Genomic DNA, 144,179 nt, shown 5'->3' on the forward strand with positions numbered 1-144,179 from the left:
ACTTTGTATTTAAACTCACTATACTCTGCACCAAACTAGAGGTAGCTTATAAAGAAAATACATTACTCTTCCTAACATTTTAGGTTTTTGTGCCCAGCATAGTTTCTTTAAAAAAATTTCAGGAGCTCTTTGAGGCCTTGGGGGAAAATAAAATGAATGAAAAAGGAGCTGACCTGGGATATCATGGAGGCTAAACGTTTCACTAATTCTGTTTTGTTGAAGATTACAATCTGATTTGGTTTATTTATTTTTTGTTTGTTTTTTTGTTTTGGTTTGAGAGCTTTCCTTCTTTCTCCCTTTATTTGGCACTCATCCTTCTTAAAACACTATTTGAGTTTTCATAGCTGGACTCTGGGAACCGCAGGCATGTTGTTTGGCAGATGGATTTTTGCAGTTCTACAGACCAAACCTAATTATCCATTTTGAGTTGTCATCTGAGTTTCTGTTTGAGTTGCCAATGTTTGTCCATTGGATTTTTCTCCTGTCCATTAAGCAATTTTCTCGCATGAGAGAGCATCTACACAAAAAGAATTTCAGGAAACCAGAAGCCATGTGTTGAGACCCATAGGGGAGACTCTGAGATTATTCACACAAAGTCCATTTCTCTCCTTAGGCAAGGAAGCAGGAAATATATAATACTAGAATAAGGAACTCAAAAAAGATGTGGCCTAACACATCTACAAGACACAGTCTGGAAAATTCCTATCATGTTAACATTCCAGCATATGCGCTGAATACATTTCTACTCGGTCAAGCCAGAGAATATTTAATCTCCATCTGAATAACATAAAAATGAAAATGCTATAAATTGCAACTACCTAAATATATTTTGAATCAATACATATCAAATATGTTTAAGTGTTCTTTTCTCATTTTTCTTAAGTTTCTACAAAGGGTCAACTGCCACCTGCACCCAGCATCTCCTGCCATGTCTAAAGTTTGGGTGACTCACTGACCCCACAGAAATCAGTCTCTCTTTAGTGATACCCCCTATATTCCTTCCTTTTCTTCACTGCTTAGCAATAGCACTGCCAGGGAAATGGAAACAAACAAAAAAGGACAAAATCAACCACTGTTTACGTTTATAAAGTTTTCATGAAAGAGAAATCATAACGCCTAATGGTGACAAGAATGCTTTTTAATAATGAGAGACTTTGTAAGCCTTTCAAGTGCTTTGAAAAACGATATATAATAGTTGTACCCATTTTGGGGGTACATGTCATATTTTGATACATGTATACTATGTGAAATGATCAAATTAGGGTAATTGGGGTATCCATCACCTCAAATATATATCTTCTCTTTGTGTTGGGAACATAACAATTCTTCTAGTTATTTTGAAATATATAATAAATTATGGTTAACTATAATTTCCCTATTCTACTATTGGATACTACAACTTATTCCATCTAACTGTATCTGTCAAGTGTTTTTGAATAAGAAACATTTAACTGACTTTTTTTTTTTAAGAGGCGGGGTCTTGCTGTGTTGTGCAGGATGGACTTGAACTGCACTCCTAGGCTCAAGGAATCCTTCTGTCTCAGACTCCCTAGTAGCTGGGACTAAAGGCACATATCTTTGAGCTTGGCTTAACTGACTTTTAAAGCTATAAAAGTAGGGATAGGTAAGATCACCTGAACATGTCCATTTGCATAATAGTAGAGTTCCTCCTTTATCAGAAATGTGTAATTTTCCTTGTCCTTTAGAGTTTGAGTTGTAAGTTGAGATAATGTTTTTGCTACCAGCAATCTTACATTAAATCAACATACCTACAAATGGCTGTCCTAACAGGGAGTCATCTAGTATCCAAAGAACCACTTTTCCCTGCCCACTCCTATTGCTCCTGGATACCCACTCCACTTCACCTTCCTTCTCTTCTTCATTCCTGATTAGTAGAATGTGTGGCTGGTATCTTCCCAAACTCATTAATAAGGTCACCAAGGCTGCTGGGGATCTGTGGTTCCCAGGCATCCTATTCTTGCTGAGTTACCACTCCTGCTGTTCATTCACTACAACTTCCCACTCCATTACTATCAGCCTCTACCTAAGCTAGATACTTATCCTTTCCTGAAACATTTGCCAATTCTCTCTCACACTTTGCAACATGAAAATTTAGATCCGTCTCCCTAAAACTGCAAACAGTATTGGTTCAACACCAAAGAATCTGCACTTTGCCCTTAAACCATCTATGCTCCTTTGTTAGGAAGGAGAATAAGGTTTGACTCCTAATTCTTGTCTGAGCAAGGAAAGATGCTTTACTGGAGTACTAACTTGGCCTGGTGAGTCCAAGTCCCCCTGGAAACATTCTTATAAATATTTCACCATGCTCTGTCAAGAACACTGGAGGCTAAATAGGCATTTGGAGGCTTCCTTGGTAAATTAACTACATTCATTTACAGCATAGCTGCTATGAGAAGATGCACTTAGTTTTATGTCCAAATAAAAAAACAAACAAGGCCGGGCGCGGTGGCTCAAGCCTATAATCCCAGCACTTTGGGAGGCCAAGACGGGCGGATCACGAGGTCAGGAGATCGAGACCATCCTGGCTAACACGGTGAAACCCCATCTCTACTAAAAAAATACAAAAAAAAAATAACTAGCTGGGCGAGGTGGTGGGTGCCTGTAGTCCCAGCTACTCGGGAGGCTGAGGCAGGAGAATGGCGTGAACCCGGGAGGCGGAGCTTGCAGTGAGCTGAGATCCGGCCACTGCACTCCAGCCCAGGCGACAGAGCGAGACTCTGCCTCAAAAAACAAACAAACAAACAAACAAACAAATTCCTCAAAGGAGTACAATCTAGGTTCCAAAATCTAGATCTCCAGCCAGGTAGGCTCTTTCTGGCATCTTCACAGGGATGTCCCTTAGGCATTGAAAACCCAACATTTGTACTCCACTAAACCTGCTTGTCCACTATCCCTATTAAATGAGTAGTACCTTTTTACATTGATTGCCAAACCTAGAAACCTGAAAGAGCTTTGTTTCTTGTTCCTCACTGCCCATATCCAGCTGGGCTCAAATTTTGCTAGTCATCCCTCCGAAATATCTCCTAAGCCTCTCAGATCACTGTAACAACCTGAGTTCAGACCCCACCAGTTTTTACTGTGACTATGAAAAACAACTTCTTCAATAATTTCCCTTTTGTTTTTTCTGCTCTCTTCAGATCCATCCTTGGCACTGCCTCTAGAGTTTTCTTTCCAAAACACAGATAGGATTATGATAGGCCCCTGTTTAAAAGGAAAGAAAAACAAACAGAAAAAGCAAACTTGAGATTGTTCTCTGCTAAATCAAAAAGCCTGACTTCAGAAGAAGAGGGATTCTTGCTCATTCTGTCACATTTGAGCACCTGGGCAGTACAACAAGGATTTGCTGGCAGCCTGGCAGCAATTCTCCAAGAGTCTCAGATGTGAGCCCCTCAATAAGGCCAGGAAATAGACAGTACAGCTGTCAGTCTTCATTCAGATGAAGTCTATGCATTCAGTCTTCTCTCTCTTCAGGTGCCCTAGAAAAATCTTATTGAGTACCCCCTCACCCATAGCCAAAAAGATGCATGGAGAGGAGTCTGCCTCTTGGATTCAAGTGGGGACTGTTGCTACAGAAATAATCCCTTGGCTTTCCTGTCCAATCTCAGATTTCCAATAACCAGAGTTAAATTTTGTATTAATTGTGGTAGATCCCCTTAATCAGTTTTTCTGAGCTCTCCCCCTTTCACTGCCTTCCTAATTTGATTCTTATCTTACTCAAGTTTTAATTACTATATTTTAAGTTGCTAAGGCATTCTATAAATTTTCTGTTCAAGCAGATTTTAGAATAATAATTTAGAATGCCAATCATTTTCTCCCTAATTATAATTCTGAGTTGAAGTTGCAGAACTTGGGTGCAAATTTTTAAAGAACACTCAGCTGGGCGCAGTGGCTCACGCCTGTAATCCCAACACTTTGAGAGGCCGAGGCTGGCGGATCACAAGGTCAGGAGTTCAAGACCAGCCTGGCCAATATGGTGAAACCCCGTCTCTACTAAAAATAAAAAAATTAGCCGGGCGAGGTGGCAGGTGCCTGTAATCCCAGCTACTCAGGAGGCTAAGGCAGGAGAATGGCGTGAACCCAGGAAGCAGAGGTTGCAGTCAGCTGGGATTGTGCCACTGCACTCCAGCCTGGGCGACAGAGCGAGACTCCGTCTCAAAAAAAAAAAGAAGAAGAAGCCCAGCATGGTGGCTCACGCCTGTAATCCCAGCACTTTGGGAGGCCGAGGCGGGCGGATCACAAGGTCAGGAGATCGAGACTATCCTGGCTAACACGGTGAAATCCCATCTCTACTAAAAATGCAAAAAAATTAGCCGGGCGTGGCTTCAGCTACTTGGGAGGCTGAGGCAGGATAATGGCATGAACCCGGGTGGCAGAGCTTGCAGTGAGCCAAGATCGTGCCACTGCACTCCAGCCTGGGCGACAGAGCGAGACTACATCAAAAGAAAAGTAAAGAAAAGAAGAGAAAGAGAAAGAACACTTTTGGCCAGGCATGGTGGCTCATGCTTGTAATCTCAACACTGTGGGAGGCCAAGGTGGGAGAGGATCACTTGAGGCCAGCAGTTCAAGACCAGCCTGGGCAACAAAGCAAGTCCCTTTCTCTCTCTCTCTCTCTCTGTTCTTTTAAAGAAAGAACACTTCTTCTAAAATGTAAATGTATTCAGTCAACAAATACGTTTGAGCCTATATTTAGCACCAAACACTAAACTAGATGCTGGAGCTACAACAGTAAGGAAAAACCCACATGCTCCCTGCCCTCCCAGAGCCTACAGTTGGGTGGGTGGGATAGGCACATATCAAACAATCAAACAAATAACACATTCAAGTTTGAAACTGTAACTGTAGAAAGTGCTCTCAAGGAGAGGTGCCCAGTGCTTTGAGAAATATAATGCAAATTATTATTATTTTTATATTTTGAAATGAAAGGTCTCACATATTTATTACTGGACCCAGTCAACCAGCACATTCATAACAGATTCAGAGAGAAAAAAAAAATTCCCAATAAAACATGACGAACTGTCCAGATAGTGGCGACATTTTCAGCTTGATACGGCAACATAGTCATGACCTTGAGACAGCATAAATACGTGTGCCATCTCAGTGCAATTCCTTACAGACCCAGCTTGGTTCTTCTCCAATGTCTCCTTTTGGAGTTGTCCCTGATTTTATTTCCAGTTTTCATCCGAATCTACTGGGGAATGGGGTAATTTTGCTTTTGTTTCTTTGCCAGGAATCGCTTAATCCTGAAAGTTGTGAGAAACCATGGCGAGAAGTGGAGTCAAGCACACACTACAATGGCGAAGAAAGGAAGAGAGAGTTATAATACAAATTAAATCAAATGTAATCAGAGAGGTCACTTAGGAAAGGATGCTTGATCTGAAATAATAAGGATGACTAGGAGATACCCGCTTGAGAAGGTCAAGTATTCCAGGCAAAGGGAACAGCATCTGCAAAGGAAACAGTCACAGCGGGGACGGGCACATTGAGATGAACTTAGAGAGGCAGGTAAATGCAGACCCTTCAAAGTTAAGTATTATCTTTATCATAAATGCAACTGAAGTCCTTGAATCAATACCTTCATGAGAAGGAAATGAGAGTGCACTGGTTTCGGTCTAACCAAAGGAAGGGGGACTTACTCTGAATTCCATCTCTGGTTCCCAAAATAACTTGTTAGTGCTTTAATGTTTCCATGACTCTAGTTTCCTTACTTATAACAAGTTTACCTCAATGCTTGTCACCTCCAATTTTATAAATGTATTTTAAGGAACAATGAGTCATAATTGCTGAGTTCTTTGAACTCCTTGGATGAAAGATGTTATACTGCCTATAAACATAAAGCATTGTTATTATATATCAGACAAAAAGCTGTCCCCAGCCAAAAAGAAACCAGCAAAATATAAAGTATATGAGGTGCCATACACTTCCGTAATATTTAAATTTATGACCTGGGTATAAATTAAATGGGTTTAACATTGGGTGAAGCCCACCATTTTTGATCTATAATGCCCACAGCACTATGCAAACATTGAGCCATCTAATCGCAAAATGCCCTGTGGGTGTGTATGTCACAAACACCAGCCATTATAATTCTTTCTTTGAATTTTTTTCCTAAAGCACACCACCAAAGTTAGTGTAAAATCTCAGAAAAAGAATACAAATTAGTCGTTATTCTGCTAGTCTTCTTTCTTTTCATTCAAACACGCAACCAGAAGCATCTCTACACCAAAATACAAACATGATCACAAAGATAAGGAAAAGCTTAAATAAAACAAGCAATAGATTTTTATTCCTGGGTAAACATCTTATCTTTTTCTTATTTTTAGTACAGGGCAGATTTGGTACTTTGTGAACTGTTTTGGCCTAAGAAGAAAAGTAGAGAAAAAGGACTAGAGATGAGGATACTATAAGAATGGGAACTTTGGCAAAATAAGTGAAATGGAAACAGGGATGAGACGAAAATTTATATAGGTTCATTCCTTTTTTTTTTGGTTTTGAGATGGAATCTTGCTCTGTTGCCCAGGCTGGAGCGCAGTGGCATGATTTTGGCTCACTGCAACTTCTGCCTCCCGGGTTCAAGCAATTCTCCTGTCTCAGCCTACTGAGAAACTGGGATTACCGGTGCACACCACCATCCCGGCTAATTTTTGTATTTTTAGTACAGATGGGGTTTCACCATGTTGGCCAGGCTGGTCTCAAACTCTTGACCTCAGGTGATTCACCCACCTCAACCTCCCAAAGTGCTGGAATTACAGGAGTGAGCCACCGCGCCCAGTAGTTCACTCTTTTCTTTCCTTTCACCAATACAGCTTAAGTAGAGATGGAGGGAGGGTGAGACACTCAAAACCCAGGGCCAACTTATCCAGGGCCCATGAAAATGTTTTAATTTCTTTTAAAATGAGAAGAAATAATGATGTGATCCAGCTTGAATTAAATTTGTCTTTATACCAACACTGTTGTAAAAACAATTATTATTAATTTTAATGGTGGGAGGGGTTCACAAAGATAAAAGTACTTAAGGCCCTTGAAAGTCAGAATGTAGCCCTGGAAATGCCCTATCTTAGACATTTTGAGGAAAACTTGCTGAGGACATCCTTGACAATTTATTTATTCTACCCTGACACTACAGAATTCCACAAAAGCAACTGAATACAATATTAAAGAAGTAATTCAACAAACTGAATGGAGCAAGCTTAGTAAAAACAGAATCTGGGCCGGGAGTGGTGGCTCACACCTATAATCCCAGCACTTTGGGAGGCTTAGGTGGGTGGATTGCCTGAGCTCAGGAGTTCCAGACCAGCCTGGCCAACATGGTGAAACGAAATACTAAAATACAAAATATCTCTACTAAAATACAAAATACTAAAATACTAAAATACAAAATATCAGATGGACATGGCAGCGGGTGCCTGTAAGCCCAGCTACTTGGGAGGCTGAGGCATGAGAATTGCTTGAACCTGGGAGGCGGAGGTTGTAGTGAGATAAGATCATGCCACTGCAATCCAGCCTGGGTGACAAAGCGAAACTGTCTCAAATAAATAAATAAACAAGCAAGCAAACAAACAAACAAACCCTGGGGGATTATCAGTAAAGGAAACTGTGGTTTGACTTCTCCATACAGCTGATGTACGCGGCATGGGGTGTATTCCCCTACTTACAAGGCTATTGAAGAGAGTCATGAACCTCATCTAAGAATTGGTAACTACAGGCCGGGTGTGGTGGCTCATGCACGTAATCCCAGCACTTTGGAAGGCCGAGGTGGGCGGATCATCTGAGGTCAGGAGTTCAAGACCAGCCTGGCCAACATGGTGAGACTCCATCTCTACTAAAAATACAAAAAATTAGCCGGGTGTGGTTGTGTAGCTACTCAGGAGGCTGAGGTGGGAGAATTACTTGAACCTGGGAGACAGAGGTTGCAATGAGCCAAGATAGCGCCACTGCACTCCAGCCTTGGCAACAAAGTGAGACTCCATCTAAAAAAAAAAAAAAAAAAAAAAAGAAAAAAGAATTGGTAACTACAAGTCCTTCCTCATGAACAACATAATCTATAATGTAGCACCAAGAGGGTATTTTAAACATTTTCCTGGAATAGGAGAGTCCCTAGGATCCTGTCCAGAGCTAATACAAATCCCCTCTCAAGAAAAACACTTAAGGCTGGGTGTGGTGGCTCACGCCTGTAATCCCAGCACTTTGGGAGGCCGAGGTGGGTGGATCACCTGAGGTCAGGAATTCGAGACCAGCCTGGCTAGTATGGTGAAATCCCATCTCTACTAAAAACACAAAAATTAGGCAGGTATGGTGGTTACCTGTAATCCCACCTACTTGGGAGGCTGAGGCTGAAGAATCGCTTGAACCTGGAAGGTGGAGGTTGCAGTGAGCCAAGACTGCAGTGTTGCACTCCAGCCTGGGCTACAAGAGCGAAACATTGCCTGGAAAAAAAAAAAAAAAAAGACCCTCTTGGTGTAATCAAGTTGCCAAAACAATACAAAAAGATCCTCAGTAATTTGTAAAGGGCACACTTCTTGAAGAAGGAATTATCACATAAGTGGTTTGATATGCAAGAAGAAATGGTGAACAAAGACATGTAGACAAATCTAACTGAACATTGACTCTATTGAGGACTAAACTCTGATTTTTTTTTATCTTGCCTAAATTCTTATCTAAGGGGTCTGGGGAGTCATGGCCTAGAAACCATAAATTCTCAGCAGACAGGTTTTATTTAACCCTATATATAGTGACTTACTTTCCAACCTGACTCTGGCATAACACTCAGAGACGAGGAAGAAAATCAAAACATTTTACCCCAAAACATGTTTCTTTGCCATATCTTGAAAGCTGTCTTTTGTGGGGGGAAATTTGCATCTGTAAACAATTTCTATTAACATAGCTAGATCTTCTTCTTCTAGGCCCTCCCAATCCTGAAGAGATTAACTGGCCCAGGGCGGTGGCTCACGCTTTTAATTCTAGCACTTTGGGAGGTGGAGGCCAGCGGATCACAAGGTCAAGAGACTGAGACCATCCTGGACAACACGGTGAAACCCCGTCTCTACTAAAAATACAAAAAAATTAGCCCGGCGTGGTGGCAGGCGCCTGTAGTCCCAGCCCCATGGGAGGCTGAGGCAGGAGAATCGCTTGAACCCGGGAGGCGCAGCTTGCAGTGAGCTGAGATCGCGCCACTGCACTCCAGCCTGGGCGACAGAGCGAGACTCCCTCTCAAAAAAAAAAAAAAAAAAAAGGCCGGGTGCGATGGCTCACGCCTGTAATCCCAGCACTTTGGGTGGCAGAGATGGGCGGATCATGAGGTCATGAGATCGAGACCATCCTGGCTAACACCGTGAAACCCCGTCTCTACTAAAAGTACAAAAAATTAGCCGGGCGTGGTGGAGGCGCCTGTAGTCCCAGCTACTCGGGAGGCTGAGGCAGGAGAATGAGGTGAACCCGGGAGGCGGAGCTTGCAGTGAGCCGAGATGGCAGTCACTGCACTCCAGCCTGGGAGACAGAGCTAGACTCCGTCTCAAAAAAAAAAAAAAGAAAAGAAAGAAAGAAAGAAAAAAAAGAAAATTAACTAAAAGTCTAGCACTGTTTTTTTTTTTTTTGAGACGGAGTCTCGCTCTGTCGGCAGGCTGGAGTGCAGTGGGCGGCAACCTTCACCTCCGGTTCAAGCGATTCTCCTGCCTCAGCCTCCCAAGTAGCTGGGATTATAGGCACCTGCCACCATGCATAATTTTTGTAGTTTTAGTGCAGACGGGGTTTCACCATGTTGGCCAGGCTGGTCTCAAACTCCTGACCTCAGGTGATCCATCCACCTCGGCCTCCCAAAGTGCTGGGATTACAGGTGTGAGCCACCACACCCGGCCTAAGTCTAGCACCTTTTATTTTATTTTTTTTGAGACAGAGTCTCGCTCTGTTGTCCGGGCTGGAGTGCAGTGGCCGGATCTCAGCTCGCTGCAAGCTCCGCTTCCCGGGTTTATGCCATTCTCCTGCCTCAGCCTCCTGAGTAGCTGGGACTACAGGCGCCCACCACCTCGCCCGGCTAGTTTTTTGTATTTTTTAGTGGAGACGGGGTTTCACCGTGTTAGCCAGGATGGTCTCGATCTCCTGACCTCATGATCCGCCCGTCTCGGCCTCCCAAAGTGCTGGGATTACAGGCTTGAGCCATCGCGCCCGGCCAAGTCTAGCACCTTTATTTTTTATTTTTCATTTTTTTTTGAGACGGAGTCTCGCTCTGTCACCCAGGCTGGAGTGCTGTGGCCGGATCTCAGCTTTTAAAGACCTGGATAGGAAACATTTGTTATCTATGGTCTCTAAGCGCACCCACTATAAAACTTCAAAAGAACCTTGGTCTCCACAATCTCTTACCTTAACCTGAACATTTCCTTTCTATGATTTCAGGTCTTTAGATAAACTCAACCAAATGTCAACCAGAAAATGTTTAAATTTTCCTAGAGCCTGGAACCCCGCCTGGCTTTGAGTTGCCCTGCCTTTCTAGATCAAACCAATGTATTTCTTAAATGTATTTGATTGATGTCTCATGCCTCCCTAAAATGTATAAAACCAGGCTGTGCCCCGACCACCTTGGGAACATGTTCTCAGGACCCCCTGAGGGCTGTGTTACGGGCCATGGTCACTCATTTTTTTTTTTTTTTTTTTTTTTGAGACGGAGTCTTGCTCTTTCGCCCGGGCTGGAGTGCAGTGGCCGGATCTCAGCTCACTGCAAGCTCCGCCTCCCGGGTTTTACGCCATTCTCCTGCCTCAGCCTCCGGAGTAGCTGGGACTACAGGCGCCCGCCACCTCGCCCGGCTAGTTTTTTGTATTTTTAATAGAGACGGGGTTTCACCGTGTTAGCCAGGATGGTCTCGTCTCGATCTCCTGACCTCGTGATCCGCCCGTCTCGGCCTCCCAAAGTGCTGGGATTACAGGCTTGAGCCACCGCGCCCGGCCGGGTCACTCATATTTTGCTCAGAATAAATCTCTTCAAATATTTTACAGAGTTTGACTATTATCGTCAACTATTAAAAAAAAGTCAATGTATAATTTAGAAGGTGGACAGGACAGAAACATTGGATTACACTATAAATTAGGAGAGGGATATGATAGGAGTTAAAACAGTCTAAGATCTATGTATTATTCAGGAAAATAATAAAAATGTTCATTTTCTTTAGACTTTTACATTTAAATGTCCATGGGGCATTTCATCCCTATTGAGAGCAGACTTCTGAAAAATAAAGAAGAATTAAACACATGCATTTACCGTGAATCCTCCTGAAACCCTCATTAAAATCACATCAATCGAATTTAAAAGGTTTTTCTAAAAAGCCTGAAGGCAGAAAGACAAATATAACAGGGTAGAAGACAATATCAACATTTTGGGAACTGGAAAGCAGATAGATGAGAGATACTGACTGAACACATTCCAGACAGCTGAATTCTAAACCAGCAGTAGTCAAAGTGAGCCTTCCAAGAATTTCAGGATTTGATGATATCAGGATATCTGAGAGTGAAGCGAAGGTGGGGCTAAAAACAGGGAGATTGGTTTAAGTTAGTTTAAAAAGAAGTTAAGCGGCCAGGCACCGTGGCTCATGCCTGTAATCCCAGCACTTTGGGAGGCCAAGGCGGGAGGATCACGAGGTCAAGTGATCGAGACCATCCTTGCCAATACGTTGAAACCCCCGTCTCTACTATAAATACAAAAATTAGCTGGGCGAGGTGGCGTGCAGTTGTAGTCCCAGCTATTACGGAGGCTGAAGCAGGAGAATCGCTTGAACCCGGGAGGTGGAGGTTGCAGTGAGCTGAGATTGCACTACTGTACTCCAGCCTGGCAACAGAGCCAGACAGTCTCAAAAAAACAAAAAAAAAAGAAGAAGTTAAGCCTAGACAGCAGGATTGCTTGAGGCTTGAGCCCAGGAGTTTGAGACCAGCCTGGGCAACATGGCAAGACCTCATCTCTATAAAAAATTAAAAAGTTAGCCAGGTGTGGTAGGTGCCTGTAGTACCCAGGTATCAGGAAGGCTGAGGTGGGAGGATCCCTTGAGCCCAGAAGGTTGAAGCTGCAGCAAGCTGTGTTTGACCCACTGCACTCCAGCTTGGGTGACAGAGCAAGATCTTGTCTCAAAAAAAAAAGAAAAAAGAAAAAAAGTTCAAGACTGAGATCCCATCTTTACCTCTTATTTACTCTGGCATAAGACTATATGCTTATTCTGTGGAGTGAGGAAAAAGAGGGTCTTTGGAAGAAGGAACATAAAGGAGGTCTAGAGTGTGAATACTGTACTGTACACACAGGGATAAACAAAGTTCATTTACTAAAGTTGATGCCCCCAGTTCTCTTGCAGCCATCCTCCCAGAAAGCTGACCACCCTGTGTTTACACTGAGTGCTAAAGATTACCAGTCCTTTCTAAAAGTAATTTTATTGGCATTCCCAATTTGACTCAACCTGAGACCACAATAAAAAAGCATCAACTGCAGGCACAGAACTTTCAATATACTTTCTTTTTTCTCCCTGCCCCATTTTAACCTTTGAGCAGAAAACCAGGAATTACCAGAAATTGGAGGAAAGAAACCAAACCAGTATGAAGAGACCAAAACAAAGAGAAGGAAGCAACTGAAAAAAAGATTATTCTTGAATAAGAACATTTTATTGTATACTTTTAGAGACAGAGTCTCTCTGTGGCCCAGTCTGGAGTGCCGTGGTGTCTTGCACTGTAACCAGGGCTCAAGCAATCCTCCTGCCTCTAATTCCCACAGCACTGGATTACAGGTGTGACCCACCACACCTAGCCTTTGGTTAATATTTTAAAAGCCCATCCTCAATGGGCTCAATAAAATCCTCAATGTTGGTCTGTATTATATAAATGTATCGCTTTTATGTATTTATTTGGAATCTGCATTATTAGGAATCTAAAAAAAATTTTTTTGATGGGATAGAGCAACTCACGCCTATTATCCCAGTATTTTGGGTGACTGAAGCAGGAGGGTCCCTTGAGGCCAATAATTGAAGACCATCTTGGAAACACAGCAAGGCCTCTGTCTTTTTTTTTTTTTTTTTTTTGAGGCGGAGTCTTGCTTTGTCACCCGGACAGGAGTGCAGTGGCCGGATCTCAGCTCACTGCAAGCTCCGCCTCCTGGGTTTACGCCATTCTCCTGCCTCAGCCTCCCGAGTAGCTGGGACTACAGGCGCCCGCCACCTTGCCCGGCTAGTTTTTGTATTTTTAGTAGAGACGGGGTTTCACCGTGTTAGCCAGGATGGTCTCGATCTCCTGACCTCGTGATCCGCCCGTCTCGGCCTCCCAAAGTGCTGGGATTACAGGCTTGAGCCACCGCGCCCGGCCCAAGGCCTCTGTCTTGAAAAAAAAAAAGGATTTGACTGGCTAAGGGTTAATTTATTTATTTTGGGATGGGGCCTCACTTTGTCACCCAGGCTGGGGTGCAGTGGTGCGAACTCAGCTCATTGCAGCCTCGACCTACCGGGCTCAAGGGATCCTCCCACCTCAGCCCTACAAGTAGCTGGGACTACAGACTCGCGCCACTCTGCCTGGCTAATTTTTGTATTTTTTGTAATGATGGGTTTTCGGCATGTTGCCAAGGCTTGTCTCGAACTCCTGAGTTCAAATGATCCACCCGCCTCCGTCTCCCAAAGTGCTGGGATTACAGGGGAAAGCCATCGCACCTGGCCTGACTTATAATGTACATGGCATAAAATTAAAAGTGGCTGGGAGCGGTGGCTCACGCCTGTAATCCCAGCACTTTGGGAGGCTGAGGCGGGCGGATCACGAGGTCAGGAGATCAAGACCACCCTGGCTAACACGGTGAAACTCTGTCTTTATTAAAAATACAAAAACAAAATTAGCCGGGCGTGGTGGCGGGCGACTGTGGTCCCAGCTACTCGGGAGGCTGAGGAGGGAGGATGGCGTGAACCCGGGAGGCGGAGCTTGCAGTGAGCCAAGATCTCTCCACTGCACTCCAGTCTGAGTGACAGAGCAAGACTCCATCTCAAAAAAAAGTGTATGTATTTATGCATTCATTGCTTGGGGGAAAATAGATAACTTCTGGATGGTATTAACCCATAAAGCCCAAATTCCTGGTAATGTAAATAGAACACACTGGAAATAAATCTTCATTTCTTTCTTTCTTTTTTTTTTTGAGACAGAGTTTCACTCTTGTTGCCCAGGCTGGAGTGCAATGGCGAGATCTACACTCAGCGCAACCTCTGCCTCCCAGGTTAAACGATTCTCCTGCCTCAGCCTTCCGAGTAGCTAGGATTACAGACAGGTCTGCGCCACCACCCCGGCTAATTTTGTATTTATAGTAGAGATGGAGGTTTCTCCACGTTGGTCAGGCTGGTCTTGAACTCCCGACCTCAGGTGATCCGCCCACCTCGGCCTCCCAAAGTGCTGGGATTACAGGCGTGAGCCACCGCGACCGGTGAAATCTTCATTTCTTAAGAACAGCATTATCATTTCTCAGAAAACATAAAAATTAGCAGTTTCACATGTAATAGAAAGTTTCTTGGACTGGCGCAGTGGCTCACACCTTTAATCCTAGCACTTTGGGAGGCCAAGACGGGCAAATCACCTGAAGTCTGGGGTTTGAGACCAGTCTGGCCAACATGATGAAACCCCCGCCTGTACTAAAAACACAAAAATTAGCCGGGTGTGGTGGTGCATGCCTGTAACCCCAGCTACTCGGGAGGCTGAGGCAGGACAATCGCTTTAACCCGGAGGCAGAAGTTGCAGTGAGCCGAGATCATGCCACTGCACTCCAGCCTGGGTGACAGATTGAGACTCCGTCAGAAAGAAAAGGAAAGAAAAGAAAACAGAGAAAGAAAGAAAAAGTTGGTTTCCTAATTCACGTCTTCATATTTCAAGCTGAGAAGAGGTGAAAATTCCTTAATTCTTCAGTATAAATTAACCTTTGAATATGATTGTAGGATTTTAATGATCTACGGGTGTGTTAATAGATCCATTAGTGCTGAGACATTTTTGTAAGGATGGATGCTTTATTAACCACAGTTATTTGTGTATCTGTAATTATAGCCTTCTGGATGGAGCAGGGATCATCACCTTTAAGCTGGTTTAGAGGCTATATAATGTGGAATGCTTGGTGCTTTACTAAGGGCATTTCATTTAATGGCTGTGCACTATTTCTTAGCTTGGTTTGAAGACAAAAAATAATAATTTATATGTTCCAGAATAAATGAGATTATCTTATTATATAGCTTTCAGAAGACATAATTTCCAAGCTGTCAATAGCCACAAATGCATTTTAAGGTGTCTTTAATATATTTCATATAACTGCATAATTTTAGCTAGTTTATGAAATAATTTAGTCACAAACCAAAGTTCTAAAAGTGACTTCATGTAACTTTTTAAAGAACAATAGTTCCCCAAATAAGATAGACTGCTTCTTTCAAGATAATTTAAATCTTAGAATGGTACATGTTAAAAAATCTGTGTTCAGTAATTTAAAGAAGCAGAAAAAAATTGAGCTTGTAAAGCTCACATTTTAAAAAACACATTCTGGGATGGGCACGGTGGCTCACGCCTGTAATCCCAGCACTTTGGGAGGCCAAGGTGGGTGGATCACCTGAGGTCACAAGATTGAGACCATCCTGGCCAACATGGTGAAACCCTGTCTCTATTACAAATACAAAAATTAGCCAGGCATGGTGGAGCACACCTGTAGTCCCTGCTACTCAGGAGGCTGAGGCAGGAGAATCGCCTCAGGAGGCGGAGGTTGCAGTGGGCCGAGATCACGCCACTGTATTCCAGCCTGGCCAACAGAGCGAGATTCTGTCGCCCCCCTCCCAAAAAACACATTCTGAAAAGATATATTTAAGGTGTAATGATTTGTTATTGCACAGATATTTAAATTTTATTAACATATTGCCATAGAAAATAAACATTTAATTCAACTTGAGAAATACTTGAGAACCTACTATGTGCTTTCAGGAGTGGTGAAGACAAAAAAAAATGTGCTTTTTCAGACTTCTAGAAGTATTTAGAACAAGAAAAGTGATTAATAGGTATGCAAATGCCTAACATAGAAGGAGGCAAAAGCTAAGAATTAGAAGAAAAAGTACCAGGAAAGGGATTAAGATAAAAATCATTTTGGGTAGTTGTTGTTCCTCTTCTTCCTCCTCCTTCCTTCTCCCTCTGTCCTCTCCCTTCTCCTCGTCCTCCCCCCTCCTCCCCTCCCCCTCCTAAATCCTTTTGGGTAATTTCTCCTTCTCTTCCTCCTCCTCTTTTCTTCTTCTTCTTCTTCCTTCTCCTTCTTGGATCACGGCTCTCTGCAACCTCCGTCTCCTGGGCTCACTTTATTAGCTCCACTTACTGAGATCCTGCTTAGGGGGTTCCTGCACATAGTAAGTGTAAGCTAATAAAACTAATATTGGATAATATTTGTCTGCCTAACTCAGCTTCCTAACCACATCCGGCTCATTTTTTATTTTTAGTAGAGATAGGGGTCTTGCCATGTGGCCCAGGATGGTCTCGAACTCCTGGGTTCAGGCGATCGTCCACCTCTACCTCCCAAAGTGCTGGGAGTTCGAGACCAACCTGGCCAATATGGTGAAACCCCCCCCCCCCACTAAAAATACAAAAATTAGTCGGGCGTGGTGGCGTGCGCCTGTAGTCCCAGGTATTCGGGAAGCTGAAGCAGAAGAATCGCTTGAACCTGGGAGGCGGAAGTTGCGGTGAGCCGAGATGGCGCCACTGCACTCCGACCTGGGCGATGACGGAGCGAGGACTCCATGTCAAAAAAAAAAAAAAGAAAGAAAAGTTCTTGTAGAACAGTGTTAAACAGATGAACAACTTCAATACTTGCTCTTCTTTGCTTGATTTCATTTAGTGTGTGGTGAGTAAAAATTTAAATTCCAAATATTATTTACATGCAATTATATCCAGTAGAATTCCTGTTTGCTCAAATAGGAAGTCCCTAGTCGTTACTCATGTTGTCTTACATCTGTATTGAACTCTTACTAGGTTGCAAAAAGCTTACTAGGTTGAACTTTACAATCAGATGGTATAGATTTTGCAAAGCCACTTCCTTTTATTACCACCGGTCATCTGTCATTTATTAGGCTGCCATAAAGCAGGATTCCCCTCAAATCAAGTTAAATTGGAATCACTGAAGTAAGGCTCAGGCACTAGTATTTTTAAAAAGTCCTCCAAGTAATTTTAATGTGCAGCCGGAATTGCAACTCACCGGGCTAAATTGTAGTTGCGCAATTTTGGTCTTTCTGATAACTGATTTCTTTGCCCCTTTCTCTTTTCTGGTTCAATGCATAATAAGAATTTTCCAGTATTACTTTTATTAGCTTCCACTTGCTAAATTCTGCTTACTGGGGTTCCTGCTTAGTCTAGACAGTAAGCAGGAACTTACAGACTATGTAAGCTTATAGACCACATAAGCAGGAACCCTGTAAGCAAGAACTCAGTAAGTGTAAGCTAATTAAAACTATGTGCCAGGCAGGGTGCCAAGCATTTTCTGGGCATTATCTCACTTAACTTTCATAGCAACCCCGAAGTAGGTGCCATTTCTATGAAACCTGCCCAGTTACTGCCCCACTCCGCGGTACAAGCTCTTACCCACCGCTTCTTCAATACACTCCTGTTATGGAACTGTCGCGGCACTCCAAAGTCTCTATGTAGTTATAAATAAACGTTATCTGGAAGAGCAGCCTAGAACTTTCAAGATCTCCAATTCACACTCCAACTGACGCCTTTAACTACCCCTACTGAGTCCCACTTTCAAAGCTCACTCACTAACACTGGATAATATTTGTCTGCCTACCTCAGCCTCCGGAGTAGCTGGGACTACAGCGTCGTTACTAGCCAGCTTCAGGGCTAGAACAGCTTTTATGTGCAAGTGGAAAAAACCTCAGGTATTTCCCAAATCGGTAGCTGCAGAGGGCTCTATCCTTACTGGAGATGGAGAAAAGCCCTCTCGCGCTTTTATGTCAGCCCACGCGACTCGTTAAGAGAGCGAAGGCCAGGGACTGCCCAGGTCGCATCCCGAGAGCCTGAGGTCAGAGACCCTGCCCCTGGGGCACACCGCGAGGGGTGGGACGGGTGGGTGCAAGCGGGGCGGAGGTAGGAGCCGCCCTAGAGGCGGTCCCTCCGAGTGCCCTGTGCCTCGCCTTAAAGGAGGGCGCCAACGCAATTTCGGTATCTGGGAGACGGGCTGCCCCACCCCCGCGCGCAAAACCCTGATTTAGCTTAAGGGATGAAGGCGGGGACCCCTGCGCAGGCTTGCGGTGTGGGAGGCTGCCGCCCGAGCCCTCCGACGCAGCGGGCCTGGAGGCTGAGAGTTCCGCGCCGGGAGGGTCCCGGGGGCCGAGGAGTGCCGCGCCCGGTTGCCAAGGCAACCCCACGCGGCCGCAGAAGCCGGCGCTCGCAGCAGGGCCAGGGCCGCTGCCGGAAGTGACGCGAGTTCACCTGCCGAGCTGGGGCGGGGAGGAGGGGCGGAGGGTGCAGAGGTGCCGCGGCCGCCGCGAGCCAGTCGGGAGCGCGCGAGGCACGGGGAGACTGGGACCCGGAGCAAGAGCCGCCTACCTGCAGCCGGCGCCCACGGCACGGCAGCCACCATGGCGCTCCTGCTGCGCTTCTTGCTCCTGTGCGGAATCTTGGGTGAGTGGGGGCCATGGGGTCCTCAGCCCAGCCCGGGGGCGCTCGCTGCCCGCGGCCACCCAGGAACAATGGGGCATGGGGGAGGGGGCGGGCGCGATTTGGGGACGCTGCTGAAGAGGCTGCGGGGCGGGCAGAATTGCATAGGGGCGCTTTTGCGGGGCCGGGCGCACCAGCCTGGCCGGGTGGAGCCGTACCGGAGGGAGCCGCGCAGGGCGCGCGGAGTACCCGGGGACCGAGCTCCCGGCGGGGGGTGGTGGCGGAGGGGCTCGGGCGCGGCGTGTCGGGTGCGCCTAGCAGCTCTCCCGTAGCATTCTCTGCCCCGGTGCGGGCTTGCCTTTCTTTGCTCTCGCCGTCTCCCTTGTCAGCCTTCGTGTCGGTTCAGTCCAGCGTTACCCGATTTCAAAAGCCTTGGGCAACGAGTTTTCAGGTGTCGAATCGCCCAGGCGGGGAGGCTGAATTGCAAACGCCATTATTCAATGGGCACGGAGCTGCCCCGTGCCTCGGATCGGCCAGGCTATCTCCAGGAAAGAGGCGCTGAGCGAACTCCAGCCTGGACGTTCTTAGTCTCCTGGAAGCAGCTCGACCAGGCAGGAGCTGCTAACCAGACGCACATTGTGAAGTAGACCGTGGGAAATCAAAAGTGGGTTCCTGCAAAAATGTAGTATTGGTTTCTGTAGTCCTTGGGCAAAGTGCAAATAATTCAGTGACCTCGCTTTTGAGTTTATAACGTGTCGGTTCATTTTGGAGATAAGACGGGCTGAGTTGTACAGGGTAGTTGCTAGAGGCTTCGCCAAGTGTGTTTGTCGACTGCTCCTTTTTCTGGGAGGGGGGATAAAGGCGTGTAAAAAATGCGTGGACCATTAGGAGGCATAATCATTTTGACACTTCAAAAAACACGTTTCCATGTCAGTGTTTTAACCAGTTGATCTTGCTTGTCAAGCTAAGCGTTTTATAACCAAATAATTCGTTTTTAAAAATCCGTAGGTGGGATCCCAGGAGGCGCACTTAGTATAGCCTCTGGAAGGGTAATTTTTTTGTTGTTGTTAGGTGCTCTGAAGCAGGATAGAGTGGCCTTTTTTGTTGGGATGGCTCTCAGCTTCCTGTTGAAATGTTAATTCCATTGTTGGATGCCACAGCTGTGAGCATTACTCATGGGATGATCTTCGATCTGAGCCTATAGCACTACCTCCACCTTTTTGATATACACCATTTAGACTTGGCTGGCTGAAATGTCCAAAGTCCATCTTCCGGAGAAGATGAAGGGACACCTTTTTTTTTTTTTTTTTTGTCAAGGCCGAACCTGAAGTTGAAGTTGAGAACACAGTGTGTTCTCTGAGAAAAAAAACCAAAAAACGTTCTAGACCACATCTAAAGCAGAAAAGTAGAATAACATAAATTATGTGGAGGAATTTTTTTTTTTTTTTAAGATGGAGTTTTGCTCTTGTTGCCCAGGCTAGAGTGCAATGGCGCGATCTTGGCTCACCACAACCTCCGCCTCCCGGGTTTAAGCGATTCTCCTGCTTCAGCCTCCTGAGTAGCTGGGATTACAGGCGAGCGCCACCACGCCCAGCTAATTTTTGTATTTTTGGTAAGAGACCATGTTGGTCAGGCTGGTCTCCAACTCCCGACCTCAGGGATCCCCCTGCCTCACCCTCCCAAAGTGCTGGCAGGGATTAGTTGTTGTTGTTGTTTTAACGGGAATATTTAGATACTTAGATTTTTTTTTTTTTTTGGATTTTTGTTTTTTTGGAATGCCTCACTTTGATAGGCACAATTCTAAGAAATAAGTCTTTGTGCTCATAAGGTATACATGGGTACAGTGAGCATTTACTCGAAGGGCCGTTATCTTCAGCTAAACAAGGCAAGTATTTTTATTCCAATTTTTCAGTTTAAGAAACAGGTAAGGCCAGCCACAGTGCTTGTAATCCCAGCAATTTGGGAGGTTGAGACGGGAGGATCATTTGAGTTTAGGAGTTTGAGACCAGCCTGGGCAACATGGCGAGACCCCATTTCTACAAAAAAATACAACAAAACAAAACTCAAAAAAGAACTAGCTAGGTGCAATGATTCTTGTCATAGTCGCAGCTACTCGGGAGGCTGAGATGGGAGGATTGCCTGAGCCTGGGAGGTGGAAGCTGCAGTGAGCCACGATCATGACACTACACTCGAGCCTAGGCGACAGAGTGAGACCCTGTCTCAAGAAAAAAAAAAAGAAAGAAACAGGTCAGACTAATTGATGTATGGCTTTATTTCTTCAAATATTTCTGACCATTTAGAAATGCATTGGTATGGGCTGGGCGCAGTGGCTCACGCCTGTAATCCCAGCACTTTGGGAGGCCGAGGCGGGCGGATCACGAGATCAGGAGATCGAGACCATCCTGGCTAACACGGTGAAACCCCGTCTCTACTAAAAATACAAAAAATTAGCCGGGCGTGGTGACTGGCGCCTGTAGTCTCAGCTACTCGAGAGACTGAGGCAGGAGAATGGCGTAAACCTGGGAGGCGGAGCTTGCAGCCAGCCGAGATCGCGCCACTGCATTCTATCTTGGGCGGCAGAGCTAGACTCAGTCTCAAAAAAAAAAAAAAGGAAATGCATTGTTATGAATTCAAGTTCACTGTTAACATGATTGACTCCTACATTAGCAAAACAAGGAAAAGACTCATATTCAAATTATGCCATCAGTGATAGATATTCCTCCAGCTCTGAAAGAGTTTCGTGGTATACTCTGGCTGCAGATGGGACTCCTTTTGATGTATTTTTATTGGCTATCGGCTGCCTACTAGTGAGTCATATTACTAGTAATTCTGTAGTAGTAGCAGTAGTAAGCAGTGGCAGTAGCAGTCGTAGTAAAATTAAACCCTTGATCAGTTTTGCCTTGAATCTGTGCTCTCATCACACTCTACTCTTCTGCCCCTACAGCAGCCACTTGCTCTTACTACCACTGGTCATCTGTCATTTACTAAGAACCTACTGTTGGTTTGACTGTGTACCAAATACTGAAGGTTTTTATTTTTAGCTCTTTAATGTCATAGTCTTAGTTGGAATACTTTGAGGCATTGTGAGGACCCTAGGATTCTTCAGGGCTTGGGTTGACATTGTAAACTAATGTGGCCTAGGGACCTGCAGCATCAGCATTACTCAGGGGTCTTGTCAAAGTTTGAGGTTGTGTTCTTCAGTTGCCAACATGAATGGAACTAAAAAAGTCTGGTCTCCCAACCCCTTGTTAGCTATTTGATGGTGGCCAAGCCTCACTGTGTGTCTGTTGCCTTATGTGTCAAGAATGGGGATCCTGGGGCAGGTGATGGGGGTTGGAGGTGGGAGGGTTGGATGGATGTTGGTCAAGGGATACAAAATTAAATCCATCATCCAACATGGTGACTATAGTTAATAACAGTGTATTATATTTTTGAAAATTGCTGTGAGTGAATTTTAAGTGTTCTCACCACAAAAAGTATGTGAGGTAATGCATATGTTAATTCCCTTGATTTAGCCATTTCACAAGGCACACATCTTTCAAAATAATGTTATATGTAGATAAACATATACAATTTTTGTCAATGAAAAATAGAAAAAAAAAAAAAAAAACCAGGCCGGGCGCGATGGCTCAAGCCTGTAATCCCAGCACTTCGGGAGGCCGAGAGGGGTGGATTACGAGGTCAGGAGATCGAGACCATCCTGGCTAACACGGTGAAACCCTGTCTCTACTAAAAATACAAAAAAACTGGCCGGGCGAGGTGGCGGGCGCCCGTAGTCCCAGCTACTCGGGAGGCTGAGGCAGGAGAATGGCGGGAACCCGGGAGGGGGAGCTTGCAGTGAGCCGAGATCCGGCCACTGCACTCTAGCCTGGGCGACAGAGTGAGACTCCGTCTCAAAAAAAACCAAAAAAATAAAAAAACGGAAAAATACCAAATAGGGACTCTACTATCTGAGAGTTGTTGAGGAATAAAGTGAGATGCTTATCTTTTTGTTTTACCTGTAGCCTTTGCTTTACATTAAAAAATAAAAAAGATAAGATGTGATCTTTATCCTCTCCGGATGCCCTGCTTAATCTTTTCATTCCTGCGATTATACCACCATCAGAGGAAAAGATGTCCAAGGCAAGCCTCCCTACATTGGCTCCTCATCCTGTCTGTTGTGGGGTCTCGGTCGATTACCAACTTAACTCACTGCACTAGATCGGAGGACAGGGGCATTGCCTATATTCATGGTTGCAGTCCCTGCATGGTCTTGTGGCTCCTGGCAGACAGCTAGTGTTGAGCAAGTCCTTTTTGCATGACTAAAAGTTTTCAACTTCTTTGCCACTAGGCCTGTGTGTGATAGAGCTCTCTTGAGTTCATCACTCTCTCCCTTCTCATCTAATAAAGATGGTCCTTATAGTGATTATTCCACTAGTCATGTCTGAGTCAGTTTTTAATCTAAAGAAGCTGAGCTTTTGCTTTATCTTTGACCTCATTCTATTTTTTCTCCTGTTTCAGTTGCCAAAGGTTACAGTAATGCATGTGCCAAATTGGTTTATCTCTTTGGAGCTCCTTGACACCTGTTTTGGTTCTTTCCCACCCTGTTGACCTGCCCTTTACTACCTTCTAAAATAGGTGCCTTAAATGTCAGCCTTCTTTATGGTTTAGCCCATAGACAATCTTGATCTTAAACCTGAGTGACCTCTTGTATCCATCATGGTAATCTCCCAAGTATTGGTAGTAAATAAAAAATATTTTCAGCTCCCAGCCTGACCAACATAGTGAAACCCTGCCTGTACTAAAAACACAAAAATTAAAAAATTAGCCGGGCGTGGTGATATGCATCTGTAATTCCAGCTACTCAGGAGGTTGAAGCAGAATTGCTTGAACCTGGGAGGCTGGGGTTTCAGTGAGCTGAGATCCTGCCACTACACTCCAGCCTGGGTGACAGAGCAAGACTCCATCTTAAAATAAATATATATGTATACACATGCACATATATTATATATTACATGTATTATATATTATATATTACACATATATAATACATATTTTATATGTAATATGCTATATATTACGTTTTATATATATTATATATAACTAAAAATACATATATGTATATAATATATCTAGTATATAATATATAAAATATAATTATAAAAATATATGTGTATATTATATTATGTATAGTGTATATAGTATATATATTATGTACCTATTTGCACCTCAGCCCACCTCTCCTTTGAATCCTGGGCCACTATTTCCAGCTGCCTAACTATTCAACTTCCATTTGAATACCTGACACTCTTCACTCTCCAAATACACTCACCTGTTAATTAAGTGATACTTAATGTACTGATACTACTATGTGCAAAGCCGTGTGCTAGGTGCCCCTACAATAGAATATGACATTGCAAGTTGCAAAAGCCTTGATAGAATTTTTCAATCAGATAGTACAGCTTTTGCAAAGACAGAGATCTGAAGGGTGTGATATGTCTTGGGAGTTGAGTAGTTCAGTGCATGTAAAACACCTAACCAATGCTTCTCAAACTTTGTGCATCTGAATGATTCTTACAGAGGAGTCTAGGTGGAGCTTGTGAGTTTGCATTTTAACAAATTTTACCTGATGTCACTGCTTACCACGTTTTGTGTGGGTAAAGATCTAAAAGCCGTACTGAGAGCTTGGTGGGAGCTGACAGGTCTGTCGGGTTATGCACCCCAACCCCCACAGTACTAAGACATTTGTGAAGTGTCGAGAAGTGAGGTTATACACTGAGGTTTCTGCTGTTGAATGGTAGCTATGTAGCAGTTCTCGAGGAAAGCAGAACTGATAGAGCTAACACAGGAATCCTCTGGGATAATCTGGACATAAGCAGTCCCTGTTGAAACACAGCAGGACAGTGTTGGACCTCCACTTTGATCTGGAAAGCTTTTCTGAAGAAGATAGTAGTAGAACTGATGTCTGCTTGCTTGAATGAGTGGCATGAAAAAGTTGGAGAGATTTCTGACTTGAGCGTTTGATGATGTCACTAACCTACAGGAAATAAAAAGGAACAGGTTTTAGGGAGATGACAATGAGCTTAAGTTTGGACAGGTAGTATTTGAGGTGCCTGAGAGGGATAGAGGTAAAAAGATATCTGGTAGGCAGATTGCAACACAGGATGGATTTCAGGAAAGAGACAGGCATTGGTGATACAGACTCGAGAATTCACGGCTGATAGGTGGCGTCTGTGTAAGGTGAAGGAGGAAATGCAGGTAGGACTAGAAGAGAGAAGGTGAAATGTGAGGTGAGGGAAACATCAACTTCTAATAAGTACATGAGGAAGCAGCTGGGAGCAAGAAGGAGTGATAGGGGATATAGGAGACCTAGAGGATGAAGGTGTGCTAGAGACTGATGCAAAAGTGGGGCTAGTGGGTTTTAGCACTGGGAGACTGTTGAGAACATTCAGGAAGTTCCTATGGGGAGGACAGTTCTGCAGAAGTGAGAGTGAAACCACATTTTTATTTTTATTTTTATTATTTTGAGATGGAGTCTTGTTCTGTTACCCAGGCTGGAGTACAGTGGTGCGATCTCAGCTCACTGCAACCTCCACCTCCTGGGTTCAAGCGATTCTCCTGCCTCAGCCTCCCGAGTAGCTGGACTACAGGCGCCTGCCACCTTGCCTGGCTAATTTTTAGTAGAGACGGGGTTTCGCCATGTTGACCAGGCTGGTCTCGAACTCCAGACCTAAGGTGATCCACCCGCCTTGGCTTCCCAAAGTGCTGGGATTACAGGCGTGAGCCAATGCGTCTGGCCAGGTGCCAATTTTAATAGAGGATTGGGCATCAGGCGAGTGGAGAGTGAAAAATAAACTTCACATTTGCAGGTGGTTTGACAGTGAAGCTTTGCATATGTGGCCTTAATTCCAGAGGGCAGTAGCATATCCCGGGGGAGAAGGTAGAAGCCAGCAGATAAAGACTGTCAACTTCCCTCCATCTAGACCTGCAGTCTTGTCCACATCATCCTTCTTGCGCAAAACATGGTATTTCTCCTGCCGGCCGATTCCTGAACTTTGAACCTTTTGGCTTCTCAGGGATATCACTCTGTTATCCCATCTGTTGTATCTGGATTCCATCAACTTTAACCAAGCTTATTTATCCCTCTTTATATCCCTTCAGTACTGTTGTCGCTTTTCCTTTATTTTTTATTTTTAAATTATTTATTTTTTTTGAGACAGTGTCTCTCTCCGTTGCCCAGGCTGGAGTGCAGTGGGCTCAGGTGGTTCTTCTACCTCAGCCTCCCAAGTAGCTGGGACTACAGGCACCCAGCCTTATTTTTCTTTCTTTTTTTTTTTTTTTCGTTGTTTGTTTTTGTTTTGAGACGGAGTTTTGCTTTTGTTGCCTAGGCTGGAGTGCAATGGCGCGATCTCGGCTCACCACAACCTCTGCCTCCCAATTCTCCTGCCTTAGCCTCCTGAGTAGCTGGGATTACAGGCATGCACCACCATGCCCAGCTAATTTTTTATTTTTAGTAGAGACAGGGTTTCTCCATGTTGGTCAGGCTGGTCTCGAACTCCTGACCTTAGGTGATCCACCCACCTTGGCCTCCCAAAGTGCTGAGATTACAGGTGTGAGCCATAGCACCTGGCCTTTATTTTTCTTTATTAACCAGATTTCCAGAAAAAATGGTCTGCATGTACTGACTGCGTTATTTTCTTTCATGCTCACTAATTCTTCCATCCTTTGCAATCTAATTTTCTTCCCCTTCTACTTCTTTGAAACTGTGTTTGCTGGAGATTGCAGTTAACACTATGGCCACAGCCGGTGGTCCCATCACACCTTCAGCCTCTTAAACCTCAGAACAAATGGTTTCTATTGAACAGTTTCTGCTCTTGAGCTGTTCCTCATTTCCCTTTGGTCCATTTCCTTCTTGTACCATAAACGCCGAGGTTTCTCAGTGTATGGGTGCAGTTACTGTTTATTTGCCTGTAGTCTCCAGTACATTTCTAGTCTCCCTTCTCCACCTTTACCCGTATCAAACCATCCACTTAACGTCTCTACACAGACTTCCCACAGGCATCTCCAGCTGATTCCATTTCACACTCTTCTCTCTCACATTAATTGGCATTTTCAGCCACCAAAATGCCCAGGCGAAAATGTGAGTATCTTACTTGGCCCTTCTTATTTTCCCACCTCCTCACATCCAATTTCGAAGTCATTGTGTCCCTCCAGCCACTACTTGTAATCTAGGTTATACCATTATCTCTTCAGCTTGTTGAGATGCTTTCATAATTGGCCTCCTGTTGAGTGAACTTTACCCTGTCCTCCAGGCACATCCTGTTACTTACCGCAGCATATTCTAACCCTTATCAAGCATGCTGACATTGTCATTGTTTTCTCTTGCCAGAATGTACATTTCATAGGTCAGGGACTGTTTACATTGTATTCCCAGTATATGGCACAGGGCATGTTCATTGCATAAATGGGGAAAGTTATGCTAGACGGGAATTCATGTTTGTAGGCTTGGGAAGTACCTAGAGGAGAAAGCGTTTGAAGATCAAGAATAGGTACCTCATGGAAGAGGTGAGCAGGGCTGGCTCTGTGTCCTACACGGGTCAGCTTCATGTCAGCTTTGCCAGGTGTTCAGGAGTGGAGTTTATGTCACCACTCACATTTAGTTTCCCTACTTGCAGCCAGTTCTCCCCGCTTCCCTTGTTTCCACATTTCCTCTGTCATAGAAGTCATCAGATGAGAGTTGATGCTTTCTGTCATTAAATAAAGGAAATAATTGAGGCTGGGAACTTTGGATTCAGTTTATTTGGTGGCTAGCAAATAGTGGACGTGAAGATAATTATTAAATTATTAAAATAAGATAATTATTAAAATAGCTCAGAAAGCAATTAAAAATTATCCAACCAGAATGACCTTATGGGTTTACCTTACTGACTTTCATCTGTGTTTCTTAAGAAAACAAACCTAATAATCTAGAATAATAATTGTTCAGTTGGGTTTGGATTTAGGTTGGTTCTTTTTCTTTCTTTTTTTTTTTTTTTTTTGAGATAGAGTCTTGCTCCGTTGCTCAGGCTGGAGTGCAGTGGCATGATCTCGGTTCACTGCAACCTCCGCCTTCCGACTTCAAGCAATTCTTCTGCCTCAGCCTCCCAAGTAGCTGGGATTACAGGCACTCGCCACCATGCCCAGCTGATTTTGTGTGTGTGTGTGTGTGTGTGTGTATGTGTTTAGTAGTGATGGGGTTTCGCCATGTTGGCCAGCCTGGTCTTGAACTTCTGACCTCAGGTGATCCACCCGTCTCAGCCTCCCAAAGTGCTGGGATTACGTGTATGAGCCACTGTGCACGGCCTACATTGATCTGTGCCTTCCCACTTGTCTTTCTTCCCTCACCTTATTGCCTCACCGATTCTTTTTTTCAATAGTTACCCAGGGCCAGGCGTGGTGGCTCACGCCTGTGATCCCGGCACTTTGGGAGGCCGAGGCAGGCAGATCACCTGAGGTCCAGCATTTGAGACCAGCCTGGCCAACATGGTGAAACGCTGTCTCTACTAAAAATACAAAATTTAGCTGGACATGGTGGTGTGCGCCTGTAATCCCAGCTACCCAGGAGGCTGAGGCTGGAGAATTGCTAGAACCCGGGAGGCAGAGGCTGCAGTGAGCCGAGATCGTGCTGCTGCACTCCAGCCTGGGTGACAGAGCAAGACTCCATCTCAAAAAAAAAAAAAAGAAAAAAGAGCCAGTTAGAGGCTGGGAGTGGTGGCACACACCTGTAATTCCAGCACTTTGGAAGACTGAGGTGGGAGAATCCCTTGAGCCCAAGACTAGCCTGGGCAACATAACAAGACCTCGTCTCTACAAATAATACAAAAATTAGCTGCGTGTGATACAAAAATTAGCCAGGTATGGTGGCACATTCTTGTAGTCCCAGCAATTTGGGAGGCTGAGGTAGGAGGATTACTTGAGCCCAGGAGTTCAAGGCTGCAGTGAGCTATGACTGCACCACTGCACTCCAGCCTGAGCGACAGCATGAAACCCTGTGTCCAAAAAAAGTTAGCCAATTAGACTTAAATTAAGCCTTTGAGTTTTACTTGACTCAGCAGTATTTGTAGTGTATTTCAGCTGGCAGGGTGCTTGCAGAAGAAAAGACTGTTTCTTGATCTATTTATAAAAAAAGGGAAGATAGGAAACGGAAAGGAGATTAACAATATTTTTAGGGTAGATGTGAGATCAGTGGTATGGTTCAGTTTGTTCTTTGGTACTTGGTGAGAAAAAGGGTTAACAATTAAATTAACCAGCATTGATACATACTAAGAAAATACAAATTTCTCTGGAAACGTTAAAATCATTTTCATTCTTTCAAAGGTATTTCTCACTGGAATGGGAATGGTTTTAATTTCATTTACTTCTAAGAAATAAAAGTGTGTTAAGATTTTAGGAAGAAACAACGTAACTCATTGCCGTGATTTTTTCACTTTCCCATAGTTAAGAGGTGTGTTCTGTGTGAATTTTAGACATTGAGGAAGTGTGGTTTGACTGCACATTTGACGTTTTCTCAAGGAATCTCAAGGGACATACAATGAACCAAATTTATTTAGCCCCACCTTTGTTCAATTGTTGGAGTGACCATTACTTACTCTCTTCAGTCTCTCTCACAGGTTATTTTATTTTGTTTTTATTTATTTATTTATTTTTTGAGACAGAGTCTCGCGCTGTCGCCCAGGCTGGAGTGCAGTGGCGTGATCTCGGCTCACTGCAAGCTCCGCCTCCCGGGTTCCCGCCATTCTCCTGCCTCAGCCTCCCATGTAGCTGGGACTACAGGCGCCGGCACCACGCCTGGCTAATTTTTTTTTGTATTTTTAGTAGAGACAGGGTTTCACTGTGTTAGCCAGTATGGTCTCGATCTCCTGACCTCGTGATCTGCCCATCTCGGCCTCCCAAAGTCCTCCCAAAGTGCTGGGATTATAGGCGTGAGCCACTGCGCCCGGCCGGTCTCACAAGTATTTTAAACTCTTGAATACTGGACAGTTCCCATGAGAGATTTCTCTCAAGGACCAGACACAAACTTTTGACTTTGTTTTGTGCCAGGGTAGTTCTGCAGGAAAAATTGAGAAGACTCTTAACTTACTCACTTGTACAGTGGAAATCTCATACTTCTAGAATGAACTTACAAAACTGGACAAGCAAAGTGATCATATCTTATTTTTAAAGATAATTGCACATACATCTCATTTAGAGCCACTCTCTTAACCTTGGGATACAAAGGGCACATCATATTATTCTCATGTATAGGAAGCAAGTTCTAAAGCTGAGGCAATTGTGGCATTGGTATAGAACAGTGCTGTCCAACAGAAATATAATGCAAGCCACATATGTAATTTAAAATTTGCTAGTAGCCACATTAAAAGGCAAAAAGAAAAATGTGAAGTGAAATGGAATATATGTTGTTTACACAAAACATACAAAATATGCTTCTTTCCATATATAATCAAATGCAAAATATTGAGATATTAAAATGTTTTTTGTACTTTGCCAGAATCTGGTCAGTGTTTGACCTACAGCACATCTCATTTGCACTAGCCATGTTTCAAGTGCCAGCAGCTACTGTATTGGTCAGCACTGGGAGCTTTAGTTCCTGTCACCTTCCACCACTGTTCTCGAATGTTTAACCTGGAAAAGCATGGGGGCAGTGTGCCATCGAAACAGCTTTCTCAAATGGAACATGCCTTTGGAATAGTTCTCATGAGATTTTACTTCTTTTTTTTTTTTTTTTTTTGAGGCGGAGTCTCGCTCTGTCGCCCGGACTGGAGTGCAGTGGCCAGATCTCAGCTCACTGCAAGCTCCGCCTCCCGGGTTTACGCCATTCTCCTGCCTCAGCCTCCCGAGTAGCTGGGACTACAGGCGCCCGCCACCTCGCCCGGCTAGTTTTTGTATTTTTAGTAGAGACGGGGTTTCACCGTATTAGCCAGGATGGTCTCGATCTCCTGACCTCGTGATCCGCCCGTCTCGGCCTCCCAAAGTGCTGGGATTACAGGCTTGAGCCACCGCGCCCGGCCGAGATTTTACTTCTAAAATCATTATTTTTTGTCACATAGTATTTATTTCCTGTTAGCGATGAGCTAAAACAAAGTTTCTTATTTCTTACTTAATCTCTTGTAATCATCAGAACATTTGTTACAGGCACACAGAATCACATCAGCTCTCCTTATTCCATAGTTAAAGGCAGTCACATCTTGAGTGTACAGCAGAAAAGTATATGCATAAGAATTATATTTTTAACTTGCCTATGGGGGAAATCAATGCATTTACGGAGAGGTGCAAAAAAAGCAGGATAGAATGGCCCCAGGTAATAGTTGCTGGGGAAATATGAATTCACTTAGAGATATTAAAGAGGAATTTATACGAAGATTGAGGCAATCAAGTCAGACATGCTCACAACAGGGATAATTTTCTTATTGGAGTTAACTTTTTCTTCATTAACTTCAGGATTTTTCTATAAGGAAATACACTATTTACTCATTTTGCTTATAACGTGTGTCTATTTCTTGGATTTCTTATTTCTGTGATCACATCTTTATAAGACACTTCATCTGGGTGGGTTTTGGTTTTTTATTTTTGTTTTGCTAAATAGTCACTTTTCCTGTCTCATGTTAATTGAAGAGAAAGAGAAGCGAGCTGCAAGTTTTCTATGAGCAAGGAGGCAAAGGAAGATTTCCTTATATGGAGTGTGATACATATTATTCTATGAAGGTGATGAAAATATTCACCATGGCAACTGATCTGCCTTACCCGTAATGCAAAATACCCTACTTGCATTTATTTTGCTAGAGAATTCTGAAATTAGGATCTATGTAGTAGAGAGTATGGGGAAGGTAATAACTATTTCAGCTGAAAAGGAGAATAATTTTTCTTTTGACTAGTGAAGTGCAGTAGTGAGAAGGGGGGAAAGAGAAGAACAAAGAGTTGGATCTGTAACTGTGAACAATTGATTGAAATAATTCACTACTTTTGGACCGGCCAAGAAGAATAATGATTTTGATTAGAATTGGAATTTGAAGGCTCCCCCAGGTTGAGTATGTCTGTGTGCGAGGGGAGTGGGGAAGGGTTGAGTCACAATCCAGTTCAGCAAATCTCTGCCAGGATGTTTACTTTTTAGCTCCCCTTATCTGATTTTCCATTGTAAATTTGTATTAAATATTTCTGATAAGCAGCCTCAATTCCTGTGGAAGTTTGAGGGCAAATAAGTAATATAGTATGTACTTATGGGCAAGGCATTGTAATAGTTGCTTCAGGAGATTTAAATGAGTAACACACCATTCCAGTACTCTTGGCAAGCTTAAATCCAGAGGGAGGAGTGAGACAGTTATTCTTGCAACTATGGTACCAGGCAGAGCAAGGTAGGGATCATAGCGGATATGCTATCTAAAAATGTAAGGTATTCTGATTATTCCTTCCGTGCCTTAACTGGCGCCTCTAAACCGTTTTTCCCTCCACCCTGGGAACCCCTCATCCTCTGAGGCTTCTGCCCTCTGCTTATACCTAACTTGTAGTTGCTTCTCCTTGTTGTTGTTGTTGTTTTTTTTTTTTTTTTGAGACAGTCTCGCTCTGTCGCCCAGGCTGGAATGCAGCCTGCTTCTCCTTGTTGACAAGAAATGCTCAGCTTCATATTCACCCCCTCCCCCAGCATTATCTGGCATTTTAGTATTTACATTTTACAATGCACTTTTCTAACATCCTTATACCACATTTTCTTGACCTTTCAAATACAGTGATTTTTTTTTTTTTTTTTTTTTGTTTGAGACAGAGTCTCGCTCTGTCGCCCAGGCTGGAGTGCAGTGGCCGGATCTCAGCTCACTGCAAGCTCCGCCTCCTGGATTCACGCCATTCTCCTGCCTCAGCCTCCCGAGTAGCTGGGACTACAGGCGCCTGCCACCTCGCCCGGCTAATTTTCTGTATTTTTTTAGTAGAGACGGGGTTTCATCATGTTAGCCAGGATGGTCTCGATCTCCTGACCTCGTGATCCGCCCGTCTCAGCCTCCCAAAGTGCTTGAGCCACCGCGCCCGGCCAAATACAGTGATTTTTTTAAGCAATTTTATTTAGGCAATGCTCTCCTTATGCTTAGTAGTTGTTGTTGTTGTTGTTGTTGTTGTTGTTGTTGTTGTTTTGAGATGGAGTCTCACTCTGTCGCCCAGGCTGGAGTGCAGTGGTGCAATCTCGGCTCACTCCAAGCTCTGCCTCCCGGGTTCATGCCATTCTCCTGCCTCAGCCTCCCGAGTAGCTGGGACTACAGGCGCCGCCACCACGCCCGGCTAATTTTTTGTATTTTTAGTAGAGACAGGGTTTCTCCATGTTGGTTAGGCTGGTCTTGAACTCTCAACCTCAGGTGATCCGCCCGCCTTGGCCTCACAAAGTACTGGTATTCCAAGCATGAGGCACCATGCCCGACCAACCAGAGACCCTTTAATTCTTAGATCTTCACTTCTAAAATCTTGAACTCTAATCACGCATTCCAGCTTTCTCACTCTGCATCACACCTTCTCCTTAATATCAGTGAGGCCTCCAGACCCTTCCCCAACCCTCAAACCCCTACTGGTCTTCTGGCTACTTTAAAACCAGAATTTCGTCACTAATCCTGGTCAGACTCCAGCTCCCATTCCTGTTGTAGATCAGTTCTACAGGCAATTTCTTTGCTCCTGCTCACGGACTGTGATGCACAGCTGTGTGGATTGGGGAGGTACTTTTTATTGTACAATTTGACTAGACTTTTTGTCTTTTTTTTGAGACGGAGTCTTACTCTGTCACCTAGGCTGGAGTGCAGTGACGCCGTCTAGGCTCACTGCAACCTCCCTTTCCCTGGTTCAGGCGATTCTCCTGTCTCAGCCTCCTGAGTAGCTGGGATTACAGGTGCCCGGCACCATTCCCAGATAATTTTTGTAGCAGAGACGGGGTTTCACCGTGTTGGCCAGGCTGGTCTTGAACTCCTGACCTCGTGATCTGCCCACCTTAGCCTCCCAAAGTGCTGGGATTACAGACTTGAGCCACTGCACTCGGCTTTTTTTTGAGACACAGTTTCATTCTCTCTCCCAGGCTGGAGTGCAGTGGCATGATCTTAGCTCACTGCAAGCTCTGCCTCCTGGATTCAAATGATTCTCATGCCTCAACCTACTGAAGAGCTGGGATTACAGGCGTGCGCCACCATGCCCTACTAATTTTTGTATTTTTAGTAGAGATAGGGTTTTGCCATGTTGGTCAGGCTAGTCTCGAACTCCTGACCTCAAGTGATCCACCTGCCTTGGGCTCCCAAAGTGCTGGGATTACAGGTGTGAGCCACCGCATCCCGCCGCCTTTTTTTCTTAATTTTAAGTACATTAATAAAGCATTAGAATATTATGTATTTAACACAAAGACAATAAATTTACTTTTTTGTTGCTTATTCTTTCAGCTATTCTACAATTTATTTTTAAGTAAAGCTTTTAATTGAAATTATGACATGCACAGAAGACCACACAGTTTACAGCATTAATTTTTATAAACGTACGAGGTAGAGCATTGTCACAAAGTGGCCACACCTAGCAACCAGATCCAGAAGTAGAACCCAACTCGCATCTCAGAAGCCCTGTCATGCCCCTTCCTGTCTCTTCCTTTACTATTTTTCTTTTCTTTTTTTATTTATTTATTTATTTATTTATTTTTTTATTATTATACTTTAAGTTCTAGGGTACATGTGCATGACGTTTATATCATGTATAACTCCCCAATGCAATCCCTCCCTCCTCCCCCCTCTCTTTTTCTTTTTTTAAAATTTGAGATGGAGTGTTGCTCTGTTGCCCAGGCTGGAGTGTATTGGCTCCATCTCAGCTTACTGCAACCTCCGCCTCCTGGTTTCAAGCGATTGTCCTCCCTCAGCCTCCCGAGTAGCTGGGACTACAGGCACATGCCACCATGCCAGGCCAATTTTTTTTGTATTTTTTAGTAGAGACAGGGTTTCACCATACTGACCAGAGTGGTCTCGAACTCTTGACCTCAAGTGATCACCCGCCTTGACCTCTTGAAGTGCGGGGATTACAGGCATGAGGCGCCTGGCCTCCTTCACTTTTTTTTTCCATTCTTTTCTGATTTCTAACAGTAGATTAGTGTTAACATTTTCTATAAGTAGAATTCTACAGTTTGTGTTTTTTGTCTAACTTATTTTACTTCTCATGTTTGTAAGATGATTTATGTTGTGTAGCTTTGTTTTATTCGTTCGCATTGCTGTGTGGTATTCTATTATGTGACTGTACCACAATTGATTTATTTATTCTACTGATGGACCCTTTTTTCCCAGCTTTTTTGCTATTATAAAATTACTACTGTGAAGACCGGGCTCGGTGGCTCACGCCTGTAATCCCAGCACTTTGGGAGGTTGAGGTGGGCGGATCACTTGAGGTTAGGAGTTTGAGACCAACCTGGTCAACATGGTGAAATCCCATCTCTACTAAAAACACAAAAATTAGCCGGACAAGGTAGCACACCCTGTAATCCCAACTATTAGGGAGGCTGAGGCAGGAGAATCGCTTGAGCCCAGGAGGCAGAGAGGTTGCAGCGAGCCGAGATTGCGCCGCAGCCTGGGTGACAGAGCGAGACTCAGTCTCAACAAAAAGAAAAAGAAAATACTACTGTGACATCCTACATGTGTTTTCATGCATGTGCACATAGATTTCTACCTATCAGTGAAATTTCTGAGTCCTGTGGGTTATACATAAGTTTCGCTTTGATTGATACTGCCAGTCAGTTTTCCAAAGCTAATTGTACCAGTTGACACTTTGATCAAAGAGTATGAAAGTTCCAGTTGCGGTCAGGTGTGGTGGGCTCATGCCTGTAATCCCAGCACTTTGGGAGGTCGAGGCGGGTGGATCATCTGAGGTCAGGAGTTGAAGACCAGCCTTGCCAGGGTGCCGAAACCCCATCTCTACTAAAAATACAAAGATTGGTTGGTTGTGGTGGCAGGCGCCTGTAATCCCAGCTACTCAGGAGGCTGAGGCAGGGAGAATCACTTGAACCAGGGAGGCGGAGGTTGCAGTGAGCTGAGATTGTGCCATTACACTCCAGCCTGGACGACAGAGTGAGACTGTGTCTCCAAAAAAAAAAAAAAAAGAAAAGAAAGTTAAGAAAGTTCCAGTTGCTCTACATCCTCATCGTGGCCTTCTTTCATTTTGACTATTCTGGTGGATGTGTTAGTGCCATCTCATTGTGATTTTCTTTTCTTATTCTTGTTATGATGGAAATTTTCAAATATATGTAAAACTAGAGAAAATTATATGACAAATCCCAGTATATCTTTGCTCAGCTTTATCAACTCTCAACTCATGTCGGACTTTTTATGCTGCTCTATTGACTTTGATTTGTTTCCCCATTCCTCTTCACAGATGTCCCAGACTTAGACCAGTCTCTAAAATTCTCTACCTACGAAATTTTCAGCCTCTTGTTCTAAGTTAGTGTTGTAGTCCCCCTTTGTCATAGAGGCTGTCAGGTACAAATTCTTGCAATTTCTTGTACTCTGATTTATAAACTTAACGATAAGTGTGCCAATGCTTACATCTTTCCTCTAATCTCTTTTTGGTTTTTTAGAGGTAGGGTCTCACCGTGTTGTCCAGGCTGGTCGAGCAAGTGATGCTTCCTCCTTGTCTCCCAAAATGTTGAGATTACAGTTTTGAGCTGCAGTGCTTAAGGTCTAATAAAAGGTGTCTTATTCCTGAAAAATAAATAAATAAATAAATAAATATATATATATATTTTTGGTGGTGGTGGGGGATAGGGTCTTCCTCTGTCCCCAAGCTGGAGTACAGTGATGCAGTCACAACTCACTGCAGCCTCGACCTCCCAGGCTCCCACCTCAGCCTCCGTAGTAGCTGGGACTACAGGCATGCACCACCGTGTGCAACTAATTAAATTTCTTTTTTTTTTTTTTGTAGAGATGGTGCCTTCCTATGTTGCCCAGGTTGGTCTCAAACTCCTGGGCCTAAGCAGTCTTCCCACCTCAACCTCCCAAAGTGTTGGGATTACAGGTGTGGCAAACAAGTCCTTATCCCCAGTTTTCTAGGTCTCATTCTTTTCTGAGGGCTTGATCTTTCAGTCTCTAGTGTTTTGCTGTAAGATTGTTAATGTCTCCCATTCTATTTGCTTTTTCCTTTTGACTAATAAATATACTCCATATTTCTCATTTCAAAAAGAACCTTTCCTTGACCACATATCATATACTGTCTACTTTCTCCCCTCATCGAGAACAAATTTCTCAAACTAGTAGTTATTTCTGTCTTTGCTCACATCTCTCAAGCACTGTGGTCAGATAATATCCTGTTGCAGCTCCCCAAAACCTTCACTAAATCTGATTTGGCTTAGCTCACCGATGATGTTCCAATTGCCAAATCTAGTGGATACATTTCAGTGTCATTGTTTTTACATTACAAATTGTGAGTTCTTCCTAGTGGAAGGCACTGATAAGTGTTAAAAATAAAAGATGACAAGACATAGGGTTGTGTATCATAGTGAAGTAGCAGACTTATCAGATGACAGTGAAGTGCCTACTAGCTACTATATTTATTGAAGAGTGAACACCAGGATGTGCTGCCGCTGTTCTAAGAGGTTTACATGTGTTATTTGATGTAATTTCTCCAATGAAGTAGGCATTGTTATTGTTATTAATCTTCATTTTAAAGAGGAACACATCTAGTCATGGAGAGGCTAGAAATTGCCTGAGGCCAAGCATTTAGTCAGATAAATTTGAATCTGAATGCAGATCTAACTTTAGAATTCCTACTGTTGAAGAAATGTCTGCATTTGTTGGGAGCTGGACTCAGCTCCTGCTAATACCTTTGAGATGTGGATACAGGGGAGAGGAAGAAATGATTGTCAGGGAAGGCTGCTTGTTGGTTGATTGATGGATAGGCTAGAATTAGAACATAGTTAGGTCTGAAACAGATAATTTAGTTTAACACCCTTAATTTACATTTGAGCCCTAGGGAAGCAACTTGTCCAAAATGATACAGAGCTTTTTTGTGTAATAAATTTGACAACAGTCAAGTAACCTAGTCTGACATTTATTTGTTTTTCCAAAAAAGAAAAAGTTTCACCCAAACTCCTGAACCATGTGCTGCCTAAAATACTACTAGAAATGTAGCGTAGAAGAGTATAAATTCCAAACATTTCTCTACCGTGGTGATTGGATTAGGATTTCTAATAATGTACCCACTGTATTTTATAGTGACTTCAGAAATGAAATCTTTATTACCGTTGTATGATGTTCGTGGATTGACTATGTATACATACAGAGTGAGTGTGGCTCCAGAATCGATCGGCCGAGATTTGAATCTTGCTCCTTCAGTAGCTTAGATGTGTCTCAATGTGTTTGTTTCTTCATTGCAAAACACAGATGGATAATATTAGTACCTTTCTCGTGGAGTTGTTATGAGAATGGAAAGAGTTAATATGTGTAGGACGTTTTGAAAAGTGCTTGGTCTATAGTAAGTCCTCAGTCACTGTTTTTAGTTGGTATTTATTGTTAAGGTGATGGTTTCCTCATTTCTATTCCAGTTTATTTCCTGGGGGCCTGCTTTTTGATTTCTCACTGGGAATAGGGAGCTGGAAATTGATATTTGAGAAGTACAAAGAAAGCAAGTGTGTATACTTATGCCATTTCTCATTGTTATTTATTTATCTTGCTGTAAGTTTTAACTTCCTTAGCTCTGAGTACATATTGACAGTCTATACTGAGTAACACTCATTGGCATTAAAGAACTAAAACTCTTAGTGAAGAGCATAATTTCTATCTCTCTGTATTTTCTTCTCTTTCTCAGCTATATATATATTTTTTTTATTTTTTTAATTTATTTTTTATTTTTATTTTTTGAGATGGAGTCTCGCTCCATCCCCCGCTCCATCACCCAAGTTGGAGTGCAGTGGTGCAATCTCGGCTCACTGCAACCTCTGCCTCCGGGTTTCAAGCGATTCTCCTGCCTCTGCCTCCCGAGTACCTGGAACTATAGGCGCCCGCCACCACACCCAGCTAGTTTTTGTATTTTTAGTAGAGACGGGGTTTCGCCATGTTGGCCAGGCTGGTCTCAATGTCCTGACCTCGTGATCCGCCCACCTTGGCCTCCCAAAGTGCTGGGATTACAGGTGTGAGCCACCGTACCCGGCCTCGGCAATATTTAAAGTTGGTAGAGTTATTTAGTGTTAACATATTTAAAGTGTTTTTGCCTTCTAGAAACTGGGACACTCACTATTTAGATGACTTTCAAATATTGCTAATCTCAAAGCAACTTCCTGGGAAGAAGAAAGGCACAGGTTGGAATTAGGCTCTGGCAGAGAGGGAAAGGAAATGGTGCAAATAGCATGGTAGTCACCTTTTCGTATAGAGTTTAGAGTATCTCTGTGACTTGCTAACTCAGACATCTATAGTATCTGTAATCAAATGCGCAAAATTATACTTGTCTTTATCAATCTTTTTTTTCATTTTCTTGAACCTCTAAATCTATTTATAAATCTTTTAACATACTAGTTCCTGATTTGTCTAACTTCCTTCTTTCTTTCTTTGAGAAGGACTCTTGCTCTTTCTGTGGGCTGGAGTGCAGTGGTGGGATCTCGACTCACTGCAGCCCCCGCCTCCCAGGTTCTAGCGATTCTCCTGCCTCAGCCTCCTGGGTAGCTGGGATTACAGGCACATGCCACCACGCCCGGCTAATTTTTGTATTTTTAGTAGTGACGGGATTTCACCATACTGGCCAGGCTTATCTGGAACTCCTGATTTCAGGTGATCCGCCTGCCTTGGCCTCCCCAAGTGCTGGGATTATAGGCGTGAGCCACCGCGCCTGGCCTCTAACTTATTTCTTAAAGTTGCTGTAGTGAATCATTTTTTGACTATTATTGAATGTGTGTTTTGAGACAGTGTCTTGCTCAGTCGCCCAGGCTGGAGTGTAGAGGCGCAGTCATGGCTCATTGCAGCCTCAGCTTCCCGGGCTCAAGTGAGCCTCCTAGTCAGCCTTCCTAGTAGCTGGGACCACAGGCATGCACTACCACCCCTGGCTAATATTTTGATCTTTTGTAAATATGAGCTCTCACTGTGATCTGCCCTGCTTAGATCTACCACGCCTGGCTAATTGTTTTATTTTTTGTAGATATAAATTCTCACTATGTTGCCCAGGTTGTTCTTGAACTCCTGGACTCAAGTGATCTTTCCTCCTCAGTGCCTCCCAAAATGCTGGGATTGTTACAGGGGTGAGCCATATTATTGTGTTTTTATAGTAAGTCTTCTAATTTCCATGATTCGAATTCAGCATTCACATTCAGAATGTGTTCTCTCTTTAAAATAGTAACCCTTATGACATGCTTTGACATTTTTCACAAAGCTCAATATTAAAAAATTCTTCATAGCATTGGGTATTAAGGTCATATCCCCTTTCCAAGCAACCAGACAAACATGTAAGACTTCGGAATATAAATTTAAATTCTTCTTACTGTCTGGGCACGTTGGCTTACACCTGTAATCCCAGCACTTTGATAGCCCCAGGCGGGTAGATTGCCTGAGCTTGGGAGTTCAAGACCAGCCTGAATAACACAGACCCCATGTCTACAAGAAAATACAAAAAGTAGTGGGGCATGGTGGCATGCACCTGTAGTCCCAGCTACTCGAGAGGCTAAGGTGGGAGGATGGCTTGAGCCCAGGAGGTGGAGGCTGCAGTGAGCCAAGATTGTGCCACTGCACTCCAGCCTGGGCGACAGAGCCAGACTCTGTCTCCAAACAACGACAACAAAAAAATTCTCCTATTTTTGTTTGTAAAAATTCATTTTTTGGTTAATTTCTTTGGAATGGTGCTAGATGTTTTGAGAAGAATCATGTATCAATCAGTGTGTAATTTTTTTCCCCTTTATTTTGTCCTAGAGAGAGCTGAAAGATAACACAACTCTTTCATCTGTAGAATGAAGAATCTGTAGTAGTGATTTTAGCATATCCACAATAAAAGTTTTTCTTAACATACTTCTTTTATGTTAACAACTATATATAAAGTAGCGTCAATGTTAGTTTCTTATCAGATTTGCTAACATTTCTTGTTAAAAAATAAGTATCCTGTCTTTCCTTCCATCAGTTTGTGACCAGGCTTGCTCAGTTCCCTCTGAGCTGTTTCTCCCATCTAGGCTTCATTGTTCAGTTTCTTTGCTTCCCTGGATGCACAGTCACCCCAGGGCTCCCTTCTCATGCCTTATGACCCTCTCTCCCATCGCTGTTCTGCTTTCAGATAGCTGCTTCATTTCACTTTCCATCTACTCTGAGCTCCCTCCTTCTACTTGTCCAAGGCTGGATGGGAGAAGGCTGACCGAATGAGTCTTGGGACACACCCTCCAGAGAGGAAGCACTGACACTTGGTTAAGTTAGTATGTGCTTCAGAATAGGGACATGTAAATACCTAGAGGAAATGTATAAAACAGGGGAGGAAGCAATTAACACTGCCTTTGGGGATCAGGGGAACTTCCGAGATGAGCTGACAAGTAAAATGTATTATTATTTTTTTTCTTTTTGAGACGGAGTCTCGCTGTGTCTCCTAGGCCGAAGTGCAATGGTGTCATCTCAGCTCACTGCAACCTCTTCCTCCCTGGTTCAAGCAATTCTCCTGCCTCAGCCTCCCAAGTAGCTGGGACTACAGGCGCCCACCACCACGCCCAGCTAATTTTTGTATTTTTAGTAGAGACGGGGCTTCACCATGTTAGCCAGGCTGGTCTCAAACTCTTGACCTCAAATGATCCTCCTGTCTCAGCCTCCGAAAGTGCTGGGATTACAGGCGTGAGCCACCGCGCCCAGCCTAAAATGTATTTTGATAAATGGGTAGAGGTGCTCTCTGGGGAGAAGGTGGAGCAAGAGAGAAAAGGGACTTTTACACATAGAAGGAAGAAGCATACACCGACAGTGCCCCACACATGTGGACTGATCTGTCTTTTTCCCCTTAGTGCCTCCTCTGATTTGTTGGTTTTATTATTGGTCCCAGACCAAAACAATTTCACTGTTGTGGTTAATTTTGTTGTCAGTTTTTTTCACTATTTTGAAATGTGCCCTCATTCATTCTTAGTGTAATTTTCCTTCTCCTATATAAAGGTTCTTGTGCCTGTGAACATTGTTTTGCCTGCCACTTCCCTCAGAGATCCCAAAATTGTCACCTGCTTACCTACAGGCATCCAGACCTGCCTGATTGGTGTTTTATTGTTGCAACAAAGTGCTTTGTTGACTGCTTAGGTGTCAAGACAGATTATGCAGTTATGCAGTTGCCTAACTCAAAATGCATAGCTCCTCTCTGTCACTGCTTGAATTCTACGGTGAGTCATGATCTTTAAAATCCCTGTGCATATGCCATCACTGATCAGGCTTTACGTCTGGTCTCTTTCTGGGATAGGTTAAAAACACAGAAAATATGTATCAAAGTGTTCCTTTTGTTTCCTCAGTGATAGGAAAAAAAAAAACCTTCATTCAACACATGTTTGTTGAATGCCAAGTGCCCGAAATTTTGCTCTGCTAAAGAAAACCAGTGATGATCAAGAACAGTATGAGCTTTGCCACCAAAGTCAAATGTGACATAGTCCCTGGATGCAGAGGGTGAGAGAAGTACACATAGTAAAGCGCAATTTCAGTAAAGTGGGAGAAGTGCCTGTGATGAAATCACTGTTAGTGCTAGGCCAAGGAGTAATTGGAGGACATACTTTCTGGATGAAGGGGACGAACTGAGACCATAGTAAACCTAAAAGGTAGTATGGAGCAGAAGAGGGAGGTATCTTTTTTTTTTTAAGAGGGAGTCTCACTCTGTCGCCCAGGCTGGAGTGCAGTGGCGTGATCTCGGCTCTCTGCAACCTCTGCCTCCCGGGTTCAAGCGATTCTCCTGCCTCAGTCTCCTGAGTAGCTGGGACTACAGGCGCCGCCACCGCGCCTGGCTAATTTTTGTATTTTAGTAGAGATGGGATTTCATCGTGTTAGCCAGGATGGTCTTGATCTCCTGACCTTGTGATGTGCCTGCCTCGGCCTCCCACAGTGCTGGGATTACAGGTGTGAGCTACCACGTCCGGCAAGAGGAGGTATCTTACACTGTACTCTTGCTGAGTGAGGCAAGATGATGATGGAGATGATGATGGCTGTATTATACTGAGAGAGTGGGAAGCGGTAAGAAGCTAGAGGGCCTCTAGTCATAAAGGGCCTTTAAGGGAGAATTAAGGTGTCTGAATCAATGAGGAGCAACCAGAGACTGTCAGACATGTCAGTGACGTCTTTTTTACAAAAGGAATTATAGGCTGGATGCAGTGACTCATGCCTGTAATTCCAGCATTTTGGGAGGCCGAGGTTGGAGGCTTGCTTGAGCCCTGGAGTTCAAGACCAACTTGGGCAGCATAACGAGACTGCATCTCCACTGAGAAAATAAAAATAAAATTAGTGGGCTTGGTGGCACACACCTGTAGTCCCAGCTCCTTGGGAGGCTGAGGCAGGGGAGGATCCCTTGAGCCCAGGAGTTTGAGGCCACAGTGAGCCTTGATTGTGCCACAGCACTTCAGCCTGGGCAACAGAGTGAGACCCTGTTTCAAAAAAATAGATAAATAAAAGCAATTATATAGAGAACATTCTGGGTGAGGTATGGAGAATGAGTTAGATTGAGAAAGTGTGAATGCCGGGAAGCCAGTTAGCAGGCTACATCCAGGCCACATGAAAGATAATAGTGGCCTGGATATAGGTAAAAATGGTTGGATTTGGAATGTATCAAAGAGGCAGAATTAACAGGACATAGTATGCTTTGAATGAGTGAACGTTGATACCCTGCTGCCTTTCGTTTTATCTCCAGGTTTGTGCAAATGATTGGTGATGCAGCTGTTTCTTGCATCTGTGATCTTATGCAGGGATTGATTGACAGAAGGGATGGTGGTCGGTCTCGCCACTGAGATAAGGAATTCAAAGGAGAAATTTAGCGTTGTGCTGGGGAAACAGTTTGATCAAACATCATCTCAGCTTGCTGTCACTGGTCCCCCTGCCCCCAAATCAAGTATGTGGGTTGAATTATAAAATTACCCCCATATTTTCTTGTGTTTTAAGAAGTCTTCCAGTCCAGGTTTAAAACTGTCACTGGTTTGTGCTTTCCATGTTTTAGGTTCTCAGGGAATCTACAAGGATATCCCTATTACCTAAACAGACTTCTTGCTGCTTTTGAATTTTCTTGTCTCATCTCCTCATTTTTCTTATTTCAGTGCCTTTATGATCTTTCACTTCCCTCTTCTCCTTCCACGTTAGTCTGGATTAAGTAACTGGTGTTAATCAACATTTACTTGGATTTTGCATAAGAAGCAGTTCTTTGATGTCATTGTCTGTAATGCCTGTTCCACAGGTTTTGTAAGGATCAAATGAAATAATTAAAGCCCTTTGCATAATGCTTGACGTACAGATAAGCAATAAATTTAAATTCCTGTGCATTTCTAAATATTAATGTACATAATTTTTTTTTCCTCCTGAGAAGGACCATCCAAGCCCTCGTGTCTTTGTTGGCTATGGATTGAAAAGTACATTTTTCCATCATTTTGTGAATTCCCGATGTGTTTAAATCTTCTTGAGAATTTCTGCTGAATTCATTAACTTCATGTTTAGTTGAACAGTATACCCTATCCATGAGGAGAAACTTCACTGTTCTGTATGCAGTCTGTATTAGTCTGCTCAGGCTGCTATAACAAAATACCATAGACAAAATACCAATACAAAATACCATAGATGCCTTAAACAATAGAAACTTGGTTTTTCACAGTTCTGGAGTCTGGACAGTCCAAGATTAAGGTGCCAGCAAGTTTGGTTTCTGGTGAGAGCCGTCTTCCTGGCTGGTAGACAGCTGCCCTCTCCCTCTGTCCTCACGTGCCAGAGAGAGTGCTCTGGTGTTTCCTTCTCTTACACGGGTGTCAATTACATCTGTTCTGGGCTCCACGCTATGGCCTCATTTAATCTTAATCACTTCCTTAAAAGCCCTACCTCTAATACAGTCACATAGGAGGTTAGGGAATCAACATATGAATTTTGGAGGGGACATGATTTACTCTACCACTGTCCCCCAAAACTATTCTTATTCTATTAATATATTTATTAGTATACATTATTATATGTTTAATGTTATGTTCCTTTTGAAAGACCTAATTTTGATTCGATGATTGTATTTGCTGTTGGGTGAATGGAACCAAACCTGAAGGTGACAATATTTAGTCATACTTCTATTTATACGAGTGGAAGTCAGCGTTACTCCCTAGAAGCCAAATTTTAGTAGCATCTTTTTGCTGGAGGGGACTGGTTCTACCTGATCTGCTTGTCCTGGCTCTTTGTCTGAGGTAGATGAGCTTGAATCTCTTACTCTGATTTTCCTGCCTGTTGGCCATTTAGGTTGTTTTCAGATGTTTTTCTGTTTCAGAGTGCATCAGTGAATAATATCCTTGTACATATGAGCTGTTCAGTTATGAGAGTTCAGCTGCAGTTCCTAAAAGTGGGTTAGCACACTGACATTTCACACGTCTTCTGTGTTGACAGTAGGTTGTACTGATTTACTTTCCGGGTTGCCACAGTTTCCAACACTTTTGCCAACATCGGCTTTATTGATTTTTTTTTTTGATCACCATCGATTTTATATTTGAAATGTTACATTATTCTAATTTATATTTATCTAATTGTAATTATGGTTGTGTGCTCTATTAGTCTTTTTTAAAAATAGACTTTATTTTGTACAGCAGTTTTAGATTTATAGCAAAATCGTGCAGAAAGTACAGAGTTCCCTTATACTCCCTTCCGCCACATACCACAGTCTCCCTCGCTTGTCAACACGTCCCCCACCGGAGTGGACCTTTGTTAGAATTGATGAACTGTATTGACATAACATTATCACCTAGAGTCCATAGTTTACATCAGGGTTCACTCTTGGTTCTGTACATTCCATGGTTTTGGACAAATGTATGACATGTAGCCCCCATTACAGTATTACGCAGAAGCATTTCCCTGCCCTAAAAGTCCTGTGTTCCATTTATTCTCCTCTTCCCTCTTTCCCCTGCATCCATTAATTTTTTTTTTTTTTAACTGTCTCTGTAGTTTTGCCTTTTCCAGAATATCATATAGTTGTGATCATACAGTGTGTAGCCTTTTGAGAGTGGCTTTTTTCACTTAGTAATATGTATTTGTGTTTAAGTCTACTCCATGTCTTTTCATGGCTAGAGTATGCATTTTTGACTTGGTATGCAATACTACAGAAGTAATACTATGTTCTTTTCTAATCAGGAGGTACATAGTGTCCATTTGTTCTTGTGAAGGTAACTTTGATCATTTGATTAAGGTGATGTCTACCAGATTTCTTCACTGTAAAGTTGCTACTTTTTCCTCTGTAATTAAAGTGTTTTGTGGGAAGATACTTTGACATTATGTAACAAATGCTGTTTCTCATCATACATTTCAGTACCAATTTTCAGTATTTTGCCTGAAACAATTATGACTCTGTTTTTCCCAAATGGTGATTTTCTAACAAGATTTTTAGTATAGTTAAATTTTTGTCTTGTTCCATAGCTGTTGTGTTTTTCTCTTATACTTTTCTCTAAGGCTTTCTTCACTCAAAACATTATTAAAAATTCTCATGTTTACTTCTCTTTTTAAAAAACAAATGATAACATTTCAGGAGCATTTTCTAATGTTTATTATTTTAAGATTGCCAGAAGGAAAAGATCACTGAAGACCATGTAGGTTAACAAACAGCTTAAATTTGAAAAAGCAAATGAAAAAAACCAACACGTTATCAGTTCATAACATTACCTCCCTTCTAGAAGAATAGCTTCATACATTATCTCCAGTTTGCTTCCAATCTTATGGTGGAAACAGATCTTCTGAGGCCTTAGTAGGAGGTGACATCAAGGGCTAAAAAATACTCTTTGATAAACTCATGTCACTTTGATGCTCAGATATAAGTCAGATTGTGCAGAAGAGAAACTCTAAAGATCCGAGTGATTTAGAAACTGGAGATAAGAAAAGCAAGCAGAAAACTGGGAAATGTTATTTCAGTCACTGCCAATATGGGATGTGGTTCAGTCTGTTTATTTATGTAATATGATCTAGTGCTGTGCACTTATTAACTAGACTGCAAATACTTAGCAGCTGAATAATGTGCTCCATATTTTATCACATCCTGATTATAAATTTGAATAAAATTGTAAGAAGATTTGATATTTGATTTACCTTTTAAACTGTGTTTGAACCTGCATGTGGTTTGCAAGTTAAATTATTAATCTACTTGCTGCATAAATAAAATTGGGCAGTACTAGGAAAGATGCCCAGGCCCGCTGCGTGAGACCAAGTGTCTGTCTTTTGTCTTCTATAATTTGTGTCTGTTGCATACTTCAGCACTTGAAAAACTATGCCTCTGTGAAAAGAGGCCCTTCAGTGTTGCTAGGAGACCCAGGAACTGTTTTATATGATCTGAAGATTTTAATTCATTTCTAGTGCAACACAATGAACAGGAATTGAAGGCTTTAACCATTTTTTAGAAAAAAAAAAGCCATTAAAAAATCATTTAAAAATATCGTGAACAGCATACACATTTTTTAAAATCTCAGAATAAAGCAGAAACGGACAGTCGTCTTCCTTAAAATCTGAATTCTCAAAAGTAATTGCCGTTAACAATTTGACATATATCTTTTCAGATTATTTTGTTACACATATATGACTATTTTAAGGCAGTTTTGTTTGGTTTTTTTTTTTTTTGAGACAGAGTCTCGCTCTGTGGCCCAGGCGGGAGTGCAGTGGCGCGATCTCCGCTCGCTGCCAGCTCCACTTCCCGGGTTCACACCGCTCTCCTGCCTCAGCCTCCCGAGTAGCTGGGAGTACAGCCGCCCACCACCACGCCTGGCTAATTTTTTTGTATTTTTAGTAGAGATGGGGTGCGTTTCACCGTGTTAGCCAGGATGATCTTGGTCTCCTGACCTCGTGATCCACCCGCCTCGGCCTCCCAAAGTGTTGGGATTACAGGCGTGAGCCACTGCGCCCAGCCAGCAATTTTTTAAAATTAATTTTTATGTAGCACACAAGAAACAAAGATAATATGAAAACGAAGTTGTGTCTTATTTTGATCACTTTGTGTAGTGTAAGTACTGAGAGCATGAATTTGGGGGATTTCAACTTTTACAAATTTAGGTGTCTAATTGAAGTTATTTAACATTTTTATTTGATTTCTACAAAATGAAAACTCTAAAAACACAATAACCAGGAAGTTTTTATTGTTATTGATAGGAATTTTTCATTCTCACTTATATATTCTTAGCTCCGTATTTGAACTATTTCTTGATTCATTTTGGAATGACGTTTTTATTTTTAATTGTACTTAGATTACTCTTATATTGTTTGATGCATGAACTGTTAGTAACCAAACTAAATTTCCAAAAGTGATCAAATTTATAATTCACTCATTAATTCTTTTTTTTTGAGACGTAGTCTCGCTCTGTCGCCCAGGCTGGAGTGCAGTGGCGCGATCTTGGCTCACTGCAAGCTCCACCTCCCGGGTTCACGCCATTCTCCTGCCTCAGCCTCCCAAGTAGCTGGGACTACAGGTGCCACCACGCCCGGCTAATTTTTTTGTATTTTTAGTAGAGACCAAGTTTCACCGTGTTCGCCAGGATGGTCTTGATCTCCTGACCTCGTGATCCGCCCGCCTTGGCCTCCCAAAGGGCTGAGATTACAGGCGTGAGCCACTGCATCCGGCCTAATTCTTTTCTACTATGTGCAAAGAACTACAGCACGAGATAGAGGTAGCTGCAATTTCTTTCAGCCCTAATAGAGCTAATAATTTAATAGTAAATCAGGGCATGCATCTTAAAAGGTTGTAAAAATATAAGGTAGTATGGGAAGAAGATAAGTTTCTCAACATCTAGAAAGATGTGACAGGCAAGTTACAGTGGCTCAAGTCTGTAACCCAGCACTTTGGGAGGCCAAGGCAGGAGGATTACTTGAGCCTCAGGAGTTAGAGACCAGCCTGGGTAACATAGTGAGACTCCATCTCTTAAAAAAATAGGAAAGAGAAGATGTGAGACAACTCTGGATGCCACCTACGTCAGTTTCACCGTAAAATTTATAGAGAAAAAAAATTCCACGGCAACATATGCTAAGTGCCGAGTAAGTGATACAGATGGTAGAAAGTAAAGTACAATCAGCATTCATAGAGAAAGAATGAAAAATAATTGTAGGTTGGAGAGGTAGAAATGCCTTAATGAATGAGATAGGAATGGAACGGAGTTTATTAGAAATAATAGAGTGTTTTTAGGTTAAATATTTAGGAGAAACACTTGAGATTATATACATAAATACCAAATCATATCATTTTCAATAGAAACATGGGCATGAAATGGAGTCCAGAGTAGTTGGACTTCTGGGCTGGATCAGTGGGTTTGGATGAAGTCTGATCAGTATTTGCTGTATAACAAAACAACTCAAACTCTAGAGCCTTAAAACAAAAATCATATATTCATGATCCTGTGGGTTGCTAGTTAGACTAGGCTAAGATGGAAAATTATGGGCTCAACAGTGGGGCTGCAGAGAGCTGGTCTGGACTAGGGCTGAGTGTTCTAGGGTTGGCCAGACACCTCCGTTGCCCCCTCTGTGGTTTGTTCACACAGTGAGTGCAGCAAGGGTTTTTGAGGCCTAACCTTGGAACTACACAGGTCATTCGTGGCACATCCTGTTCATCAAAGCTGGGCCGGCCTCAGGTTTAAGGGAGCGGGTGCAGATAATTTGTATCCCAATTTAAATTTATTTCAGGAGTGTATTTACATGTGATTGAAACCTTACAATGGTGCCTATATGTAAATGGTGTTGAATGTAACTAGTATTTTCTTTAGTTCTCAATCTATTGGCTTTGACTTTATTAAAATTTTATTAGAACTGATAGTCTTATTTTAGGACTAATGGAAAGCATCATGCAATGACTAATAACATAACTTCATTTTGGTTTGTTCTATCAAAATTTATTTGAAAAACAACAAGATAATCACTGTGGAGAACTGGGACTTTGGATTGATTTACTCCTAATTTTGCTCTAATGTGTTAATTTTTTTTGGTGGGAGCAGGGGAAAAGGGAGAGGAAAAGAGAGGCAGGCCCCGTGCACCATACTGTATCTTAGTGCTTAGGGCCTCTTCCAGGTCATCGTCCCGCTCTGAAGGTTGTCAGAGTCAGGTGACATAGGTCCAAATATAGTTGCTCTTCAGTGGAAAGTAGTGAAACTTACGGTTAGGCATACTTTAGATGTCTGAATTTATACTTAAGAAAATGTTGGGTAATCACAAGGAAACCATAGATGTGACAAGCTAGTGCTATGCATACTTTTACAGTGTGAACAGGAAGAAAAGTTTTATGTGATTGTTCACTTACAGACTAAATTTGCATTTAATTTTTTAATTTTTTGAGACGAAATCTTGCTTTGTCACCCAGGCTGGAGGACAGTGGCATGATCTGGGCTCGCTGCATCCTCCACCTTCCCAGTTCGAGCAATCCTCCTGCCTCAGCCTCCTGCGTAGCTGGGATTACAGGTGCACACCACCACACCGAGCTAGGCTAATTTTTGTATTTTTGGTAGAGATGAGGTTTCACCATGTTGGTGAAATTAAGTTATGTAATTTTAAGATGTCTTTTTATAAAATTCAATAAATGTGATTATTGGCTTTTTCAGAAGGGAAATAAAGAGGGATGAACAGTAAGAAGTGTCTCAAAAATAATGAGTCAACGATTTGGTAAATTTTTTTTTTTTGAGACAGAGTTTCGCTCTTATTGCCCAGGCTAGAATGCAGTGTCGCGATCCCGGCTCACTGCAACCTCCACCTCCCAGGTTCAAGCAGTTCTCCTGCCTCAGCCTCCCAGGTAGTTGGGATTACAGGCATATGCCACCATGCCCAGCCAATTTTGTATTTTTAGTAGAGATGGGGTTTCCCCCATGTTGGTCAGGCTGGTCTCGAACTCCTGACTTCAGATGATCCACCTACCTTGGCCTCCCAAAGTGCTGGAATTACAGGTGTGAGCCAGCGTGCCTGGCTGTAGGTTTTTAAAAGATATGTAAATTGACAGTGTTCCCTTTCTTTTTGAATTATTCTCATCAAAACTTATTGCTTAGAAATATTTTTAAGCATTCAATAGAAGGTTATAGAATGAAATCTAATAAAAGTTTAAAGAAGCCTTGGCAGAAACTGTGTCATGGTTGATTAGCATATACCCTACTGAGAGTGACTTAGTTCCCAGTGTGTTTGTGGTGAGCATGAATTAATGTAGCCTTGAATTTGTATGACATTACTGACCATATTAGTCCATTCTCACACCGCTATAAAGAAATACACAAAACTGGGTGATTTATAAAGAAAAGAGGTTTAATTGGCTCTGCAGGCTGTACAGAAAGCATGGCTGGGGAGGCCTCAGGAAACTTACAATCATGGCAGAAGGCGAAGGGGAGGCAGGCATGTCTTACGTGGCCAGAGCAGAGAAGGGGGAGGTGCTACACACTTTTAAACCACCAGGTCTCCTGAGAACTCACTGTCACCAAAACAGCAGGGGGGAATTCCGTCCCCATGATCCAGTCACCTCCCACCAGGCCTCTCTTCCAACATCGGGGATTACAATTCAACATGAGATTTGGGCGGGGTCACAAATCCAAACTGTATCACTTACCTTTCAGAGAGTCTAGAGAAATTAGTTTTAAACATCTGCTTCCATATGAAAGCCCTCTACCAGTAGAAACTTATATAATGTCAGAAAGTTCACAGCGTTCTTTAAGGGAACTGTATCAAATAAGATGATACTACTTGTGTCATTCTACTTTTACAAAGGCACAAATTAAAAACTGGGCGTCTCTGAGTTTGGACTCCATTCCTTGGGACCCAAACCCCGTCCTGTATCCCTCGCATCAATGTGCTGCTTCTGAATGGCTGCAGGGCACTGTGTGGTCTGTCAGCGTAATAGCAAATGCTTAGTCCCATGTACATTTCTTTCTCAAGGTTTCACTAGAAGTTTGAGTATCACTACTCCTGAACAGATGATTGAAAAAGCCAAAGGGGAAACTGCCTATCTGCCATGCAAATTCACGCTTAGTCCCGAAGACCAGGGACCTCTGGACATCGAGTGGCTGATATCACCAGCTGATAATCAGAAGGTGGATCAAGTGGTAAGTTTGATATGTCCTTGCTCACTTAGCAGCTGTTTGTGCGACTATCTGTCTGTCCGTCACCTTGCCAGTCACATGGATGGGCTGCAGGGAGCTAGGAAGGACGCCCCTACTTCTCAGACTTTGTGGTCTGGGTGAGGAAGGTAGTTGCTCTGGTGGAAATTGAGGACACATATGTAGTGGAGGGAAATGGATGATGAGTGACCTAAGGTTACAGAAGAGGAAAAGGTCACTGGAGTTCTTAGAGACTCTTCAGGGAAGAAGAGGAACTTTTGAAAGTTCTGACAACCAGGTAACCTCTGCCCTGATTCTGTTACCAGAACTTCTTTCTGTTTCCCTGAGCAAAGTAAATCCGGCCTGACTCATTGTATCTACTCAGCCTCCTTACCCTGTTCCCTGTCACTCTTACCTCCGCGTTCTCTCCCTTCTCTCTCTCTGGAGTTGCTGGCACCTAGAGTACAGGCTCCGTCTGAGGTCCTGCAGTTCCCTGTTCCTGTGACAGTGCAGTACCTGTCCCCCTTTAGAGCCCAGGACTCTGATCCTGTGCTTAAGATAGGGGAAGCCTAGGATGCATATGGAGAGCACGGGTCTTCAGTGCTTCTGCTGAGTGAAGCTTATGACAAGGTGCATGTAGAGACCAAGAAGCGCTGTGCCCTGAGCCATTAGTGTGTCTGGTAATGGGAAGAAGACTCCAAGTCTTCCATGCTGAGAGGCACAGCTTTGCCGTCTACAGGAGTTGTAAGAGAAATGTGAAACTGGGACTTGACTCTGAGTGACCATTTCTGGGTTAAAAACCTAGCTTCGAACCTAAAACACAGTCACATCAGACCAAAAGAAAGGTAGAAGGGTTAGGAAGAGATGGATGCAGAAGAGGATGCATACATAGAATTTAAGCTACATATGTTAACTGAGCCCCTATTTTAATATATTTCAGCTAGTACACAGAATGGTTAAAAACTGGGAATTGGAGGACTGAGCTGGAGAAATTTGCCTTCTTATTCCTTGTGTGATCTCTGTAGTCAGCGGTTACTGTAAACTGCGTGCTTGGGCAGTGTTTTATATACTTTAATTGTATATATTTAAGCCTTAAAACAACATAGTAAGGTGAGAATTGTTATATATGTGGCAAGCAGGAAACAGAGGCCCAGAGATTTTCATGCCCAGAGTCACATAGCTAGCAACAAATGCAGTTGGGATTTGAACCCAGGTCCCTCTGACTCTCACAGCTACTCTGTTGCTGTTATCCTTTGTGCTGTCCTGTGCTGCCTCCCGTGTTTCATAAACCTGTTTCCTCATGTGTAAAGTAGGAACAGATATACCTAGCATCTCAGGATTGTTATAAGAATATAGCAAAATACTGTATGCACAAGCATTCTGTAAGCTTGTAAATGATATTGAAATGATAATCATGTACTGTACCAAGTTAAATGGATGTGGTTTGCATCTTTGTTGTGCAAACGCTAATCAGTGAGAGCCACTGCTTTCCTCAGCCTAAATGTCAATGTGGACATTGCCATCATCCTTGCAGGGTTGTGAAGGGGAATCAGTGAAGACATGTAAAATTGCATGGTAAATTTCTCATTCTTTAACTAATGTTTATAACATTGTTTTCTGGAAAGACACTAAGCTAGCTTATAAAATAACCAACAGTGAGAATGCATCTTATTTCTCAAGCCCCCCTTAAAAGACTACTAAGGTGTGTGTGGAGCTTAACGAGCTACTGGAAGTACAATAGATTGAACTCTACGACCTTTAGACTTAGATTCCACAGGCAAATTATGATAAGCCTTTTAATCAAAGGAAATTAATCAAAGGAAGATAGAGTAGCCAAATTTGTGGAGTAGTCAGTGTTGTTGTTGACAAGTGGGTGTGTCAAGAAGATTGAGCAAAAAAAGTAATGGCTTGTGTTTACATAGTAAGTCAGCTGTGGACCCTTCAACTATTTCTTTTATTTACTTAGCAGACTGGTATTGAGAGCAACCTAGATGCAGGCAGTTCGTATATAAATAAAAGATCTAGCCGGGCATGGTGGCTCTTGCCTGTAGTCCCAGCACTTTGGGTGGCCGAGGCAGGAGTTTGAGACCAACCAGGCCAATGTGGTGAAACCTCGTCTCTACTAAAAATACAAAAATTAGCAGGCGTGGTGGTGGGCACTTGTAGTCCCAGCTCCTCGGGAGGCTAAGGCAGGAGAATCGCTTTAATCCAGGAGGTGGAGGTTGCAGTGAGCTGAGATCGCGCCACTGCACTCCTGCCTGGGTGACAGAGCAAGACTCTGTCTCAAAAAAAAAAAAAAAAAGATCTTTGGTATATTAGGGTGGGGTCAGTGTGGTTGGGAAGGAGATAATTCAAAAGAGAACCCAAGTTCCTCCACTCAAGAAGTTTCTGCAGAATAAACCTGGAAAACAGTATTCTTAGATGACATTTATTCTGATTATACTGCCTATAATTAGCACGCAGGTAAAAGAGATTATTTGCAGGATACGGGTCATAGTTGTGTTTCCTGATTATTATTTGAGTTTTGGCATCATTGCTCTTTGGCCCATGGGTCTCATATAACCAGAATGAAGAGATTTCATTGGCAAAAAAGAAAAATTATAAAATGTGTTAAATTAATGTTAGAGATTGTTAGAGAATACTACTACAGTTCTCTTCCAAGAAAATATTCCAAACACAGATTTTATTTTCCCTCTAAAGCATCCAGCCTTTAGTAGTTGCCTTCAAAGGCTATAAGTGTGGTTCAGAAAACTCAGTGGATTAGGCAAGGGTCTTTGCTTTAGTTACAGAAGATTCATTCAAAGGACTTGGTAACCTGGATACACATATCTTAAGAGGTTTATTTTATGATTTTATCTGTTAGAGTCTAGAACCCTCAAGTAACTCCAGCTTAGTATGAAGACCCAACTAAGTTATCTTTTTGTTAGATTCCACAGGCAAATTATGATAAGCCTTTCGTGGGGGCAGGGGGCAGTAGGTACTTGATTTTGTTACACTTGGTTGGCAAACTACTACCTCAGAGGCAGTTGAAAAATAGACTATATAAGAATGAGCAGGCCAGGCACGGTGACTTACACCTATAATCATAGCACTTTGGGAGCCGAGGGGTGTCGATCACTTGAGGCTGACCAGCCTGGCCAACGTGGTGAAATCCCATCTCTACTAAAAATACAAAAATTAGTTGGCTGTGGTGGCATGTGCCTGTAGTCTCAGCTACTGGGGAGGCAGAGGTGAGAGAATTGCTTGAACCCAGGAGATGGAGGGAGCCGAGATCGCACCATTGCACTCCAGCCTGGGCCACAGACTCAGACTCCATCTCAAAAGGAGAAAAAAAAAAACAAACCAATGAGCAAATCTGTGTTCTTGCCCAATCTTACTAAACTGCTCTCTAGGGCAGTGTAGGGCTTTACTGTTTTATCATATTGGGTCTTGGTTTCCTGGTTAAAAATGGAAGTCTGGGACTATACCCAAGGATCACGTTGATTCCTTTCCATTTTCTCGTTCTGTGATTTGGATAGTTTTAGGTTTCCCCATAATATTGTGTTCTTTTTTTCTTTTTCTGCTGGTGGGGGGAGGGGGTTCTGTAGCAGCAGGTATATCCAGGGCTCCTTTAAGAGAGTTTTTTTGTTGTGTGTTTGATTTTCCTCCTGTCTAATTTTGGCTTTCTTTTAGATTATTTTATATTCTGGAGACAAAATTTATGATGACTACTATCCAGATCTGAAAGGACGAGTACATTTTACGAGTAATGATCTCAAATCTGGTGATGCATCAATAAATGTAACGAATTTACAGCTGTCAGATATTGGCACGTATCAGTGCAAAGTGAAAAAAGCTCCTGGTGTTGCAAATAAGAAGATTCAGCTGGTAGTTCTTGGTAAGTTATTTTTATTTGTGTTAATGGGTTACTGAGTAAGAGGATGATTAGTCATAGTACTGTAGTAGCAGCATTTGTATAAGACAAAGCTTAATTTTTTAGAATAACAATTTTAAACACTTGAAATTCTTCTATGTTGGATAGCGTCAAGTATAAAACTAGCTTTTGGTTTTGGATAGGAAAAGAATGAAGTGATCAACTTTATGAAATTCATAAGAGTTTGAAAATAAGTGAGGAGTATTGTGGTATGGAGGAAGAACCCTAAGCCAGGAGTTAGGAGATCTAGGGTTTTTGCCTTGTCCTCAGAACTTGCCCTGAGAATTATGTAGAACCATGTTTCTATGATGAATAATTTAAGCATTTAGAATGGAGGTGAAGAAATATGGAAGAAGGAATACTGAATTCAAGTAAGGCCATTAGACCACATAGTTATTTAAGCTTCTTGGCATCACTGTTTTTCATCATTAAAGTGAAGAGCTGAGACGTTCACTGTGATACCTTATAGCCCTCTCTGTAATAGTTAAGAGGGAGATAGTGTAAACTGCTTTGTAAACTGTCAAAGACTGCAGAGTTTATTATCCTTCTCTAGATTCTGTGATAATGTCTACAAGCACTCTTAATCCCTTCAAATTGAGAAACTGAAAGATAATAGTTCATAAATATACTTCTAAAACCATACCGTGATAAGCTTTACACAAAATGTACAGTGGCTACCATGTAGAAAAACATAGCTGTCTAGCTTTCTATTTTATGACAGTAAATTCCCACGTTCTCATGTTTTAGGGGACACTTGGGGATTGACTTTCGTAGGAAAAGCTGATTGCTGGAATTGTCTAGCATGACTGGAAATAACTGATCAGGGCAGGCCTCCCACATCAACATTTACCTCATTCCTTCTGTTTAGAGAACTGATTAGGGGTAGGGTAGAATATTCTGAAGAATACTCTTTATTTTTATTTTATTTTTTATTTTGTTTTATTTTGTTTGAGATGGAGTCTTGCTCTGTTGCCCAGGCTAGAGTACAGTGGCACAATCTCTGCTCACTACAGCCTCTGCTTCTCGGGTTCAAGTGATTCTCCTTCCTCTGCCGCCCAGGTATCTGGAATTACAGGCATACACCACCATGCCTGGCTAATTTTTGTATTTTCAGCAGAGACAGGGTTTCACCATGTTGGCCAGGCTGGTCTCAAACTCCTGACCTCAGGTGAACCACCCACCTCGGCCACCCAGAGTGCTGAGATTACAAGAATACTCTTTAGAAGAGCAATGTTCAAGATGACTTGGGCACCCAACACTTAACTACTCCTCCTACAAGTAGACCCAGTGCTTAACTCTTACTGCTGGAGACTAGGAACATGAGTGGGGCTTTTTGTGTACCTTCATGGCAAATTCATGGGTTATCTTGGTAGATAGGATTTACCGGCAGCATCATTGAATGGGGACCTGAAGGAGTCCTAGTGAAATGCATCATTCTGAATCGCACTAGCTAAAAATGTTTCTTGTGGTGTAAAAGTAAGTCAATCTGAAAAAGGACCCAGGATAAAGGAATATGGTAATGTTGGAAATTTGCATGTTCTGTGTCTTCATTGAGTTAACATGGAGTAACTTTTCTTTGTCATAAATGTGTAAGCAAGTGAGAGATTAACACCTGGTCCGAATTCTTATCACAGACCCAGGAATTCCTGAGATTATAACCCTGACTATACTTTCTTCCAACACTGCTCTCTAGGAAGTATTGAGTTGGAAAATGTATACGGAATATTAAGAGGTTCATGATATATGAAGCAGAAGATGTTTGATTATCAGAATGATTTATTGTGAAACCCCTGTATGATGGGACAGGTACACTGGGATAATGGGGTTGACACATATTCCCAGAAGAGTTGTGGACAAGCATGTTTGTGTGTTTGTGTATTGTCTGGATCCTGAGGGACCAGATTCAGGGTCACATTTGCAGTTCTCAGCTGAAGAGACCATTACAGCATGCAGCAGAACATTTCCCAAAGGGAACCTGAGTTGGGTGGCAGGGATGGCCCATAATGTGGCTCAGTTCACTCATGGCAGGATCTGTGACTGCCCAGCCATACGAGTGGCCTTTTTATATTGAACTTTGAACCCCAGCATGTCCTAAGAATGGGAAAGTCGGAAGCACTGACACAGTTCACCCTGAGTTACTCCTCGGGAGAATTTCTTAGCCCAGTGAGCCTTGAATTCAAACCAGGGAGGGAAGGAGAGGATACACTGGGGATGAGAGGAGAAAGCAGGGAAGTGATTGTCGAAGAGAAGTAGGGACAGCTGGTACTCTGATCTGGACGAGATTGTGTCAGAGCCAGATAATTTCTTGCAGCTCTTTCTTCCATGTTTTTAGATGAGTCATGACTGCTGCTGGGAGAAACCACCAGAATTGTATTCTCTTGAAGGTAAAAATTGGATTGAAGCTTATCTGTTAGTTTTGCCTGGAAATTCTGCCTGGATTATCTGGGGCGAAAGATAAGATGAAGTGCCCTCTAGTGACCCAACTAAGTGGTGGTCCCTGGAGCTGGTTTGATTCACTGATGGTGGCTCTGCCTAGTGCTTTGGTTCTTTTGTGGGAAATCTGAAGTAGTTGCCATCATGGCATTCACAGGGTAATGACAGTTCATTCATTGAGCTTCTGTGTTATGTGGCTATTAGCCCAGGGAGATGACTGTTAGTCGTCTGGATGTGAGGGGCAGCATGTTGCTGTAACTGTAGCTGTAGCTTGCTCCATTGCCATGCCTGCCTTGCTCTTTCAGATGCAGCAGAAGCTCATGTGGATGCGGCTCAGTAAAGAAGTGGAAGTGGGAAATAACAAAGATAATTGATAGAAGGTTACTGTTGTGGCCACCTATCACGGGCACCTTCCCCTGGAGCTCTGAAAGGGCCTGTTTATTGAAACCTTTTGGTATAAAGAGACAGTTGTTTTGAAGAGCAGAACATGCACAGTAAACAATTCCTGGACATATATGGTATACTCCCACTGCACCATGCCACCAGATCACAGTGGCAACAGCAAGTGTAGTGGCTCCGTCATCACTGGCCTTAAAGATCCTAAGGGATTTGCAAACCATTGATATAGGGCACAGCCCTCACTACTTTTTATTTTGAAATAATTTTTAACTTTATAGAAAAGTTGCAAAAATATGAGGAAGTTTCTGAGAGTGGACCCATCATCTAATTTCCCCTAATGTTAACATCTTACAAAATCCTATTATAATTATCAAAACCCAGAAATTAACAATTGATACAATACTATGAACTAAATTACAGACGCAGTTTGAATTTAACTGTTTTCCAGTAATGTCTTTTTTGTACTAGGATTGCATCTGGAATCCACATTGCATTTATGTCTCCTTAATCTCCTCCAGTCACGTCCGGGGGCACGTGATGTCATGTCTTATTGTTAATCGTGATCACTTGGTTTAAGTTTTATCTGATGGGCTTCTCCACTCTGGAGTTATTATTTTTCCCTCTGTAATTAAAAAATGGCTTGGGGGAGCTACTTTGAGATTATGCAAATATGTTGTTTCTCATTTAACTTTTGCCTATTGATTTTAGCATCTATTGATAGATTTTGCCTGGAGTCAGGGCATTTTGAACTCATCAGAAATTATATTTCTTGGAAGGATGACATCATGATAAAAGTATCCCCTGTCTCATGTAGGGATTTAGAGAGTATTTCCAGTAGACTGTGTAGCCACTAGCATGGAAAGAGGATGAAGTAATACATGTATGGAGCAGAGCATTACTAAATTGATGGGATACCGTGTCCAACTACAACTCGGTGGTCACATACCCTTATCTGAGAAGGACTGTTGGTTGTGTTAGTGATCATGGAGGCAGATGTTCTGCAGAAAATGACCAGTATGTGGGAAGCGCAGACCAAATAAACATTTAGGGGACAAGACTTTATTGGTGCTCTCTTTGTGGTTTTCTTCTGTTCTAGCAGAGTACCATGGGTTAAGAATTAATCTTCCTCGTAGTATGATGGTTGGATGTTGTCATGTAAAAGACTTGTACTTTCTCTTCCCAGTGGAAAGTAAGTGGGCCGTTCCAAAGTGTCATTCAGAAACCTATGTTGTTAGAATCTTGTTTTATTGTGGATGGGTTGTAGTGAGGCAGGCCCTGAATTTCCTAGCAGCAGGAAATAAACTGTCCGTTATTAGATATGTTTAGCTTGCTGGTTATATGGGAGAAGATGGATATAGAAAGGGTGAGGGTTAGAGTTAGAATACCATATTACCCATAGATGTTTGATGCACAAAGCATTGCATCAGTTACTTATTTGCTGGTAATTTATTCTAATAAAGGATTTATTGGTAGTTTGAAGAAATGGAAGAGAACAAGGCTCATTTCATTGAAGACTCCCAGGATGAAATAATTTACAAAACTTATTTAAAAGTCCAATTGATGTAGTCTCCAGAGCACCTGGTTAGATTGCTTGGAAAAATCAATAGTGCAGTTAAATATGTGTTGACCCTTATTTTAAAAATGTAAGTAGTAGCAGATGAAGAGGAATACAATTAAATTTGTTAAGGAGCTACTAAGAAGGAGTAAGGTCATGGTTGACAACCTTAGTTGAAGATACCCCACTGAATATGACAAATCGTGTTGAGCCAGTTTTGGGAAACAATTTGACAATTTCTTACAGTGTTAAAATACGTACAGTCACCATATGATCCAGCAGTTACTGAGACAAAGGAAAGCATATGCCAGTGTTCACATGAGTATTCAAGCAGTGTTGTTCATACTGCAAAACTGTAAAATGCATTTGCCTTTATTCATGGTAGTAAAAGAATAAAAACCCATTCATGACTGAAAAGATGAAAATCTGCTTAAACTAAAAAAGAAAAAAACAGTCTTGACATTTATCAGCCAGAAAGACAGATACAGATTAAAGTCAGCCACAGAGTTTATAGAAAACATTGTCTCTCGCAAAGATGTTTAGCAGTGGTAAAGCATAGACTATTGCTGTCTTCCGAATGTTGCCCCCAGACCCACACTGCACTACCCATCCTCTACTGGAATACTCAGTTACTAAATGGCCCCACCTCCTCACAGCTCTCACTTCCTGTTTAATCCACATTTTTCCTAATCTCAGAAACAACTGATTGAGAGCTGATGGCTACTTCCTTAGAACCTCCTCAGAATCCTTCAGCATCCCTGCTCTTGTCCAGTGGCATTCCCTGGTTCCTCATAATGCGTTCCTCTCTGGCCAATCTGATTTTGATAGACTACATACTCCTTGTCGGTTCGGCTAACTAGGCTTTAACAGTAGCCCCGAACTGGAAGCACAATCTTCATTAACAGGTGACTGGATAAGCAAACTTGTGTTATAGTCATTCATTGAAATACTAAAATAGCTATATATGCAATAACGTGGCTCAGTCTCAGAAATGTTATGCTGAATAAAAGAAGACAAAAAAGTACCTACTGTAGTATTCTATTCATGGGATTCCAGAAGAAGAACTAATCTACAGTGGTAGAAATCTGATCAGTGGCTGCCTGGGTCTGGCGTTTTGGAGTCACATCTATTGTAACTAGCAGGAGGGAACTTTCTTGTGAGAGAGTTGGAGTGATGCTTAATGGATATAGAAACATTTTTTAAAAGTAATCAACCCACATGATTAACATGTTAACTATATTGTGTGAATATTATACCTTATTAAAGTTCAGCAAAAGAGTATGCAATGCCAGGGTGTTAATCCACCAGGACTGGGGTGAGTTGTTGCAGGTAATGGAGTTAGTAGCCGTTCTAAACAGTTACCCAGGAACATCTGGAATATAACCTCAGATTTCCTTTTTCAAAAAATTATTATACATTCTTTTTTACACATGAATTTCCAGGTTGTGAATATCTTTGATTCAAGGTCTGGTTCTGTCACCTAGGCTGGAGTGCAGTGATGTGATCAGAGCTTCACTGCAGCCTCTAAATCCTGGTCTCAAGCCATCCTCCTACTCCAACCTCCTGAATAGCTAGGACCACAGGCACACATCACCACACCCAGCTAATTCTTCGAAGTTTTTATAATGACAGAGTCTCGCTGTGTTATCCAGGCTGGTCTCAAACTCCTGACCTCAAGTGATCCCCCCACTGCCTTGGCCTCCCAAAGTGCTGGGATTACACTATGCCCAGCCCAGGTTTTCTTTTTTGTAGCCTGCTCTTTGGATGGATTTGAGCTGATGTAAATGCAGAATGCCAGTTGGTCTTTGCTACAGTAAGTGTTAGTATTGTTGATTGTAAACTGCCTGATTGTCAGGGTTATGGCACCTAGAGGGTTGTGACTTGGTACGTACTGTCAGAGGGCTACATGTCAAGCATGGGGAAGAATAGCTGAGGAATGAAAGGGGGAGCTTCCTTGACTCTCAAGTGGTCTTGCCAGAAAAAAGCAAGTGCATCATTGCTTTTTTTCAGGTGTGCCCCATGAAATGGACAGGCACCGAGCTATGCCTGAGATATTGCCGTGTCTACTAATGCAGTGGCTGCTTGTGTGAGCTTATTCTTTGCTGTTTTGTGTCAGATAAAGCTGAATAAACTGATGTTGATCACTTACTGTGGTCTTTCATTCTTTTGTGAATTCTGAACCCAGAACCAACTGATAATGAGTCAGTGGTTGTGTACAATGCTGTATTCGTAAAAGTAAGTTCCGTTCTCTTATGTAAATTTATAATTCATTTTCTTTTTCAGTTAAGCCTTCAGGTACAAGATGTTACGTTGATGGATCAGAAGAAATTGGAAGTGACTTTAAGCTAAAATGTGAACCAAAAGAAGGTTCACTTCCATTACAGTATGAGTGGCAAAAATTGTCTGACTCACAGAAAATGCCCACTTCGTGGTTAGCAGGTACTGCTGATAATAGTATTTGTACCAGTGCCATTGATTTGGACTAAAATCTAATAGGGGGTGTGTGTGTGATTTGAGATAGGGCCTTGCTCTGTCACCCAGGCTCACTGCAATCACTGCTCACTGCAGCTTCGACCTCCTAGGCTCAAGTCGTCCTCCCACCTCAGCCTCCCAAGTAGCTGGAACTAGAGGTGCATGCCATCACACCCCGCTAAATTTTAAAAAAAATTTTTGTAGAGGCAGGATCTCCCTGTGTTGCCTGTGCTGGTCTCAAACTCCTGGGCTCAAGGAGTCCTCTTTCCTTGGCCTCCCAAAGTGCTGGGATTACAGGCATGAGCCCAGGCATGTGCCCCGCCTGCTTACATAGTTCACATTCCCAAATGCTTGCTTTCCCCTTTCTACATAGAGCAATCAGGATTTCCATGGGAATTATTCAGGGTTTTATAATACCAATTTAGTGTCATGTATTATAAATGAAGAGCTATTCTATGATTTCATTTTTTAGGATATTATAATTAGTTACTTTGGTAGATTTTTTTTTTTTTTTTTTTTGAGACAAGGGGTCTCGCTCTGTCACCCAGGCTGGAGTGCAGTGGCAGGATCTCGGCTCCCTGCAGTCTTCACCTCCCAGGCTCCAGTGATCCTCCCACTTCAGCTTCCTGAGTAGCTGAGACTACAGGCATGTGTCACCATACCCTGCTAATTTTTGTATTTTTTGTAGAGATGGAGTTTCTCCATGTTGCCCACACTGGTCTCAACCTCCTGGACTCAAGCTCTCTTCCCCCGACAGCCTCCCAGAGTATAAGTGTGAGCCATTGTGCCTGGCCAATTTTTTTTTTAATTGATGAGAAATGTTCGTGATTATAACTTAGATAGTGGCTAAAGTATAATAAGAGTTGGGTCTTTAGTGCTTCGACTAGATTTAAAATATAGTAATTTACCCATGGCTTGTCTATAAATTAAAAGCAAACCCATGTGACACTAACTAGAAAGTTACAAATTGGCCAAATCTGCTCACCTATTTGTTACAATTGACTTCCTAGTTCAAACTGATTACCAGGCTCCACCCCACCATCCACTGCATCCTGGTCTTTAGTAGGTTTTCTCTCTGCCTCTATTTTTTTTCAAACTAAGAGACCAATCTGGGAGTCCTCTTCTGACTTCCTTTTGTATGTTTCTTCCATCTAGTGGGGAATAAAATAGGTTTTGTATGTTTTCCTGCTCCATGAGACATCCTTTGTGGGATGCCATAGTATTTATGGTCTGATGTGCTCCAAGATGGGTTTGCAACAGCTACAGTGGACCAACACCCGTGCTCCAGCAGAGGCTCTGTGGTGCAGCGGGGGGGGTCATGGTTACTTTCACCTTGATACACATGAACTGGAAGCATGATTGTTTGAATTCTGGAAACATCTGTGTAGCTCAATGACAGTTTGTTTGCATCCAGTCTTGGTCTGTCTTGCTTTTAACTGGATTGTCCAATTTGATAAGGGCTACGTTTACTAACACCTGATAACAATACATACTATAAAAATGAGTTTGTTTTCTTTTTCCTCCTTCCATAGAAATGACGTTATCTGTTATATCTGTAAAAAATGCCTCTTCTGAGTACTCTGGGACATACAGCTGTACAGTCAGAAACAGAGTGGGCTCCGATCAGTGCCTGTTGCGCCTAAACGTTGTCCCTCGTAAGTATCTTCTTTCTGTTGGTGGTTTTGTTTCTGTTATCTTTATACCACCTCCTTTAGTTCAGTCAGCAAGTGTGTATTACGGGCAAGGGGACACTGACTTTGATCACAACACTGTGGTTTGATTATTAGCTTTTCTAGAAAAATATATTTTATTAAAAAAACTTCATAATTGCAATGATACATTAAGAAGGTAAGAGTTGTCAAATCAACCCTTGTACCATGTTTAGCTATTATGATGAGTAGCTTAGAACACTCTTATGTGTTAACCAAGATAGCTTTGAATATTAAAATCTTTCAGACAGGTTTTATCATTTTAATGCTTGAAATAGATTATACAGTTCAGAAGACAGTTCTTTTCATGAATTTTTTCCCCGGATCAAAAAGACTAAATAATTTGTCTCTTAAAGTTAATACATGTGATGAAATCAATCAAAAAATATGTAGCCTACCTTCAATATCTATGCATGTGTGTGTGTGTGTGGTGTGTGTGTGTGTGTGTGTGTATATATATATTTATTATTATTATTTTTTACTATTCTTCTTATTTTAGCTTCAAATAAAGCTGGACTAATTGCAGGAGCCATTATAGGAACTTTGCTTGCTCTAGTGCTCATTGGTCTTATCATCTTTTGCTGTCATAAAAAGCGCAGAGAAGAAAAATATGAAAAGGAAGTTCATCACGATATCAGGTAATTAAGTGAGACAGGAGTTGACTGATGTATACCAAATGTATGTCATGTCTCTAAAGCATTAGTTCTCTTATTAACCACCCGAAGCATCTTTCTTAGGAGAATGGATAAAGCTTTGGCCCCGTTTTTCTCAATACATTTGAAAGCATTTACTTTTAACTCCAAGTACAGAGCTCCAACCACCATTTATTGTGCCCCGCTCCCCAACCTTCTTGTACCCCATTTTAAGAGCCACTGCGAAATGATTATCTCAAGACTGCCTGCCTTTTTGAGAAGAATTCCCACCTGCAGTGGCAGGGGTGAAGCCTTCAAAAAGTAAAGCGGATATTGAGGTTTGGAAAAAAAAAAAAAATCTGACCTGATTGTATCAGGTAATCTGGTAGTTTGTAGAACGATTGGTAGTATAATTTTTATTTTCCTTAAATATTGTAAATCAGAAGGTCTTAACAAGAAGTGTGCATATTCGATAATAGAACTTTAGAAAGTCGTAACACATGACTTCACACCCTAGAAATTGACATTTGGTAGATCTGGGGTGGGGTCTGGACACTTGTGCAGGGACACGTCAGAGCTATTGTGGATTTGGTTCCAGACCACTGCAATAAATCACATGAATGTTTTTGTTTTTCTGGTGCACCGAAGGTTATGTTTATACTATATTGTAGTCTAAAGTGTGCAGTAGCATCATGTCTCAAGTGGCCTAATTAAAAAATACTTTATTGCTAAAAAATGCTAATGATTGAGCCTTCAATGAGTCCTAGTGGAAGGACTCTGCTGGTGGAAGGTCTTGCCTCAGTGTTGATGGCTGGTGGCTGATCAGGATGGTAGTTACTTAAGGTTGGAGTGGTTATGGCAATTTCTTTATTTCTGTGGTTGTTGGGTTATTTTCTTGTTTGTCTGTTTTCCGAAACAAGGTCTCGTTCTCTGTTGCCCAGGCTGGAGTGGAGTGGTGCAATTATGGCCCGCTGCAGCCTCTGCCCCCTGGGTTCGAGTGAGCCTCCCACCTCAGCTTACCGAGTAGCTGGGACTGCAGGCATGAGCCACCACACCTGAGTAATTCTTGTAGTTTTTGTAGAGATAGGGTTTCACCATGTTGCCAAGGCTGGTCTCCAACTCCTGGGCTGCATTAGCTCCTACCAAGAATGTCAACCTGTCCTTTAAAGCTTTGAAGCCAGACACTGACATCTTTAGCCATTAAAGGCCTAGATGGTGTCTTCTTCCAGTAGAAGTCTGTTTTGTCTCTATTGAAAATCTGTTACTTAGTATAGTTACCTTCATCAACGCTCTTTTAACTAGATCCTCTGAATAACTTTCTGTTGCTTCAGTTTGTATTCTTATGTTATGGAAATGGCCTTTTTTCCTAATCTCATTAACCAGCCTCTGCTAGCTTCCAGCTTTCTTTTCTGCAGCTGCCTTAGCTCTCTAGGCCTTGATAGAATTGAAGAGAGTTAGGGCCGTGCTCTGGATTGGACTTTGGTATAAGGGAATGTTGTGACTATTTTGATCCTCTATCCAGACCACTAAACTTTCTCCATATCAGCAGTAAGACTGTTTCGCTTTCTTACCATTCACGTGTTCACTGGAGTAACACTTTGACTTTACTTTAAGAATTTTTTCTTTGCATTTACAGTTTGGCTTGGCTGTTTGATGCAAGAGACTAGCTTTCAGCCAGTCTAACTAAGGTTGATTATTTCTGGGTTTGATTTAAAGAGAGCCCTGCTGGTGATTGCTTGGGTCCAGGAGTTTGAGCTTGCAGTGAGCTGTGATCGCACCACTGCACCCTAGCCTGGTTGACAGATCGGGACTGTCTCAAAATAAATAAAACAATTTTTTAAAAAGCAGAACTATGGTAACTCTTCCTTTTACTTGAACACTTAGAGGTCATTGTAGGGTTATTAAGTGGCCTAATTTCAATATTATTGTGTCTCAGGGAATAGGGAGGCCTGAGGGAGAGGTGGGAGAATGGGGGGGTGGTTGGAGGAGATGGCCAGAACACACACAACATTTATTAAGTTTGCTGTCTTATATGGGCATAGTTCATGGTGCCCCAAAACAAATTAAAATAGTAACATCAAAGATCACTGATCACAGATCACCCTAACAGGTATGATTATGAGAAAGTTTGAACTGTTGTGAGAATTTCTAAAACACAACACAGACATGAAGTGAGCAGATGCTTTTGGAAAAATGGTGCAGGTACATTTGCTTGACACAAGGGTACCACACACCTGCAATTTGTTAAAAAAAAAAAAAAAATGCCATAAGTATCTATGAAGTGTGATAAAAGCAAGGCACAATGAAACGAGTACGCCTGTATTTTTTAAATGCACCAAAGATAACTCAGATACACAGTTGTTCTTCGGTATCCGTGGAGGACCTCCTGCAGATAACAAAATCCAAGGATGCTCAAGTCCCTGATATAAAATGGCAGCCAGGCGCAGTGACTCACACCTGTAATGCCAGGACTTTGGGAGGCCAAGATGGGAGGATCATTTGAGCCCAGGAGTTCAAGACACCAACCTGAGCAAGATGGCAAGAACCTGTCTCTATTTAAAAAAAAGAAATGAAAAAGATACAAAATGGCATACTGTTTGTATATAACCCGCACACATTCTTCTGTATACTTCGAGTCATCTCTGGATCACTTATAATACCTAATGTAAATACTATGTAAATGATTGTTATAATGTGGTGTTCAGGGAATAATGACAACAAAAAATCTGTACAGGTTAGGTACAGACAATATTTTTTTAAAAATATTTTCTATACATGGTTTGTTGGCTTCACAGATGTGGAGCCCATGATTATGGAGGGCCAGTTGAGCTCTCTGTCAGTGTTTGGTATGAAAATTCTTATGCTTAAATTCCCGGCAAACTTAAATCTGTAGTGTTTTCAGCTAAGGTTTCAGATAACTTTAATACAAAAATAATTTTTTCTTTTCTTTTAAAAATTTTTTAAATTTATCATTTATTTATTTTTTTGAGACGGAGTCTCACTCTGGCACCCAGGCTGGAATGCCATGGCGCAATCTCGGCTCACTTAAACCTCCGCCTCGTGGGTTCAAGTGATTCTCCTGCCTCAGCCTCCCGAGTAGCTGGGATTACAGGCACCTGCCACCAAACCCGGCTAATTTTTGTACTTTTAGCAGAGATGGGGTTTTGCCATATTGGCCAGGCCGGTCTTGAACTCCTGACCTCAAGTGACCTCCACCCGCCTTGGCCTCCCAAAGTGCTGGGATTACAGGTGTGATTAAGATAGAAATATATGTAGGTGTTAGTGTTTTCTCAACTATAAAGTGTTACATGGCTGTAACTAGATTATCTTGACCAGTGATACTAGAATATGAAATGATTGAGATTTGTGTTTTGTAAGACAACATTCTAGAATCATCTACATTTGTGTAACTACCATATTTTATTAAGTGTGAAGTTATAACTCTAATCACAATGACAGATTGGGGACAGATGCAGAATTTATGACGTTATAGCTTGCACTTTTTACTTTTTGTGACACACAAAAACACACACTTTTATATGTTTGGTACCTAAATACAGGCTCTTATCCATGCTTCATAGCTTGCATAATTGTAGGTTTTTAGAAACTTATTCTCTTGACATGTATTGGGGATTTTGCTTTCCAGGGAAGATGTGCCGCCTCCAAAGAGCCGTACATCCACTGCCAGAAGCTACATAGGCAGTAATCATTCGTCCTTGGGATCCATGTCTCCTTCCAACATGGAAGGATATTCCAAGACTCAGTATAACCAAGTACCAAGTGAAGACTTTGAACGCACGCCTCAGAGTCCGACTCTCCCACCTGCTAAGGTAGCTGCCCCTAATCTAAGTCGAATGGGCGCGATTCCTGTGATGATTCCAGCACAGAGCAAGGATGGGTCTATAGTATAGAGCCTCCGTGTGTCTTGTCTGTGCTCTCCATGTTCCTTTCCTTTTTTTGATATGTGAAAACCTATTCTGGTCTAAATTTTGTTACTAGCCTCAAAATATATCAAAAAATAACTTAATCAGGAACTGTAAGGAATATATTTTTAAAAATTTTTGTTTGGTTATATTGAAATAGTTACAGGTATTAACGTTAGTAAAGACAAGTTTACCATCTGAAAAAGCTGGATTTTCTTTAAGAGGTTTATTATAAAGGTTTCTAAATTTATCAGTACCTAAGTAAGATGTAGCACTTTGAATATGAAATCATAGGTGAAGAAATTGGTGAACTTACTTGCATACCAAGTTGATACTTGAATAACCATCTGAAAGTGGTACTTGGTAATTTTTACCATTATTTTTAGGATGTGTATCTCATTTATTTATGGCCCACCAGTTTCCCCCAAATTAGTGCAGAAACATCCATGACAAAATTACTTATGTATGTTTGTACTTGTTTTTATAGCTCCTTTGAAAACTGTTTGGAATATCTCTAAAAACATAGAAAACACTACAGTGGTTTAGAAATTACTAATTTTACTTCTTTTTTTTTTTTTTTTTTTTTTTTTTTTTTTTTTTTTTTTTTTTTTTGAGACGGAGTCTCGCTCTGTCGCCCAGGCTGGAGTGCAGTGGCGCGATCTCGGCTCACTGCAAGCTCCGCCTCCCGGGTCCCGCCATTCTCCCGCCTCAGCCTCCGAGTAGCTGGGACTACAGGCGCCCGCCACCGCGCCCGGCTAGTTTTTTGTATTTTTAGTAGAGACGGGGTTTCACCATGTTAGCCAGGAGGGTCTCGATCTCCTGACCTCGTGATCCACCCGCCTTGGCCTCCCAAAGTGCTGGGATTACAGGCTTGAGCCACCGTGCCCGGCCCTAATTTTACTTCTAAGTCATTCATAAACCTTGTCTATGAAATGACTTCTTAAATATTTAGTTGATAGACTGCTACAGGTAATAGGGACTTAGCAAGCTCTTTTATATGCTAAAGGAGCATCTATCAGATGAAGTTAGAACATTTGCTGTCAGCCACATATTGAGATGACAGACACTAGGTGCAATGGCAGGGATAGATTTTGTTGGTGAATAGTCTCATGCCTTGAGATCTGTGGTGGTCTTCAAAATGGCGGCCAGCCAGATCAAGGATGTAGTATTTCATAGTTCCCAACTAAATACTGGCTTTCCACTTTAGGTGATATTTTTCTTATTAGAAAAATATTATAACTCATTTATTGTTTGACAATTATAGATTGAAATTTCCTAATTTATTCTAAATTTTAAGTGGTTCTTCGGTTTCAGTGCTTTATGTTGTTTGTTTTTGGATGGTGTTACATATTATATGTTCTAGAAACACGTAATCCTAAATTTACCCTCTTGAATATAATCCCTGGATGATATTTTTATCATAAATGCAGAATAATCAAATACATTTTAAGCAAGTAAGTGTCCTCCATCAATTCTGTATTCCAGACTTGGGAGGATGTACAGTTGCTGTTGTGTGACCAAACATGTCTCTGTGTAGTTCCAGCAAATCAAGCTGAGCTTCAAAAACGTTTGTGTCTTAGTTTTGTGAAAGTGATTTATTCTTAAAAAAAAAAAGAAAAAAGAAAAAGAAAAAAAGATAAGAAAATGGAGTTAAGGGACTACTCCTCCTTGCCAAATGTGCTAAATATCATTTTAGGAGAAGAAAGTGGATTTATTGTATTTCCCTTAAGATTGTGAGGGAGTGTGGATATAGTAGAATGAGCCAACAGTCTCTTTATAATAAATACAGTCTGCAATAAATTCTTTCACTAGCTCTAAAACCTTTCCCTAGATTTTAGTAGGGAGTTGGTTTCTGTTAATATCTTTGGGTGCTGTGGTGGTAAATGCTACATTATAAACGGTGGCATGTATTTACGGTTAGAGTATTGTGTGTACACTTTTTAATGGTAAACTTAAGCTGAATGTGTAATGGATTTGTGTATAGTTTTACATATTTGGAAGCATTTTAAAAATAGGTTTTAACCTTACATAAAATTACTTTTATACTTGTGTTAACATTTTCATCTGTGCCTTTTGGGTAATTTAATTTCTATTATGAATTTCTGGTGCCTATGAGCTAGCTATCACCTACCTGAAAGGTGCTTAGAGGTGAAGGTACTGTTTCTAAAAACACATCACTGTGACACCTTTCTATCCTCACATTTCCAAGCTTGCCTCTTTTCTGTTCTTTGTGCATGTCACTTAAGCGATTGTGTTATTCATAAAGATTTAGAAATTTCAATATTCCCAACACTCTGACTATGTTTCTGGTTTTATAACAGTAGCCATTTTTGAATGTCAGATGTTTGGCCTGTTTTATATGAATAAAATTTATTTATAAAGTATTATTAAAATAAGTAAATAAACAGAACATTAATAATAAAATTTTGGTTCTTCCTATTCCTGACTTTCATATAATGAACATTATCCTATTGATCTAAGTAGAAGTTATCATAGAAAGTGGACACGTATAAGACTTTCCTTCCTTTTTTTTTTAATAACACATGAGGAACAAGACTTTTCTTCCCATATATTTCATATTTTAGAGGACATTGTTTTATAGGCTTACGTCTCACTGTAAAATTCTGTCAGCCAAATAGTACTGATAAATTTTCAAGTAGTTCTCACTGATAATTTCAGTTGAACCAGAGATCAAATATTTGCTCCCGAATTACTATTGGTAATCAAGTAGTTGAACAAAAAATTACTAAAGCATTTCAGTTAGATCAGTCAAGGACAGTACTGCATCTTAATAGCAAAGCCATTTGATTCTACTTTATAACTGAGAGACTTGATACTATCCATCTCTTTAGGTTATGGAGGATAATTTGAAGAGAAATGGTACTTTTGAATATATAGTTCTGTAAACTTTTTTTTTTTTTTTAAAGAGATGGGGTTTCACTGTGTTGCCCAGGCTGGTCTCAAACTGCTGGGCTCAAGAGATCCTCCTGCCTTGGCCTCCCAAATTGCTGGGATTACAGGGGTGAGCCACAACATCCATCCAGTTCTGCACTTTGAATATGGAGTAGTTTACAGCTATTTTTTTTCTTACTGGCAATCTTAACTAATATTATTCCCTTATTAGAGAGCCTCTCACTCCCCCACCCCCCAAAATGTCTGTTATTCATGACAGTAACCAACTATTCTGGACAAATTCCTTCCTTTTAATTTGAGCTATCTGCCATGGACTTTCTAAAACGGAAACACAGCCTGAGTGTATCTTAGGGAGAGTGTGATTGAAAAAATCCAAATCACCATCCATATAGATCATGGATATAGAGAGAGACCTGATTTTTATTAAAAAGATACTTTTTAAAATTTGAGAGTTAATCTTGGAAATTTGGAACAAGTAAAGGGGCAAGTAAACATTTTGATTAAATATAAAAGGAATTCATTGCATGAAGTTGACTATCAAATCTGTGATGTGTGGCTTCTTAAAAATATTCTCAGTGTCTTTTGTGTGCGTGCAGCATGTACATTTGATGTTATGTGAATGTTAAGAGTTTTTTCTTCTAATTTTCACTTCAGCAGTGTTTAGGGCTTTCAGATGCCTTATTCCAGTGTGAACAGAAAAAGTTCGTATTTTATGTGGTTAATGCTTTGATGTATCACATAAAGAGTAGTTTGTAGAAAATATTGGCACAATTTTAACTTCTTAGTGGCTTGTGACATTATATTATATATATATATGTACATATATCTTTATAACATTCCTGTGTTTAGTAGTGTAAATGTTCTGGGCAAGTTTTAATATTTTGAATGCCTTTGGATATTCCAGCAACAAAGGCATTATGTTCTGCAATAGGATTTCTTACTCATTTACCTATTTTAACACTAAGATAGGCCATAACTGAGCACAAATTCCTTTTATAAATGTCACAGAAGCAGGGAAGAATAATAAACAAATGTGTGAATTGTGGTTCAGTTTATTTATCTTTCGGGAGGGCTGATCATTTATCTTATAGCAGATAACACCAGCCTCTCATTCACTAAGGTTAACTTTTGTAAATTATCTTATTTTATAATTTAAGAATATAGTACATATCAGTTGGGTTTGGTTTTAGTCATCGAGACTAAAAGTTCCATCAAAACAGAACTTCATTTTTTCTGCTAACTTATTTAATGACATGAGTTTTAAGAGAACCACAATTCATTGATTCACTTATTCTTTTCCCTAATTGTGAATTTTAGTGATAAATACACTTGTACTACTGAGAAAAATATTTTGACACTCCACGTGTGCAAAGTATAGAATTGATAGTGTCAGTTTCAGATTTTGTATGTACGATTTCTGGCGTATATATCCAATGGTGCAGATTTTGAAATTTGTAAGAACAAAATTTGTTAAGAAAAACAACTTGCTCTAGTTTTGTGACCTTGTGTACTTTTGAAATAAAATCGAGAAAGCATTTCTCTGCCTCATGGTGTGGCTTTATTGTGCCTTTTATACAATGTCCGCTAAAGCTTCAATATTTTATTCCTCCCTGCTTGCTGTGTCATTGTTTCCTTCCCCCCATGCATCCTCTAAACAGAAAGAACAAAGATTGCAACAGTCATATTAATACATCGTTGAAAACATGTCAAGCATACAGACCAAAATCTCCCCATTCCTGTGTGCTTATATAATAGTATACAATATTTGGGGTTCTGTGGTCATTTCAGAATTTACAGTATAAACTCAAACATTTTTCAGATACGTTGCCGAATGTGTGTATATATACACAGTTATGAGGCTGGGAAGTCAAAGATCAAGGCACTGGCAGATTTGGTGGCTGGTGAGAGCTTACCTTCTATATCAAAGATGGCGCCTCTTGCTGTATTCTCACATGACAGAAAGGAGGAAAGGGAGCTTCCTCTAGCTTCCTTCATAAGGCCATTAATGCTGTTCATGAGAGTAGAGTCCTAATGACTTGATCACTTCCCAAAGGGGCCCCACATCTGAGTGCTATCACGTTAGGTATTAAGATTTCAACATATTGGTGAGATTTGGGCTTCTGGCTAATAAGATATATATCAACATAAGAATTTTAGGGAGGCACAGATACTCGAACCAAAGTAACATCTCATTTTGGCTTAAAGTATTTTCATTGACTATAAATGTTGATTTCAGGAAAAACCAGAATGGGCTATTGATGCTACTGTAAGAAGCATGTTGAGGAATATTTTGTTTATACCAGGGTTTCTCCACCTTGGCACTATGAATATTTTGGGCTGGATAATTCTTTGTTGTAGGGACTATCCTGTGCATTGCAAGATGTTTGGCAGCAGCAGCCCTGGCTTCCACCCACTGGATATCAGTAGCACCCTGGCCCCTCACCAGCATGCCCACCACAGTTGTGATGATAACAAGTATTTCCAAACATTACCAAATACCTCCCCTGGGGTTGGAGGCAAATCGCCTCCTTTTGAGAACCACTGATTTATACTGATGTGAAATTTTCTGCTCAGGGATTAAAAGGTGAAGAGCACAGGACATAGTGCTAGAAGGCACAGGACATGCTTAAATACCACTTGTGGCTAGTCGCTTCACTTTGCTTCAGTGGTACAAAATACCTACTTTACAGGGGATGTGGGAAGATTTCAAAGAGATAGAATTGATACAATAATGAAAGTTGTTGGTATTTACCCCTGATAACTGGGATACTGATAATGGTACACAGACTTTCAAGGAATCATGATTTACAGTGCAGTATGCTAAGTGAAACCGAGAATAATTAAATGCCTTTAATTTAGACCGTATCTTAATCTTATAGCGCTAATGGCCAGATCATATTTCTGGTTAACAAATAGCAAAGCTGATTAAACTGAGACAACATTGGGTATAAAGTAATTTATTATTCAATAAAAATAGTGTAAGTCTAAGGCATAATCAAAGATAATTTCAAGATGCAATAATACCAACAGAGAAAAAGTCAAGAAGCTAGTCCAAGAAATTAAGCTTACGTTTTTTTACTGGTGTTTCCAAAGTATAAATCAAACATACTTTGTTACTTAGATGATTTTTAAATTGTGTTAAATATTCATAGGGGAAAAAGTTGCTACTCTAAGGTAACTATACAAAAAGAAGCTATTGGGTTCTCCTAAATTAGGGGTACTTCTGTGCCCTCCTCAATGTCAGCACAGGTCTTTTATGGCACAAAACCTTTGCATTCTAATTGTTTCCCCTGCTTGATAGACCTTCTTCAGTACTCTGTAGGTGATTTACCTACCTCAGTCCCTACTGCCTAACTCGGTGACTTCCAAATTGCTCAGTAAATGCTGAGTGGATATTTAGTAAGAAAACTATGGACACTAGGGACAAATATGTGTTCATTAAATATGCATCATATGTTCTGCAAGGCACCTGGCCTGGTCTCTTCAAAAAGGCAGTATTGGTCAAGTGTGGTGGCTCACGCCTGTAATCCCAGCACTTTGGGAGGCCAAGGCGAGTGGATCACTTGAGGTCAGGAGTTCGAGAGACTAGCCTGGCCAACATGGTGAAACCCCGTGTCTACTAAAAATACAAAAAAAAAAAAAAAAAAAACTTAGCCAGATGTGGTAGTGCATGCCTGTAATCCTAACTACCTGGGAGGCTGAAGTGGGAGGATTGCTTGAACCTGGGAGGCAGAGGTTGCAGTGAGCCGAGATTGCGCCACTGCACACTCCAGCCTGAGTGACAGGGCGATACTCCGTCTCAAAAAAAAAAAAAGGCAGTATCATGAGAAAAAGGATGAGTATGTGCAGCGAGGGGAAAGGCTGCACTTGGCTTAAAGAGTTAACTTGTCCAAATACAGCATGGGGTTACCTGACTCAATAGTAGCGAACACGGAAACAAAACTCATTATCAGAAGCGTTTTGTAAATACATTTCTAAAGCCCTTCTTACGGATTCCTGCTGAAATCAGTGACTCTTCTCTCCCAGATTATTTCAATAACTAACCAACTTGGGGAGCCTCTGGCTTAGGAAACCCTTTGCAGATGACTGATTTCCATGCTAAGGCACTAACTAATGTTACGTTTTTTTCCCCTTGGGCTTCACAAAATTGCAGACTTTTAGTGTGGTTGAAAAAAAATACCTACTTAAAAATTGTTGTTTAATTTGGTATACTAATAGTATTTCTTAGTGTCAGAATTTGAGGTGATCTGCTAAAATACCTAAAAAATTTCATAGAAGATTTTAGCTTTCCACAAAACGTGAAGAGTATTATGTCAAAGTCTTTGTAAATGGCTAGTCTTCTGAAATGCCTAGGCATTTACAAGTAATTTTTTTTTTTGAGGTGGATTCTCACTCTGTCACCCAGGCTGGAGTGCAGTGGCCAGATCTCCGCTCACCGCAAGCTCCACCTTCCGGGTTCACGCCATTCTCCTGCCTCAGCCTCCCGCGTAGCTGGGACTACAGGCGCCCGCCACCTCGCCCAGCTAGTTTTTTGTAGTTTTAGTAGAGACAAGGTTTCACCGTGTTAGCCAGGATGGTCTCGATCTCCCGACCTCGTAATCTGCCTGTCTCGGCCTCCCAAAGTGCTGGGATTACAGGCTTGAGCCACCGCGCCCGGCCTGCAAGTAATTTTTATGTGTGATTGTATTAGCCGTAAAAAAATGCCACAAACTGCTTGAAGAACAGAAATGTGTTATAGTTCTGGAGCTGGAAGTCCAAGATCAAGGTGTTGGCAAGATTGATTCTTTCTGAGGGCTGTGAGGGAGGGATCTGCTCCAGACCCTGTCTTTGGCTTGTAGGTGACCATTTTGTCCATCTCTCTTCTCTCTATACATGTCTGTCACCATGTGTGCATTTCCATTTTTTAAGGACAACAGTCACCGAATTAGGACCTACCCATATAACCGCATCTCAACTAATTGCATCTGTAGCAAATCTGTTTCCAAACAAGGTCACATTCTGAGATCCTAGGGAATCTGAGACTTCAACATAGGAATTTAGAGGATGGGGACACTTCACCCCATAACAGTAATGATGACTGCACATTTTGAGAGGGACTAATAAGATAGTGTGCATTGGTATAAAACATGTATCCAGAGGGTTCTCAGTTTAACTTTCAATGGCATCGTAACAGTATCAACACCTAAATAACTATGCCAACATAGGTATTTCATGATCCTCAACTGCCTCCACCTGCCCCAGGAATATACTATCTTTATTTCAAATATGGGTGACTTTGTTAACTTCACATCTGCTTGTCAAGTGAAAAAGTAGTTGATGAAACGGTTATGAGGCTGGGCACGGTGACTCACACCTGTAATCTCTGCACTTTGGGAGGCCGAAGCAGGTGGATCACTTGAGCCAGCAGTTCGAGACCAGCCTGACCAACATGGTGAAACCCCATCTCTACTAAAAATACAAAAATTAGCTGAGTGGTGGCGCATGCCTGTAATCCCAGTTACTCGGGAGGCTGAGGCAAGAGAATTGCTTGAACCCAGGAGGCAGAGGCTGCAGTGAGCCGAGATCGTGCCTTTGCACTCCAGCTTGGGCAACAGAGCAGACCCTGTAAAAAAAAAAAAAAAAGAAAGAAAGAAAATGATTATGAATTTGTCTTTTTAAGTGAATCTTGCTGACAAGATAAAACTACTTTTTGAGGGAAGTCAAGCTTAAAGAAACTTCTACATTTCACACTTAATGTTAGCCAAAAGGCCAAGAAGTGATAAGAACTTCTGCATTTTAAGTTATTCATAAGATAACTATTAATGAACCTGAAATCATTTGTAAAGTACTTTAGAAAGGTAATGCACAAAGTATAGAGTGAAATCTAACTCACCCTCTCACCTCCCAGTTTCTGTCCCCACTTCCCCTTCAAAAGGCATTAACTGATTGCTGCTTCAATGTTGGTAATTTTTGAATAGGTCATCTATTTCACAGGATGAAATTCAAAAGATCTGAGTATATAGTGAAAAATATGGTCAATTTTTTATTTACCCTTCTAGGAATGTTCTATACATATTCAAGCACTTGTGTATGTGTGTTTGTGAGTTTATCCTGAATATTTATTTTAAAAAGTTAACAAAGAATGGATGGGTCATGATGGGTGAGTGGATATTAGGATTTTGGTTGGAGCAGCTGTGTGGGGGAAATTATGATATGAAACTAGGAAAGACAGAAGGATTAGCAAATTTGAAAGTAGAATCCTGTTTTAGCCATGCAACATATAAAATGTCTATTACAATCCAGGCATGGAGGCAGGTGAATTACCAGCTTGGTAATGATAGGAGGCAGGTGAATTACCAGCTTGGACCTAAGTAGACAATTCAGAAGTGGAGAGAAAATTTGGCAGTTTTAAGCCTTAAGGCAGATTTTTGACAGAAATAGATGAAGTCATCATGGTAGAGAATGCAGAGAGAAGTAGTAAAGGCAGTGGTTGGAGCGCTAATTCTTTGAATGTTCTGAAGTGAAGCTAAGGAAGTCAGTTTTGAACATGTTGAGTTTGAGAAGTTTATTAGATATGCAAATGGAGATGATGAATAGATATCTAGATGTATCTGGAGTAGGAGAGAGGGCTGGAGATAGAAAAATGTTGGTTACCAAGAACGTGTGTGATATACACAAGTGCCCAAACTATGGCATGTCACTCAAACAGGAAGTAGGAAATGAAAAAATATGGAATATATATATTATACATACACACACACATACTTACATACATAAGGGTTGATATTTAGGGGTGCAATGCTGTCAGCCAGTGAGAAAGATAATATTCCTGGCAACCTTGAATAAAGTGTCTCATTCTATCTGCCACTGTTCCCGTTGGGAAGGCTTTTCTGTTTTCTGGGTTTTTTTTTTTCTTTCTGTGGTAGGGTCTTGCTCTGTTGCCCAGGTTGGAGTGCAGTTGTACAATTATAGCTCAGTGCAGCCTCGATCTTCCTTGTTCAGCAATACTCCTGCCTCAGCCTCCCAAGTAGCTGGGATAGCAGGCATGCCAACATGCCTGGCTAATTTTTTTGATTTGTAGTAGAGAGGGGTCTTGCTGTGTTGCCCAGGCTGGTTTTGAACTCCTGAACTCAAGTGATACCCTTGCCCCGTCTTCCTAAATCCTGGGATTATAGGTGTGAGCCACCATGCCTGTCCTCAATTGTAAAATTTCTAAGTTAAAAAAAAAATGATTTTAGGCCGGGTGCAGTGGCTCACGCCTGTAATCCCAGCACTTTGGGAGGCCAAGGCTGGTGGATCACCTGAGGCCAGGAGTTCAAGACCAGCCTGACCAACATGGTGAAACCCTGTCTCTACTAAAAATACAAAAATTAGCCAGGCGTGGTGGTGGACGCCTGTAGTCCCAGCAACTTGGGAGGCCAAGGCAGGAGAATTGCTTGAACCCGGGAGGCAGAGGTTGCAGTGAGTCGAGATCGTACCACTGCACTCTAGCTTGGGCAACTGAGCAAGACTCCATCTCAAAAAAAAAAAAAAGTTTTTAAGGGCTTTGGAAAGAAGGAAAAAGAAATATGCCCAACAGGGTTCCATTGACTGAACAAATTTAATTTGGTATAAATGCAGTAAGTGCTTACCAGGCTGTTGGCAAGGAGATGGGGAATCCTCCAAAAATACTTTGGACAGGATAACACCATGAAAGGAGCTTGGGAGATAGCCAGCTCTGGTTCCATCTCTGGCTTCACTACTTACTAGCTGGATGACCTTAGACAAACCACTTAACCTCTCTCTACTTCTTTACCTCACAAATAAAATAGGATAATAATATCTACCTTGTAGTATTTATCCCAATTTTTATGGGATTGCTGTTTACATATGTCAAGTATACAGGCTGGCACCTGGTCAGTGCTCAGTTAAGTGTTAGCTTTTAGCATCATTATTATTCTTGAATTATACTAGTAATATTTGCCTCGTTATCTCACTCATATAAGGTGACTATATCCCACTTTTCCTGGGGTAGGTTTATGTCTTTTACCTCGGTGTAATTGATAACAGCAATAAATCATTTGCTCTCAAAAGTATGTTGGATTGGGCAGTAAGATTTATGGTTACCCTGCCTTTGGGATTTTTACAGTAACTCGGAAGTAGTAGTCCCTTGGTGTTACCTACTAACCATGAGAAAAGTAAATGTCTCCACTCACACCTTCTCTGTCACTGTTCAATCAAAAGCAGAACCAGCAGGTCCAAAGATAGCGAGTTATCTCCATTCAGTGTTCACAATTACAGGCCAAGCGCTTTGTTCCACTCTTTCGCCCCTTCTCACTTCTGCACTTGACTAGTCTTTATTTATTTAAAGACTATTTATTAAATAGTCTTTAAATTTATTTATTTAAAAAGCTCCATACTTATGGTTAAATATGTTACATTTCCATGCTGTTTAGACTATCTGCAAAACTCTAGGATATACACCAGTACTACCATAATGTGTGACATCATTTACTGTGTTATATCAAAATACCTGCCAGTAATGAGAACTATTGAAATAATTTCTCTATAAGCCAGCATGTTTCTAATTCATTGATTATCCAAATTCAAATTTGATTTTCATCTGACTTGATTGTGAAATATTTAAAAAATTGTTTTCCAGCCTGGCGCAGTAGCTCACACCTGTAATCCCAGCATTTTGGGAGGCCAAGGAGGGTGGATTGCTTGAGCCTAGGCGTTCAAAACCAGCCTAGGCAACATTAGCGAAACCCCATCTCTACAGAAAATACAAAAATTAGCTGGATGTGGTGGCACATGCCTGTAGTCCCAGCTATTCACCAGGCTGAGGTGAGAGGATCACTTGAGCTCAGGAGGTCAAGGTTGCAGTGAGCTGTGAGTGTGCCTCTGCGCTCCAGCCTGGGCTACAGAGTGAGATCCTGTCTCAAAAAAAAAAAAAAAAAATTTTTTTTTTTCCTTGTTAAGATAACACTGTGACCAAATAGTAAATGAATTTTAAAATGTTTTACCTGGCATCATCACCAAAACCTGTCTATCCTATTTCACCTTCTGGCGTATTTAAATATATATATTTTATTTTTAAAGTGTGTGTTCTCTAATTTTTTTCTACTTAATCTTATTGCATCATAAACATCTTATCTGTTGTTAGAAGCATTTCATATATATCCATTTCAATGAAGCATGATGTTTGATTAAGTTGATGTTCCATAACTCATCATTTTCTTACTTTTGGACCTAGAGATTGCTTTTCATTTAATGTCATATGTAATGTTACATTCCTAGAGTCTTTTCCATTCTTTCGAGCATTCGGAGCACAGGTATTAAGACAATGGGTTGTTGGGAAAAATGAAATGAAATTTAAGTGAAACCACCTTTTCTCACATATCAGACCATTCTGCAAGCTTTTTTTTTTTTTTTTTAATTGATGCATTGATCTCTAAAACACAATTTAAGAAACCTTGGTAAAGAAAAAAAGTGAACTTCTGGCCCCCCCCCCTTTTTTTTTTAATTGTGGTAAAAACATTTAACATAAGAACTTAATCATCTTGCATAATTGAAACTTTTTACCTGTTGAATAGCAATTCCCCATCTCTCCCTCCCCGTTTCTCCTGGCACATCCTACCCTCTGCTTCTATTTTTTGTGACTATTTTATATACCTCATAAAATTGGTTTTATGCAATATTCATCCTCCTGAGACTGCCTTATTTTACTTAGCAAAATGTCCTCCACGTTCATTCATGTTGGATATAACAGGACTTTTCTTGTTTTTTTTAAGGCTAATATTGTATTTAGATATCGTTTTCTTAATCTCTTCATCTATCAACATTTAGGTTCTTTGTACATCTTGACTGTTGTGAATAATGCTGCAGTGAACATAGGAGTGCAAACATCTCTTCAATAACTTGATTTCAGTTCTTCTGAAAATACCAAAAGATTGGTAGGATTGCTGGATCATAGGGTAGTTCTATTTTTAATTTTTTGAGGAACCTCCATACTGTTTTCTATCATGGCTGTAGCAATTTACATTACCACCAGCCAGGCACAAGAGTTCCAATTTCTCCACATTTCAACCAACACTTTCCTTTGGGTTTGCTTTTGTTTGTCTGTTTGTTTCATAGCTAAACTAACAGGTGTGAGGTGAAAAGTTCTGGCCTTTCCAAGCGAAAGGCATATAGTGAAATCACCAGGTAAGAGTGTGTAGAGTGAGAAGAAGCCCAAGTCGGTGCCCTGGGGCACTCAGGAACTAAGAAAAACATACTATGAAAATGAAATCATACATGATGATGGACAAGTTCTGCTAGGATGGCTGGGTCAACACTTAGTACAGTGGATTAAAGCATGAATGAAATCTAAGGAAGCAGGGCTGGGCTCAGTGGCTCACACCTGTAATCCTAGCACTTTGGGAGGCCAAGGCAGGCAGAGCCCAGGAGTTCAAGACCAGTCTGGCCAACATGGCGAACCCTGTCTCTACAAAAAATACAAAAATTAGCCAGGCATGGTGGCATGCACCTGTTGTCCCAGCTACTCAGGATACTGAGGTGGGAGGGTTGCTTGAACCCCGAGGGTTGAGGCTGCAGTGAGCCATGATGGCGCCACTGCACTCCAGCCTGGGAAGACCTTGTCTTCAAAAAAAATTAAGAAATCTAAGGAAGCAGTACATTTTGGATGTACCTGTCTCAAATGAAATCCTATGTAAGGTTCATATCATATCAGATGAAATGTTTATTGTTTATCTTCTCTTTGCCTCCCCACATCCCCCCTTCACCAGATCCCCCACTAGTTCCTGAGACATCTGATTCATAAGACCCAATATAAAAACTAGCAGACTATTCTTTCAAGGTCCTTGGTGGTGAAGGGAAGGAAAAAGCAGGAGGGCACAGTAACTAGAGCAGGGCAAAGGTTAGTTTAAGATAGGAGAGATGCAAGCATAATTAATGTAGGCTGTGGAAAGAGAGCCTGGAAAGAACAAAGGGCCAAGATGAAATGAACTTCAGTGGAGGGATTAACTTGAAGAGGGGCAAGGAAAACATTTTCTTCAGAGATGGATGCCAGACAGTGAGAGAGTTGGATGCAGATTTAATACATTTGTGACTGTTTTGATAGGATGTTATTAGATAGTCTCACTTTTCACTTTTCTTTTTTTTTCTTTTTTTTGAGGCGGAGTCTCACTGTGTCGCCCAGGTTGGAGTGCAGTGGCGCAATCTCGGCTCACTGTGACCTCCGCCTCTCGGGTTCAAGCGATTCTTCTGCCTCAGCCTCCCAAGTGGCTGGGACTACAGGCACCCGCCACCACACCCAGCTAATTTTTTGTATTTTTAGTAGAGACATGGTTTCACTGTGTTAGCCAGGATGGTCTCGATCTTCTGACCTCGTGATCCACCCATCTTGGCCTCCCAAAATGTTGGGATTACAGGCGTGAGCCACCGCACGCGGCCAGTCTCACTCTTCTTTATGATGTATAGGTGAGGCCATTCCCTGGGTGGGTTGGCAGTGGTGGGGTAGGGTAAGACGACAGAAAAGAGATGAAATTTAGGAAATTTGGGATGGAGAATGGAAAAGAGAAGAGGCTTAGAATACAGAAATCAGTCCTTGACTGGTGACGGTGCTGATGAGGTTTGAATCACAAACTTGTTACGCTGGCCGTTTAGGGCCGGGAAGTATTAGCTGGCAGAGTAAGTGCTCAGTTACAGTGTGCTTGTGTGAAGGCATGGTTTGGTCCATTCCTGTTGCATTCTATACAAAGAAACAACCTTTCCTATTCATTGACTGCTGCATATAGAGAATTTGGATACATCTAGCCTCGGGAAGACATGAAGAGGTGATGGACCATTTTATTTATTTATCTATTTTTTTATAGAGACGGGATCTTGCTATGTTATCTAGGCTGGTCTCAAACTCCTGGCCTCAAGCAATCTTCAGCCTTTGCCTCCCAAAGGCATGAGCCACCAGACCTGGCCCTGGACCACGTTAGAAAGAAATACGAATCCACCTGACTATGAAAACAGCCATTTATTAAATTTATTAATTTATTAAACAACATCTGCAGTTAAGTATGTTCTCCTAGACAAGACTTGATGAAAACTCTCACTTCTAGGTTAACTTTCTTAAAACACTTATGTTCACTGTCTTGCTCAAAAACTTTCCTAGACAACTTGAATTTAAAGATTAAAGTCCGGCCAGGTGTGTTGGCTCACGCCTATAATCCCAGCACTTTGGGAGGCCGAGGCAGGCAGACTTAAGCCCAGGAGTTTGAGACCAGCCTGGCCAACAAGGCGAAAACTGTCTCTAGTAAAAATGCAAAAATTAGCTGGGCATGGTGGCAGGTGCCAGATACTTGGGAGGCTGAGGTAGGAGGATCATCTAAGCCTGAGGAGATCAAGGTGGCAGTGAGTAGCTCGCACCACTGAACTCCAGCCTGGGTGACAGAGTGAGACCTTGTCTCAAAACCAAAAATACATAAATAAAGATTAAAGTCTAAACCATAGGTTTAGTAGCTTTAGACTTTTACATCTGACCCTCCACTATTATACTTACTCTATCCTTATACTGGCATGTACACGTATTTTGTTTTAAATAAAGTTTTATACAATGTTTGTTTTTTGAGACAGAGTCTTGCTCTCTCACCCAGGCTGGAGTGCAGAGGTGTGATCGTGGCTCACTGCAGCCTTAACCTCCAGGGCTCAAGCAATCCTCCCACCTCATCCTCCCACGTAACTGTAACTTTGGGCATGCACCAGTACACCTGGCCAATTCTTTTGTAGTGAGGACGTCTCACTATGTTGTCCAGGCTGGTCTCAAACTCTTGGGCTCAAGTGATCCTCTTGCCTTAGCCTCCCAAAGAGCTGGGATCACAGGCATGAACCACCTTACTAGGTCACAAACTTGTTTTTGATTTAACAGTTGCTCTCAGGTCATTCTGTATTTCCCTTTGTATCTACTATCTTCGGTACAAAGCCAGCTTTTTTTCTTCCAAAACTGTATAGTATTACATCAAAGTGATACACTATAATGTATGTAATCAGTTGCCAATTGATAGTCATTTAAATTAATCCCATCCTTTTGGTATAACGAGTGAAATTACAATCAATATATATGTATATATATTATTTTGTGTATGTATAAAGATATCTTGAAAATAAATTTCTAAAAGAGGAGCAACTGAGTAAAGAGTATTTTGATAGCTATTATTAAAACAGCATCCTAAGTGTTGTGGCAGCTTATGCTTTCAATCTATGAGAGTGTTTATCCCCTGAAAATCTTCACCATACTCTTATCCAACTTCTTGATCTTTCCTGACCTCAGGAGAAAAATATCACATTTGTAGGACCAGACACAGTGGCTCACACTGGTAATCTCAGCACTTTGGGAGGCTGAAGTGGGAGGATCACTTGAGGCCAGGAGTTCAAGACCAGCCAGGGCAACATAGTTGAGACCGACATCTCTACAAAAAATAAAAAATTAGCTGGATGTGGTGGCATGTGCCTGTAGTCCCAGCTACTCAGGAGGCTGAGGTGGGAGGATCACTTGAGCCCAGAAGATTGAGGCTGCAGTGAGCTCTGACACCACTGCACTCCAGCCTGGGTGACAAGGCTAGCTAGACTCTGTCTCAAAAATAAATAAACAAAAAATATATATACATATATATTTGAGAATTCCATTGATATCCTTTGCCATTTTTCCTTTGGTACTAGTATTCTGCTAATTTGGAGGAGTTTTTTTTTTTTTTTTTGACGGCGCTTCACTCTTTGTTGCCCAGGCTGGAATGCAGTGGCCCAATCTCGGCTCACTGCAACCTCTGCCCTGCCAGGTTCAAGCGATTCTCCTGTCTCAGCCTCCCGAGTGGCTGGGATTACAGGCACCTGCCACCATTTCCTAAGGCCACATAGCTAGGAATGGAATCTAGGTCTCCTGATTCCTGGTCTAGCCAAACACGCCCAGCCAATTTTTGTATTTTTAGTAGCGACAAGGTTTCACCATGTAGGCCAGGCTGGTCTCAAACTCCTGACCTCAGGTGATCCACTCGTCTCGGCCTCCTGAAATGCTGGGATTACAGGCATGAGCCACCACATCCCGCTGGAGGAGCTTTTAAATATTAATAAAATTAATTCTTTGTGATTTGACCCACAGCATTTCCCCTCAAGTTATCTTTGACTGTTTATATTTGCCCTTTTATGACTATGTAATCTTAATCCTTTCTAAGTCCCACAGAGAAGCCATTTCCAAACCATTGTGGTTCAACCTGACTTCTCTCTCCCTCCTTGAAATTGTACCCTCATTGGGAGCTCAGGGTTACCTGTCTTCATGTGTTTATCTCCTATCTCTAAGCAGATGTCAGACTTCTGAAAGGCAGACACATCTTTACATCTAACTGTTCAACACATAAACTCTTAGTAATCTTTGTTGATGACAGTAATTGTAGCAGCTCTGGCTATGTTCATATCAAGCCATTGCCACATGTATCCTCATAACAGTGTGTCTCCTTGATTTGTCTTTGGTTTCGTCATGTTGCCGGAATTTTTGCCAAGAGCAGTTTTATGGATTCAGCACAAACTAATGAAGAAAATGAGTTGTCTTGCATTTGAAAAGATGTGTCTAGGTTACATCTTACGTCAGCTGTCACACACTATCCCAAGTTCAATGTTGGCTGCTGGCACTGTGCTCTTTTAATGTTGCTAAGTAAGACATTTTTCTTCTCACACAGTCCCAGAACTGTCAACAATGAGAGAATTTTGGGGGAACAGGAGAATGACCTTGCTATTCTGGGAGGAGAGAACATGATAGAAAAAATACCAGTGACTGTAATTTACAACCTGTTGGAAAATCACAGTCCTCTAACATTCACCAGTCTTTTAATCTGACAAGGAGGGGACATTTTATGTGCTCACAGAAACAAGAGAACACAAAGTAAAATTAAACAATTACATGAGAGGAAACATATCTCTGCCTTGTCAACTAAAATATACTGTGTGCTATGTTCGGGACGCGGTAAAGATGCGCTGTATAGTAGACCAGGAGAGCTTTATGAACATATGTATATGTAGACTCAGTTTAAACTTCTTGTAATGTTACGGGCAAAAGATTTGTGGTACTGTTAAGTGAAGAAACTTACATAGCAGTTAAAGTTCTGCAAAAAAAAAAAGAAAAGAAAAGAAAAGAAATGTCCGTAGGCTATTTTAAATGTTAAAATAAAAACTTTTAAATGTCTATGGTAGTCATAGGAAAGATACACCACGTTTTAAGAGATTAACTTGGGGTAGTTGTTTTTCAAATTTTCTCCAACATACATGTATAACTTTTGTACATCATCCGTTTTAGTACCAGAGTAATACTGGAAATACACTACCATCTCATCCAAAATAGCCATCAGATGATTTGGCCATGATGACACACACAGTCAAAAATCCACTCTGCTCCCCCTCGTATCAGTGAACAGACATATTTTAATGATTAAATACCCAAATGTTAACTAAGAAATACATGTATAATCCTCTCTTTGCGTTCGCTCAAAGGCTGAGGAGGAAGACAGAAATATCTTAAAGAGATTTTTAAAATTCAGCACTATCCTAATGATCACATGGGATTCCTTTTTGGACCCTTTCTTTGAGGACAGTTTACCAGAAAGACCTCATGATTTGGTCCCATCTCTGTTAAAATTATCTTATAATGGATCTACAGGGCTGCTCACGGGTGTAGTACCTCACGCAGAATGGATCTTACCCTCCTTCCTTCCTTTTGTTGCTGTGTTAGAAAGGGATCCATTATAGCCGTAAGTTAGTGCTTTCGAGGCTTGCTTACGTAGGATATGCTTATTCCTGGGTTTGTTTTTTTTTTGTTTTTTTGTTTTTGTATGTGTATGCAATCAACTCAGGTGGGAACGATTTGTGCTTACTCATGATTAAAGATAAATGGAAGGATTCTGTTAGAAGAAGTAAATGTAATGGTTAAGAGTTTGGACTCTGGAGTTAGAGGTTATCCTGGCTCAGCCACTGAACAAATGAGGAACAAACTGTATAGACCTCAAGAACATACATGAGGTAGTCCATGTAAAGCACCTAGCCCAGCATTTGGCTGGTATGAAGCCATCAGTAAGTGATGATTTTTAATTAAAGACGTAGCTTTGGCTTTTTATTTTGTTTATTTTGGTCTGTAACAGCGATGTGAAGATCATCTTCCAAGGAAACAGAGTATTGTAGCCCAGGGTGGTTAATATACACATCATTGTGCCATCCCGCATTCACAACTTTGGTTATTCTGTCTTGCAAACTTTCAAATGGTTCCTAATGTATCTATACATCTTACTATTATTAACGTCTTGCGAATCTGGAAGTTGTAAAAAGTCCTGCCCCTAGGCTGGGCATGATGGCTCACGCTTGTAATCCCAGCACTTTGGGAGGCCTAAGCAGGTGGGTCACGAGGTCAGGAGTTTAAGACCAGCCTGGCCAACACAGTGAAACCCCATCTCTACTAAAAATACAAAAAATTAGCTGGGCGTGATGGCGGGCGCCTGTAGTCCCAGCTACTCTGGAGGCTGAGGCAGGAGAATCGCTTAAACCCAGGAGGCGGAGGTTGCAGTGAGCCGAGATTGCACCACTGCACTCCAGCCTGGGAGACAGAGAGAGACTCCATCTCAAAAAACAAACAAACACAAACTCAAATAGCAAAACTGACTTTATATTTTCATGTTATAGTCACCTTAGACAAAGTTCAAAAATTTTAAGTACATTTTCATTTTCAATCAGTATATTTCATCACTTCTTTAGAAGTGGTTGATGATCTATAAGATGCAAAAACAATGTTTGTTTTTTCCATAGAGTTTAGTAAAACAAAATCACACTGACTGTTTTTCCATTTAATTGTATGGCTTTACTTACTAAATTGACTCTGAAAAATGTATTGTCTCTATTTTTTATGTGTGAATTCATAAAGTTGGCAGTTCTGAGATTAACTTGTCTATTTCTGAACTTTAAATGAATACTCCTGACCAACATCTGACATTGGTATGCATTGAGATATATGATTGAAAAGATATTTCTGAAAGAGATTTGTAACTTAAAATCTAGTAACAAAGATTTGTTAAACCAATTACGGCACATACCTATGAGTACAGTGAAACTATAAAAAATCATGTTTTAGGGGAAAAAATGGTGTAAGAAAACATTTCATGTTTTCGAATTGTGTGACCATAAAATGAATATATTTCATATCATAATACAACAGGAGTATATAAAGTAAAAGCTCCCCCATCCATTAAAATATTAATAGTGGTTATCGATTTTGATGATCTGTCTTCGTGCTTCTGGGTATTCAATTATTATTATTTTTTAGACAGAGTCTCGCTCTGTCGCCACGCTGGAGTGCAGTGGCGGGATCTCGGCTTACTGCAACCTCCGCCTCCCAGGTTCAAGCGATTCTCCTGACTCAGCCTCCAGAGTAGCTGGGATTACAGGTGCGTGCCACTACGCCCAGCTAATTTTTTTTGTATTTTTAGTACAGACGGGGTTTCACCGTGTTGGCCAGGGTAAGTCTCAATCTTTTGAGCTCGTGATCCACCCGCCTCGGCCTCCCAAAGTGCTGGGATTACAGGGATGAGCCACCGCGCCCGTCTTTAATTCTTTTCTTAAATGAACAATACTACTTTTATTAACAGAAAAATAATTAAAGAAATCTTTGTTTTGTATAATAACTATGACATAATTCATTAAAATTCTCCATTACCAGTGACAATTTCTACATGTAGACCCACAGGAAAAGAAGTGATTTAAGCTATAACCACTAACACTTTTCATGTAGAAGCTAGATTATTATTTGCAAATAGAATCTTTAGCTTTGAAGTTGGAAAAGGAAATCTGATGCCCTCTTGTGGCCAATAATTTTTATAGGCAATTTATTCCTTTCCATCTGGTCTAAATATGGTCTCAATTTATAGTTCCCTCATCATTAGTGTGCCATTATCACATCTTTTAATGTTTTTAGCCATTTGTATTTCTTTATTGATTTGACCCCACTAAATGATTTACTTTAATTATATACAGACCCTTTTTGTGACATTTTCTTGTACACATTTTATGAAAATTTAAAACTTTTTCCCCATTCCAAAGCCTGTCTTCCAGTTGTGGGAACATTTCCCAAAGCTAAAGTTTGTATATCTGTATATATCCTTCCATATTTTCTCTCAATTCTTTTATTTATTTTTATTTTTGGCAGAGATGGGGTCTCACTTTGTTGCCTAAGTTGGTCTCAAACTTCTGGCCTCAAGCAATTCTCCTACCTCAGCCTCCCAAAGTGCTCAGATTACAGGTGTGAGTCAGCCTCCTCTCAGTACTTCTATAGTTTCATAACTTATGTGATTTCTTTAATATATTTGGAATCTATTTTTATGGTTTGAAGTAGGGATTTAATTTTTAAAAGTAGGTAGCCAAATTACCTACTTTTGATTAGTGAATTCTTCATCTTTAATTTGAAAAGCCCCATTCACCAAACTTCTGCATATAAATGTTTCTGGTTCTGGATCTGTCATTCTGTTTCACTGGTGAATTAGTTTATTCCTATGTTATATGTCACAGTATATATTAACGTAAAAGGAAAAATACTCTGTGCTCATTGTTTTATTTAAAACAACTGTTGGTAATTCTTGACATTTATTCTTCCATGTAAACTTAAACTCAGGCTTTCTAGTTACATAAAATTTTGCTGGGATTTTAAAATTATGATTTATATTGACTTTATATATTAATTTATAGAAAAGTAAAGCTTTTATAAGATCAAGTCCATGTAAAAATCATATATTCTTCTATTTATTTTTGTCTTTCACCATATTTTAATAATTTTCTTCTCTATAGGACTCACTCCTTTTGTTGTTGTTAAAGTTTATTTCCAGGTATTTAATAAATTTTCTTTCTTCTTTTTTGCACCCTTCTCCTCCCTAATACTTTTTCTTAATAATGGAGTTTTCTCCCACAAAGTACTATATTTAACATTTTTCTCATGAATATTATTACATATAATGGGAACACTGGAGGAAACTATGTACTATCACTACCCCATTATAAGTATTTACTATTTCAGAATATTTCCTTGTAGATACAGTATGATTACAAACATAAAACTGTAGCCACATTGCAATTGTTTAATTCAGAAATATAACAGATTGTTCACAAAACATACAATTTGATTACCACTGATGTCAGCATTTGCATCTGCTAAAAGTAAATCCAATGAAGTTGTCTTAAACTCCTTTGAGAAAGTGTTTGTCTTTTTACCCTCCAGTTACAAAGTAATAATGCTTAATATAAAAATGTAAAGATCAAAATGTTCAAAGTACAAAAATAATATTCTCTGTATTTGTCCCTTTCCCCGCCTCTGAGAACACTAACTACCATTAACAATTTGTTTTTTGCCCCCAGACAGTACTAGCACCATTCTAGGCATACCATTTTTTTTCATTCTACTCTTTTTTGTGGCTACATGGTATTTTTCCACAGCATTTCCTTGAACAGATGTTCAGATTCTATTAAACTGTTCATCTATTGGTGGCTACTTGGGCTTTTGTTATTTTTGCCACCCAAAACAATTTTGCAGTGAACACTATTACGTAGGTAATGGTCCTCTTGTTTGAGTATTTCTGTAGATAAATTTCTAGAAGTACAATTGCTTGATCAAAGGATATATACTTCAAGGTGTAACTGCCCTCCTCTTTAAACCTCTACTAACACTGTAAGAGACTGCTTCCCCCACACCCTCACCAATATTGGGCGTTATTAATTTTGATTGCCGAAATAAATGTTTTAATTTGTATTTAATTAGTTTTCATATATTTATTGGTCATAACATTAATATTATACACAGAAATGATCCATTAAACCTCTAGTCTAGATAGAAATGTTTCTCCCATATTCCCTATAGATTTATATTTTATAAATTTTGTATATTTATATGTATATACATAAATAAAAGTTCTTTAGCCATGGCATTGCTGTCTAAAGCATAATTAGTATTTCTAAGTCCTATGAAATTTAAGCACAAAGTCTCCCGTATTATGTTGGTTTCTTAACTTTTATGGAAGTCATATTTGTAGCTGGGTATTTCTTTTTTGATAGGAGAAACCAATTCAGTACCTTTATTTGTGCTGATTGTTTTACAGAATAAGCATCAAACTACCCTAATTGCAGTGATGTACCTGCTACAAGTCTTAATGGTCAATTTGTTTTTGATAAGGGTTAAACATGCTTCCACTTTTGTCCTTATGTTATCCTTAAAAGTATGTGAAAGAACAAAGGAACATAGAAGATGGCCTAATGCTATTAAATTTGGAAGTGGGTGATGGTTTCTGCAATGAATAAAGTGTACATATGTTAAAGAGGAATTGCATGAGCCTTCCCTTGTGCTCATGAGTGCTTGTGTGACAGCTTTGCAGTATGATGAGTCAATGCCATAAAGTGCCATAAGCAATGCAGGGATATTGTGTTTCCGTAAGAGCCTCACAATGTTATTGCTTCACCCACTGGAATACAGATTCCAGAGTATATGAAGAAATTTGGCACAAAGTTTACTAATGTTGTACACTCTGTTAAACTGCCACATAATTAATAAGAAAAAAAGTTAAAAGACTGTGACAGACTTGGGAATTACTACTCATTATGTGTATCTTTCCATTTAACAAGTCATTGGTACAGTTTGCTTTGTCACCTCAGTCTTCAGTTTACTGGGTTGTACTGTTTATTGCAATTTAATTTCTATTTTCAGCAAATAAAATTACTGTCAGATGATCAGCCAGCTCCCTCTTCAGATATATCTGAGTAGTTTGTAACAAGAAACTTGGCCAAAGATTTATTAGTGGTTAATCAATAGATACTTTAATGTCTTATCGTCTCATTCATTTACCTTTGCATTGGTTCCTTTTTAAAAAATATCTTGGTCTGATAATGAACCTTCTTACAAGTTTCAAGATTTGGTAGATTTTATAGGTAACAAAATGAATATGGTGGCAAGGCACCATGGCATGGGCCTTAAAAAAAGCCCAGCTGGGTTTTAAGTCAGAGCTTCATTACTTAGTTTTCTGTGATCTTGGGCATCTTTAACTTCTCTGGAATCCCCTTCTAAACTGGGATGATAATGGTACCTACCCCCTGAGGCTGTGATAATTAAGTAAGTTGTTGCCATGTAAGAAAAATTTTAAAAAATTATTTACTATTATCTGTAAAATGGACAGAATGGCTACTTACACAATAAACTGTACATGGTAGGTGTTTGTATTTTTCCCTCTTCCTAATCATAAAATAAGAAATTAACACATACCTCTGTTAGCTGAGAAGTCAACATAAATGTCTTAGCTTGGAACCAAAGAAGTTTACTAAAAAGTTAAATACTTTGAGATAAATATTATACTAATAAACCAGAAATAAGCACTTCTTTTAGTATTAATGTGATAGAACTTACCAAAAAAACTTTTTTTCAAATATCCAAGTTTAATGTATAAAAATTAGAGCTTTGCAGTTATGCCTACAAATATAAAATAAAATGGAGAATTTAAACAAATTAGTGTTCAGTGACAAACCACTCCTGCTTGAAATAGCCCGATAAGGCTTTCAAGCTGAAATTATGTAGCCATGCTTTAAGAGCCATCCTTGGAATTGTCTAAGGGAGACAAACTTAAAGAGACAAAGTGCCTAGTCTTAATTACTACTAAAAAAGGGTTTGGCAAACCTTTGTACCCCATGTTTGCTAGAATTTAAGACCCAGTTCCTGAGTGACAGTTTTATTTCATTAGGAATAGGTTGGAAAAGCCTATTTATCAGAGCTTTCTTTTGCTCTAAATAAGTTTCAGAACAAGGTGGATTGGTAGCCGAAACATTGGCAGAATCTTCTACAAGTAATACATCTACTTGTATGCAGTCGAATTCAAAACTAGTGATTTCCCCAAAAGGCCCTGTCATTTAATCATCAGAACTAATGAAGATTTTGTAGTAACGTGGAATGTTCTGGTTACTAGGTACGTGCCAAAAATAACACTTCCTTCTTGACACTATTATGCTTGTGATTTTCCCAAGCAGCCTATATAGTCATCCCTCAGTATCCTTGGAGGATTGGTTCCAGGACCCTCCTGGATACCAAAATCCTCAGATGCTCAAGTGCCTTATATAAAATGGCTTCAGATTTGCATATAACCTATGCATATCCTTTAAATCTAATTATAATACCTAATGCAATGTAGTTATACTATATTTTAAAATTTGTATTTTTAAATTTTTATTTTGAATATTTTCCATACATGGTTACTCAGATGAAAAACCTACACATGAGGACCAATTTGCTTATAAGCAAAGCAACAAATGCTATCTGCTAACTTCATGATAAAAATACTTGAAACTTTCCAACTTTACACCAATTGCCCACACATCTGTCATTATCACCACAAAACTCAAGGACCCATAAGGAAGCAGTGTGATGACTTTGAAAGTTATTTTTTTGTTTCCTTTCAATAATTTTAGTTAAAAAAATTAACTTGATAAAACACATCTCCCTTGTGACACTAATAAACATGCTCACATTTGAATAGGCAGTCACTAGATTTCAGGAAAAAAGTAGATATAGTTTAGAGATGTTAAAATTGTGTATGGCTTAACAAAGAGTACAATATTAAAACTAGAAAAGTCTCTAAGGTTTAAAAATGGGTTTTCTGAAGTTGCAAACACTTTAAAAACTGACTTTACATTTTCATACTATTGAGCTGTACCTTTATGATTTGTGCCATTTTGTATTTCAGAATTTATCTTCCTAAAATATAACAGTAATTTGTGGAATAGCCATAGCCATCCAATGATTTATTAGCAAGTTGTGATTTTTCTGGTAAGAAATAATTTAGGACTGCAAATTTAAAGATGAAGGTGATGGAAAAAGTACTGCTGATCTTAGTTTTTAAAAATTTACCTTTGGAGAAAAATCAAAACTCTTACAGAGATATCTCTTTTTCTTTTTGTAGTTCAAGTACCCTTACAAGACTGATGGAATTACAGTTGTATAAATATGAAGGACTACTGAAGAATCTGAAGTATTGTATTATTTGACTTTATTTTAGGCCTCTAGTAAAGACTTAAATGTTTTTCCAAAAAAGCACAAGGCAGAGATTACAGCAGCTGTAAGAACACATCCACTTTATGCAATGCCATCAGACATGTAAGTCAGATGTCATGTCAAAATTAGTACAAGCCAAATTCTTGGTTAAAAAAACCCTATGTATAGTGACACTGATAGTTAAAAGATGTTTTATTGTATTTTCAATAGCTACCACTAACAAATTTTTAACTTTTGATATGCATATTTTGATACGTGGTCTTTTAGAAAAAGTATGGTTAATAAACAGTTGATTTTTCAAAGGAAATTTAAAAATTCTTACGTTCTGTTTAATGTTTTTGCTATTTAGTTAAATACACTGAAGGGAAATACCCCTCTGTTCTTTTTCCCTTTTTTATGCACACAACAGAAATACGCATTGTCATGCCTCAAACTATTTTTTATTTGCAACTACATGATTTCACACAATTCTTTTAAACAACGACATAAAATAGATTTCCTTGTGTATAAATAACTTACATATGCTCCATAAAGTAAATGCTCAAAGGTGCTAGAACAGATCGTCCACTTCTACAGTGTTCTCGTATCCAACAGAGTTGATGCACAATATATAAATACTCAAGTCCAATATTAAAAACTTAGGCACTTGACTAACTTTAATAAAGTTTCTCAAACTATATCAATATATCTAAAGTGCATATATTTTTTAAGAAAGATTATTCTCAATAACTTCTATAAAAATAAGTTTGATGGTTTGGCCCATCTAACTTCACTACTATTAGTAAGAACTTTTAACTTTTAATGTGTAGTAAGGTTTATTCTACCTTTTTCTCAACATGACACCAACACAATCAAAAAAGAAGTTAGTGAGGTGCTAACATGTGAGGATTAATCCAGTGATTCCGGTCACAATGCATTCCAGGAGGAGGTACCCATGTCACTGGAATTGGGCGATATGGTTTATTTTTCCTTCCCTGATTTGGATAACCAAATGGAACAGGAGGAGGATAGTGATTCTGATGGCCATTCCCTCGATACATTCCTGGCTTTTTTCTGGGCAAAGGATGCCACACTGGAAGAGGTGGAAATATAAGTTCTGAAATCTGTAAGGAAGAGAACACATTAAGTTAATACAAAGGAAAAATTCATCATCTATGTTCCAGATTTCTTATTAAAGACAAAGTTACCCACAACCCTAAGAGCACATCTAAGTGACATTCCTATTGTCAGGTCTAAATACGTTAAAAACCTCACATGTAATAGGCGTATAATGTATAACAGGTGACCAATGTTTTCTGAATACATAAAGTAATGAATAAACTCAAACACAGTACTTCCTAAACAACGTCAACCAGAAAAGACCAAAACATGGAACAAATGGAAGTTTGGAAGGACATACTTGTTTTTAGTCCAGTGGTTTCCACAGCTGGCTAAGCCAGGAGTCACTTGGAAGCTTTTAAACACAAAACATTAGAGCTGGAGGCCATTATCCTTAGCAAACTAATGCAGAAACAGAAAATCAACTACCGCATGTTCTCACTTGTAAGTGGGAGGTAATGATAAGAACTTATGAACACAAAGAAGGAAACAACAGACACTGGGGTCTATTTGAGAGGGGAGGGTGGGAGAAGGAAAAGGAGCAGAAAAGGTAACTATTGAGTACTGGGCTTCATACCTGGGTGATGAAATAATATGTACAACAAATCCCTGTGACACATGTTTACCTATGTAACAAACCTTCATGTGTACCCCTAAACCTAAAATAAAAGTTAAAAAAAAAAAAAAGATAAACACAAAATGTTCATGCCCCAGCAGTGGTCTAATGAACAATAATAAAATCTCAGAACTAGAGGCCAGGTATTTTGACAAAGCTCCCCAGGTGATTCTGATGTAGCCAGTTTAGTATTTGCGAATAACAGTTTTAGATTATCCCATAAATCAGGTGGACACATTAGGTTCACATTTATTCAAAGTGTTCATACCAGCAGTTTTAGACCTCTCTGCTCAGAATGCTGCGTCTTCTTAAATTTCTGATTTCGCTGATCTCTAATCTGCTTTTCTAAGTATGGGATTTTTTAAAAAAATTATATTCTGTATAGCATTGCATTCACGATAGAAAATTCAAAAGGTACAAAAGGGTAAACTGTGGAAAGTCCCTCTTTTTTTTATCTCACCCTTTATCTTATCTTAATCCTTCTCAGAGGCAACTGACACTAAACATTTTTTTAAATATACCTTTAGAGATATTCTATCCACATCTATACACATTTTAAAAATATATATGTACACTGGATTGTATCCTGCTTTTACATTTGATAATAATACATTTCAGAAAGATCAATACATAAAGACCTTTCTCATTGTTCTACAGCTAGATAGTACAGCAATGACTATAAATTAAATGATCTCCTATTAATGGGACATTGAGGCTGCTTTCAGTCTCTTACTATTAAAAAAACAATGATATGCAATAAACAAAACAATGCTGCAATGAATAACAGCACAGTAAATTCTAATATAAGGCTTTATAGGCATATTTTTGTTTCTTTTGGTAAATATTTAATACCTAGGAGTGGAACTGCTGAGTAATAGAAGAGATACACATTTAACGTTAAAAATTGCCAGTTTTTCGAAGTGGTGGTACCATTTTACACTGCCACCAAGTTTATGAATCTAGCTGCTTCACATCCTTGCTAACATTTCACGCTGTCAGACTTTTAAATTGAGCAGTTCTGGAAGAACTAGTGTTTCATATGGATTTAATTTGCATTCCTCTGATGATAAATGAGGCCATTCACATAACTCCTTTTGTAAAGTGTTTATTCACATCTTTTGCTCCCCCTGCCCTTTTTTTGAGATTACGGCAGGATATGCCCATTATTTTTTATTGAGTCTTTTACCTTTTAACTAGTGATTTGTGAGCGATTTTTTTAAAGTATATTCTGGAAATAAGTCCTTTACAGATATATATAATGAGAATATTCTGTCCTAGTCTATGGTTTGCCCATTTTCTTAATGGTTTCTTTGACAAGCAAAAAGATGATTAATTTTGATGAAGTCCAGTTTATCAATTTTTTCCCCTTATTACTTTCTTTTTGTTACCCTCTAAAAGAAATCTTTGCCTATCACAAAATAAAGATTATATTTCCCTATGTTTTCTTCTAAAAGTGTCAGAGATTTAGCTTTTATGTCTAGGTACACGATCTATCTCAAATCAATATTTTTGTGTATGGTGTCAGCTAAGTTAGGTTCTTTTTTTTTCCCCATGCAGATCATCCAGTTGTTTCTTGAAGACTTTCCCAATTGAATTGCTTTGGCACTTTTGTTAAAAGGGGGAAAAAAAAAAAACCAACTGTATGTAAGTGGGTCTACTTCTGGACTCTCTATCCTGTGCCATCAATATATTTGTATGTTTTTAAACCACTACCACACTGTCTTGATGAATATATAATACCTCTGAATTAGTGTGAGCCCTCCAACTGATCCTTCTTTTTAAAAATTTTGAATCAATTTGTCACTTTCTAGAAAAAACCTTTTAAGGTGTTCATTGATACTCAATTGGATCTACAGATCTATTTCAGGAGAACTGACACAATCTTCATTTCTTAATCTGTGGAGACCCCTCTCTTGGGATGCCTTTTAGAAAACAGTAGAAAACAAAAATTCCAAGCTAGAAATTTTTTTGTCCTTACTTGATAAAACTTTTTTAAAGCTTGTGGCAATGCCAGATTCAAGATAAAAATACTAGAAAGAAAAAAAATCAAAGTGGGCCATTTGCACTAGCTTTCACGCAAGGACTCACAGTAGTAGTGTTTCTCTATTATAAAATGTTTTGCTAATGAGTATTATGCCAAGTAGAAATGTTTTCCTTAAAAAGCACAGAAGAGACACCTCAATTTCCATACCTTTCTGTTATCCTAATAGCCTTTCAACATGAGGAAAATAAATGCAATTTAATTTTAAAAGAAATCCTAAAAATTAAAGGTGAATTTGCTTGTAAAAAGTTAGCAGCAATCAACTTAATTTGAGACTTACATTCTTGCTTGAGTAACAACAAATAAAATTCTAAGGTAAAACTGCCACACATTTGGATGAATTCCAGAAAATTCAATATAGGTAATTTGCAATATATAATCCATCACACAGAGAAAAAAAATGTCTCAAATATTTATGACAAGGATTTTAAAAATGATCCTGAAGTACAAATACTATGTTTACTTATTTATGTAGGGAATCTCTCTGGAAGGATACTGGGGAAAAAAAAACCTGGTAACGAATGCCTCTGTGGAAGTGGATGGGGAGAAAGAAGACTTCTCACTATTATACTGTCTTGTACTGTTTGAAGTTTCATAAAACCAGGTGCATGTTATAATATATACATATACACACACATACACATATATCCCTAAATTATGATAATCTTCAGAACTAATCTTCCCCAAGTCTAGGAAGAAGAATTCAACTGAGAAAAAAATGAGAAACCAAAAATTAAGTTACACTGAAATAATGTTCATTATGTAAATGTATGCTGAATTTAAAAGTTTAGTTTATCATACTAAAAACTCCAATATTCTGCTTCTTACTTGTTAGGTCTAAATTTTCATTTTCAGCTCAACCTTACCATAAACCTGTATGTTTCACTACATTTAATCAAAGCAAATAAGTAAAAATAGGTACCTTTAAAAACTAATAATAAGTACATGTACAGAATAAGGCTCAACTCAAAACATCTCTTTAAATTGTTCTGACTTTAAAATATCTTTCCTGTTGAAGAATGCTGTTGGGTCAACAATTTTTTAAAGTCGATTAAATGTTCTTTGGTATGCAGATAAAAGTAGTAAATAAGTGAATGGATCTGCAAGTGCAGGCACACTAGCTATATGACTTTTCAACTAGGAAAGCAAAATGGGAGACAATGTTTTAGGCTTGAGTAAAATATTAATTATAATATAATAAATTTAGAGAGGTTTCTCTTTAATCATGGAAAGGGAGAGAATAGTAAGTTAAACCCAGAGGTACAAAACAAAGTGTTACATACTACAAAAAATAAGTGCAAAAAATAAGTGGTAACTTTTGAATGAGATAAGAAATTTTAAAATATCGGGAATGTTTTACCATCATGAATTTTCTATATTTTGCCAATTTTTCTGAAATAAATTTATCTTAATTATTGTATAGTGAAGCTGACCTTTGATAAAATGACTGAGGATGCCTATTTACGTGACAGAGAAACAGCTTTCCCTTAGCATCAGGGAAGGCAAGAACCATTATCCAGAATCTCAAATCAGAAACCTTGGGCAATGCCAAGCAGGACTACCTGAAAGGTCCTGGCAATCCCTGCATATGCCTTTAAAACTGAGCTGTTTCATGGTTACCTGGTACACAGGACTTGCGGCTGCAGTCACCAAATTGGGTTTCACTTCCATTTCCTTACTTGTTTCTTCATCTGAAGAAGAGGATCCTGAATGATAATCAGAGGTAACCTTATCAAGGGCCCTAGTAACTTTCCTGGAGATCTCATCCTTGTTCTCATCTTCATTTTCAAAGCTGGCAACAATGAATGCATTGTTTTTCTCTCCATACCTAAGAATAAAATTAAAAACGTATAAATCTTGAAGTCACATCAGCAAAGCAAAAAATGTCCATAAAAACAATTAAAGAGACTGGACATGCCATTAATCCAAGGCAAAGAAGGAATCATCACAGAACTTGAGCCTACACATTTAATATCCTAATACAGCTCAATGCCAGCAAGCAAACCAGTTTTCTACTTCTGTTCTATCTAAGTATTCATAAAAGTAACCCCATTTTCTTTCCTTCTTTTTTTTCTACTAATTCCTAAAAAAATTGTTTAAAACATCAAAAAAGTCCATTGTTTTGATTATATTTTTGTATGTACCAATGAAATTGGTTGTACAATAAAACATTCTGATGTATTTTTATTTTTTTTGAGATGGGTTTCACTCTGTTGCCCAGGCGGGAGTGCAGTGGCACAATCACAGCTCACTGCAGCCTCTACCTCCTGGGCTCAGGTGATTGATCCTCTCACCTCAAACCTCCCAAGAGGCTGGGACTACAGGAGTGTACCACCATGCCCAGCTAATTAATATACATTTTTAGAGACAAGGTTTCACCACGTTGCTGAGGCTGGTCCCGAACTCCTAGGCTCAAGAAATACACCCACCTCAGCCAACCAAAGTGCCAGAATTACAGGCATGCGCCACTGCCTGAAATTTTTTTTTTGGGGGGGTGGGGGGACAGGTCTTGCTCTGTTGCCCAGACTGGAGTGCAATGGGTGTGATCTCAGCCCACTGCAACCTCCACCTCCTGGGTTCAAGTGATTCTCATGCCTCAGCCTCCTGAGTAGCTGAGATTACAGGTGCCCACCACCACGCCCTGCTAATTTTTGTATTTTTAGTAGAGATGAGGTTTCGCCATGTTGGCCAGGCTGGTCTTGAACTCCTGACCTCAGGTGATCCACCTGCCTCGGCCTCCCAAAGTGCTGGGATTACAGGCATGAGCTACCACGCCCAGCCCCAGTTGTACTTATAAATGTAACATACATCCTAGCAATTTAAGTCACAGATCAACTAGAAATTTCCTATAAAACTGACTTTAACCCTAATTAAATAAAAAAGGGGGCCTGTGTTTCTTATATTTATACTCACAAAAATGAGAACTGAGGCAGTTATTGAGATAAAAGAAAAAAGATTGTTGCTGAAGAATATAGAAGTTTAACTTATATTGCTTACTTCAGAGTTTCCTAGGATAACTATTCACCTCTCATCTTAATTTTTTTTTAAGGTAAGATGAAAAAGTCTTGTTATTCTTCCAAAACATTTTTGAAGATTTTTGATTTTTTTTTTAAGTTGTCAAAATATGTAACCTACGCTGCTGGTTACTTAAAAAAAAATTCTGATATGTAGGAAAATAGTGTAATAAACTCAAGTAAAACCAAGAGTTTTTATTCAGTGGACATAGGAGAAACCCACAAATCTATTTAAATAGATTGCACAATGTCAACATTATGAAACAATTTCTAGCATCAGGACAAAGGACATTGTTAAGCAGTTCTTACAAAACACATAATTAAAGTTAAAAATGCAATTAAAGTGATTCTAAATTCGAAAAAAGATAAAAATAAGTAACTCTAAGAAATAATGTCAAGCTTTTGATTCAGTAAAAATAGTTAGCTGATGTTAATTCATTTTAAGACAGCACTCGTCTCAAATTATTTCTGAATCAGATGGTTATCTATGATAAACTGCTATAAAGCCTTTGAAAACATACATGAGGCTGGGTGCAGTGGCTTACGCCTGTAATCCCAGCACTTCAGGAGGCCCAAGTGGACAGACTACTTGAGCCCAGGAATTTGAGACCAGTCTGGGCAACATGGCGAGACCCTGTCTCTCAATTTAAAAAAAAAAAAAAAGAAACGGAGATTTATGTGGAAATCAAGTAGTCTCATAGATCACACAGATAGATGAGTTCTATTTCTGCAGATAGGTATGCTGTCTTCCATTCCTATAAGCCAAATGAAACTATAAATACTGCTTAAATATAGTACATAACTTCGCTTTTCTATTCTTTTTCAGTTTACCTCATAAAAGTTGCTACAGGGGCCAGGTGCAGTGGCTCAGGCCTGTAATCCCAGCACTCTGGGAGGCCAAGGTGGGCGGATCATGAGGTCAGGAGTTCGAGGCCAGCCTGGCCAACATGGCGAAACCCCGTCTCTACTAAAAATACAAAAAATTAGCCGGGCCTGGTGTTATGCACCTGTAATCCCAGCTGCTCGGGAGGCTGAGGCAGGAGAATTGCTTGAATGTGGGAGGCGGACATTGCAGTGAGCTGAGATTGCGCCACTGCACTCCAGCCTGGGCAACAGAGCAAGACTCCATCTCAAAAAAAAAAAAAAAAAAAAGTTGCTACAGGATGGTAGAAAGGGCATTAGACTAATTTCTCATTGTGGCTCTGCCACTAACTAGCTCTGGTCACCAGAAGCAAGTCACTTAATTTCCCTAGGCCTTAGTTTCCTATATGCCAGATGAGGAAGCTGGAGCTGGCTAGATAGTGGCTGATCTACGGCTGGTGACTCTTCATAGTATAAAATGCCTAAACAGAAGCTGGACATGGTAGCTTACACCTGTAATCCCAGCACTTTGGGGGGTCAAGACAGGAGGACTGCTTGAGCCCAGGAGTTCATGATTACAGTGAGCTATGATCATGCCACCACATTCTAGCCTGGACAACAGAGCAAGACCCTCTCTCTAAAACAAAACAAAACAAACAAACAAATAAAATTCCTAAACAACTGAGTTCCTCACAACATAAAATCTGTGTTCTCTAATTTCAAGTTTACTTAGCATAAGGTTTTAACAATACACATTTACTCCATGTCCCCTCCACGGTTGGAAGACTCAACAAATTTCAAGACAATCAAGGGTTAATTCATGTGTTAATGACAGTAATATAACAATGGCTTAGACCTATCTTTAGTTTTGCCCATTAATGGAATCAAAATTCAAAAACGGAAAGGCAAGAAATTTGAGAAAAATTCCTGCCTTTGTAGAAATAGAAACCTTAACCAAGGGCAAATATCTAATGATTGAAAGATCAGCATTATTAGCTCAGATTTCTTTGACATCCAATTCGGTTCTGCATTTTTCCCTTTGAACTATTTTGGTATGAGGGCTCTCTCTTCATGGTAAGAGAAGCTGCTGACTACACTACTATAACATTACAATGTGCAGTCAATCCCTTAGGAGAATTAGTAACACCTGGACAACTTTTAAACTTTCCATTTTTCGATGATCACTGGTAAAACATCAAGGCTAATTTAGTTATTTTGAAACAATCAATAATATCTAACACTCTGTATTGGGGGGAAAAACGGATTGCAGAAATCACCAAAAAAAAAAAAAAGTTGTAAAATATGTTGAGTAGATAATGAAGCTGGCATCTACTCCCAGAACTTCTCATAGGCAAGATTTATTTTCTATTCTGTATCACTAAGTGATAACCTTTCTAACTATATGGCATTCTCTGTACTCTTGCAACATTTTATTCTGTCAGACAGAGTAAGTGAAGACTATGAAGAATGTTGAGTGCATCTCAATTTTTTTAAACAATCTTAGTCTCTAATATGCCAATGAGTTATTAAAGATTCTCAGATATTTGATCAACTGTACACTTGCTAGATCACCTTTAATTTTTGAAATATCTTGTCTTTTCCAGTTTTGGTGAAAAAACACTTCTCAAAGTCTCTTTTTCCTCTGTTAACTTATGTCAACCACCTCTACTCAACTGCTAATACATCTTTCTTTTTGGGGTTCTGTTATTGAATGAACACCTGACATTCACAGGTGATTTCTATTAGCTGTGAAAAAAATCACATCAGAGCCAATGTCTGGCAAAATAGAAGTCTACTGAATGCAAAGGTTTTCTTCGATAAATAAGATGAAAGCAAAGTAGTAGTTTTTTCCTGCCAGGCATCATCAAGTAATGAAATGGCTACTGAAGTAGAATGTCTGTGTAACTAAAGTTTTTATGTTCAGGTACTGAGACTTATTTTAAGCATTTTAAATACATAGGTCCAAAATGTTTATATAATTATGCAACTTGTTAAACATCCTTGGACAGAAAAACTTTCCCCTGATGGTTTAGGATCATTATATTGAACATAAACTATTTGATTGTGTGATAACATAATTGTGCTGATTTTTTAGCTTTTTCGTTTTTGTCTCTATGTCAGACCATATGACATTTTTTGGTAGCATCTGACTGATCAACCCTCTTTCAAATGCTGCTTCTCACATTTTATGGGTTAAGAAACCACACAACTAACTTAAAAAACTGTGTGTTAAATAAGAGTCAACTAGGATCTAAGTGCAGGTCAAATTAAAAAGTAAACAATTCAATATAGTAGCTTTTTGACAGCTATTTCTTATAAATGGATGTCTTCTGCACAGGTTCAATGGCCAAAGTTTTCCAACTCTGAAACTAGCCTAAAGCAAGTCCTAATTAGTCCCAGAATCTAAAAATGTTTATTTTCTCAGACCTAAATCTGAGATGGCTTGCTCCTCTATTCTATCCAAGCAAGAAGTATTGGAGAATGTTTATCACAAACCTCTACCACCTACACCTGGTTTCCCAAAGCAGTAAACTTACACCAACCACTGGCAAATCAGGTAGTAACCTCAAGCGGTGGTCCTGACAAAAGTTAATGGAAGAATAACCATGTAATTCAGCTCTCATGTCTTCACCTCCACCTTCGTTGTTGGAATCAGGTCAGTCTGTGACCACCTTGGGAGTACATAGTTAGGGTTCCTTCAAAAAGCAGCTTTACTACAATCAATAAAGAAGGCAGGTGGTCAGGTGAATTGTGCCTCAAAACCAAAAGGAAACATCCTAAAGGTAGAGCCACAGGAAAATTCTTGCAGGAGTTCCATGCCTCTGTTCTTCATCTTCCTGCTACTTAGAACATCCTTCCCACCTTGTCACCTGGTCAACCATGGCTCATCCTTCACCTCCCAGCTCAAGTATCACCTACTCAGTAGTCTCCTGACTCCTCACCAGATGCAGTAACTTTCTACTTTGTGCAACCCACCACTGCATTTTGTACACATTTCTGTTATAGCATAAATGAGATCACAATGTAATTTGCTTACTTTTCTTCTCCTTAATTTCAAACTGAACTACCTAAAAGCAGAATGTTGCTTTCATTTTTGAAAACCCCACAACTGAGTGCCCGGTCCACAAAGAATGGCTTTTGAGTGAGTGGAGTTCAAAAAGATTTCATACCTAGCACTGATCTTTCACAACTCTATTCATTAGGAGATGAGAAAAATAACTTCCATTATGAAAATAAAACCACGAAAGTATCACTCAGTCACTTACATAACCAAAAAGCGGAGGCCAGGAGCAGTGGCTCACACCTGTAATCCCAACACTTTGGGAGGCCGAGGCGGGTGCATCACGAGGTCAGGAGTTTGAGACCAGCCTGGCCAACATAGTGAAACGCCATCTCTACTAAAAATATTTCAAAAATTAGCCGGACACAGTGGTGGGCACCTGTAATTCCAGCTACTCGGGGGGCTGAGGCAGGAGAATCGCTTCAACCCAGCAGGCAGAGGTTGCAGAGAGCCGAGAATGCACCATTGTGCTCCAGCCTTGGCCATAAGAGTGAAACTCCATCCCAAAGAAAAGAGGAGAGAGGGAGAATAAACAGAAACAGAAACAAACCAAAAGTGGTTACCCAGTATTATTTGGAATTAGCTTCTTAATTTGAAGATAAACAGTCAAGTGCACCACCAATTAAAGATAATAGACACCTAGCGGAATCAAGGTGTCTACTACTTGGTCTACAATAAGCTTCTTGGCAAAGCACTACTAGAAAAGCCCCGCCTAATCAGTTTCTTTTTTCAGCTGTAAAGCAGGAATGTAACCAGTCCTTCAACATCACCTCCAGAAAAGTATTTCATAAAATTTACATCTGAGAGAGTTAAACCACCAGCTCCTGGCCATAAAGATACACAGGCAGGTTGTACATGACAGAATGTCATAAAATTAGTTCCAGCATGGTCATCAGTTCAGCGTCTAAACGTGAGAACTCACCGACAGCACACCTCACATGGGTCCACCCACAGAGTGAGCTCCTTTGGCAAGCCCAGGTCACTATACAAGATGCAGCTGTTTTCACAGGCTTTCAGGACATCAGGATCAACTCTCTGAAATTTATTGACACGAATACATCTACAACAAAGTGGAGTTATATTAATGGATTTAAATGAATTTAATCATAAATGCCGTTAATATCTATTCATATTTGCCAAGGTGACTAATAAAATAGTAATACAAAATACCCTGGTAGAGAACCTAGGAGCATATCTATCCTAAATAGATAATAAATGTGAACTATAGACACAGAGGCAGCCTGAAAAAAAATGGCACCTACGTGAGCCCAAGAAAATCACTAGTACTGGGTCTACCTCAGTCTACCCAGAGTCTTGACCACCCATGTACATTAAATGAGCAAGGAGTATGAAAGTTGCATGAAATTTAAGAACTCTGAAGGCAAAAGTTTCTATAGGCCAAGTTCCTATACAAAAAAATCTCTAACAAAAGGCCTCATCTAATGTTTCAGATGATATTTGGAAACGCTTATGACAAGTTCTGATCTGTCATTAACTTGCTTTTATATCTCAGATAATAAAGTGGTAAGATGACACCCTTGCTTTACCTATAACTGTTCTATATACGGGATAAGTGAAGGACACAGATTCATTCATATCACATACTTATGATTAAAATACCTAACATGTTATTGGCTTATTTCATTTAACTTCTATTTACCCAAGGACTTTTATTTAAATAGCTGTCAAAATTAAGTGAGGAAAATTTCTAAACCAATAAAGCCTCCGTCTCATCTTTTTTTAACCTATTATACCACACCTACCTAATGGAATATTTAAAGGTGGCTTAGAGTAAATACAAAAAATACGCATTCTGTTAAATGTTAAATAAGCATTCTGATTAAGTAGGGAAATAGGACCTATGAAGGAAAAGTATTTACTGCCTACAATCAAGAATCAATCAAGAGAATTTGGATTTCAGCACTAATCGTAGTATTTCTCAGGTAAGCTTAGTTAAGTCACTGTACCTCCTCCTCAGACCTGAAACTATAAAACATGGAAATACAAGTTAATTGATAAATAGTAATTATACTGTAAAACATAATGATATAAAGACTAAATGTGCTATTTAAAGTTTTTGTAAAAGTTAAATTATTAGTTGGTTTTAATTTCTATTTAAAAAATGAAAAAGTTCTCAATAGAATAACTAGGAATAAGTGTTTCTACATAATATTAATAAAAACACTTTTTAAAAATTTATTATGCAATGGACAATTTCCTAAATGCTTTGCATGTATTAACTCTTAATTCTCATGATCATCCTGTGAGTTACTTTTTTTCCTCAGCATAAAGAAAAAGGGAGGCAGAGAGAGTTTGAGTAACTTCCCCAAAATTATACAGCTAGTAAGTGATGGATCTAGGGTTCAAATCCAGACCACTAGACTCCAAAGAGCAAGTAATTTCCCTAATACTCAACTCTGCTTATACGTACCTATCTTAGCATCACCATTAACTATATAACAAAGGCAAAGTGAGAAAAATTATTTTCTAGTATGTAAAATACTGCTTGGTCCTTTTAAAAACATGGTCTTATGCTATAGATTCTAATATTGTATAGGGTAATTAGAAAGATCCCATGTGCTCTGGGACCAAAAGCGGTTAAGGATAAAAAGATATATCTTAGATGTGTTTTTCTTATCTACAATGAAGGTGATAACAGGCTCTAAGCTTACAAATTATATATAAATATAGATGCTTCAACAGAGACTATGCTTCAACAAAATCTGCATACCTTACATATTTTGTACTTTTTTTTCACTCTACATACTGACTACTTACCCATTAACTACTCTTCGAAAACAAAATTTTAAAAGTTGCGTAAAAATATTCTCACTTAATGTTGACAGTTTAGTTCTTTCCAATTTTTGCAATTACAAAGTGTCAGAAACATCCATATTCATACGTTTGTATTTCTAATTATATTTCTAGAATAGATTCTTGGGAGACTAATTGTTCAAAAGGTATGACTATTTTTACAGATCTTGATAATATTGCCAAATTGCTCTCCACAAGTATCTTATTTATATCGTGGCAAAACAATTTCAACTTACAAACATTTTGTAAGAGAAAGAACACTCCAGCTACTCTATGGACTGAAGAGTCTCCACCTAGTCTATGGACTGAAGTTTCCACTAACTTGGTTAATCTTATATTCCATTCATTTTTATAATAGTAACAACCCACTATTAAGTCTTTAGAGTTTTCTACTTCAAATACAGCTTTAAAATGACTCAGTAATGATACTTCTGATCACATGCCAATTTAATCTTGTTTCAGTTTTTTCTCAAGTTTTTAGAATTAATGGAAATGAAATTGTACAGCTTGACCTTTAAGTATTTACTTGACAGTGCCTTCTTTTTCAGTAATAGTATGGTGGCTTGGCACTTCCAAAAAGCCTTCATCCAATGTCAATTAAATCGAAGTAAAAAGCCTCAGCAGTTCTAACTTACAAAAGCTGTTCACTCTATCAGAAATGAAAATACACAGAAAAAAATTAAAGAGAATCAAGTGATAAGATAAAAAATGACTTGAGCCTGTGTCAGCATGCACATTTCTATTTTAATTCACATTTTCCAATTTACTGGAAACCTCTTTGGATTTAAAATGAAAAGGAAAATATTCTATTTTGATTCTCTTATTGGCAATAGAACACAAGCTCACTTGACTTTCAGTACATGAGAAATTAGCAAATAATATGTTTGCCTCCTTTCTAGACTCCTTGAATAGTCCTGTACTTGCAAGAGCTCAGTGGCAGAAAGGAAGTCCTTCTGACATCAAAGCACAAAGTGTTGATTTGTGTAGGAAACTTTGGGGACATCAATATAAACAAATAAAAGAGAATTTCTGTAGTTATCACTATAGTCACTGCTCCACTTTTATTTCTTGTGGCCACATCCACAAATGGGACAGTGTTTGACAGCTGAGTTTAGCAGAACATTCTCAGCTGAGGTTCCTGAGCAGTCACATAAATACTAGAGTGAGCATGCCAGGGCATGTTTTATAGGAGTCTGCTCTTCTTTACTTTAAGCTATAAATGTACCATATAAAGCAGAGTACAAAAGACAGCTGCAAGTGAGAATTATCTTCCTTCTCAGTGCCAAAACAGTGGTAGCACTGCAGTGTGCAGAAAGCCCACGAAAATACAGGGTCATGTAGACCTGAGTTCAAATCCCAGAACTAGGCCGGGCGCGGTGGCTCAAGCCTGTAATCCCAGCACTTTGGGAGGCCGAGACGGGCGGATCACAAGGTCAGGAGATCGAGACCATCCTGGCGAACACAGTGAAACCCCGTCTCTACTAAAAATACAAAAAACTAGCTGGGCGAGGTGGCGGGCGCCTGTAGTCCCAGCTACTTGGGAGGCTGAGGCAGGAGAATGGCAGGAACCCGGGAGGCGAAGCTTGCAGTGAGCTGAGATCCGGCCACTGCACTCCAGCCCGGGCGACAGAGCAAGACTCCGCCTCAAAAAAAAAAAAAAAAATCCCAGAACTTTGGCCAGGCATAGTGACTCACGCCTGTAATTCTAACATTCTGGGAGGCAAAGGCAGAAGATCGCGTGAGGCCAGGAGTTTGAGACTCACCTGGGAAACACAGCAAGATCCCATCTCTACAAATTTTTTTTTTTTTTTAATTAGCCTGGTGTGTTGGCGCACGTCTATAATCCTAGCTACTTCGGAGTCTGAGGCAGTAGGACTGCTTGAGCCCAGGATTTTGAGGCTGCAGTGAGCTATGGTTAATACCAATGCACTCTAGACCGGGTGACAGAGCAAAAAGAATACCACAAAAAAAAAGCCCCCCAAAAAGCAAATCCCAGAGCCAGCATCTACTAGTCGTGGATCACAAGTGAGTTACATTCATCTAGAAAATAGTTACACTGGCTTCTACCACAAATATATAAATGAGATTATTCTTGTATTAAGAACGTATCAGGTGTCTTAATAATCTTAGTTTCCTTTTTCCATAAAACTTTTTTTTCAAAGAGCATAGATCATGTAATTTACTTTTAGATACAAGATTCACTTCTTTCAACTCCTACCATGCCCATTAATGTGTTATTAGGGGTCCTCTAGAATTGTGAAAATCCTTAAGTACATGTGATAAACAGAAATGCACTGTTACGAGCCAGGCTATAACCACAAAAGACTAACTCCTATGATCCCACAGCATTGGCCTCCTGTGTCCAGGCAATGGTACTCCACCACTCCACTAACAAATACTGTTTTAAAATGAGTAAGGAGAAAATATACAAACATCCCAGAGTTGTGTATTTTGCAGATGAAACACCTGTAGACATGGTCTGCACACCCTTCAATAATCTGGCCTTGAACCCACCTCAGGGGTTGATCAGCCTCTGCTTAATCCAATCTAATCCTTTACCTGTAGGCCTGTCCTTTCGATGGTTTTTCTGGATACCAGTGATTTTTATATTTTTCTTGAAGTATTAGGGTCAATTTCTCAGCAAACCTCTCAACTGCCTCTTTTTTCAACTTATCATGTTTTCGAACTAGCCTTGTGAAAAAGAAGACAACGGCAGCAATTTCGTTCTTCATTTTTTTTCCCTGCAAAGATAAAACATGTTTCCTCAAAAAACCAAAATAAAAAAACTGGGAAGATGAAGCTCTGTAAGATATACCTCCTTTACAGCTCTCCCCTTCTCCTCCTTCCAATTTTATCTTGTATTTCTTTGGCTTATATCTGGAGTAGAGAACAATCTACTTATCTTTATGCCATAAAGGCCTTATTATAAAATACTACTTAACAATCTTATAACTTAGCTTCATGGAGAAGTTCCATAAACAGAGCACATTGCTCCTGTTGGCTAAAATAAAACTAGATCTATCAGTAAAAGAGAAGCACTATAATAAATGATACTACAACACAGATTTTACTGTGTGTGTCAATATTTAGCTGCAATAATCTAAGTTTAAAATTCTGTGAAATGATTTGAACTTTAAAACATAAAAAAAGTCTACTTTAAAATCTAGAACTGTAGAGTCTTTTTGTAACAGAAAAGTTCAGCAGTTCCTAAAAAGATTAAACATAGAGTTAGCATACGATGCGGTCAATTCTACTATTTTTACCCAAGAGAAATGAAAACACATGTCCACACCAAAATCTTGTACAGAAATGCCCATAGCAGTATTCATAATAGCTAAAAAGTGAAAACAAGTAATATGCCTACCAACTAAGGAATGGACAAATACTGTGGTATACACATATATGGAATATTACTCAGCAATGAAAAGGAATAAGTACTAATACAAGTTACAATATGGGTGAACCTTGAATACAGAAATGCCCACAGCAGTATTCATAATAGCTAAAAAGTAAAAACAATCTATTATGTTTACAAACTAAAGAATGGACAAATACTGCTGTATACACATGTAATGGAATATTATTCAGCAATTAAAAGGAATGAGTACTAATATAAGCTACAACACGGATGAACCTTGAATACATCAAACTAAGGGAAAGAAGTCAGTCACAAATGACCACATATTGTACGATTCCATTGATATGAAATTTCCAGAATAAGCAAATCTATATAGACAGAAAACAGATTAGTGGCCTAGGGGTAAGTGGGAAGCCGAGAAAAGGAGCATTGCTAATAAGTAGAGTTACTTTTTGGTGTGATAAAAATATATACTAAATTTCACTATAGTAATGGTTGTACAACTTTGTGAATACACTAAAACCATTGAACTATACATTTTAAATGGGTGAATTGCATGGTATAGAAATTAAACCTCAAAAGTGTTATACATAAAAAATTTCAGCATTGACTTTCCGTAAGTACTCTTTCAGGAAGAGAGATACATTTATCCAGAAGTTAAGAAACACAGAAAATAGTGGCTCTATCAGGACATACTTAAGAAATGGAAATTCAAGTCACCCACAGAAACACAAACTAAAAAAAAATAATCAGAGATTTTAGCTACATTTTGGATTGCCTCAAAGGACTTTAAAAATGGTATATCTGATTTATCATTGATGAATCCTTAAAGGCAAACCCTTGTCCTAAGATTGTTTTGATGTATGTTCTGTCTCTACTCAGTGAGCTCATTCATCTGGCTGCTGTAACCTGGAGTTATTAAGATGCTGCATTTAGTAAGCAACATCACCTTTTTAGGGAGCCAATTACGTATTAAAGACATACAGCCTCTGCTATGTTTAGCATAAAAACGACTAACCTAGCAGTAGCTTGTGTTCCCACATTTCAAAAAAAATAAAGCTGATTGTCAGCTTTCTTTTCTCAAACTGCTCTTTAAGTCTCTCTTCAGAATGTGACTCCTTTATTCCAAGTGCAAATTCAAACAAGGAACCTCACTGTGAAATAAATTCTACACAGTTATCTGAGAGGTGTGCTGGCAGCCACAGATAGCCTGATCCTGGAGGGGAAGGCATACAAATCTTCCTCCCAGAACCCTAGAATGACAAATTCACCTTCCACAGCCAGCTACGAGGCACTGGGCATGGGTCCACACACGAGTGTGCAAGTACACATAACCCCATAACCCCAGCTCACCACGACTGCTGTGCAGCCTCCTCCTGAAAAATGTGAGCCATTTCCACTTTATAAAGCTACATTTATATTCCACCCCATATGATGGAAAAGAAACCCCAAGGCAATTTAACATACGGGTTGGGAAGAAAGTTTTGCTGATGGAACTACATTAGCCTCCACTCCAGCAAAGCAAACAAGGAACCACACTAAAGAAATTTACTGAATCTTTAACTAGATCATTCTCCTCATTCATTACATTTGCCAACTATGTGCCACATATCTGAGTTCTGCATTTTTGTTTGCTCTGCTTCATATAAAAAAAAATACGAAGGAAAGAACCACTTAGTGGTTGCTTTTGGTTGTAACACAAGATGACTCACTTGGACTTTGTTTTCCCCGTTTGAAGAAATGATAGCTGGAACAGCTGAAAAATCAGCCCACTCCCACCAGTATTCTAGGAGTACCAAAAGGTGAAAGAGGGAGAGTTACAGTCAGGGAGAGAACCACCAGAGGCAGGCAGGGCCAAGAAGACCTCAGGCGTCTTGAGTAAGTAGGCGTCCTCCACCCACACTCAGAGCAAAAGGCTCCCATTTTAAATATCGCACGGTGACGTCATCCTGGGACCTCGTCACCGCGGCGGCTGCTCCTCAAGTTCTACTTTGTTCCACAAGGCTCCTCTGCTCACGGCTGCGTGGATAAAACCCAAAAGGAATCAAGCTCGGCCTCGCAGGAGTTTATAACTTTGTACTTTTCCCTCCCTTGTAACGAAAAGCTAATCGCAAACGTTTCTAGGAACACATTTTTCTCCTGATAGACGTTCCCAAGGTGGAGGGCGCGAGAAGACTGGCCCGTGGGGAGAGGAGCCCCCGCCCGGCCTCAGCGGCGCCACAAACCCGGCTCCAAACCATGAAGAGGGGAAATAATTTTCCAAGGGGCTGGGAGTTGGACTTTTCGAAGCCATCGAAACCTGCTGCTAGGCTCTCCCGCCGGGGTTTTAAGAGAGGTAGGTGAGGAGGCATCAAACATCTCCACCCACTCTTGAAAGAACCGCCTTGAGCTGCGCCCAACTTCTGCAATCCCGGTTTTCCCCAAGTTCAAGGGGAAGGGCCCTGGCGCCCCATGCCCAGCCTCCCCGACAACATCCTCGCCAGGGTGCGCCCGCCCCGCCAGCCCGCGGCTCCGCTGTCCCTGGCGGGCGGCCCTGGGTTCGAGGACCCGGCTTCCCGGAGGCGCGACTCTCCAGCAAACAAGCAGGGCTCCAGAAAACCCACCGACGCGAAGGGGGTGGGCAGAAGGTGGGAAGCCGCGGGGCTGTCGCCCACCCGGAGGCGGAAGATAACGCGCTGTGGAAACGTGGCAGGAGCCTTGAGGCGGCGTCTTTTTCCTCAGGCGCCCGCCAAGGGTCCCGCGGAAAGCCTCGCGGGCCGCCCTCGCGGCCCGCAGCCCTGCTCTGACGCCGAGCGGGAGCCCATGCAACCTGGTTCCATCCCCTGCCCCTCCCCTGTCCCCGGTGCGCCGCCCGCCAGCGAACCTTCGACGTGGCCGCAGGGGCGCCGGGACCACCCTCCCCCGATACCCACAGCCCCGCCATGTCTGCCTTTCCCCGGCCCGGTCTCCTCACCGCCGCTGCCGCCGCCGCTCTCTGGCCGGAGATTCGGCGGCCCAGACCGTGTCCTGGCCGGGAACTGAGGGCTCCGCCTCAACGGGCCCGCGCTCGGCAACAGGGAGCGCAGGGAGCCTCGTCCGGCGCGTGCGGCTCCCGCGTCGTCGGGCGGCCAAGCGCGCGTTGAGAGGACTGGCGGGCGAGCGAGCGCGCACACGAGCGAGCTCAGCCCCAAAGCGGCGCGCAGGGGGCTCACGGCCCGGAAGAGGGGAGGGGCGATGACCCGGGAAAGGGTTGGCGCCGCGCGGGATCGGCTCGCGCGCCTGAGGGGCGGTGCCGGGGGCGGGGCTTCGCCGCGAGGCCGCCCCTGAGCCCGGGCCTAGCCGCAGGGGAGGCGACACACCCTCACCCTGTCATGAGCCAGGCGCAGATCCTCGACCGCGACGGCGCGGTCCGTAGCATCGCGGGCTTCCCTCCCAGGCAAAGAGCGGCGCTGAGGGCCTGTGGGACCCCCGCCCGGCCGCCCTACGTGCGTCAGCGCCTTCGGGGGGTCGCGCGGGCTCGGTCCTTTCGGCTGTCTCGGCCTTTTGTTTCCCCCTCAGGTCTCTCCACGCTGCGCTTGACACCCTCAGGGCTGGATGGCGAGTTCTAGACCCAGCTCTCTAGACCCGGGGTTTCATGGGGGCACGGACTCGACGGGAAGGGGGATTTTGCATTTGTGGACAGATCCTCATCCTTCTTGCTGTAGTTAATTACACACATGTTCACCGTGCAGCCGCCCTGCCGTATTTTAGGCGGTTGTTGGCCCTCCTAGTTGGGCCCTTCCCTGGCCCGTCACAGCAGGGACTGCCTCCTGTGGACGCTTGTGTGCTACCCTGGCACCGGCCACTGTGTTTTGCTCAAAGGAGAGGTTCCAAGGATGTTGGCTAAAGGAATGAAGCCTTCAGAGTCCAGGCTTTCTATTTCTGAGCCACTCAACTCAAGGACTTCCCAGATGGAAAGCTTCACCTTTGAGCAAATACAAATATGGAGAGGGAACATTAACTTTCTGAAGAAAAGAAGGAACATCTTTGTCAACCTTTTATATTGAGTTAGCACCATGGTCTTAGTTTTGGGAAAGCACTTTCATACATCCAACTGGCGGGAGGAATACAAGATATTCCTACCTTTTTATTATGATTTTTAAAAGAGGGCTAAAACACGTTGTAAATTACTTAAGAACTGAATGTTCAAGTTATACAGTATATTGGTCAGATTCCTTACTGCCCACTAGGCCTGGGAGCATGTTTTCAGCTCAGTTGTATGAATGTTTTAAATTTTTATTACTGATGTTTGTTATTATAGCCTATTAGCAATTCAAAATAATTTTTTAGCAGTAATAAATATACCATCCCCCAAACAGTACAATAAACTTTATTTGTAAAAAAAAAAAATTACACTGTTCTAGGACTAAGTCTACTTACTGGTACATTTAAAGAGGATATTTACACCTTGGAGTCTTCTGGGAGGTGTGAAGGTGTTTTTATTTTAAAATCATAAGCTGATAAAGTTATTTTTACACATAAAGGCCTTTAATTCTGCAGTTTCATAAAATAGCTAGGTAACCACCCACACTACTCAAAATTTGTCCAGAAATTTCTATAGTTTAGGATTAGTATTTTGTGTAGTATTTATAAATCTATGGTCCACATTTTCCAGTCTTAGAGCAGTACCATATTCAAAAAACACAGGCAAGAACCTGAAACCCAATTTCAAAATGACTTTTAAAAAATTCTCAGGCTGGGCACTGTAGCTCATGCCTGTAATCCCAGCACTTTGGGGGATCAAGGAGAGAGGATCACTTGACCCCAGGAGTTCAAGACCAGCCTGGCCAACACCATGAAACCCAATCTCTACAAAAAATACACAAATTAGCCAGGTGTGGTGGCACGCTGCTGTAGTCTCAGATACTCTTGAGACTGGGGTGAGAGGATCACCTGAGCCCAGGAAATTGAGGCTGCAGTGAGCTATGATGACATCATGGCACTCCAGCCTGGGTGACAGAGCAAGACTCTGTGTAAAAAAAGAAAAAAATTTCTCACAGCTGAACACTGTGAAATAGACACATAGCAAACAATATATCTTAAACAGTTTTTCTCTCATCCACTTCTCTTGCACACACAGTATTTCTTTTTATGTCTCTTTCAAAACTTGATCTACTCTTGTGTGCTTCAGATTCTTTGCCCCAGCTCTCTTTCCTTCTGAGTTGGAATCACAAAATCACAAATGAATTGGTCTGGCAGGGCAAAGCCCTCCTCTTTATGGGACTGGAAGAGGAGAGCTGCTATGAACTAAATGTTTGTGTCCCTCACAATGTTCATATACTGGAGAATAAATCCCCAATGTGATGGTATTTGGAGGTGGGGCCTTTGGGAGATACTTAGGTCCTGAGGGTGGAACCTTCATGAATGGGATTAGTGCCCTTATAAGTGGAAGCATGAGAGAGATGATCACTCTCTCTGCTCTCTTGCCAAGTGAGGATACAAGCAGAAGACAGCGAACCAGGAAGCATACCTTCACCAGACACCAGATCTGCTGGCACCTTGATCTTTAACTTCCCCACCTCCAAACTGTGAGAAATTTCTCTTGTTTAAGCCATGCAGTCTTCTGTTACAGCATCCTGGAATAAGACATGAACAGAGCTGATGTAAATAATTACAGTAGTTTCCCCTTATCCACGGGAGGATATGTTCCAGGATCCCCAGTGGATGTCTGAAACTGCACATGGTACCAAACCCTATGTATAAATTATAAATTAGGAACAGTAAGAGATTAACAATAATTACAGTAACATAGAACTATTAGTATACTGTAATAAAAGTTATGTGAATGTGTGCTCACTCTCTCTCAAAATATCTTATTGTACTGTACCCTGGTAACTAAAACTAGTAAAAATGAAACCAGGGATAAGAGGGAACTACTATACACATTAATATGTATTACCATTTCACAGCTAACTTTAAGATACTCACTTCTATTGTGTGTTAATGGTGTAGTTTGCTTTTAGCACCAGTGGTTTCTTATGAAAATGAGCCACTGTAATAGGTCTAGGGCTTTAAAATCACAAGAATCATCATATACATCCTGTGGTTGTATCTCGGATTTGCAGAGAATGCAACTTAGAATCAACAAAATCTGTGAAATAGCTTTCAAAATTAGGACTTATTTTCACTAAATAACTATGTGATTCTTTAAAATCCTTTGAACTCAAGAATTCAGCATTAAAAACAAAACAGTCGGCGGGGCATTGTGGCTCACGCCTGTAATCCCAGCACTTTGGGAGGCCGAGGCAGGTGGATCACCTGAGTCAGGAGTTCGAGACCAGCCTGGCCAACATGGTGAAACCCCATCGCTACTAAAAATACAAAAATTAGCCGGGCGTGGTGGCGGGCGCCTGTAAGCCCAGCTGCTCAGGAGGCTGAGGCAGGAGAAAGGCTTGAACCTGGCAGGCGGAGGTTGCAGTGAACTGAGATCATCGTGCTCTGCACTCCAGCCTGAGCAACAGAACAAGACACTATCTAAAAAAGAGAAGAAAAGAAAAAACAGTCTTGGGTACCGTCTTCTCAATTCACTTGTCAGGTTTGAATCTGAATACAAAACACTTTTTTTTTTTTTTTTTTTTGAGACGCAGTCTCGCTCTGTCGTCCCATCTGGAGTGCAGTGGTGCGATCTCGGCTCACTGCAAGCTCCACCTCCCAGGTTCACGCCATTTTCCCGCCTCGGCCTCCAGAGTAGCTGGGACTGCAGGCACCAACCACGATGCCCAGCTAATTTTTTGTATTTTTAGTAGAGACGGGGTTTCACTGTGTCAGCCAGGATGGTCTCTATCTCCTGACCTCGTGATCCGCCAAAACAGTCACTTTTATTTGTTTTTTTGTTTGTTTGTTTTTTGAGGCAGAGTCTCGCTCTGTCGCCCGGACTGGAGTGCAGTGGCCAGATCTCAGCTCACTGCAAGCTTTGCCTCCCGGGTTTACGCCATTCTCCTACCTCAGCCTCCCGAGTAGCTGGGACTACAGGCGCCCGCCACCTCGCCCGGCTAGTTTTTGTATTTTTAGTAGAGACGGGGTTTCACCGTGTTAGCCAGGATGGTCTCCATCTCCTGACCTCGTGATCCGCCCGTCTCGGCCTCCCAAAGTGCTGGGATTACAGGCTTGAGCCACCGCGCCCGGCCAACTCCGTGTCCAGTCTATAATGGACATGGAGGATTTTGTGTTATGTTAGTTGCATTAGCTATGTAGAGAAACTGATATGTAACATAAAGGATGTTACATTACATAGCATATGTTACATTACGCTATGTAACATCAAGGAAAAGTGTGTGCAGCCTTCTGGGGCCTTTGGAGGTCCAACAAGTAGGATCTAAGACTATAATTTGAAGAACACTTCAACACATTTCTTCAAAAATTTCCCGGATTTAGCCATGTAACTAAATTAAAATAAACTAAATCTACTTCTCTTGCGTTAGCTTCTTAAATATCCATAAAGCAGCAGTGGTTAAAATATAAGCATAAAGAAAATTTGCTATCTTCATTATTTTCTCCATTACATCATGCAATAAAACTGACTTCCAAAAGTCAAAACACAAACTCTCTTGATGAATGAGGCAATGGAAACTGGGCACACCAACCTCCTATTTTGAGTTGTGTTGTGGAAACTCTCCTCCCTACCTCAAAGAGGCCTCAAACTTGGCTCATCTTTTTCAGAAGAAAATGTTTTAATCAAACTTTTCATATTATTGTTTGGTAATTGGTTAGGATTTATGTGAACTAGGTTAGGGTGACGTATAACTTATGACACTCAAGCGGGCCAGACACTCTATGCTTAGGTAGAGCTTCATATTGGAAATCCCTGGTGTAAAATTTCCCTGCTTGGCAGGAGAGGTGCCATTGTTGTTGTTGTTGTTGTCGTCGTCGTTGTTTGGCAATACTCTCTTATTGTCCATGCCAGCAGAGAAACTGACTTTTATTAGTGAGTAATGCATAAACTCCCAACTTTATTTTAGTATATGTGCTGCCAAAGCAAACACAACTCCTATCTTTATTTTAGTACAACAAAATTAAGAATATAATAAGAATATAGGTATTCAGGCATACCTCAGAGATATTGCGAGTTCAGTTCCAAACCACCACAATTAAGTGAATATTGCAGTAATGCAAGTCACACACTTTTTGATTTCAACTGCATATTAAAGTTATGTTTACACTATTTGTAGTCTATTAAGTGTGCAGTAGCATTGTGTCTAAAAAGTACTTAATTAAAAAATATTTTATTGCTAAAAATGCTAATGATCATCTGAGCCTGCAGGGAGTCCTAACCTCTCCTCTGGTGGAGGTCTTGCCTCGATGTTGGTGACTGCTAACTGATCAGTGTGGTGGCTGATGAAGGTTGGGGTGGCGGCAGCAATTTAAAAAAAAGACAGTAATGAAGTTTGCTCCATTGATTGACTCTTCTTTTCACGAAAGATTTCTCTGGTAACTTGCGACGTTGTTTGGTAGCATTTTATTCACAGTAGAACTTCTTTCAAAATGGGAGTTCATCCTCTCAAACCCTGCTGCTGCTTTATCCTAAGTTTATGTAATATTCTAAATTCTATGTTGTCATTTCAACAATGTTCATAGTATCCTCACTAAGAGTAGATTCTATCTCAAAACACCATTTTGTAGCTAGGCACCGTGGCTCACACCTGTAATCCCAGAAACTTGGGAGGGATCGCTTGAGTCCAAGGAGTTAAAGGCTGTAGTAAGCCATGATCACACGACTGCACTTCAGCCTGGGCAACAGGAGACACTCCTCATTCATTCACATTTTATCATTAAATTACACCAATTCAGCCACATCTTCAGGGTCCACTTCTAATTCTAATTCTCTTGCTATTTCTACCCCATCTGCAGTTACTTTTTCCACTGAATTCTTGAATCTCTCTAAGTCATTCATGATGGTTGGAATCGGCTTCTTCCAAACTTCTATTAATGTTGATATTTTAACTTCCTCCTATGAATTGCGAATGTTTCTAATGGCATTTACAATAGTAAATCCTTTCCATAGCTTTTCAATTTACTTCGCTCAGAGCCATCAGAGAAATCACTACCTATGGCAGCTATAGCCTTATAAATATGGTTATTTTTCTTTTCTTTTTCTCTTTTTCTTTTCTTTTTTTTTTTTTTTTTTTTTTTTTTTTTTTTTTTTTGAGATGGAATCTTGCTCTGTCGCCCAGACTGGAGTACAATGATGCAGTCTTGGCTCACTGCAACCTCCGCCTCCCGATTAAAACAATTCTCTGGCCTCAACCTCCCGAGTAGCTGGGATTAGAGGCACACACCACCATACGCTGCTAATTTTTGTAGTTTAGTAGAGACAGGGTTTCACCATGTTAGTCAGGCTGGTCTCGAACTCCTGACCTCGTGATGTGCCCGCCTCGGCCTCATAAAGTGCTAGGATTACAAGCATGAGCCACCACTCCCAGCCATAAATGTATTTCTTAAATAATAAGACTTGAAATTCTAAATTATCCCTTGATCCATGGGCTGCACAATGGATGTTGTGTTAGAGGGCATGAAACAACATTAATCTCCTTGTAGATATCCATCAGAGCTCTTGGGTGACTAAATTGTCAATGAGCAGTAATATTTTAAGAGGAATATTTTTTCTGAGCAATAAGTCACTTAAGTAGGCTTATTTTAAGTAGGCTTAAAATATTCAGTAAACCATGCTGTAAACAGATATGCTGTCATCTAGGCTTTGTTGTTTTATTTCTAGAACATAAGCAGAGAAGATTTGGCATAATTCTTAAGGGCCCGAGGGTTTTCAGAATGGTAAATGACCACTGACTTCAACTTAAAGTCACCAGCTGCATTATCCCCTATTAAGAGAGTCAGCCAGGCTGGGCGCAATGGCTCAAGCCTGTAATCCCAACACTTTGGAAAGTCGAGGTAGGTGGATCACTTAAAACCAGGAGTTCAAGACCCACATGGCGTTCAAGGAGTTCAAGACCAGGAGTTCAAGACCAACAGGAGTTCATGGCCAATATGGCGAAAGCCCATCTCTACTAAAAATATGAAATACAAAATACAAAATTAAAATACAAAAATTAGCCGGGTGTGGTGGTGCATGCCTGTAATCCCAGCTACACAGGAGGCTGAGGCAGGAGAATCGCTTGAGCCTGGGAGGCAGAGGTTTCAATCATCCAAGGTGGTGCCATTGTACTCCAGTCTGGCAACCTGGGTGACAGAGCAAGGCTCTGTTTCAAAAAAAAAACAGAGAGAGAGCCAGGCTATACTTTGAAGATCTGAAGCTAAGCATTGACTTCTCCTCTCTAGTTATGAAGGCCTAGATGGCTTCCATTATAAGATTGTTTTGTCTCCATTGAAAATGTGCTGTTTAGTGTAGTCACCTTCAACCATGTTCTTAGCTAGATCTTCTGGATAAATTGCTTCAGTTTCTCTATCAGCATTTGCTGCTTTGCCTTGCACTTTTATGTTATGGAGATGGCTTTTTTCCATAAACCTCACGGACCAACCTCTGATAGCTTCCAACTTTTCATCTGCAGCTGCCTCACCTCTCTCAGCCTTGGTAGAATTGAAGAGAGTTAGGGGCTTGCTCCAGATTAGGCTTTGGCTTAAGGGAATGTTGTGGCTGGTTTGATCTTCTATCCAGAAACAAAACTTTCTCCATATCAGCAATATCATGCTATCTTATCATTTGTGTATTCCCTGGAGCAGCACTTTTAATTTCCTTCAAGAACTTTTTTTTGTATTCACAACTTGCCTGACTGGTTGGCACAAGAGCCCTACCTTTCAGCCTGTCATCCACACTAAACTTAATCATCTCTAGCTCTTGATTTAAAATGAGAGATGTGTGACTCTTTTTTTTTTCATTTGGAGACCATTGTAGGGTTATTAATTGGCCTAATTTCAATGTTGTTGTGTTTCAGAAATGGAGAAGCCCAAGGAGAGGGAGACAGTGGAATGGCCAAGGTCGGTGGAGCAGTCAGAACATATGTGACATTTATCTATGAAGTTAACTGCCTTATATGGGTGCGTTTCATGGCACCTCATAACAATCCAAATAGTAACATCAAAGATCACTGATCACAAATCACCGTAACAGAGACACTAATTTTGAAAAAGTTTGAAATATTGTGAGAATTACCAAAATGTGACACAGAGACACAAAGTGATCACAAGCTGTTGGAAAAACGGTGCTCATACACCTGCTTCACACAAGGTTGTCAAAATCTTCAATTTGTGAAAAAAACATACAATATCTGCAAGTTCCAGTTAGGTGAAGGGCCCTAAAACTAGATATGCCTGTATTCAATTAGCAAGAGGTTCAGAAATATTGTAAAATAAAAATAACTGCTTGAAATACAACTGCATTAATAAGGGTCCTCTGGAGTCAGAAACAATAGGAGGCACAGAGAGAAAATAAATAAATAATTAAAAAAAAAAGACAGAGAGGAGAGATTTATTTTAAACAATTGGCTCATGCAGTTGTGGGAGTTAGCAAGTTCGAAATCTATAGGGCAAGCTGGCAGGCTGGAAACTCAGGCAAGAGTTGAAGTTATAGTCTTAAACCCAAAATCCACTGGCAAGATTTTTATGTTATGGTTTTGAGGCAGAATTTCTTCTTCAAGAAACCTCAGTTTTTGCTCTTAAAGTGTTCAACTGATTGATATCCACCCACATTATTCAGGGTAATCTCCTTTACTTAAAGTCAACTGAGTATAAATATTAAGTACATTCACATCTAGCCATCTGGATGTGGGCACCATAGCTGAGCGAAGTTGACACATAAAATCAACCATCACAACAACCTTCATTCAATAGCATTTTCTTACAGGCATGATGATAAATAGGTTTTAAAACATAAATCCCCTAGTGAACAACATAAAGCATGCTTTTATTAAGAAAACAAATTACCTTGCTTTTATTTTTCTTAGCTCTTTTCAGTCAATTGTGTGATAGTGAGGACGGGGTGGGGATGGGGGAAGGAAGATTGGATGTCTGTTTTCAGGAGGATCTGCAGCATAACCATCTCAAATATTTGTGCTAAAGCATTGGGAACAGTGCACACATTAGAAAGGATCAAAAGGAAACAATAAATTGCTCACAATCCAGTTATTGTGATAAATTAATGTGACCCCTGCAAAATTCAGGTGTTGCTGATGCGATCAACAGTACCAACAGGTGGGAGCTTTAGAAGGTAATTAGGCCATGAGGGCTCTCTGTCATGAAGAGGATTAGGTGCCCTTATAAAAGGGCTTGATGGAGGCTGTTCATCCCACTTGCCTTATGCCATGTGAGGACACATCATTCCTCTTCTCTGGAGGATGCACCTCTCACCAGATAATAGAACCTGCTGGCACCTTGATCTTGGACTTCCCAGTCTCCAGAACTGTGATAAATAAATTTCTGTTCTTTATAAATTACCCAGTTCCAAGTATTTTGTTGTAGCAGCACAAACAGACTAAGACATATGTGAGCAATCTACTTTACACATTACAAGTTGTATTATGAATTAAATACCACATAAAAGTATAAAGACAATAATAGTGTAGGTATATAATAAAAGGGTTTGTGTGTGGTTGGGCTCCCAGCTGAAAGGAAGTTTCACAGACTTATGAGGACATCATTGCAAACCTTCTTTGTAATTTTCTGATACAGACTGGTGGAAAGGGAGAAGGCATAAACATAAAGAAATTGCCTCTGAGGCAGAGTCACTCCTTTAATACAGGCAACATCAGTTGCACCACAGAGATGGCTAGAATTAATCAGATTCACACAGCAAGTCCTGACACTTGATGGCTTAATTAGAGTGATTACAGGTAGGCTTTTAAAAATCTGCTTTGTCAGCAGATGACCCAATAAAATGTTACCATAAAGAGCTTGTTCCCACCCCACCCCAGCCCAGGAGGAGCTCAAAACTTGGACTATAGTTAATACATTAATAATGTTTGTGATGTGGTTGGCAACATATTTTGTAACGATGTGCTTATAAAGGTAATTGGAGATAATTGCAGCAGGTCAGGTTTTTCTTTACCTTGTAGGAAGTTACAACTAACTCTTTTTGTGATACAAAAAGACATATCTATACCTATATATAATGCATATATCTATATGCTTTATTTCAGGGTGGCATGAAAAGAGATTTATGACAGAAAATTTTTTGTCAGTGTTTTTATCCTAGCTTAATATGCTCACAAATAACTTTTTTTTCAGAAGGAAAGTCGGTGAGACTAATAAACTATGACGTGTATCATTAGCAATGACCAAAACACAATGGAGGTATTATGTATAGAAGGAAAGAGAGTAGAACGAAGTTGTTAGGTTGGTGACTCTGTTTTGTTTTGTTTTTGTTTGTAATTGTAGACTTGTAAATATTGAACTATTATGGAGCTGAGGAACGAATAGGAGAGAATAATTCTTCTCACTGAATGTTCAACATAAACACAATATAAAAAGGTGCACCATTCTAAGACACTAAAATGTTTCAGAGCAAAAACCATTGGCAGAATATATTCACTGGTCCTTCAATATGGGTGTATAGCTTATGCTAATTTCACTGGGCGTTCTCAAGTATATAATCTGTTTAATTTGGAATATCTAAAATTAAGTGATGACTCTTTTTTTTTTTTTTTTTGAAACAGGGTCTTGCTGTGTTGCCTAGATCAAGCAATTGTCCCACCTCAGTCTCCCGAGTAGCTGGGACAACATGCATGTGCCATCATGTGCAGCTAATTTTTGTATTTTTTTGTAGAGATAGGGTTTCACCACATTGCCCAGATGGTTCCTGAACTCCTGGGCTCAAGTCATCCACCCACCTTGGCCTCTCAAAGTACTGAGATTATAGGTGTGAGCCACTACACCCAGTCGAAGTGATGACTCTTTATTTTGGAAGTATTTATTTATTCTGGACCCTTTATTTCTTTGATGCATTTTTTAAATTCGATTTTATTATCTTATAGACAGATAACTCACTAAATACATAACTAAATGTTTTAAACAATATTTTGGTTTGTGTGCTTACTGATATATTTGTATTCACAAATCAGAAAAAAAATTGTAATGTCAGAGAGACTTTCGAAAACAGTTAAGCCCAGGGGCAGCATCACTCCTCTCTTTACATTCATTTCCTCCGCGTTTGAACTCACCCCACGGATTTGAGTACTGTCTGTGTGAGAGGACTCCCTAATTAATCATTCCAGCTCCCGATAATCCTCTGAACTTCAAACTTGTGTATCTAACAATGTAATAGACATCTCCACTCGGATAGCTGATAGACTTTTCATACATAACATGTCCCAAGATAAACCCTTGTTTGCCCTTGTCCCGCAACTCCCTCTAATCTTGCCACTCATCTTTGTTATCTCATTATGTCTTTTTTTTCCATGGCTCGAACCAAAAATTTTGGAGTCAGCAATGACACCCCCTTTCCCCAACACCCCATAAGCTACCCCTGAGCAAATGCTCTTGATTCAACCTAATTTTCAACTCTTTTTGAGACACTCAAATAGCAGTTTTAAATGGTTCAACCCAACGTATCCAGAATCTGACCATTCCTATGTCCATTGTAATTTCCCTAGTTCAAGCTGTTGCATGAACGATTGCCACATTTGTCTAATTGCATTCTACACAGGGTAGTTCACAGTGATCCTTTCATCGTGTAAGGCTGATCGTGTCATGGCTCTGCCCCAAACCCCCATAGGCTCCCCATTTCGCCCACAGTAAAAGATAAAGGTCTCACAATGTTCTACTAAGCCCCACAGTAGCTGAGCCCTCATTTCCTTTCTTCCCCCAGCCCATGCTTTCTCCCTCTCTTGCTTCATCTCCTGCTATACTCCCCTCCCATTTCAATCAAGTCTCATAGTCTGTATTAGTTCTCTATTACTTCCAAAGCAAATGATCACAAATTGCCACACAGTTAGCAGCTTACAGCAACATAAATTTATTATCTCACAGTTCTGTAGTTTGGAAGTCTGAACTGTTTTGACTGTTTCTGTGTTGGTAGAATCCAGTGCCTTCAGTTTGCAGGACTGAGGTTCCTGTTTCCTCACTGGTGTCAGCTAGGGCCCACCCTTTTCTCCCAGAGGACAATCCTTGCTCACGGGTCCCCATATCTCAGAGCCAGAAACAGTGCATGCTATTCTCATGTTTGGAATCTCTGATTTTCCCCTTCTGCTGAGTCTCTCTTGCTGCAGCCAGAAAAAGTTTTTGCTTTTAAGGGCTCATGTGACTCTATGGACCCACCTGGATAATCTAGGATAATCTTTTTATCTTAAGGTCTGAAATGCCATTTCCATCTGCAATTTCTTTGCCACAGAATATAACAGATTGACGGGTTCCAGGCATGTGGGCATGGACATCTTTGGGGCACTGCTGTCTGCCTACCATAGAGTCTCTTAGCCACGCATGATTCCATCTCTGGGCCCATATGCTTGCTGTCCTGCTACCTGGAATATTGTTCCCCTGGATAATTACCCAGCTCATTACACAGCAGGGCCTTGCCCAGGCATCACCAGATCCTATCAGCCTCTCTGACCAGCCTATAAAAGAAACATCCCCCATTATACTTTTTTTTTTTTTACCCCTTAACCTGCTTTTTGTCTTCTTTCTCTAACCACTGTCTGACAAAATATATTTGTTTATCTATTATATGTCTCCCTTTACTAACACCTTTGGGAGCAGGAACTTTGATTTATTCACTCCTGGATTTGCACTACCTAGACCAGTTTCTTGTACTTGGTAAAATGTTCAATAAATATTTGTTGAATGGCCAAAAAAAGCCCCAGAGGCCCAACTGCATTAATCATGTTTGGGCAAAAAACATGAGTCCACTAACTCTGAATTTATTTAAGGAACTATTTGTTTTTTTGTTTTCTTTTTTTTTGAGACGGAGTCTCGCTCTGTCGCCCGGGCTGGAGTGCAGGGGCCGGATCTCAGCTCACTGCAAGCTCCGCCTCCCGGGTTTACGCCATTCTCCTGCCTCAGCCTCCCGAGTAGCTGGGACTACAGGCGCCCGCCACCTCGCCCGTCTAGTTTTTTTTGTATTTTTTAGTAGAGACGGGGTTTCACGGTGTTAGCCAGGATGGTCTCGATCTCCTGACCTCGTGATCCACCCGTCTCGGCCTCCCAAAGTGCTGGGATTACAGGCTTGAGCCACCGTGCCCGGCCTGTTTTATAAACTTATTCATAAGAATACCATTAGTTTGTCAAATGCCTTGCTGAGGTCATTATAGCAACTTCTATAGGGATCTCCTGACGCTCTGAAAGAAAACAATTTATTGTAGATTTCAAAATAGAAAAGGAGAATTCTAATATTGCTAACACAAAGAAAAGTGTTTGAGGTGATAAATATCCCAATTACCCTGATTTGATCATTACACATTGTATATATGTATCAAAATAGCCATGTACCCCAAATGTATGTACAACTGTGATATATATTTAACATATTAATTTTTAAAAAGAAAACAAGTAGTTTGGCATTACTGTCCTTGGTATACCTAAACTAGCTCAAAGTTTTCATCTCTTTCATCTCTAATTGTTGATAAACATTTTACTAATCTGTGCTAAAATATTTAAAGAGCTCGAGATCAAGTCTGTAGTTTTTGAATCACTTTTCATCTTCTTTTAAAATCAGACATACACCATTTACAAATTCTTGATATTTCTCTTATATTAAACATTTCCTCATTTAATTACTTATCAGCAGTGTACCCTAAATCTACAAATGATTCTAGCACCAGAGATATTAATCCCCTCAAAGTTACTATTTCTTCTTTTTCTTTAACTCCTCACCTTAGGACGTTAGCTCTGTTCTTTTTTATTTAAGGTTGCTTCTTAGAATAAAGAATGAAACAAAATGAGATTCTGAAGGTTTTATTTTTGCCTCCATCTGCACTGAGCGGTAGTCTGAGCACTTTCTCTGAACTTAGCAAAATAGCTTTTTGAGAATCATCAGCCCATTTTTGACATTTAGACTTCCCTTCCTCATTGTTGTGGGTTTCAGCCAATGACTTTTCCATTTGCAGCTGGTCTACCTTATGCAGTCTTTTCCGTTTTCTATGCATTTCCCCCTTTTCTTTCTTCATGGGTATTATTATTCATATACGGGCAGACTATTTAAGAGTTACCCATTTCTCATGAGCCATTTTCTATTTTAGATCTTTGTCAATGCAAACATACCTATCCCCTTGGAATTAAAACAGGTTTTTTAAAAAATAATTTTTGATCTCATGCTAATTGTAAGCAAGAAAATGTGCTATATACTGCAGAGCAGTTTTTTCTCAAAGTTGGTTCCTGGGCCACCTGAATCTGAACCATGGAGTGGTGATAATGGTATTTATTACCATGCAGATTACCAATTACTCAATCAGAATTGGAAGGGGGTAGATGGGAGACTTGGGAATCAACATTTTTTTTTTTCTTTATTTCCTACTTAATGAAAAGTTTCCAAAGGAATCAGCACTTTTTTTAGCAAGTTTCTCAGGCTATACTTTTTAAAGGCTGACAACTTTATCTGTCAAGGATATGCAGAAGCACAAGTCCCTGCTGATAAGGAGCTAATACTATATTTAAGATGATATAGCATAAAAATCACATCAATAATGACTGGCACAGACAATCAGTGCACTTGGGTCAGCAAGTGCAGCTGCTGGGAATGGGGTAGTGGGTGTTAAAGCTGGCTTCATAGAGCAGGTGTTTATTGCTCATAAAAAGCACTCAAGAACTGTTTGTTGAATCAATGACAAGAGCTGTGCTGAAAGGTAAAGAAACTATAATTTTTTTTTAGTTGAGAAAGAACATAGAACCCTTTTGTTTCCCCCATTATCATATAGATAAAAAGACATTGAGTTCCAGAAAAGTAATTGACACAATTGCCCCACGTCACACACATGGTGGTACTGAAAGAGACAAGAAGCAAGGTTTCCTAACTACAAACTTTGTTCTTTCTCCACTATCGCATGAGAGAATTTGGACTGGCTACAAGCAAGAGGTAAGGCATTTTAAGACCTGGAGTAGGCCGGGCGCAGTGGCTCACGCTTGTAATCCCAGCACTTTGGAAGGCTGAGGTGAGCAGATCACCTGAGGTCAGGAGTTCGAGACCAGCCTGACCAACATGCAGAAACTCCGTCTCTACTAAAAATACAAAATTAGCCAGGCATGGTGGCTCATGCCTGTAATCCAGGCTACTCAGGAGGCTGAGTCAAGAGAATCGCTTGAACCCAGGAGGCGGAAGTTGTGGTGAGCCGAGATTACGCCATTGCACTCCAGCCTGGGCAACAAGAGTGAAACTCACCTCAAAAAAAAAAAAAAAAAAAGAACTGGAGTAAATTTAGTTAAATGTGTAATAAATGGGGTGTCATTAACCAACAAGGAAGGACAAAGGACTTGTGACTGAGACATTGATGAAAGACAGGCTAGAAAATGCAAGTTAAGATTGTGAGGCCGCGTATGGCACCTCATGCATCCGGCCTCACCATCCTGTAATCCCAACACTTTGGGAGGCCAAGGCAGGAGAATTACTTGAGCCTAAGAGTTCAAGACCATCTGTGAAACATGGTCTCCACAAAATATTTAAAAGTAAATAAAAGATAAGACTGTGAGTCACTTGAATACCAGAGCAAAAGAAGTAGATATTGGAGAGCTGCTAAAAATTTTGAGACAAGATAAAAGCAATGTTAGGAAAATTAACTTGTAGTTGCTACTCTTAAATATGAGAGAGACGAAGGTCCAGAGCCAGTGAGATGTCAGATTAGGATCCAGCTTTGTGGACCATGATGAGAAAATTAAGACCCAGGATGGTAAAAGTAAGGATGTGTGAATAAATTTAAAGTTTGGGTCAATACAATATGGAAACAAGTCCAATTCTGGTCTAGTTCAGTAGTTTCTTTCTTTTAGTTGATTAACTTTTTAGTTGATTTTTTCTAAAAGCAAGTAATTCTCTTTTTTTTCGCACTAATGAAGAACTCAACTTTTCCTTTTCTCAAAGCCCAACTTCTTTTATACACAAACAAATCAATAACCAAATAAAAGTTATACACATAAGAGACTGTAAAAGCACCATTTCATTCAGCAAAACTTTAAAAGAAGCATCTACTCTTTGTTAGGCACTGTTCCAACTTCTGGGGCCTTAGAAATGCATAAGATATGGTCTCTGTTTTAGTCAGGGTTCTCTGGAGAAACAGAACCAATAAGATGTGGATAAATATATATAAAGAGATTTATTTTAAGGAATTGGCTCATGCGATTATGAAAGCAGGCAAGTCTCAAGATCTGTAAGATGAGTTGGGAAGCTGGAAACCCAGGGGAGCGAATGGTGTAGTTCTAGCCTGAGTCTGAAAGCCTGGGAACCAGGAGAGTCCTTGGTGTAGTTCCAGTCCCATTGCCGGCAGGCTTGAGACCCAGGAAGTGCTAATGTTTCAGTTGGAGTCTGAAGGCAGAAAAAAGTCAATGCCCCGTTCTTTTTTTTTTTTTTTTCTTTGAGACAGAGTCTTGCTCTGTCGCCCAGGCTGGGGTGCAATGGTATGATCTCGGTTCACTGCAACCTCTGCCTGCCAGGTTCAAACTATTCTCCTGCCTCAGCCTCCCGAGTAGCTGGAATTACAGGTGCATGCCACCACGCCTGGCTAACTTTTGTATTTTTAGTAGAGAGAGGGTTTCACCATGTTGGCCAGACTGGTCTTGAACTCCTGACCTCAGGCAATCCACCTGCCTCGGTCTCCGAAAGTACTGGGATTACAGGCTTGAGCCACCTTGCCCAGCCAATGTCCCAGTTCTTAGAACGTAATCAGGCATCAAGAATTCTCTCTCACTTGGGAGAGGGTCAGCCTTTTTGCTCTGTTGAGGCCTTCAACTGATTAGAGGAGTCACATCCATAGCATGGAGGGCAATCTGCTTTACTAGGTCTACTGATTTAAATGTTGATCTCATCCAAAAACACCCTCACAGACACACCCTGAATGATGCTGGGCTAAATAGCTGGGCAGCCTACGGCAAGTCAAGTTGACATATACAATTAACCATCATAATCTCTGTCTTCAAGGAGCTTGCTTACAACTTACTGGGGGTAAGAGACAAGGAGGTCAATGAATCACAGCACTTTGGGAGGCCAAGGTGGGCCGATCACTTGAAGCCAGGAGTCTGAGACCAGTCTGACCTGAACATGGCAAACCCCATTTCTACTAAAAATACAAAAATTAGCTGGGTGTGGTGGCACAGGCCTGTAGTCCCAGCTACTCAGGAGGTTGAAGTGGGAGGATTGCTTGAACCTGGGAGGCGGAGATTGCAGTGAGCTGAGATGACACCACTGTGCTCCAGCCTGGGCAACAGAGAGAAAACAAAATTAAGAAATTAGCTATATATGTTGGTATGTGCCTGTAGTCCCAGCTACTCAGGAGGCTGAGGTCGGAGGATTACCTGAGTCCAGGAGGTTGAAGCTGTGGTTAACTGTGATGGTACCACTGCACTCCAGCCTGGGAACAGAGTGAGACCCTGTCTCACACAAAACAAACAAAACAAAACAAAACCCACAAAGAAGCAAAAACCAAAACAGACAAATAAAATAACAACTTGTAATTACTACTCCAATATAGGTCTTTATTTTAATTCTATGACAACACCAAATGGAGGAGCTGGGCATGGTGGTGGATGCCTGTAATACCAGCTACTCAGAGGCTGAGGCAGGAAGATCACTTGAGCCCAGGAGTTTGAGACCAGCTTGAGCAACATAGTGAGACCCTGGCGCTATAAACAAACAAACAAATAAATAAATAAAACAAAGCGGAGAGTGATAAACTCTGCCTGTGGAGAAAGGTGAAGTCAATAAAGTTAGAGGGAAAATAGTTTCTGTTTAGGAAAACACCAAGATGGACCATTTTATTTATGGCCATCAAGCTGTCTGAGCATTGCCAGAATAACCCAGGATGTCTCCAAACTGCACCAGGTGGGAGATAAATGGGCATCTTGGAGTTGGATGTAGTTGGGAGATTAAGAGTGAGATTCTAAGAAATCAATGCTACCCAAAAATATATTGGGCTCGTTCTTGAATTAAAAAAAGACATTCGAATGAAAGTTTCTAAGATTCAGGATTTATCAAGAGACCTAAGAATATGTTATTTTTTACTTCTAAATTAGAAAATCGTATGAAGTGAAAAATTTTAAACATATCCAAAAATAGAGAGCAAAGCACAATGAAGCCCAATATCCATTGAGATTTAAAATTACCAAGATTGTGTCACACTTGCGTAATTGCTTTTCCTTTCTTTGCTAAATATTTGAAAACAAATCTCAGAAATCCTGTCATTTCACTCCTACATACTTCAAGATGCATCCCTAAAAATATGGTTTTGAAAAAATTCATAATGCCATTTTTACATCTAACAAAATTAATAGTAATTCCTGGTATTTTGCTATTATGGAATACGCAGAGATATTAAGATAACCCTGACTGTCTAAAAAAATTCTCTCTACTGTTGGTTAGTTGAATGGTAACTCAAAATCCATATATTTAAATGTTTTGACTCTCCTTTCTTTTAAATATAGAGAAGACTTCCTTCCTTCCCTTTTTTTGGGGGGGGTGTGTTTCTCGTGGTATTGACTTGTTGAAGAAAATGCATCTATTGTCATTAAAAATGTTCCATATATTGAATTTGTTCTAATATTCATTTTTGAGTTATTTTTCTGCAATATAATCTACATTTCACTGTATTCTTTCAAAAATTCTGCTCCCTATTCAGCTTTAAGTCAAAGGTACTTATGGGAGCAAAGGAACTTAGGAGATGCTTTCCAGGAAGGTAATGGATTACAGAAAAGGGGAAGGAAGTGCAGAATTAGAAATGCAGGGTGTCGAACAAGAAGACAAAGCAATGGAGAAAAGAGAAATAGAGATGATGCAGAGAGAGATAAGACAACTCCCTGGCTCCCTTGTACTTACCAAAAAAAGTGAACCAAATTTGAGACTTTCTAAGATAGTTGTAAAAAGATCAGTATTATGTTAAAAGAATGATGGAAATCTGAATAGTAAAATGTATTGAACCTACTAAATAGATTGTTATATTAGCACTGTGGGTTCTTTAGCCTAAATATAGAACTTACCATTTTTTTCTTGAGGAAAAGATAGATTATGACACTTACGGTAGAATCATGTAAAATTCAGTGGTAAATAGGTTCGTGTAGTTTTACAGTTCATTGCTTTTATAGTCTTAGACTATAAAATAAAACAGTTGAACTGAAAATGTCTGCTCTTACCCAGTTTTATCATCCCACTGCTTTTCACGCTCTTTTGCTTTTTGTTGGCCAGCACACTAGTTCGTTTTTAGCCAAGTATTTCAAAGTGTCAAATAAAAGTACTGCTGCAGCCAGGCAGCAGCTGACTTCATTTTTACTCAAGTGTGAGATAGCACTCACAGATGTCAACTTGTATTCTTTTTTAATGAAATAATTTTGATGAATTCTAAATACACTAAAGCATTGTCAGAATCACCTTTGAAAATTCAGGGTTTAGTAATCAGTGCAAACTCCAGCGACACCTCAAACATATCAAATATTCATTCTCATAGAGACCTGGTGAGATTAACATGACAGTATTAATGATTTTAGCTTTTTATATTCGCTCTTGGTATTGCTGTCATCTTATACATTTCTCCACATTGCTGCCATCTAAGATAGACTCTAAGCTAAAGACATTTATTTGTTTTGCTCAGTTACCCCTAAGTGTGGTAGACTAGATACCACTTGATTATGATGACAATGAAAGGAAGATGAGGCTTAAAATATGTTTTAATTTGGATCGTGGCTCACCACATTGTCTATCTCCTGGGCTCAGTAGATCCTTCCACCTCAGCCTCCTGAGCAGCTGGGACCACAGGCGTGTACCACCACACCTGGCTAATTTTTAAATTTTTTTGTAGAGAGAGGATTTTGTCATGTTACCCAGGCTGGTGTTGAACTCCAGGGCTCAAGTGATCCACCAGCCTTGGCCTCCCAAAGTGCTTGGGACCATAGGCATGAGCCACTGAATTTGGCCTGAATTTGGAAATTTCAACAGAAGGCGGCAAACATGTTTGAGAATTTGAGTATAAATAACGTATTGATTTACGTACTTCCAGTTTCAGTACCACACAGTGAAAGATTCAGAGGGGACCATTTGCAGTTGACAAAATTCACACTTCTCCCCAAGAGTTTGAAGAGTTTTACAGTCAAAGCCTGAGTGAAAATGTCTGTGAAAAACAAAGTTTGAGAGCTCAGAGGGAAACTTAAGAGAACACAATGTAAGTGAACAGCCTATTAAGAAAGATCAAGGATAAGAAGAACTATAAAAAGAACAGATAAGGAAAGCACTCAGAATAACAGTTGCATATTGATGTGGAGGCTCAACTCAGAGGGGGTTAGAACAAGCTGGTCAAGGTTTCCAAAGGGCAACATTTAGGAGACACAAACAAACTTGGCAAGTCACGAGGTCATTAACCTGTACTTAAAAAACTGAAGAGAGGTCGGCGCGGTGGCTCACGCCTATAATCCCAGCACTTTAGGAGGCTGAGGCGGGCGGATCACGAGGTCAGAAGATCGAGACCATCCTGGCTAACACGGTGAAACCCTGGCTCTACTAAAAATACAAAAAAAAAATGAGCCGGGTGTGGTGGCGGGCGCCTGTAGTCCCAGCTACTTGGGAAGCTGAGGCAGGAGAATGGCGTGAACCCTGGACGCGGAGCTTGCAGTTAGCCCAGATCCTGCCACTGCAGTCCAGCCTGGGCGACGGAGTGAGACTCTGTCTCAAACAAAACAAAACAAAAACCTGAAGAGAAGGGTGTAAAGGATTTGAAGGAGGGTGTGAAGGGTTTGAAGGAGGGTGCTTAGATTTGGCTAGGTGTATAATCACAGCGGTCCCAAGGTTTAGGTGGTCTTATTCTCTAAGCCTGTGCTAAGATAATTGGATAATGTTGGGGCTCAGAAAACGATGTCTCATAATGTGGCTCTATAGCATGTTGAACACATTGAATTAAAGAAAATTGGAAGACCTGAGAAGCTGCCTCAGAATGAAGGTCTCTCTGATCTTGCTTTGTTTTCCTCCCCCAGGCAGGGGGAGAGCTCTCCCTGAAGTTCTGACTGAGGGATTTCCTTCCAAAAGACACACAATTGTCTTCAATCTCCTGTCTGAAATCTCGCTGACCAGGGAAGATTAATCACCAAAGAAGAAATTAAAGATTATTAGCTGGGCACGGTGGCTCATGCCTATAAGCTATAACTTCTCATAAATCATCACCATCTGTCTCAGAGCCCAGACAAACTTTGTCCCAGGCTGTTGTCTGTTCTTTGAGCCAATTCACTTTGAGAGGCCAAGGTGGGAGGATGGCTTGAGCCTAGGAGTCTGAGACCAGCCTGGGCAATATAGTGAGACTCCATCTCTACAAATAAAAAATAATAGCTGGGTGAGTTGCTGCACATCTGTAGTCCCAGCTACTCAGGAGGCTAGAGAGGAAAATCACTTGAGCTAGGTAGAAAGCTGCAGTGAGCTGTGATCGTGCCACTGCACTTCAGCCAGGGCAACAAAGCAAGACCCCTCAAAAAAAAGTAAAAGAAAATATTGTCCCCACATAGTCCCAGACACACTTTTCATCTATTCTTCTGAGGAATGGTGCCTGAGAGACTTATCTGCATAATTAGACAGCCTTTGTTCACAGTGCAATTCTGCCACTCAACTTCTCATAAATCATCACCATCTCTCTCAGAGCCCAGACAAACTTTGTCCCAGGCTGTTGTCTGTTCTTTGAGCCAATTCATTTCCCCTAAAAATTATCTACTCTTCCTCTAAAATCCCCTCCTTCCCTCTGCCTTATGAAGAAGGTATTTAACCTTCAATAATCTGGCCCTTCTTTGAGTTTTATACTTTGTCTGACTCCCATGTGCTAGTACATTTATAAATTTGTATGCCTGTTCTCCCATTAATCTGTCTGTTTTAGTTTGTTTATAGGTTCAAATTCTCATACCTTCAGAAGGTGAAAAGAAAGTTCCTTTAGCCTTTACAACAACATGAGACTGGCTCTGAAGTCTTCTTTAACTATATGAAGCTTATATCTCAAAATGGCCTCACATACACTAGTAAAGATTAGCAGGATATTTGGGCTGATGGCATAGTCTGGAATAACAGAGGAGGAAATAAAATTTTAAAAGCTCATGAACCCAAGGGTATGATCTTCAGAGGAGAGATTTCCTATCTCTTAAATTCTGCGTAGATAGTGAAGTCCTATATGGGAGGATCCTTCATCTGGGGACTACCTTGGGCAGAATAATGTAGGTGTACCTCATTCTATCATAGCTAAAAGACAAAGTACTTCTTAAGACTTTGCAAAATTGTGTTCATGTTGCATATCTTTTTAAAGTCTGACTCTCTGCACTAAAATAAGATAGCTTAAACAGCGCTCTTTTTGGAGTAAAATTATTATGAGCCCCATAGTTTTCCCAGTAAGTAAGCAATCAGAACTTACAAAAATATGAGACAGAGCTTTGCCGATGTAGCTAGAGAAAGGTCAGTTGGTGGACTTGAACTTGTTTTTAGTTTATTTATGTATTCTTCAATACTCTAGATTGTTCTAGAAATCACTAGAAATAATGGTGGTATTCCATGCCTATGATATATCACAGACTACATTTGGAGGACTGCAGAAAGAAGAAAAACAGAAGTTTCCATAACCAGGGGTAGAGACATACTAAATGTCTTCTTTATCAAACTTTAATTTTTAATTTGTTTAGAGATGGGATATTGCTATGTTGCCCAGGCTGTAGTGCAGTGACTGTTCACAGGTGCAGTCATAGTACACTGCAACCCTGAACTCCTGAGCTCTAGCAATCCTCCTGCCTAAGCATCCTGAGTAGTTAGAACTACAGGTGCATGCCACCATGCTGGGCTTAAATGCCTTCTTTACTGATCCTTGATGGTAAAGGGGAAGACCGTTTTAGAACCCTTGATTCCTTGGACATAATCCCATGGTACTGCTCTTTAATGAAGATAAATTATAAGGAATTGGATTCTATAGGAAAGAAATGGATGGAAGTTATATCAAAATGTAATAATACTGAAATATTAATAGAAAGGGCTAAATAGATTCTGTGGTATAACTCTCAACATAATCCTTTAGTAACCTCCTTTTGAAAATGTCAAGGTTAAGACCTAGAGACATAAAGTCCTGCCCAAAGTCAATTGACTGGTTAGTGGCACACAGAGCACTAAAGTTTACATCAGCAGGTTCCCAGTTAGTACATTTTCTAGAACTTCTAAAAATTAATGTTAAGATAGTCTTTGCTCTATTGAAGCATAAACATCAAATATTTGTAAAATATCTTCTACATAATAGGATGTTTTTCCTTTTTATTTTATTAGTAAATTTGCCACAATATTAATTGAGTTAGTAAATTAGAATTTTTCTTTCCCATTCATCATATATGTCACCAGCAGGTAATCCTACTCCATCTTCCCACCACATCCCATTTCATTTTCACCTGGTCTCCAAAGGGTGGAATCACTTGGGCACTGCTCAAGCTCAAGAGATCTTCAAATTTATTTTTTAAATATTTCAAATCAAAAAGTTTTTGAGCTATGAAATTTATTTTGATAAGATTGAGCTTTCTTCTAGCCTTTTATCCACTAATTCTACTCTTAGAAATTACTTCCTAAAAAAACTTAAAAAAAAACCACACACACACACACAAAATGTCCTCTAACTTTGTTCTTTTTTCTTCCAAGTTGTTTTGTCTGTTCTAGATCTTTTGCACTTTAATGTAAACTTTAGAGTCAGTTTGCTACTTCTACAAAGTAGCTGGCTGGGATTTCTATTAGGATGCCTTGAATCTACAGATCAATTTGGAAAGAACTGACATCTTAACAATACAGAGTTATCTAATCTAGGAACATGGTATATTTCTTTTTTTTTTTTTTTTTGAGATGGACTCTCCCTCTGTTGCCCAGGCTGGAGTGCAGTGGCCGGATCTCGGCTCACTGCAAGCTCCGCCTCCCGGGTTCACGCCATTCTCCTGCCTCAGCCTCCCGAGTAGCTGGGTCTACAGGCGCCCGCCACCTCGTCCCGCTAGTTTTTTTGTGTTTTTTAGTAGAGATGGGGTTTCACCGTGTTAGCCAGGATGGTCTCGATCTCCTGACCTCGTGATCCACCCGTCTCGGCCTCCCAAAGTGCTGGGATTACAGGCTTGAGCCACCGCGCCCGGCCGGAACATGGTATATTTCTTAATTGACTTAGGTCTTCTTTAATATTTAATTTTGCTCAGCAATGTTTTACAGTTTTCAGTGTACAGGTCTTGAACATCTTTTGTCGAATTTATCCTTAAGCATTTTACAGTTTTGATGCTACTGTACATGGCAAACTTTAAATTTATGATTATTTATTGCTAATATAAAGAAATACAATTGGTTTTGGATATTGACTTTGTACCCTGCCACCTAACTAAACTCACTTTTCAGTTCTAATAGCTTATTCTGCAGATTCTTTAGGGTTTTTTGATAGATGATTATATCACCTGTGAATAAACAGAGATTTATGTCTCCCTTTCCAATCTATTTGCTTTTAATTATTTCTCTTTCCTTATTATAGTGTTAGAACCTCCAGGATAATGTTGAATAAAAATAGCGGGAGTGGCCATCCGCAATATGGTTAATTTTTTAAATTAATTAATTCACTTAGGTTACTCCCAAAAGATGCAGTGTTGCAAGATGGCTGCAGACTTTGAATCCTGTTTTCGGGCAGTAAGGTCAAAAGCTGAAAGCAAAAGGTATACACTAACAATTCTGTCCCTTTTTGTTAGGAATAAAATAGCTTTCCTGGAAGATCTAACCAGTAAATGTTCATTTATATTTCATTAATCAGAAATGAATTACATGTCAACTAACACGTCACGTTGTGAGGTATCTGGGGAAATAAGTTTTTGTAACTGGGTATTTTGCTGCGTGAAAGAAAATTGAGGTTTAGAAGGTAGGAGAGAGGTTATTGGGTAATTAGCAGACATGATATTGAAACTAACAGTTGCTGTTTCATTTATCTAATGCTGTGCAACAAAACATCGCAAGGTCTAGTGACTTAAACAATGACAACATTTAATATGCTCAGGTCTGGATTGTGGCAGGGATCAGTTGCAGTGGCTCAGGTACTAAGCCTGGAATGATCTGAAATCTGGCTTATTCACATGTCTGGTAGTTGATTCTGGTTGTTAGCTGGTCCCTCTACTGGGGCAGTGCCTGGAACACCTTCCCTAACTCCTCTGTGTGGCTGCTTGGCGTCTGCACAGAATGGCGGCTGAGTTGCTTTTTATGACTCTGCCTTGGATATCGCATGGTGTTACTATCGCTGTAGTCACAGGCTTACCTCTATTCAAGGGGAGAGGACCTGACCCCACATTTTTTTCTTTAATTATCCTAAATCCTAATGGACTACACTGTTTTTTTTTTTTTTTAAATGAGTCTCACTCTGTCACCCAGGTTGGAGTGCAGTGGTGCAACCTCAGCTCACTGCAACCTCCGCCTCCCAGGTTCAAGTGATTCTCCTGCCTCAGCCTCCCGAGTAGCTGGGATTAAAGGCCACCATGCCTGGTTAATTTTGTTTGTTTGTTTGTTTGTTTGTTTGTATTTTTAGTAGTGACTGGGTTTCACCATGTTAGCCAGGCTGGTCTCAAACTCCTTACCTCAGGTGAGCTACCTGCCTGGGCCTCCCTGAAGGCTGGGATTACAGGTCTGAGCCACTGCCCCCAGCCAGACCCCACTTCTTGACAGTAGAATGCCAGATATACTTTGACCGAAATAGCTTACCTGCTCATGTGCTCATATCTGAACAAGGTTATTTCACTTCTACAAATGTTAGCCAAAACATTCTTTTTCCCTCCCTCCCTCCCTTCCTTCCTTCCCTTTTCCCAGAGAATTTTTTTAAAAAGAAAAATTGGACCATGTTGCTTGCTTACTTAAAATGTTTCAATACTTCTCATTATAAATCAAATACAGCCAGATGTGGTGACTCACGCCTGTAATCCCAACACTTTGGGAGGCCAAGGCGGGTAGATTACCTGAGATCAGGAGTTCAAAAATAGCCTGGCCAACACGGTGAAACCCTGTCTCTACTAAAAAATACAAAAATTAGCCAGGCGTGGTGTCACGGTCCTGTAGTTTAAGCAACTCAGCAACTCAGGAGGCTGAGGCGGGAGAATCACTTGAACCTGGAGGTGGAGATTGCAGTGAGCCGAGCGAGATCTCACCACTCCACTCCAGCCCAGATGACAGAGCGAGATTCCATTTCAAAAATAAAGAAAGAAAGAAAAAGAAATAAATACAATGATTTCTTTTTTAACTACCGTTTATGGGGCCTGGTTTATCACTCCAATTTCATCTCATTTTATTCTGCCCTTTCCTTGCTGTGCTTCTGTTACTGGACATGTCAGTTCCACAAACATATCTGCCTCTTTTATTCTAGTGCTTTGCACATGCTCTTTGTTCCTCCTGGGACACTTCCTCTAGCATGTTGAATGGGCCAGCCCCTGCTTATTCCTCATTTCTCAGGGGGCCTCTTAATAGATGACCAGCTAAGACATTACACATCAATGTTTATGTTTACTAATTTATTGTTTATTTCCCTCTCTGATATAAAGTTTCACAGCTACAGAAACCTTGCCAGTTTGGTCACTATTGTTAGTAGTATGTTTGGCATGTCATCATAATCTGATGAACTAGATACTGTTATCATTCCTATTTTATCAATAGGAACTGAAGCCCAAGGCTCAGAAATGGCGCAGCCACACTGGAATCCTGGTTCTCGGACTCCAGAAGCAATATTCTTATTTGCCCTGCTCTGAATGATTTAGCAAAAGAGAGAAAGGATGCATTGGTTGGGTCTGTCATAGTTAATTGAGAAAGGACTCCATAAAGGCAAGGCCACTTGCACAGGTCCTTGAGTGATGCATACAATTTTGTCAGATGGTGATTGAAAAAAAGGGTATTACAGGTGGTGGGAACAGTGTGAACAGAAACAGAGTTGAGAAAACACTTGTACAGTCTAAGAATAGTGAGTAATTGTAGAATAGAGTGTGAAGGATTTAAAACTGGAAAGGTAGGTTGCATCATTCTGTAGGTAATTAGAAGACATTAACATTTTTTTGTTTTGTTAAGAGGAGACTCCATCTGTGCTTTAGAAAGCTAACGCTGCACAGGCAAAGCTTAAGGAGTCAGATGTTGGTCTTGAACAAATCATATATATACCTAGAGTATCATTTTACTTATTTATAAGATGAAAGCTGAGTGCAATGGCTCACAACTGTAATCCCAACACTCTGGGAGGCTGACATGGGAGGACTGCCTGAGGCTAGGATTTTAAGACCAGCCTGGGCAACAGCGTGAACCCCTTTCTCACAAAAAGTAAAAAATAAATACAATTTAAAAGATGAGAATATGAATAACATCATGTTCACAGTTTTTGGTGAGAGTTAAATAAGACGATTATGTGAAAGTACTTTGCAAACTATAAAGCACTACACAAATATTAGCATTTTCATCATAAGTGTTCTGGGTAGTCCTGGGGTAGGGAGAGGGTACAAGTAGGTGCATAACCGGAGTAGTTGGGCAGTGGTAGAGATCCAGGTAAAATGTGACCAAAGTCTAAAAGAGGATAAGATAATAAGATAACATTATCCAAAAAAATCAAGTTTAAGTAGGTTGTATTAGTCCATTTTTGCATGCTGTAAAGAAACATCTGAGGCTGGGTAATTTATAAATAAAAGAGGTTTAATTGGCACACAGTTTTGCAGGCTGTACAGGAACCATAGCAACTTCCGCTTTTGGAGAGGCCTCAAGAAATTCACAATCATGGCAGAAGGTGAAAGGGAAGCAGGCACATCTTACATGGCCTGAGCAGGAAGAAGAGAGAAGCGGGAGGTGCTATCCACATTTAAACAACCAGATCTCATGAGAATTCACTATCATGAGAACAGCACTAGGGGGATGGTCCTAAACCATTCATGAGAAACCACCCCCATGATTCAATCACCTCCCACCACGCCCCACCTCTGACATTGGAGATTACAATTTGACATGCGATTTGGGTTGGGGACACAGATCTAAACCGTATAATTCCCCACTTGGCCCCTCCCAAATCTCATGTTCTTTTCACATTGCAAAATATGATCACGGCTTCCCCACGGGCTCTCCAAAGTCTTAATTCATTTCAGCATTAACTCGAAAGTCTCAAATCCAAAGTCTCATCTGAAACCAGGCAAACTCCTTCCACATATGAGCTTGTAAAATAAAAAACAAGTTAGTTACTTCCACGATACAATGAAAGTACAGGTATTGGGTAAATACTCCTGTTCCAAAAGGGAGAAACAGGCCAAAAGAAAGGTGCTACAGGCCTCACAGAATTCCAAAACCCAACAGAGCAGTAATTAAACCTCAGAGCTCTAAAATAATCTCTTTGACTCCATGCCTCACATTCAGGTTATACTGGTACAAGGGTGGGCTCCCAAAGCCTTGGACATCCCTGCCCCTGTGGTTTTACAGGGTTCAGCCCCTGCAGCTGCTTTCATGGGCTAGTATGGAGTGCCTGAGCTTTTCTAGGCACACAGTGCAAGCTGTTGATGGTTCTACCATTCTGGGCTCTGGAAGATAATGGCCCTCTTGTCACAGCTCCACTAGGCAGTGCTCCAGTGGGGACACTGTGTGGGGGGCTACAACCCCACATTTCCCCTCTGCACTGCTCTAGTAGAGGATCTCTGTGAGGGCTCCACCCTGGCTACAGGCTTCAGCCCGGACATCCAGGCTTTTTTTTTTTGAGATGGAGTCTCGCTCTGTCACCCAGGCTGGAGTGCAGTGGCACACTCTTGGCTCACTGCAAGCTCTGCCTCCCAGGTTCATGCCATTCTCCTGCCTCAGCCTCCCAAGTAGCTGGGACTACAGGTGCCCGCGACCACACCTGACTAATTTTTTGTATTTTTAGTAGAGACAGGGTTTCACAATGTTAGCCGAGATGGTCTTGATCTCCTGACCTCGTGATCTGCCTGCCTCAGCCTCCCAAAGTACTGGGATTACAGGCATGAGCCACTGTGCCCAGCCCATCCAGGATTTTTTATACATCCTCTGAAATCTAGGCAGAGGATCCCAAGCCTCAATTCCTGCACTCTGTGTACCTGCAGGTTTAGCACCATGTGGAAGCTACCAAGACTTATCGTTTCCACCCTCTGAAGTAGTGACCCAAGCTGTACCTTAACCCCTTTTAGCTATGGTTGGAGCTGGAGCAGTTGGGATGCAAGGGGAGCAGTGTTCCGAGGTTGTGCAGGGCAGTGGGGCCTTGGGCCTGGCCCAGGAAATCATTCTTCCTTCCTAGGCCTCTAGGCTTGTGATGGGAGGATCTGCTGTAAAGGTCTCTGAAATGCCTTTGAGGCCTTTTCCCCAGTGTTTTGGCTAACAGCACTTGGCTCTTTTACACTTATGCAAATTTCTGCAGCCTGCTTGAATTTCTCCCCTAAAAATGAGCTTTTCTTCTCTACCACATGGTCAGGCTGCACATTTTCCAAACTTTTATGCTCTGCTTCC

At 40.7% G+C, this 144,179-nt stretch overlaps 3 protein-coding genes across 5 annotated transcripts; 2 read left to right on the forward strand and 1 right to left on the reverse strand.

Annotated features, from left to right (window-relative positions):
- Positions 1 to 17,798: 17,798 nt before the first annotated feature.
- CXADR (CXADR Ig-like cell adhesion molecule) lies at positions 17,799 to 95,453 on the forward strand. 2 transcript variants are annotated; one of them, XM_033232188.1, is made up of 8 exons: positions 17,799 to 18,639; positions 51,618 to 51,784; positions 55,451 to 55,655; positions 62,362 to 62,517; positions 64,083 to 64,205; positions 64,759 to 64,897; positions 68,538 to 68,721; positions 94,683 to 95,453. In XM_033232188.1, exons 1-8 carry the CDS (start codon positions 18,597 to 18,599, stop codon positions 94,722 to 94,724), a joined length of 1,059 nt encoding a protein of 352 aa, XP_033088079.1. In that variant the 5' UTR covers positions 17,799 to 18,596; the 3' UTR covers positions 94,725 to 95,453. The 2 variants fall into 2 exon arrangements, with proteins under 2 accessions (XP_033088079.1, XP_033088077.1); XM_033232186.1 differs by lacking the exon at positions 94,683 to 95,453 and having other exon boundaries at positions 17,800 to 18,639; positions 68,538 to 69,002.
- BTG3 (BTG anti-proliferation factor 3) lies at positions 95,196 to 114,839 on the reverse strand. 2 transcript variants are annotated; one of them, XM_033232189.1, is made up of 5 exons: positions 114,591 to 114,839; positions 110,839 to 111,020; positions 106,388 to 106,525; positions 100,150 to 100,357; positions 95,196 to 95,877 (listed from the first exon to the last, which is right to left on the reverse strand). In XM_033232189.1, exons 2-5 carry the CDS (start codon positions 111,009 to 111,011, stop codon positions 95,638 to 95,640), a joined length of 759 nt encoding a protein of 252 aa, XP_033088080.1. In that variant the 5' UTR covers positions 111,012 to 111,020; positions 114,591 to 114,839; the 3' UTR covers positions 95,196 to 95,637. The 2 variants fall into 2 exon arrangements, with proteins under 2 accessions (XP_033088080.1, XP_033088081.1); XM_033232190.1 differs by lacking the exon at positions 114,591 to 114,839 and adding an exon at positions 113,350 to 113,515.
- On the forward strand, positions 113,571 to 115,976 carry LOC117095608 (formin-like protein 5). The gene has a single exon (XM_033232191.1). It carries the CDS (start codon positions 114,089 to 114,091, stop codon positions 114,656 to 114,658), a length of 570 nt encoding a protein of 189 aa, XP_033088082.1. The 5' UTR covers positions 113,571 to 114,088; the 3' UTR covers positions 114,659 to 115,976.
- Positions 115,977 to 144,179: the final 28,203 nt, after the last annotated feature.

Source organism: Trachypithecus francoisi, unplaced genomic scaffold (assembly GCF_009764315.1).
Source record: "Trachypithecus francoisi isolate TF-2019V2 unplaced genomic scaffold, Tfra_2.0 Lachesis_group14, whole genome shotgun sequence".
Classification (NCBI taxonomy): Eukaryota; Metazoa; Chordata; class Mammalia; order Primates; family Cercopithecidae; genus Trachypithecus; species Trachypithecus francoisi.

Coding starts and splice junctions, on each gene's coding strand:
- CXADR (XM_033232186.1), top strand. CDS start 18,597: ATGGCGCTCCTGCTGCGCTTCTTGCTCCTGTGCGGAATCTTGG. Junction 62,518..64,082: donor GCCCACTTCGTGGTTAGCAG/GTACTGCTGATA, acceptor CTCCTTCCATAG/AAATGACGTTATCTGTTATA. Junction 64,898..68,537: donor GAAGTTCATCACGATATCAG/GTAATTAAGTGA, acceptor TTTGCTTTCCAG/GGAAGATGTGCCGCCTCCAA.
- BTG3 (XM_033232189.1), bottom strand. CDS start 111,011: ATGAAGAACGAAATTGCTGCCGTTGTCTTCTTTTTCACAAGGCTAGTT. Junction 106,526..110,838: donor TCGAAAGGACAGGCCTACAG/GTAAAGGATTAG, acceptor ACTTTGTTGTAG/ATGTATTCGTGTCAATAAAT. Junction 100,358..106,387: donor CCATGTGAGGTGTGCTGTCG/GTGAGTTCTCAC, acceptor TTTTATTCTTAG/GTATGGAGAGAAAAACAATG.
- LOC117095608 (XM_033232191.1), top strand. CDS start 114,089: ATGCCCAGCCTCCCCGACAACATCCTCGCCAGGGTGCGCCCGCCCCGC.